The sequence below is a fragment of the Protopterus annectens genome, chromosome 6.part1 (assembly GCF_019279795.1).
Source record: "Protopterus annectens isolate FY-2018-M chromosome 6.part1, PAN1.0, whole genome shotgun sequence".
Classification (NCBI taxonomy): domain Eukaryota; kingdom Metazoa; phylum Chordata; order Ceratodontiformes; family Protopteridae; genus Protopterus; species Protopterus annectens.
Window position 1 is genome coordinate 185,309,431 of NC_056738.1, and position 144,179 is coordinate 185,453,609.

The window sequence follows — 144,179 nt, forward strand, 5'->3', positions numbered from 1 at the left end:
CTTAATACATCTTCTCTACATGCTTCAGTTATCCAGTATGCAGACAACTCCACCTTAATCTGTGCTGCATCATCCCTATAAGAGCTCCATACTATTACACAAGATTCCTTTCTATCAGTAGAAACATGTCTCACAAACTCCAAGGTTGTTGTATCTTTTGGCTTTTCCCAATTAGGGGTCGCCACAGCAGAACTCCGGTCCGCTAATGATTGGCAGCAGATTTTTACGTACCGAGTTGCCAGCCCTGACGTACAACCTTCAACGAAATTCAAGCTAATTCTAAACCCTGACAAGACTAAACTTCTGTTCCATCCAACAAGATCCCCCTTTCAACATCAAGTCCATGAACAAAAGCACCATCTCCCTTATTACTCACACTAAACCTCTTGGTATAGAAATTGACTGCAACAAGAAATTTGACATCCACATCTCCCAAACCACAAAAAAGGTACATAAAAAACTACGAGTACTATACAGAAATAAACAATTCTTCACTAATCAAGCCAAGTCTACTAATGCACAAACACACCTCATATCTACCCTTCTGTATGCCTCCCCAATTCTCACAAACATCAGAAAGTATGAAATGGCTAAACTAGGTCTCATCATTGTTCAGCCTTGAAATAACTGAATTGGCTTGAACTTCCCAACCTCCTTCTCTACAACCAACTTAGTTTTGCACACAAAATCCTGCACCAATCAGAAAAAAGCCCTCCACTATAGTATCCCATCCTTCACTAATCCAATTTAAACAAACACTAAGATCCTATCTGACTAGCACTTGGCTATGCTCCTTCAATTCCCCAGGATAACTCACCCATAACCATTGAACCGATTCAACTCACTCTCCTCAAATACACACCCAAATTACTAACCTCAGTTACACACGTGGTTTCTCTCCATACTGTTTGCATATTAACAAAACTAATTCTGCAGAGCCTACTTGTTTCATTATCTTAGACTAGTATTTTTCACTATGTTAGGCATTTAAATCATATGTATTTTTAATGTGTACCTACATAGTCTTGTTACATAACATCTGTTGCTCAATGTATGCTGTACAATTGATTTACTGTCAAAACTTATATTGTGGGTCTATATCACTTTAGCGAAGTGACAGCTCATCGAATGGCATTTCATCGGAAATGCTGTTCATCGAAATCTGCTCTTGTAGGGTTCTGTATCCCCCACCCTCACTAATTATATATACCAACTCCGAGATTGCACTACAGTGGGGAAAGGGCAAATTTCCCGATCCTCACTCTACTGCAGTCTCAGTATGAACAGTTTGACGAATGGCATGAGCGATGTAAGTGAACCAAAAATGCTGTTTGCTGAACTGAATTTTCACTGAAGTAATACAGATCAGATATTTTTAATTGTATTATTTTTATTTATTTATTTATTTTTTATTTAACATTTGTTGACCGGGAAAGTCCGACTAGGTTCCACAGATCCTGTTTTCAGCGGAGGCCCGGGGAGAAATGCTCCAGAAGCATGTCTTTAGAATGTGGGAGGAAACCGTAGTACCCGGAGGAAACCCACGCGAACACAGGGAGAACATGCAAACTCCACACAGAAGGCACCCTAGCCGAGAATCGAACCGGAGAACTACTTGCTGTGAGGCGACAGCATTAACCGCTTGTTTTTGTACTAGTAATTGTATTATGCATTTGTACTAGTATTTTGCATTTCTGTTTGGTGAATGGGAGCTTTTCTCCCCAAGCCTCCACTGAAAAAGAACCTGTGTCCAGTTGGACTTTCCCAGTTAACAGATGTAAAATAAATAAATAATAATAAATATACAACTAGTAAAAACATTCATTTCTAACTAGGAAGACTATGGGCTTAAAGACCCTGAACTACCAAGACAAATTGGAAACTTTGTCCCTTTATTCAGTTGTTTATAGACTTTTGGGAGAAATCTATGACTTGCTTTCTGTGGTATGAAAGATCCAGTTGTCGTGGGTCTATTGTATCCCTATAAGTCTGATGGTTTCACAAACCGCAGAACCAGGGCCCTAAATCTTCACCAGCAGAAAAATAAAACATGATGGAAAAACATCATGCATCCTCTCTCCTGCCTCTGGAACAAATTGTCCCTGCCGAGTTAACAGTGTGATACACTATCATCCTTCATAAAAGACCTAGATTATTGGATGGGTGCTTACAAATTCACCCTGGGCTTGACTGGCCTAGCCCTATTAGAGGAAGGGGGTAGAGCCTAAGAGTAAATACTAGCAAGGGTTAAATGGTCATGAGAATCTATTGCCTTGAAATTCTTATGAATCCTGTGAATTGTTAGTCCATATTCATGAATCTAAAGGTTAATACCACCCTAGAGTAGTTCTAATTTCATGTAACAGGAATAGCTGAAAACTGCAAAAAATGAGATAAAGGAAGACTGTGTTTTGATACAAAGCACAGAGCAGCTGTTCTTCCTGTTATTGTTTGCTAGTAACTCATACAGAGATAACTAAATGCAAGTAACGCAGCACTAACTGTGCTTCAGTGAAAGAATCAGATATCTGTCTTTTAAATGCTTTTTGCTATTTTAATGGAATACAAATTCAGATTCCTTTAAAATGGTAATTAAATAAAATAAAGCAGAAATACAGAAATCTATACATCACAATGTCAGATCTATAATTTGAATAAATTATATTAAAGCTGATACAGGGATATTTGTTAGACTTTAAAACCAAGTTTCAAGGAGACAAAATATTGTAATGACATTTGATTTTATGATAAAACTGTCATAGAATGACAAGATATTATGCAGATATGCCACACTGAAATGAACTATACAAAAATTGATTGTAGTTTGTAGAAAACATATGGCACACAGATAGATACTGAAAAAAAACTATCTTAATGAATCAGTTCAGATTAATTTTGCAGTCTGAAAGTACAAATATGATAAACATTATAGTTCACACCTTACTCTTTCTTCACTGGATACTCTTTCAACTCCAGATACCTTTCCTCACTGGGGACAAATCCATCCACCAGTCGTTCATTAAATTGTAACTTCAGCCCTCCAGCAATGTATTATGCTTTATTAGTTTCTGCTACTCAGGTAGACAGACAGTCACTTAATGCCTCCTTTAAACTGAATTGAACCATGAAGACAAGACTGCAATGAATCAAAAGGCATTCAACCACAGAAATCACAGTATTTTTTGCATGAATATGGAAACCAACCATCTGTTCATGTTTAGGCAGAGAAGAATAACACACAAAGCAGAAAAGTATGCGCATGTACAATGCATGTGCAGGAAAGGTATTTATAAAATGACTAAGAAAACTGACCACTTAGATAGCTCAATGACATGTGCATCAGATTTGTTTAGTACCCAGCTAATAATAAGTCCCTCAAAGTCTAATCTTAACAGAAATACATTTGTGAGGCAGTTAGGGCAGAGGAGTAAAGCTTTCATTTGTTTATAAGCTGCTCCCTGTTCCAAGGGTAAAGTGTTTGAATCTTTCCATCATCATTTGCCTACTATGTGACCTTGAGTATGTCTCTTAACTAAACAGTGCTGCGAGGGCAATTGGGAATTTGGGTTAGGCTCCTTAATTTTTATTTTATTTTTTTATTTTACATTTGTTGACCGGGCTAGTCTAGCTGGATATATGTCCATTTTCAGTAGAGGCCCGGGGAGAAAAGCTTCACACATAACATAAGCAAGACAGATTGACAAATTGTTAATAAAGACTTACACATACAAATATACATTTAAATCAACTATGTAGTCAAAATCAGCATACATTTAAGGAACTCAAAAATTTAAATTCATACACAATGTATTGTAGATTTCAAGGCAAGTTTACCTAAAACAAATGGTTATGCAGTAAGGCAACAGCCAAGAAGATTACAGTAAAAGCTAGAAGGGAAGGGAAGTGGAAGGAGTATGAAGGAAAGAGAAGATAAGGCACAAGGCCAGAATCATAAGTAAGAGAGGAGAAGAAAAAAGACAGTCAAGACAAGGTGGGAGAGATAGTAGATGTAGGTCAGAGCATAAGAGGACAGGGGGAAGGGAAGCAGGGTAGATGTTTGGTTTCAGGCAGAAGGAAGGGTAAAAGGTAAGGAGAGAGTAAGGAGAGGGAAGTTAGCCTGGAGTACTACAAGAACAGAGCCAGTGGTTTTGGTAATGTAGTTTGATTTGTTGTTTGAAGAGAGGTAGGGATGAGATTAGTGTTAACTCTGTAGGCAGCAAATTCCATACTCTGCCTACAGTATTGGTGAAAAGAGAGTCACCAGCTAAGTTGTGGGCCTTTATGGGTTTGGTCATAAGTTTACAGGAGGAACGAAGAGAGGTGAGATTGTTATAATGGAGTAGTAGTTGTGAAAGTATAGGGGTGTTACTAGGTTGGTACAGTAGTTTGTGGGCAATTGTAAGTTGTGAAATATTAAGATAGTTTTGTAGTTCCAGCCAGCTTAACTGTTTCAAATTGAGGCAGTGATGTGTTCTAAAAGGGTTACTAGTGGCGAAGCGGGCAATGTTATTATAGCAAGTTGCTAGTTTGTTTAGGTTAGTTTTTTTAAGGTTGGTGAAGATAGGAGAGGCATAGAAGAGAGTTGATATAAGATGGGTGTGAGCTCTAGTTGTTTGGGTAAGAAAAGGTTTTATACGGTATAATGATCCAATTTTTCTGTTAACAGTTTTGATAGTGTTGTTGATGTGTTGGTCAAAAGAGAGATTGTTATCAATGGTAATACCAAGTAGTTTTGTTGTAGAGTCAGGAGAGATGATAGTTTTGTTGTTTGAGTAGATAGAGAAGTTAAGTGGAGAGGTACGAGTGGTGGGGGTGAAAAGGAGAAGTTTGGTTTTTTTGGCATTGAGAAGTAGATACCGTCTAGTAAACCATGTTTCTACAGTGTTGAATGTATTTTGAGTTAGAGTGGTTAGATCAGAGGAGGTGGATGCTGAACAAATGATAGTAGAGTCGTCTGCATATTGAATGCAGGTAGCTTGAGGAATTACAGAGTGGAGATCATTAATATAGAGGGAGAACAGGAGAGGACCAAGGATAGAGCCTTGAGGGACACCAATTGCAATGGGAAGTAAGGAGGCGATATGGTTTTCCCAAAGAACGGCTTGTTGTCTGTTACTGAGGTATGATGTAAACCAGTTAATGGCAAGGCTGTCAAATGAGAGGGAGTTGAGAATGCTAATTAGAGAAGAGTGGTTGACCATGTCAAAAGCTTTAGAGAGGTCAATGAATAGGGCAGAAGAGAGTAGGTTCTTGTTGCGATTGCTGTTAATGGTATCTGCAAAGGAAAGGAGGGCAGTGGTAGTACTATGGTGGGGTCTAAAGCCATGCTGACAGTGAGCTAAAATATTGTGAATAGATAGGTACTGTACCAGTTGCTGATGTATACATTTCTCCATAATTTTTGCTAATGGAGAGAGAAGAGCAATAGGTCTAAAGTTGGAATAATCAATAGAGTTACCACCTTTATGTAGTGGGATAATATGAGAAATTTTCCAGATATGAGGGGTGGTTCCTTCTTGGATGGTTCTATTTATGAGTAAAGAAATCATCTCTTAGACTGCATGACTAGTAACTACCTATGACCCTAGTGTGCATACCCGGTCTGATAGCAGCCATTTCATTTTCTGATAAAATACCTCTTTCAGTCCTCCTCACAAAAATCAGATTAAAATAAAAAATAAATAAATAATACTGCACATAAAAATATCCCCTTTTAAAAGGTGTAACATGCCTCTTTTCTCAAAAGCATTACCAGCTGCTCTTTCCAGCCATACATAGCCCTTTCCTAGTATTGGGATTTTGTTTTCTCCAGTAATGAAACAGTTGCTACAATAATACATATTTAATTTCTTACTGTTTCTTATTGCACTGCAGTAAGAGAAACCTCTCTTATAATCAGAACAAAGCAGGCTGCACCCATACATTGTATAGCACTTAAGGGATCTATTATTTTTTAGCTAAGACTGAGACCTCAATTCCCAGGTTACATTCTTCTTTCACTAATTAAATACAAATACACATTCCAGTGTAATTCCCCAGAAAAAAAAATCCTTCAAATATTTCAGCCTGTACATTCTTCCACAGACTAGAATTAACCTATGCAGTTATTACAAATAGTTTACCCTGTGTACATCTCCCAATTTAAATTAAAACGCACCTACTGAGTAATATTTACCTTCCTTCTACATTTTTCTATTTAATACTTGAAGTACTGGACATTATCGAAGGTCAGCCAACTTGTTTCCCTTCCATTGCTGGCCTCTTAGCCCTTAGCGTCCTCAGGGAGTGTAGGAATTACCTTATGCTCACTGATAATGATCTCTCACTTAACACAAATAACTGTCTGTGAGAGGTGCAAACACTTAACAAATTTAGAAGCATCTCTTTCAGTTAAAACCATGCAGTCAGCATCAGGAACTCATACCTTCATCTTCATCTCCACCACATTCTCAACAAAAATCACTTTAAAATGTTGTACACTGAGACCATTAAAAATCTCTACCAAAATCTTCTAGAGCTAGTAAGAATATGTCTCAGCTGAAATTCACTAGCTCATCTTCTCTGTTCACATCTACAGCATTAAGTCACCAGGAATCTAATTGCTCTCAATGGTGTACTCCTAAACACTCTACTAACAAAAACATTTTACTGATTGGTGACTCAGCTGTTAGGCTTAAATTCTCCACTCACAAAGCAGGACAAGGACAGAGTTACAGTTGGTTGCCTTTCATTTGTCACAGGGATGGCTATCCTTTCCCTAGACAAATATGACTACAACACGGTCATGGTCCATGAGAGAATGAATGACCTCAGATACAAAACCCTGTGGGACATGCAGAGAGACAACTTAGCACATTGCTTGCATGTGACAAATGTAGGTAAGACTCTACTCTAGTCCTGAGTGGAGTCCTTCCTTCACCAAGAATGGCACCTGGCTACAAAGAAAAGATGATTGGCTTCAATCACCAGCTAAATAGTTGATGCTATTCTAGGGAGATCCAATATGTGTCAACATGGGATGAGATGACTGTTAGTCCAACTTGCTTTGTAAGGGGTGGCCTGCACCTCTCGAACAAAGACTAATGCATACTGATTAAAGACTTTACTGCACCCATAGTAATTTTGTTAGTCAAAGTCCAGTTAATAGGACATTTCAATGTAGCAAATTTTCCTGACCTCAATTTGAACCACATGAAGGTGACACTTCTTAACACCAGATGTTTCAACAATAAATTGCCTGACCTTGAGGCTCTCCAGCATCTGGAAGATATCTATGTTTGTGTAATAACTGAAACATGGTTTAAATATAGAATCATAGGCTACTGACCTTGAGGCCCTTACAAGCCTAGCCAAGAATTTAGTCCATGTTCCGACAAGTCAGCACCCAATGTCCTTGTCCAACAGGGATGCAGGTGGAATCTCAGGGGTGTATTTTCTGTTCCCCATCCAGTTATCCAGATTGCACTTAAAAAGGGTTAATGAGGTACTCTGTTTGATGTGGAGAGAGTCTATTCCACAGAAGAGACAGTCTCTGGGACACAAATCTGTCCCGCCAACAAGTTCTATTGATGTCACAGACCAGGTTGAGGTCAGGTGTGCAGGTAACTCGAGTGAAGCTTGACTTGCAGATATGCAGCCGTCCCATCAATGCGGAGTCTGAGATTGCTTTGTGTGCCAGACAGAGGTCACCTCTGAAGAATCTGTATGAGACTGAGTAGAGGGACAGAGCTTTTAGCCTATATGTGTATGGTATATGTTTGAGGCCTTGAATTCTCTTGGTGAGGAACCTCTGTGGTCTCTCCAGCTGCTGCATGTTCTTTGTGAGATACATAGTGAAAAGGTCATTGTACTGAATAATGGGTCTTATAAGGGAAGAATGCAGGGATGATATGACCTTATTGGCCCTGGATGAGATACCCTTCCTAATGATATGGGCCATGTAGAAAGCTTTCTGTACAATGAAGGCAATATGGTGGTCAAATGTCAGTTTGCTATCATCCTGGATGCCCAAGTCCCTCACAACTGATAGCATGCTTAGGACCTTGTTATTAATGTGATAATTTGTGGGGATGTCACTTTTCCCAAATGGGATGATGATGCATTTTTTGGCATTCAGTTTGAGACGATGTTTCTGGCACCAGTCATTTGTTTGGGTGAGACCCTCTTGCAGGATGTCCATATCACTACAGGAATTGATGACAGTGCCCAGCTTGCAGTCATCCGCAAACTTGGTCAGACATAGCCCACTGGTTTTGGCCTGCACCTCAGACACACTGTTTAAATTCAGCCACTCCACAGGCTATGTGCCCACAGAGTGGCGCACAGCAACAGTTATTCCACTCCACTCCACAAAGCTGGAGCCACAACAGACCCCGGGAACTATTGCCCTATTAAGCCTGACTAGTTTGGTCTGCAAAGCTATGGAGTGCATCATCATGGATCTCATTAACAGAGACATTGGGAACCTCGAAACAATGGACCCTACCCAGTTCGGCTTTGTTAAGGGCAGATCATGCCTCCTAAACCTGGTGGACCTCTTTGAGACAGTTACCAAAGCTATAGACAAGGGAAAGGTGGTCCACACAGCCTACCTGGACCTCACAAAAGCCTTCAACACCATTCCCCACTCAGGTATTATAGATAAGCTCACCAGCCTGAATATAACCCCCTACGTCACGAGATGGGTTGCCAACTGGCTCACGGACAGATCCCACATGGTAAGAGTTGCGGGAGCTAGGTCTGACTCTAAACTGGTTACAAGTGGCGTTCCCCAGGGCTCAGTCCTAGGACCCCACCTGTTCGGCATATACTTCTTAGAGGTACAGGCAAGCACAGGAGAACTATGGCTGACCAAGTTCACAGACGACTGCAAACTAGGGGCTACAATTGACTCTCTGGTTGACACAGACATCCTCCAAAAGGGTCTCACTGAGACAGATACCTGATATCAAAACCATGGCCTCAAGCTAAATGCCAAAAAGTGCATAGTCATCCCCTTTGGAAAAAACAAAGTACCCACAAACTATCACATAGATGGTAGCCCCTTAAATACAGAAGACGTAATAAGGGATCTGGCGACCCAAGTAGATAGTAACCTCTCCTTTGATAATCACATTGCCAGAGTGGTTAGAAAATCCTCCTATGTGGCCCACTTAATCACAAAAGGGTTTGCATCCAGATCGAAAGACGTCATTGGGCCCCTCTACACATCACTCATCAGACCCATCATAGAGTACAATGCCCCATTTGGGATGTACCTTACAAGACACCTGCAACAACTGGAAAGACCACAGAAGTACCTCACCAAGAGGATCACTGGCCTCTAGCAGATGCCCTATGCAGCTTGACTGAAGAAACTCCAGCTGTACTCAGTTGCATACCGCCTACTCAGAGGTGATCTCTGCCTGACATACAAGGCCATGTCCAACCCAGAATTGATGGACATACTCCGCCTAAAGAAAACCATATCCCCTCGAGTCACACGCTCCGGGTATCTAAACCTCACCACAACAATAAATAGGCATGCTGGAGGGATAGATTCCTGTCCCAGAGACTTCCCATGCCCTGGAACAAGATTCCAATCTACATTAGGCAGAGCTCCTCACCGACTCTCTTCAAGAGAAACCTTGACGAGTGGATGGGAAACAGAAAGTTTACCCCAGGGATCACTTCAATGGCTCTGCTGGACAGAGGCACAGGGAACTAATCTAAGGGGGTGGCAAAAAGCCAACACATTCCGGCTAGGCTTATAAATGCCTTCGGGCAGATAGCCTAGTACCTACCTATGAACCTATGAACTTATGAACCTAAAAGTATATCCCAAACAACAGAGGCCCCAAGACCGATCCCTGGGGTGCATCGCTCTTTATGGCTCTACTGCTTATGGTGGCTTCCCCTATTTTGACTAGGTGGGTTGTATCAGTGAGCCATCTGGTAACATACGGATTGATGCCTAGCTGAGAGAGTTTATCTTTTATACCCAACTGGGGAATAGTATTGAAGTCTTTGGCCAGGTCAAGGTAGGTGGTGTGCACTGTCTTTCCCTCATCCATGGCTTTGGTGACTGTCTCAAAGAAGTTGACCAAATTTAACTCATTCACTCCAATGGAGCTCAGGAAGTTTGCACTGTAACCTCCAATGGGCAGAGCCTAATCCATCTGACAAAATCAAATTATATTCTCACATTTCAAAATATGTTCTTATCTCTGGAACCATAGGGGTTATGAAAAAAGTATAAATAGCAAACCCTTCAGCACAAACTATTTTTATAGTGGTAGTATTCTTTAGGTTCCAGATCTTAAACTGAATTCTACAAATTGCAGTAAACACATTAACTATTACGTTTGTAATATTTTTTAAATAAATTACAATATCTCAGCGACCACTCGAGTTACAGATATACTGTCAGCAGCATTTTATTCATCTAGCTGAGAGCTTTCATATGAGACTAAGGAGATCTATTTAGTTGATTGTTGAGATATTTAGAAAAATGTGAAAATTACATCTGTATAAATTAATATTATAAAAACAACGGTTAATATTTCTTTACCTGTATTAGACAGAGTTTGCCATTCTGTAAGTTTTACAATGAAATCTTTTAAAACCTTGTATGTAGCATAGTTTTGGATGAAATATAAACAAGCAATATTTGTGGCCTAGCGGCATCAGTAGGAGTTACCTGCAGATGCACCTGGAGGCGTCAGTCAGATGTAATGAGTTAACAGGCATAATCTCCCCTTTACCAAACCAAACTGTGTGAGATTGAGTGTATGGAAGTTGCCAATGTCCTTGTTAATGAGGTCCATGATAATCTGTTCTTTGGCCTTGCAGATCAGGCTAGTTAGTTTGATGGGTCTATAATTTCCTGGACTGGTGGACACTCCATCTTTGTACAAAGGGATGACAGTGGCTGTGTTCTACTTGGCTGGGATGAAGCCGGTAATCAGACTTTGGTTGAATAGGGTGCCTAATAGTGCTGCAAATTCCTGCCTGAGTTCATGTAGGATGCAGCCTGGGATGTTATCTGGTCCCATGAAGGCTGTATTTTTGCCTTTGAGAGGGCAGTGATGACTTGCTCCCTACAGATAAGGATGGGGGGGGGGGGGCAGGTGATGGAGATGTCCTGATTTACTGATGGGGAAAAAAATACAAAAATAAGCAAGCTGACTGCCAAAGGTGACTCACAACCAAAACAAGTGTAGAATAATAAAAATGCGAGTCAACCAACATGGTGCACAAACAAGAACATGAAGGCACAATATAGTAAGAATTTATTACAACATGGTCTGATGAAGCAGCAATCCCGCGAAAGTGCTAACCTGTTGTAATGAATTCATACTATATTGTTCCTTTGTGTTCTTATTTGTGCACCATGTTGGTTGACTCACATTTTTATTATTTTACTGATGGGGACAGAGGGGTGAAGTTTTCTCTGAACCTGTCTACCAGCAGGTTGGCTATATCTATGGCATTTCTGCATGTGGTGTGCCTGACCACCAGTTCTGATTAGATCTAAGTGCTTCCTCTGAGACTGTGAACATATGTGAAGAAAGCCCTATGACTGCCTTTAGTAGATGTGGCCAGTTTGGACTTGAAGTTTGCTTTGGAGGATTTCACTAGTGTTTTTATTTGCTTGTTCAGGCTAAGGAGAGATTGCTTCCAATTAGGCACCTGCTCCAACTTGGTCCTGCACAGCAATTTTTTTTCTTTTACTATAGAGTTTATTTATTGCAGATGTCCACCAGGCTGGTTTACTCTTCCTTGAGGAGGAGGATTTTGTCCTCTCGGGTATTCCTGATTCTATGCAGCTATACATTTGTGCCAGTTCCTGCAGAGGGGGCGGGGGTTGTGAAGCTGTTTATACCTTCCTTCAGGAGGTTGTAATCAGCTTTGGAGAAGTTTTTATGTTTGACCCTAGCAAGGAAGGGTTGGGGGAGATGGTGACTCCGAAAGTGACTGTTTGTGGTCTGATCTTACCAGGGAGGATGACACTGTAGGGATGCTGCAGTGGTTACTCATGTTGGTTAATACTAAGTCCAAGATATTATCACCTCTTCTGGGGGTGTTGACCAGCTGGTCCAAGGCATTTGCATTGACAAAATCAATGAATCTCTAAGCATTTGTGTTTTGGCATGAGTAGTCCTTCCAATCTATGGTTGGATAGTTAAAGTCCCCCAGGATCAAGGTAAAGGATTGAATCTTGATAGATTCCAAAAGGTTCAGATAGGTGGAGTGGGCATCTTGAGTCAATGCTGGAGGCCTGTAGCTAGCTATGATTTGAATAGGGATCTTGACAATGGTTAACTGCACCTGGAGTGTCTCCAGTGCGTCATACTGTTTGACCAGCCTGGAGGTATGTATGTCTTTAATATATACTGAAATTCCACCTCCTTTTTGCTTTGCTGCCCATGGTTTGGGGTCTGAATGTATGATAGGATGAGTAACCTGGTATGGCTGGGGTGCTCTCCGCAGCTTTGAACCAGGTTTCTCTGACTGCACACATCAGCAAGAATGCTTGCAATGAGTGTAGTTTTATGTTGAGACTCCTAGATTAGCAGCATGAACTTTAATTTGCATTTTGATGAAATTTTCATGTTGGTAGTTTTGACCTCATGGCACTGCCTCAAAAAGGCATTATGAGGAAGGCAAGAGTCTTTGCCAGAAGCCTGAAGCCCAAGGGAGACAGATGCAGTCCATCTCTGGCAAAGCATCATAGTCTGTCAGTTATGTCTTCCCAGGCTGTCAGGTACTGGATCCCCTTGGAATGACACCAAAAACTAAGCCAATTATTAAAGTCAATCATTTTCTGTTTGTACTGAGGCATCATTCTAGGTGATGGTAGAATGCTGCTTAAGGCTAGGGACATACCTGCCTCGGACACATATTCAGTGAGCTCAATAATGTCCCTCTTCATATAATCCAGGGAGGTATGTCTCAAGTCAATCATGCCAACATGAACTATGACAGAGTCATAACAGTACCTGTTGTTGATAGACTTGAGTGCATGTGTGATATGGTGGATTCTGGCACCTGACAAACAACTAACCGTGACTTTCTCCTTATCCATCCTGGTGAGGGCACATCTGTGTGTCTCACACTGGAGTCTCCTATGACTAATATGTTGAGTTTATAGTTAAGTCTTAGTGGCTGTGAGACACAGGTCCGTAGACTACGTGTGGTGTGGTGGGCTGTGGAGTTCGTGTGTGTTGTTGCCTTGGAGGTCTCTTTTGTTTGGGCATGTTTTTGATGAGGATGTCCACATATGTAGGTGTGTGTTGTGCAGGTGTGGGTGGTGTTTGAGGTGTGATGTTTGTATTGACAAACTTCTCTGTGCCAGATATACTGTTTTGTGATAGAGAGAGCATAGACTCTAGGTTCTTAATGTAATTGCAACTCTGACAAATTGTGTTCCTAGGTGGTAGTAGTAGTGGGTTGTCCATGTACATGAGACAGTTGCTACACTGTCTTAGGATTGCCATATCAACCAGACTGGCAGGAGAAACTGTAGGAAATTGTCCATCCATATATGTCAGAATCTGAGGGAGAGAGGCCAGAGAGAGCTAAGGGGGTAAAGGGTGGAAGGTCTAAGATGAGTACCACTAGGTGATCACACAAGTGCTATTAAGGGAAAATTCGTAGCTGGAATACCTTGCAATGGGTTAAAAACAGTGCAGCTGTGGTGTGCAACATGCAAACAAGCCCAAACCAGCTCAAACGTGGAGTTTAAATACCACAAAAAAATAGAAGATGCTAGTAACACAGAAATCTAGCCAATCCTGCTAGCCCCTGCTCTCTTTACCAATCAGCTTGTGCCCGGAAAGGTCCAGGCAGCCCTGCTACTCTCACTAGCAGAGAAGATAGGCCCCTACCAGCAAAAGATGGCTGCCTGAAACACAGAGGGCAAACACAAGATGTCTGCCAGAAACACAGAAGACAAAAACAAACAGCTCTGGATGCAGCAAAGCTGTATCCAGACTATGCAATTAAATTTAAGGGTTAGGAACACAGTAAAACTCACAGAAAAGCACATATTATTATTACAGACAAAAACAGAACTCACAGTATGAAAAAATACAGTTAAAACAGTAATGAAATGCAGTTAAACAGTAATGAATTGCAGTAAATAGCAATGAAATATAGAAAGGAAGCACTCTTTCCATAACTAGATTTTGTACCCACCATACATTTAAGCCTGATGATACTTATGGTGGCATCTCCAATATTTCTCAAGGATCACAGGTTCATATGTGTGTACTAGGCTAATGGCCCTGGAGTCTTTACAAGCCTGACCCATAGAAGTGTCCTGGCACTGTGCTGCCCGTCGTTAGTTCCCAGTGCCTCTATCAAGTAGAGCCACTGGAGTGATTCCCGGGGTGAACTTTCTATTTCCCATCCACTCGTCAAGATTTTGCTTGAAGGGGGGCTAGTGAGTTGCTCTGCTTGACATGTATGGGAAGTCTATTCCAGAGCACAGGTAGTCTCTGGGTTATGAACCTGTCCTTCCAGCATGTTCTGTTGATTGTGGTAATGAGGTTGAGGTCTCTGGAGTGTGTGGTGTGGAGGGATTGGGATTTCTTTATATGTAGCATTTCTAACAGAGCTGGGTCAGACATGGCATTGTAAGTCAAGCAGAGGTCGCCTCTTAGTAGACGATATGAAACAGAGAATAGCTGGAGTTGTTTGAGTCTGTCCATGTAGGACACATGCTTAAGGCCTAGGATCCTCTTCGTGAGGTACTTTTGTGGCCTCTCCAGCTGTTGCAGGTGTCTAGTGAAGTACATGCCAAATGGGGCATTATACTCTATGTTTGGTCTAATGAGGGAAGAGTAGAAAGAAATGATGACCTCTTTCTTCCTGGATGCAAAACCCTTGGTAATGAGATGTGCCACATAGAAGGACTTTCTGACCACAGTGGCAATGTGGTGGGCGAAGGAGAGGTTGCTGTAAACCTGTGTCCCCAGATCTCTTATAATGCCTTCAGTGTTCAGTGGGCTCCCATCGATGTGGTAATTAGTGGGAACTGAGTTTTTCTCAAAGGGGATGATGACGCATTTTTTGGCATTAAGCTTAAGGCCATGGTTTCAACACCTGTCATTGGTCTCAGTGAGGCCTTTCTGTAGGATGTCTGGATCACTTGGGGAGTTAATAATGGCTCCCAGCTTGCAGTCATCTGCGAAGTTGGTCAGCCAGAGTCCCTCCGTGTTGTCCTGGACTTCTGAGAAGTAGATGAATACAGGAGAGGACCCAGGACTGATCCCTTTGGGACTCCACTCATGACTGGTCAGCAGTCTGACTTGGAGTCCTTTACTTTCACACTGTGGGTTCTATCTGTGAGCCAGTTTGAAACCCAGCTAACAAGATAGGGGTTGATGTCTAGTTTGCTGAGTTTATCAATAATTCCTGAGTGAGGAATGGTATCAAAGGCCTTGGCCAGATCAAGGTAGGCTGTATGAACTGCCTTACTTTCATCCACAGCTCTGGTGACTGACTCAAAGAAGTCAACCAGGTTGAGCAGGCATGATCTACCTTTCACAAAACCAAATTGTGTGGGATCTAGACTTTGATGATGTGCTCCATAGCCTTACATATCAGACTCATCAGGCTAATGGGGAGATAATTTCCAGGGTCTGTAGTCTCTCCTCCTTTATGGAGGGGGATGACTGTAGCAGTCTGCCATTCAGTAGGGACAAAGCCTGAGGTGAGGCTGTGAGTAAACAGAGCACACAGATGTGGTGCCAGTTCACTTTGTAATTCATGTAGAACACAGCCAGGGATATTGTTGGGTCCCATGGAAGCTGTATTCTTGTCCTTAGACAATGAAACTTTAACCTGTGCTGCAGTAATGTTGGGTGCCTGGCATTCTTCCATTATTGTGATTGGTTCTTTGGGGGGGGGGTAAAGTTGGCACTGAATCTGTCGGCCAGTATGTTGGCAATATCTGTTGGCTCAGTATAGGAGGTAACATTGTGCAGTAACTCAGAGCAAATCTGGGTATTGCCATGGACACTCTTGATATAACTATAGAAGGCTTTGTGGTTGTTTTTAGTGTTTGCTGCAATTCTGTCTTCATAGCTGGCTTTGGAGGTTTTGATGAGGGATCTCAACTTTTTGTTGAGGCTAATAAGGGAATTTTTCCAGTCCTGGGACTTCACCTTTTTCTGCAACAGTTTCTTCCTTCTGTTGTACTGTTTAATGGTGGGGGACCACCAGACTGACTTCCTTTTTTTGGAGGACAGCATCTTGGTTCTGTTGGGTATGGCTAGTTCCATGCATTTATGTATGTGTTTGTACAGTGCATTGGTGTATGATTCAGCAGTCATGCATCTATTTTCTATTGGCATGGGTGCCGTGAAGTTAGCCACCTCTGTTTTTAGGAGTCCAAAGTCAGCTTTGGAGAAGTTTTTCATGGTGGATACCTTTGCGGGGGGTGTGGGTGAGATGTGGATTTCCATGGTGATTAGTTTGTGGTCCGATCTAACCATGGAGGAATTGACTATTGGTGTAGAGCAATGGTTGCCCATGTTAGTAATAACCAGGTCAAGGATGTTGCTTCCTCTAGTGGGGGAAAGAATGAGCTGGTCCAGGGCATTGAAATTGATGAATTCCAGGAAGCTTTGGGCCAGTGCATTGGAGCATAAGTAGTTTTCCCAGCTGATGGAGGGGTAGTTGACGTCACCTAGTATGAGAGTGTTGGGTTAGATCTTAACAGTTTCCAGAGTGCTTATGAATGTGGAGTGAGAGTTTTGGGACATGGTTGGGGACCTGCAGCAGGCTACGACCTGAATAGCCACCTTACCCAATGTTAGTTGTACCTGTAGTATCTCAGATACGTTATGCTGGGCTACTAGTCTGGAGGTGTGCATATCCTTTATGAATATGGAGACACCACCGCCTTTGGAGCTTTGGTCCATGTTCTGGGGCCGAAAGGTGTGGAATGAGTTATAGCTTGGTAGCGCAGGGGTGCTTTCTGCTGCTTTAAACCAGGTTTCCGTTACAGCACAAATGTCGATGTTCTCCATTTTGAGGAGTGCTTCGAGCGAGTGCATCTTGAGATTTAGACTTCTAGCACTGAGCATTTATTTATAGCTGTTATGGTGGTAATTTGGTCCTTGGAACACCACCTAAAAAAGGCACTATAGGAGTGGCAAGAGCCTTAGCCAGTACCAGGAAACCCAGTGGTGACAGATGCAGGCCATCTCTGGCAAAGCATTGAGGTTTGTCAGTCATGTCATCCCAAGCAAACAGATACTGGATCCCCTTAGAATGACACCAGAAACTTAGCCAATTGTTGAAGTCAATCATTTTCTGTTTGTACTGTGGTATCATTCTGGGTGATGGTAGGATGTTGCTTACGGCTAGGGTCATACCTGCCTGGGCCACATAATCCGAGAGCTCCACCATGTCTCTTTTCATGTAGCCCAGGGAGGTGCATCTCAGGTCATTCACACCCACATGGACAATGACAAAGTCATAGTTGTACTTGTGGAGTGACCTGAGTGTGTGTGTTATGTGTCGGATTCTGGTACCTGATAGACATCTGACTGTTACCTTCTCCTTATTCAGCCTAGTGAGTGGGACATCAGTGTGCCTCACAATTGAGTCACCTATGATTATTGTATTGGTCAAGCTGTTTTGCCTTAGGGGCTTAGGTTGTGGGGTACATTGTGAAGGTGAGCTATGTGTCTTGTGGTTTGTTCTGTGTTGTGGTGGTTGAGTGCATCTCTGTCTTGGAGGTCTCTGCTGTTTGGGTAGATTTTTATTGAGAGCCTTCATGAAGGTGTGTGTGTGGTTTGTGTTTTTATGTGAGGGTAGTGATGGTGGGTGTTCTGGAGGGCTATGTGTTCCATGTGGTGTGGTGTAGGTGTTGACCTTCTCCTCTTGACCAGTTATTCCAGTCTTGGCTGGAGAGTGCATGGCTTCCAATTTGGAGATATAGGCACATCTCTCACAAGTCTGACTGTATCATATCACATCTATAGAAATTCCCAGAGACCCAGAAACAATGCTCATAGAACTCCATATCATCATAAATAAGACAAGCTATCATTTTACAGCCTGCTGCAGGATAATGTCCATGTCCCCAGGTGATCATGCTAGATTCCTGAAAGTATTTAAAGAATTCCCTTTTAACAAGAACTCCATTGTTATGAACGACATTAAATATCCCACAGTTAGCTGAAGCATTTATACCACCAATGTAGGGTATGCCCAAAAGTTCTTGGACTTTATTAACAAAATTTCCCTGGAACAGATATTTAATAAATTTACTGGAGAACACAGTATTGTAGATCTAATCCTCACAAATATATCCTTTACAAGTACTATTTCCTTTGTCTCTCCTTTCCCAATTAAGCTAGACCACAAGCATGTGACATTTGCTTTCAAAGTCTCCAAAGATCCTAAAACCAGCATATCTGAATTTAGGAACTTCAAAATGGCAAACTTTGTAGAATTATATGACAAAAATTTCAAAATTCTCATATGACAGCACTGGCTTGGATGTCTATTCAGCAGTTTGTTTCACAAAGGAGTTCTATTCTCACTAAGACAAATGCAGAGAATTAGAAGTTCCAGCCAGAGCAAAATATAGTGGTAAGCTCAAAAACAAACCACCTTGGTGGTACACCTACATAAATAAACATTACAGGAGCAGAAAAAATACTGTTTAAATTATACAGCAGATCCAAACTCCTCATAATAAAGAAAGTACAAAAAAAAAAGGTTTACTATCACATGTCCGATCGTCATTTAGATGAAAATGACAATTGCCGACACAAATAGTTGGAAATCAGAACACCGACCAACCAAAATAGCGAATGGAGCATTTTAGCAATGTCGAATGTCGACTTTGCTGAAATGCTCACATCTGCCCAAATCTACCAACACTGTTTGCAGGGGGGCAAGCCCCCCTGCACCCCCACCCCCCTACTTATATATACAAACTCCAAGATTGCACTACAGTGAGGGTAAGGGTACATTTCCCCATCCCCACTATAGTGCAATCTGCACCGCAATGTTGGAGCTGACAACAACAGCCGTTCGCTCTTGTCAGCTTCGACATTGTGGTGATCACCCTACCGGTTCTGCTAAATGGGTTTTGCACATATTCCGTTCATCTAACAGACAATTGAACATGCTATAGTAAACCAAAAAAACATTACCAAGGAAATGAAAAAATTACTGTTAGGACTAGTAAAGTATCCCATGAACTTAGGTCAGCTCCTGAAGCTAAAGATAACTACAAGTTCTTTAGTAGTTCTGTTAAAAAACTAATGAGCAATACCCAGCAATATTTATAACTTATTCTAAACAGGACTACCTACTCTGGTTCAACAGACCTTGCCAATATACTAGCATATGAATTTAGTGCAAACTTCATCCCTAAAACATCTCTCTAAATTCTGCATATCCCAGAATCTTTGTACCCTCTATTATCACCAAGGAAAATATTCTGAAAGTGGTATCAAAGACGAAAACTACTTCCTCCTTGAGACCTGTCAACTTACCTGAATGTTTAATAAATAACACCATACATGCTCTCAACAAACCTCTCCTCAAACTGTTTAACCTAAGCTTTGCTAAATGATTTATTCCTGAATTATGGTACTCAGCAGTGGCCCTGCTATGGAACCCAGTAATTACAGACCCATTAGCCTTATTAATCTGTTCTACAAAGCTACAGAGTATGTCATAACTGATTATTAATTATGATATCAAATATTTCATTAGGCTAGACCTTCAACAGTTAGCTTGGTCAAAAAATTTCTGCCTGTTAAATCTAGTCAACTTTGATAGGATTGTGAAAGCTATTAACATTGGTAATGCTGTTGACATAACATATCCTTTTTTTAAACACCTTGAATTACCATTTGTGACATAGGCAAACTTACATTTATTTAAAAGTAATCAAATCATAGTAGCAAGTTCACACTTACAAACATTATACACCGCGGGCCGGATTACAAAAGCTATTTACAGACAGCTCAATATGCTGAAGGAAGACTTCAGCACACTTTCAGAAGATACGCTGCAAGTAGTCAGAGTACTTAAATATTCAGCCTATGATAATTATGGATTCCACGCACATCTGTTGGATTCCAAAACACATTGTGTACACCAAATGCAACTTGAATGTGACAAACTGCAGTGCTGACTCTGTTTCTGAAATCCTTGGCATATGTCATACTGCAATGTAAGAATGGAAGGTATTACCATGGAATATGATGTAATCTGTAATAATACCACCCCAAAAAAATGCTACCTGCAGTGAATGACCAGCAGCAGGCTGTAGTACTGCAAGCCATAGAGGAGGATGTGGCTGTGTATCCTAGAAAGCAGTCAACTAGAATGAGAGCAAAGCTGCAACTAAGCCATCTGTCAGATCAAGAAATCATTGACAGGTACTGCCTAGACAGACAGCTAATACAGGATGTCTGCAACATGTGTCTCATGCATGTCTGTGCAGACACTGTGAGGAAAGCCCTTTCCTCTTGAAACAAAAGTGGAGATCCAAGATGGTGGGCATTTAATCGGTACCCTCTCCTTGATGCTCCAGGACCTAACTTCAGTCTTACAGCTTAATCTGGGAAATCTAGACCTCTCTACGCTTCACTTGCTACCTTAAACCTTAACCAGCTACAGGGAACCTATTTGGAGACTTTGCAGCGATCCTGCGGGTTCCTGAAAAATTAAATCAACTGTTGAGGTGCGCTTCTTGTTAACCACGCGGCTACTAGAGGCCTGACCGGTATAACCGCATACTGAGCAAATCCGAAGAAACACACCCAATGTCTGAAAGATCTAAAATACCGAGAGAATCTGAGAGCATGGACACACAAGCCACCAAAGCCAAAATATCTGCTATCATCACTTCACCGGAGAAAGACCCGAAAAGGCTAAGATCCTCCAAAACCTTATCGGAGCTCTCCAAAGACCCGACTAGGGGTAAACCGGATAACATACAACCCATTGATGATCTAAAAAACGCTCTCCTACCTCTTCAAAATGCCATACAAGAACTATCGGCAAAGTTTACTGTATTTGATACATCTCTGCAAAAAATTGCTGGCAGACTAGATTCTGTGGAGGAAAAATCTAAAGTGAATGAGCTTGAGATTCTTGCTACTAAAGAAGCTCTCCAAGCCAGAGACAAAACCATCAGTACCATGCAAGCCAAGATCATCGACCTAGAGGCACGAAGTAGAAGAAATAATTTGGTGATACGTGGTTTGAGCGAGAAGTACGAATCTAATCAACTAGTTGAAGTCTGCACACAAATTTTCATAAGTTTATGTAAAAATACAGACCCTGCGCATAAGTACCACATCGAAAGAGCGCACAGAGCTCTCCGGAGCCAACAGGTATCTGCGCAGCCAAGACCAATTTATATTAAAATGTTAAATTTCCAAGACGTCCAAGCTATTTTATTAGCTTATAAAAAAAATAAAAAGTTTGCCTGGAATGGCCATTCATTAATAATCTCCCAAGACCTACCTCTAGAGATTCGGGAGATGCGCCGTAAACTAGCTCCTTACTGTGCGGAACTTATACAAAGGAAAATCCAGTTCCAGATGAGGTTTCCCTCAACATTGATTTTCACCTATCTGGGATCCAAACTACAAATGTCTTCTCCGGCTGAAGCTAAAAACATCTTTGCTAAATGCTTCGGTATGACTCCCTCCACCTGATTGTATAAACCAACATCAGAGCTAGCAACAATCTGATATGAAACTATGCAACTAACTGAATATAAATCAGCGCGATCAAGATTTTCCAAAGCTCTGAACTATGCCAGCAAAATAAATTCACGACGATATACAAACCAGATATAGCCCAGATACAACCTCAGTGCCAGATAGAAAACGCTGTACACATATCAAACGTTTTCCACCTGATTATGCTCCTTTGAATATTACTCCGCTCCTGGTACCCGTCCGAGTCGTGCGCTAACACCTTAAAACTGTCTAGCTGGAATGCTACTGTCTGTACAAACATAAACATATTATACTATGCAAGAAATAAGCTTTGTACCTAATCGTGTCCTAGGAACTTTGGTTTGGCTAGATAAATCATAGTACGACTCCTATAAGGGTGACGCATAGTCTGCTTCTAATGGCGTACGCATACAGGAAATTCCCTAGACATGAGGAACTGAGTTGTGTCCGAAGACTTTACTGCATGTCTGACGAACCTAAAAAGCAGAGCGAGCGCAGAATATACTAACTAATGCCTTATGATTCGCATTGTACTACATATCGCTACTGTTGGTCTTTCTTTTCTTTTCTTTCCTGTTCAGCACAGGAATTGACCACATTAAAGACGTTGCAACATCGGTCCTGTTAACTGGAACTGTTGATAGTGAGTTGACTACACTGAATATATTAACCACTCACTCTCACCCTAAACTATCCCATGAATCCATGCAGGTTATAGATATAGTTAACTGTGAATTTATTAAGTAATTGACTTTTTCTTTTCTACGGGCACCTTATATATATTTAACAGCATAGCCTTGCACTGCATGTGGGCGCCCGGTGCCAGTCTGATTAGGCTCATGATTTGCTTATATCTTCCTGGAAGCCTTAAGGATTTTAAGAAGGGATATGATGTCCAAACTTGGGCCTGCTAGGAACTTGTATAGATTTTGTAAATATTGTATATATTGTTTACTGTTTAATCTAACTACAATGTTACACGTATCTATTCTCTCAATTGCTATAGGGAGGTGGGGATGCACGGTAGTAGGATTGAGGGATTTTAGTGCCATGCATTTGATAATTGCTGCCTTAACTTTATGGTGCTTCAGCGCCCATATTACTCTCCCATTATTTGATAAAAATATCTGTGAACTTATACTTAATATGCTTAAAAGAACTATTAAAGGACATTATGGCTAATAATCCTAATATAATGACAGTATCATCCTGGAATGTTCGGGGACTAAACAACTATCACAAGAAAAAACTGGTAATGCATATTTTACTCAAATCTAACTGTAATGTTTGCTTTTTGCAAGAGACGCATCTACTAACTACAGACTGGGCAAATGATATGAGGAGAGCATGGGTTAATGATATTGTTTCCTCTGGCTCGGTTAACAACTCAAAGGGGGTGGCTATTATTGTCAAAAAACCCTCTCAGATACAAATAATATCAAAAGGGAATGACCAAGAGGGGAGATGGTGCTATTTCACTGGCTATGTTCAACCAATAACTGAACCGTTATTATTCCTTAATATCTATGGGCCATGCTCTGGACAATCAGAATTTATTACTGGGATCTATAATCTTCTGCTTAAATTCCCAAAACACATCCTAATAATTGGGGGGGACTGGAATACGGTCATTAACCCGCAGGTGGACCGTAAAGGGAGAGATATCCATAGCAATACCATAACCTGTAAAGTTCTATCTGACATGATTGATGATTTTGGTCTATGGGACCCAACTGCATCCAGCTCCACCGCTTTAGAAGATAGCCATAACCACTTTACTTACTTTTCTAAATGCCACCACTCCTGGTCCCGAATTGACTATTTTTTGATCTCAGAAGGCTTGAAAAATAGGAAAGTCAAGTATACGGTCGAGCCCCGCTTCCTGTCAGACCACTCGAAGATAACTCTAGAAGTTAGTTTAACTCAATTAAATGCCTCTACAACTTATAACTGGTCTCTAAATTGCAATCTTTTAAATGATAGATCTCTGGGTAATGAAGTTAAAATGACTCTTAAAGATCTGTATTGTAATAAACAAGATGAACCTATCTCCTTGGATATCAGATGGGCTGCAACTAAAGCCGTGCTTTGAGGTATCTTCATCAAAAAAGCGAGCTTTCTTAAGAAACAACGTACTAAAAAATTAGGGGATCTACAGGCTGAAATTGATAGTTTAGACAAAAAACTGTTAGATGGATATTCTGAGACCGTGGAAAAAGAACTATTGAATAAACAAAAAGAATTATTTGAATATCATCAATCTAATCTGTCCTTTTGGGAATTTAGATATATAGCGAGATTCTCAGAGCATACTCAAACCCCCTCCAAGGCGTTGGCGAGAATCATTTCGAACGCACCTAGGTCCCCGAGAATCTCTTGTATTCAATATGAAAATCAAATCTATAGATCTGATGAACATATCCTGCACCTTTTCCACCAAATATATTCGGAGATCTATTCTACCTCCAGCCACACGGCCTCCAAAGAAGAGATGGAAAATTTTCTGGATATGATTGACTTTCCAAAGATTACTGAACTACAGAAAGATCAACTCATAGCCCAGTTTAACATTACTGAAATCATAGAGTCTATTGACAAACTGAAATCAGGAAAGGCCCCGGGCCCCGATGGCTTCCCATCTGAATTTTATAAATCACATAAAGCCACTCTGGCTCCTATCCTACTAGACCTGTTTAAATCCATTGCTGTCAATGGCATTAAAGATCCATACATCAATCTATCAAAAACTATCCTAATCCCCAAATCTACAATGGATGATACGAATCCTAATAATTATAGACCAATATCACTTATCAACGTGGATATTAAAATTCTATCCTCGATCTTGGCAACTAGATTGAAAGGTGTGCTGAATGATCTGATCTCACCAGAGCAAACTGGATTTATGAGCAACAGACACACATGGGACAACACCCTAACACTAGAATCAATGATACAATTATCTAAGCAGAGCCGAGACCCTATCTACGCTTTGATACTTGACGCAAATAAAGCCTTTGATAGAGTCAACTGGGACTTCCTGTTTCTAACTCTTTCAAAATTTGGTCTCCCCTCTGAATTCATTGCTCTAATCAAGACTCTATACAATAGCTCATACACACACATTTATATAAATAGAAAATTCTCAAGACCGATTAAGTTAGCCAATGGTACAAGACAAGGGTGCCCTCTGTCTCCCCTATTGTTCAACCTATATATAGAGGTACTACTTCTGTTTATTACACAGAAAGCCTATTATGCCACCCCGAAACTATGTAATCTTAATATTAAATTTGCTGCCTTTGCTGATGACCTTAATTTATATTTCATGTATCCCTCTAACAATGCAGTAAAGTTAATAGACTCCATAGATACCTTTGCAGCGTTTTCTGACTATAAAATTAATGCCAATAAGTCTCATATTTTCCAAATTAACCCTGCAGCTCACAAGCCACATCTCTTTCCAATCTTGCCTTTTCATACCTCCCACTCAATCAACTATCTAGGAGTTACCTATGAAGACTCATATTCCTCTATTATGCAAGCTAACCTAGTAAAGATCTGGAACTCTATCACACAAGATATGAAACGCTGGCAGTTATTGAAACTCTCTACACTTTCCAAAATCGCCATTGTCAAAATGAATATACTCCCAAAAATTCTTTATCAATATAATTCCTCCTTATCCCCAGCCACAATTACTTTTATCAAGAAAATCCAGAAAGAGATTGGAAAGTTCATCTGGTACCCAAAATCAGTCAGAATGTCGTACTGCAAACTCACAGCTCCCAAGCAGAAAGGAGGTATGGCCTTACCAAATCTCATTCTATACTATAGAATTATCCGAGCTAGTAGAATTCTTAACATAGCCAACTATGCCACTGAACCCATGTTATGGTCCCCTATCTGGACCAAGTTATGGCATAAATATGCTATTAATAAAAATATCAATCCCAAATCTTTGCCTTTCCTTACGAGAGCTTCAATTAAGGTAATGAAAATCCATAAAATTCTTAAGGACCTAATTGAGGACTTTCAGGAACTTTTCAACCTGGTAGGCCTATCTAATGCCCTATCACTATTACAGCCTATTCATTTAAATCCTAACATTACAATGGGAGGCCAAATGCTGAACCTAAACAGATTCCCTATGATCAAAAACTACACGATATGGGATATACACAAATTTCAACATCTCCCTCTAAATGAGCTTAGAGGAACTTTATCGCTGTCTAAAGCTTATATTATCATTTTGAGGCAGTTAAGAGATCTCTTTTCATCCCTTCCTACAAATCAACACAAAGCAGAAACTGAAATCAATATAATCACCCCACTGCTCTTAAACTTAAATATCAAGAAACACATGCTCTCCATATCGTACAAAGCATTCTCCTCATACCTTTATGGAGATGAAGTTACCTTTGCTGAATATTGGAATAGACAAGGGTCCAATTTATCTCTACAACAGAAGAAAGAATCGATAACTCTTACGCTTAAATACTCCCCCTTCAAGAAATTTACCTACACCCAATTTATGATTATAAATAATCTATATCTTACCCCTACCCACCTAAATAAATTCAATGCCTCTATCTCCACATCATGCCCCTGTTGCCCACATCCACATGCAGATATTATACATATACTTTGGTATTGCAAATATGCGCAAAATTTATGGTGCTCCCTCAAGGTTAGATTGGATAAAATGGGCTATCACAAGTCAACACTATCCTGGGAAATGGCGCTACTCCATATTACCAGCATTAATATGCCACCCCTTAAGTCTAAAAGCCTGATTATTATATGTCTTTTGATTAAATTCTATATTACCAAACATTGGATAGATCGCTCCAAATTATCTTGGGAGGGTTTCAGAAAAATGGCAGTTACATACATAACTTCTCAAAAATTGATAATTGTCAATCCTCGTAAAAAATTGGAATTTAAACACCTATGGAACCTTATTTTTTCAATACTAGATATTAGCTGATTGTGCCATATTAAAATAATTAAGAAGTCTTTTGGAACAAGTTTTTATTCTTCCTTTCCCTTTTTAACTCATGGGCAAGCAGCTGTAGGATACATACCTCAGCATTTGGATCTATATGGCACTATGTATATAGTTATTTTTAGAGTTGTTACCCTTTTGTGGATGTAGTATTGTGTTAGCATATTGCTTATATATACATATATTTTATCAACTTCTAGATGTTTTGATTTTGCCTGTTGTTTTATATTAAAATGCAATAAAGATTGTTTGGAAAAAAAAAAGTGTTCCTCAGCCTGGTTGTACTGGTATATAGGACATTCCAAAGACACATGGGGGATGCTGTAGGAGTGTCACAGACAGCTGTCAGTTGTATCCTGTCAAAATTCCTGGCAGCAATACGCAACAAGATGGAAATCTACATACACTTTCCATCTACCCCCATGGAGTGGAGAACTGTTATGCACCAGTTCTATAACCTTGCAAACTTCCCAAGTGTACTTGGTACAACAGACTGCACTTACATCCCTATCATGACTCCAGTTCTCCAGAAGCAGACAGATAGATTAACAGAAAGGGGTAGCCATCCTTAAACTGACAGTTTGTGTATGCAGATAATGACAACATAACAAGCATCATGACAACACACCACGGAAGTGTCCATGTTGCTGTCATATGGAGGGAAAGTGGTCTGAAGGCTGCATTCCAGCAAGGTGAAATGCCTGATGGAATACTACTTGGTAAGTACAGGAACAAAGCTAGGATGTAAGCTAAGGACATGCCTGTCAACATTATCCATGACGGCAACATATGTGTTCACTCCGCACAACAGATGACTGTGGCTATTCACTTGAGTCATGGCTAATGACCACATACATAGAACCATCAAACCCTGTGGAGGAAGCCTACAATAGAGCACATGCAACAACACCAAATACCATTAAACATGTGTTTGGTGTACTGAAAGCTAGGTTCAGATGTCTGGACACATCCGGGGGTGCACTGCAATACAAAGCTAAGAAGGCAGCACCAATGATAACTGTGTGAGTCATGCTACACAATATGCTAACAAAAGCATATGGTGGCCTTCTAGCTGCAGGTGTGGGTGAACTACTCTAAGAACCCCAGATGTCTGAAGATGACATCCCACAGCTATCAGAGGAGGATCAGGAGGACACAGGGGGCAGATGACACAGGTGACACAGGGTGACGGTGCAACCACAAGTCCAGGTCCAGGCAACATGGCAGCATCTGACACACAACTTAGACGTATGACAAGCCACATGTACAGAAGTACAGACATTAAACATGTTGATGTTCAGGTGTTGCCCAACACAGAAGCACAGATTGCTTCTAATGTCAATCCCCCAGTAGATTTACACAATCTGACATAACAACAAAATCAAAACATATAATAGTATAAACATATACAAATCTCTCCCAACAGGGATCATCAACTCAAGGCACAAATGATATAGGTATGCATATAGACTCATATTGGTGTAGCTGTGTATGGCAGACAATAAAGGACACATATTTGTGAAACACATTGCTATCTGTCCACTATAAAAAGATGCAAACAGGAAAACAACTCAGGACTTTCTAATCAACTTTACACAGGTAAAATACACACTCTCCAAAGCTAATAATACAGCATCCAGTGGACCAGATGACATCCCAGGCTGTGTACTACATAAACCATAAAAAGCACTGGCACCTCACCTAAGTGTCATGTTTAATCATAGCCTCACCTCAGGCTTCGTGCCCACTGAGTGGCACACTGCTACAGTTATCCCACTCCACAAGGGGGGATCCACCTTGGATCCCGGGAACTACCGCCCCATCAGTCTGACGAGCCTGATCTGCAAGGCCATGGAACGTATTATCATGGAATTTATAAACAAAGACATTGGCAACCTTCAAACACTGGACCCCATGGAGTTTGGGTTTGTGATGTGCCGATCATGTCTCCTGAACCTGATTGACTTCTTTGAATCAGTCTCCAGAGCTGTGGACAAGGGTAAGGTGGTCCACAAAGCCTATCTGGACCTCGCTAAGGCCTTCAATACCATCCCTCACTCTGGAATCATAGATAAACTTGCTAAGCTGGGCATTAATCCCTAAATCACTCGATGGGTTGCCAATTGGCATACTGACAGAACCCACACTGTAAAAGTAGCAGACTCCAAATCCAGCTTCAGACAAGTGACAAGTGGAGTACCTCAGGGTTCAGTCCTGGGACCGCTCTTGTTTGACATCTACTTCTCTGAAGTACAGGCCAACACTAAGGGACTCTGGATAACAAAGTTCGCAGATGACTGCAAACTGGGAGCCATTATTGAATCCCCAAATGATGTGGATATTCTACAAAAGGGCCTTAAAGAAATAGATGCTTGGTGCCAGAGCCATGGGCTCAAGCTCAATGCCAACAAATGTATAGTTATCCCCTTTGGGAAAAAACATGTACCCGTGAATTACCACATAGGTGGCAGTACACTAAACACCGAAAGTGTGATAAGAGACTTAGGGACACAGGTGGACAGTGGTCTCACCTTCGATAACCACTCGCCACAACAGTCAGGAAATCCTTCTGTGTGGCACACCTAATCACTAAGGGTTTTTCATTCAGGAAAAAAGGAGGTTATTGTCCCACTGTACTCATCCCTCATTAGACCCATTAAAGAATACAACACCCCGTTTGGTATGTATGTACCTCTCAGGACATCTGCAAGAACTGGAAACGCCGCAGAAATACCTCACTAAAAGAATCACAGTCCTAAAGCAGATGCCCTATGCTGTCTAAAAAAACTCCACCTATACTCTATGGCATATTGTCTACTCAGAGGCGATCTCTGCTTAACATACAAGGCCATGTCAAACCCAGAGCTTTTGGACATGCTACACTTAAAGAAATCCCAATCCCTCAGAGACACACGCTCCAGGGATCTAAACCTTGTCATCACAATGAACAAAACATGCTGGAGGGATAGGTTCCTGACCCAGAGACTCCCCAGACTCTGAACAGACTGCCCATACATGTCAAGCAGAGGGCCTCTTTGGCCCTCTTCAAAAGGAACCTTGATGATTGGATGGGAGATAGGAAATTCACCCCGGGGATCATGTCAGTCGCCCTGCTAGACAAGGGGCCAGGGAAGTAAATACTGTGGGAAGAAATAGTCAGGGAATTGTTATGGCTAGGCTTGTATAGGCCCTAGGGCTGATAGCCTAGTACCAACCTATGAACCTATGAACCTATAAGGACCTAATGCAGAACTGATGTCAATATCACAAGCAAAATATATTGGTGTAAAGTATGGATAAACTAATGTAATAAATGGAGTCACCTATGGTTAGTAAAACTGTCATACTCACGTGGCATCAGACTGATCAAAGAACACAGACAGATGACACTGGTAGTGTTCTGCACAGAAATCATCATCAACATGGGAAGAGAGTGACACTATTAGACAGAGTAAAATACTTTCATCATGTGCAGCCAATGGCATCATGACCTCACTGTGTCTGCACTCATGTCTTTCATACAGCACACCTAGCTGGTGTGCAACATGATCTATGGCATGGGCAAGTGCACAGATATCAGATCCATGATGTCAGTGGTAATGTGCACATGCCCATGCACACCAGCTGCATGCCTATGTCTACTGCAATAGGCAGTATCAATGTGTTGTTGAGAACTGTCAACATCAACAGCATTCTCAACATGAGTCTGTTGTCCACAGGCCTCATCCTGTCCACCATCTGATGTCCCCTCATTGTCAGAATAGCTGGACAAGTTTTCCTTCATATCTGAGAATACAGCTGCATTCACATGACTGTCACCATCTGGGCTGGACTGTATCACCATGTCAGTGTCCTGTGTGCCAGGGGCCATGCTACCATACTGACACACATCAGATCCCACAATGGGATCAGTGGGTGGGCTAATGCAGGTTAAATGCAGTTGATGTTCTAAAACAAGAGACAGACATCACAGATCAGGACAATATGCTTACATCACACGCTGTATATCATTAATGACACATGCCACATACATCTCACTGCAGTTACAGATAATAATGACTTACCATGAGCTTTTGTCTGTATATGGGCCACAGAATCTATATAAGAGGGAGATGGCAATTAGGTTACATATCCAAAATACCTGACATATGTGAGGAATAAAACCATAAAACACACCTGGCAAGTCCTTGTGGGAAGACAGCACTAGAGGAGAGGGAAGAACTGCAACTGTTGTCAGGAAACAAAGTCATAAACATAGAATTTTAATCACATTATAGCCAACATGGACCATTCCAACAACATTAAAACATACAGTAGGTATTATATGCACATATTAGTTGTTTGTGCTCTAGATGCTGATGTTGTCTGTCTTATGAATGGGTAAGAAGGACACAGTATTAATGGAGGACAACAACAGGAATAACAGCAATTACTTGTACGAAAGATAAGTAATACCATACCTTTGACACCCTCCCAGTGTTGTGAGTTTGTGTGTTGTAATGCGGATCCTGCAGTGGCAAAATAAAGAGAAAGACAGAATAGTCATATGATGACATATATGACATGGTAAAAGGTGCAGTTGATACTCACGTGATGTACAGTGCACCTGTTGGCCAGATATCCCTGTGTAGAAAAACAGTGATATCAATGTCATGCAACATAGGTCTACTACAAATTGCTGCAACCTATGAACAAGTTGTGGTAACATACCTGGTCTGTCTGCAGTTGCACCTCCATGGCTTTTGCCCTCAGAGGATGTACCTGTAGTTTACAATGTTAGGGGAATACCAATATGACAATAAACAATAGTGGAATGACAGGAAGCTGAGACAATAACAGGGAGTGGTCACAGTAACACTGTATGGAGACACTCACCTGCTATTCCTTGCTGTTGTGCAGAAGTTAATGCAGACAACATTACATATGTTGGTTGCACTTTTATGTCTGTACTGCAGTTGTATGGCTACATGTCATTACACTTACATCGATCATCTTCACCCTGTGTGGACCCATGTGCATGATGTAATTCTGCTGCTGAAAAACAAAAAGTGACAATTTATGCATGCGTATCAGGCCGCGGTGGTGCAGCGGTTAGCGTTGTTGCCTCACAGCAAGAGGTTCTCCCGTTCAATTCTCGGCTGAAGCACCTTCTTTGTGGAGTCTGCATGTCCTCCCCATGGTTGAGTGATGTTAAAGACATGCAGGTAGGTGCATGCATGAATGGGCATGCCTTCTTTGAAGGCTGGGTGTCTGGCTGGCAACTCGGCACCGTAAAAATCCACTGCCAATCATTAGGGGATGGGGGTTCCGTGTGGCGACCCCAAACCAGGAAAAGCCAAAAGACTTAATAACATGCATATGCATGCAATAGCAGTACGTGATGATTTACTCTATAGGTATCAATGTTATACAAAATAATACATAAATCTGAAGCCTGGAGCACCTGCTTCTATCCCACCCCTGTTGTGCTGCGTTCTCCACTCACCTTATGCAAGAAACTATGTAATCTCATCAGGGGGTGTCAATGGTGGGCCAACACCTGTGGCATCCCTCAGTTTCTCATACCATCATACCCTGTTGGCTACACAGAAAATCATGTCAGAGCATCGTCGTCAACAGGCCTCATTGGATCAAAAGTAACCTCCGACTGTATTAATCATGCTGGCAAGGTTGACCCAGACTTCATTCCTCTATACTGTAGTTTCTGCCTGTCCAAGGAGTCTCTGTCCATCTTGTTGCAGGGCATCTATTATAATTTCTTTCTACTGTGGGGAGAATTTGTTGCCCCCTAGGTCTTTTTGCCATCTGAAAGACATTGTTACTCATATATTCAGATTTATAGGTTCATACGCTCATAGGATGATACTAGGCTATTGGCCCAGAGACCCTTAAAAGCCTAGCCAAGAATTTCTCCCATGTTCCCACAAAGTCAGCACCTGTTTCCCCATTCAGCAGAGATATTGGTGGGATCCCAAGGGTGTATTTTCTGTTTCCCATCCAGTCGTCCAGGTTCCTCTTAATGACACCTAGAGAGGTACTCTGCTTGACATGGAGAGGGAGTCTATTGCACAGAAGGGGGAGTCTTTGGGACACAAATCTATCCAGCCAACAAGTTCTATTAATGTCACAGACCAGGTTGAGGCATTGCATGCAAGTTGCTCGAGTGAAGTTTGACTTACAGATATGTAGCAACTCCATCAAGGCTGGGTCTGAGATGCCTTGTATATCAGACACAGGTCACCTCTGAGCAGTCTGTACGTGACTGAGTTGAGGGACAGGGCTTTTAGCCTATCTGTATAGGATAGGTGTTTGTGACCCTGGATTTTCCTGGTCAGGAACCTCTGTGGGGGCCCACTTATGGAGATGGTTATTTGGACAGCTTATGCCACTGTAAACACTGTGGTGTGCAATGCAAAATTCTATGAAATACTCACTGTGATATATAATAATATGAAATATAAAATCATGCAACAATGCTTGCATACATAACACTTGGAAAAGCAACATAACTTGTGATATCTCTAGAGGCTACACAGTGTTGCAAGGCAGCACAGTTCCCTGGTTCGATTCTCAGCTGTGGTGTCTTCTGTGTGGAGACTGTATTCCCTCCCTGTGCTAAGTGGGTTTCCTCTGGGTGCTCTGGTTTCCTCCCACATTCCAAACACATGCAATAGGTGAACTAGACACTCTAAACTGGCCATAGATGTGAGTGTGTGTGCAAGTGTGTGGTGTGAAAGAACTACAGTGACAGGGCTAGCCACCTGGTCATGTAAACCTTGGTTATAGATGATTCTTACTGTTGAAGTGACATCCCAACCTCATGTGCAAAAATGGGAAAAAGGAGTTGTGGATGGATGGATTTGTCTGTGGGAGTCAAACACCTTACAGTGGATACCTGGGGAATGGAGGTCCAAACAACAACATTGTGCCACAGGAGTCACACAATCTGCATGCATTTCACATTAACATACTACACAAACATGTGTACAACATAAACGTGTGATGGCTGTATCTGTAATGCAACTGGAGCCTAAACAGACAACTAGTCTAAAACAATCTGTCATATGACATGTTATACATGATAACCTTATATCATAGGTTCATAGGTTGGTACTAGGCTATCGGCCCTAGGGCCTATACAAGCCTAGCCATAACAATTCCCTGGATATTTCTTCCCACAAAATTTACTTCTCTGGACCCCTGTCTAGTAGGGCGACTGACATGATCCCTGGGGTGAATTTCCTATCTCCAATACAATCATCAAGGTTCCTTTTGAAGACGGCCAAGGAGGCATTCTGCTTGACATGTATGGGCAGTCTATTCCAGAGTATGGGGAGTCCCTGGGTCAGGAACCTATCCCTCCAGCATGTTTTGTTCATTGTGATGACAAGGTTTAGATCCCTGGAGCGTGTGGCTCTGAGGGATTGGGATTTCTTTAAGTGGAGCATGTCCAACAGCTCAGGGTTTGACATGGCCTTGTATGTTAAGCAAAGATCGCCTCTGAGTAGATGATATGCCAAAGAGTATAGCTGGAGTTTTTTAGATGGTCAGCATATGGCATCTGCTTTAGACAACACAATCATTAATGAGCAGTGAATGCCATCCACACCAGTAGAAAGTATATGTAAATTATCAGTTGAAGAACTTGCAGAAAGCTTTGGAAAACTGCAGGATCCATAAGCAGGCAACAGATAGTATGGATCATTTTTGTACTGACCCAGTAGTTCTAATACTTGTTTAAGAATCATCAATGAATAAATATTCATCACATCAATACAAATACATATGACATAGCCATACAGATAATGTTAGAGTCTGTAGTTTTCTGTAGATACACAACAGAGTCCATGGAATCACCTGCAAGCTATATGGAAAATTGTATGTAATGTTCAGTTTTGCTATTTACATCTGTCTGTATAACTATATATGAGAAATTACTGCATGTTATTGTTGCAGATGTTAACACCTGCATGCACACAGGTAAATCACACACCACTCCAGTAAGTTTCTAACGTTTTTCACAATGCACACATTTTCCATAAATATATTAGTCTAAAGAGATACATTTGATAATGAGTAATGTTAACAAAGGTCTACAATGAGCTATTACTCCCCAAAACAGCAATGTTAGCAGAAGCCAAATTACTTTTGCAGCTATCTATGACTCTGGTATAACTGAAAGTAAGAGCAGTTATGTGCAGACATCTTTGACAATGATGAGAACGCTGGACCTGCACATGCCATCATCCCTGCAGCACCCCAGAGGAGACAACGCCAGGAACAATAGCGAGACTATTATCAGGAGCAGAGTGTTGAGGTGGTGACTGATGTATTTCATGCACAGATGAGGGACATAATGGGGATTTTTTTCAGGATATGGCTTGGCTGTGTGGGACTCAGTCAGGGAGATAGCCTGAAGAATCATTCGTGATGTTCATCCCTATCTGGGTGGTCTCTCAGGTCCATAAGTATTGTCTGTGTCATCCAATTGTGTAATGCTGCCAACATGCTGTTTGCCTTATCAGTGATTGGACTACATATACACTCTTGTGAATGCATAACATTTAGGTGCCATGCTTATGTGTTACAGGTCCAAACATACAATGCAGATAGTATGTGACATTTAATTATTTTTCAGCATGTGTATGGCACACATTAACACATGAGACTTTCCTTCCACATTCAGCTGTTCATGCATTGTGGCAGTTAAATTTAAGTTATGTACTTATCAAAGCTAAACATTTATATTGTTCATTTTCATTCTTCCTCAATGAATGGGTTCGGAACTGATCCTCGGATCCAACTTGGCCACTTTCTTTTGAAGTCTAGGCTCTCACTCTCGAGCTCCTCCTTTTACCCATAATGACTCTGATGACTGATTTACCTCAGGTCGAGTTTGCTGCCTCTAGGCAGTGTTTGAAAAATGTAACATAGCCACAACACCGATAGAAAATGATGTAATAGAACAGAACAGGGGCTCAAACAAGAACAATAGTTCCTGACAAACTCCATCAGGTCATTCCCAAAGACAAGGAAGGGCAGAAGGCGGGAGGGAAGTTGAGGAAGAATGAAGATGAGCAACACAGATGCATAGTTATGGTAAGTACATGACTCAAATATCTGATGTTGTCATTTGCATTCCTTCCTCAATGAATAGGACAGAGACTCCAGCTACAGTAAACTTGGGTGGCCCTCATGGAACGATATTCCACAGACCTGCAGAGCCAAATGCAGCTCTGTTTCTGTAGATGATGTCTAATTTATAATGAGCCACAAAGGTATGAGCTTTAGACCAAGTGGCAGCTGCACAAATATCATCAATGAAAGCTCTGGACCAAAAAGCAGATGATGTAGCCATTGACCTAGTTGAATGAGCTTTTTGTTGTCTTGGCAAGGTCAAACCTTTTAAGGAGTACACATGAGAAGTGCAATAAGTTATCCATTTGGCTATTGTAGTCTTTGAGACAGGCCTACCCAAGTTGTTTTTGGCAAAGGAAATGAATAATTCATCAGTCTTCATTCTATGAAAATAGAAACAAAGTTGTATATGTACATCTAAATAATGAAGCATGTATTCTCCTTTATTCTCAAATTTAGGGAAGAAAACTGGCAAATTGATGACCTGATTGATATTTGCTTCTGATGCAACTTTGGGTAAGATAGATGAATTTGTATGTAAGGGAACTCTGTCCTTATGGAAGATCAAGTAAGGCGGTTTTGAAGAGAATGCCTGACAAAGTTATGGCTACCAGAAAAACTGTTTTCCATGAAAGAAACTTGAAGTCTACTTTTGCGGAGGGTTCAAAGGATGACTGTATTAGACTCTGTAAAACTAAAGTAAGATCCTGAGGTGGAAGGCAGTCCTTATCGGGTGTCCTAATTAAAAAAGTACCCTTAAGAAAAGCCTTACATAGCTTAAATGATGTGAAAGGGAAGGCATTATCTCTGACGTGAAAATTCGAAATGGCAGCCAGTTGAACTTTAAGACCCCACCTTGAAAAAGAATTGTTAGAAATTCTACAACAGCAGAGCATGGAGCAGAGAAAGGATCCAAATCTCTCTGCTGAACCTACAAGGAAAATCTCTTCCATTTACTTTTATAAATCTTTCTTGTAGAGGGTTTCTGAGATGAAAACAAAATTCTTCAAATAGGAGAGGAACGCCTAGAATGTCTAGCTATCACTGGAGTTGGAGAAACCATGCTGTCAGTTTGAGGCCCAGAATGTCTGGATGAGTCAGGCCTGATGGGTGTGAGAGGAGAACTGAACTGGGGTCCAGTGTCAATGGAGGACATATTAGATGAGACCAAAGGAAGGGGAAACCAAATCTGCCGAGGCCAAAAAGGGCAATGAAGATTACTTTGCTCTTCAACCTGAAAGCTTTCTGAAGAAACTTGGGAATTAGGGGTAGGGGAGGAAAAGCATAAAGAGGACTAGAAGGCCGAATGTGGACTACAGCATCTCTTGGTGACTGTCCCTGAGGGAGGGATTAGGACAAAGAACCTGCTGCACTTGTTGTTGAGTGGAGAGGCGAATAGGTCACAGCATGGTTGACCCCACTGGTGGAAGATCATGTTTGCTATTGACTGAGACCACTCATGAGGCATCAGAATAGTGCTGCTGAGCCTGTCTGCTAGTACATTTGATTTCCCTGGAATGTGCATCACTTTAAGAAAGCAGTTGGGTGAGATCACCCATTGCCAAACTCTCATTGCTTCTTGGCAAAGAGGGTAAGATTTGGTTTCCCCTTGTTTGTTGATGTCCCAAACTACTGGCATATTGCCCATTTGAATAGCAATTGTCCCCAGAGGGAAAGATCTGTAAGGCCTGCAATGCTAATAGGACCGCTGTCATCTCCAGGACATCTATATGCAATTCAGTCTCTATGGGGGTCCGCATGCCTTGAACAATCTGTCCCAAGTAATTCCCCCCTACCCAAACCGGGAGGCATCCACGATCAATGTGGCAATGGCTGGAGGAAAGATAAAGCGGTGACCTTGGCAAATCTTGTTGGATTGGATGCTAACAAGTCCTTGCATACCCTGGACAGTTTTACTGGAAATTGTAAAGGTTGGTGTAGAATGGACCATTGCACTTGTAAAGTCCATTGAAGGATTCTCATATGAAAACAAGCTATTGATATTAATGTGATTGCAGCAGCCATTGATCCAAGGGCTCTTAAAATTAGTTTGGCTGGAGGAAAATTATGAGACAGAACCTGACTAACATGTAACCTTAGAGAAAGAATTCTGCTCTTTGGTAAGAATGCTTGAAGAGTCACTGTGTCTAGGCAAGCCCCTATAAACTCCAATACTTGTACTGGCTGAAGTTTGGATTTTTGAAAGATTTATGGTGATACCTAAAGAGTGAGTCAACTGAAGAAGATAGTTAGTCTCTGGCAGTTATCAATAGATGCCTGGTTGTTGCAGTGAGAAGCCAGTCATCTAAATAATGAAACACCCTGAATCCATGCAGTCTTAGATGAGCTGCCGCCACTGCCATGCATTTGGTGAACACCCTGGCAGCTGTGGTGAAACCAAGGCCAGTGCACTGAACTGATAATGACTGGCTCCCAGCCAGAAGTGAAGGAATCTTCGGGATCATCTGTTCATTTGCATATGATAGTATGCATCATTCAGATCTATAGAGCACATCCAGTCACCTTTCTGAAGCAATGGTAGAATGGATTGAACCATGACTCTCTGGAATTTGGAGTTCTTTATGAATTTGTTTACATAACCAAGATCCAGGATGGGACTCAGATCTCCTGTTTTCTTTGGCTCTAAAAAGAAAGAACCTTGAGTAAAAAACGGATACTCTTTGGTCTTGTGGGACCTCTTGGAGGACTCTCCCGTCTAGCAGCTTTTGGATTGCCAGAGCTGCTTACTCCCACTGATTGGGTGAACACTGTCGGAGACTTTTTCTTATCCTTGGTGGATTTTGTAAAAAGGGAATAAAATAAAATATCCTCTGGATGCAATTCTTTGCACCCATGTGTCTTTTGTAATGTCCCACAATTGTCTCCAGAGAAGAACAGTCAGGTAACCTTTCAGGAACACTGGAATGGTCTGTCCGAGAAAGAATCTCGAGACTCTTGATTTTGCAGACTCCCTCTGCAACGTGGGCTGTGTCTTCCATTATTATAATTATTTCCCCCTCTGCCTCTGGGTGAGAAATCTCTGCGTGAATCTTGAAAAGGCCCTTGAGATTTCTGAAATGAAACCATATTTTCTTACCACTGCACTGATTTCTTGAGAAAGATCTCTGCAGGATACAAAAACGGATTCGTAAGGTAGATAGGATCTTTCCATCTTGCTCACTATGGGAAAGTGTCTCTTTAATGGTGGTCCCAAAAAGGGAGGATCCATCAAAAGCAGCATTGATGAATGATGCTTTAAAGGGTTCCACAAAGCCACACATGTGCATCCAGGCATGCCTGCTTATGGATATGCTTGTACCTGCAATTCATGAGGAACCTTCAGCTGTGTGAGAGATTAACCTCATGGATGCATTTGTTATAGAATGTAGGGTGACCAGTTGCGAAGAATAAGCTTTTACTTCCTTCACTGAAATGGACCCAGGGGTAGAGTTAAATAGTTCTTTTAAGTCTCCCTGTAACCTAGTAAAATGTACCACGTAATTCAGCAATTATATAGCAAAGGTCACAGATGCATATACTTGCTTTCCATACCTGTCCAAAGCCCTAGATTCTACATTAGGGGGATGGACAGAGGAGCTCTGTTCAGCTAGCTCTGCAACAACCATGGCATCCCCTTGGATCAATGTTGTCTGTCTGGTGATGAATTGAGGATTTTGTCCAGGCATTTCAGTTATTCCAACATACCTCTTGTGTGTCCTTCTTCTTCACCCATACCCCATGTCTGCTCTTCTATCTCCCATTTTCCTTGGGTGTGTGCATTACCTGTGTTCTCCACTCATGTATCACACCCATTGTTAGCTAATGTTAGCTGTGGCGATGTGGTCATAATTGCCCTTCACCTTTATTAATTTCTTTATTAAAAAATGTATGGATTCCATTAGAATCAATAAGTGATAGCTAGCATATTTTCATAATGACAAAGTTACACAGATATTCCACAGTTGTCTGTAAGCTTACTGGAAGCACTCTGTTATAGATATGTATTTATGAATGTCAGTGCTGCGGTGGTGGTGCTGCGGTAGCATTGTCGCCTCTCAGTAAGACGCTGTCCTGTTCGATTCTCAGCTAAAGCGTCTTCTGTGTGGAGACATACGTAAATGGGCGTACCTTCGTTGAAGGTTGTGCGTCAGGGCTGGCAACTCGGTACGTAAAAAACTACTGCCAATCATTAACGGACTGGAGTTCCGCTGTGGCGACCCCTAACCGGGAAAAGCCGAAAGATACAACAAAAGGCTGCTTAGGCTACAAAATTCTTTCTGTAACTTTGCTAATGTACATCTTGCTTTGACAGTGGTTTTTCATTACTTACGGAGTACCTGTGACTGATATACAGTGCACCGTTACTACTGGGATAATCTGTTGTGTGCTGACATATTCTGAGTACAATGTGGCATTTTTACATATTACAGTTATCTGCAACTTTTCCACTGATATTGGCATAATGCGCCAGATTTTGTAAACTTTACAGAATCTGGCCCACATATATTGTTTTATACAATTTACATTGCATATCTTGACCTAGCCAAAGTTTTTGGTGTACCCCATGCGGGCATTGTAAGTAAGCTAAATACTTTAAATACAGATTCTTATGTTGTAAGATAGATAGCAAACTTGCTGAAAGACAGAACCCACATGGTTCATGTGTCAGATGCCTCATCTGAAAGTATGGAGGCAACCAGAGGAATCTCCCACTATTTTGTACTGGGACACCTCTTTTTGACATTTACTTATCTGATTCTCAAAACTGAGAACCAGAACCCCTGGTTAATGGAGTTTGCAGATGACTGCAAATGTGGTGTCATTGTCAAGACCCTCTCTGACACTTGAGCCATTCAGAAGGACCTTTCCTTAATCAGTATCTGCTGTACTGAAAGTGGGCTCACATTAAATGTGAAAATATGTAGCATCATCTTATTTGGGAAAGAACCCCTACTATCAATATATAGTATAGATATTACTCCATTACTAAAGGAAAATGTAGTGAGAGACATTGGTACCCAGGTTGACAGTTCTCTCTCCTTTTCTCATCATGTGGCAGATTTAGTCCAAAGATACTTTTACTTAGTACAACTATTAGACAAGTCTATATATCATTTACATCTAAAGGTGTCATTGTTCCCTTATATTCAACACTGATCAGACCAATTAGAGAGTACAATGCCCTCTTTTGGAATGTGTCTCAGTCGACATATCAAACTACTACAGTAGGTGCAGGAGTTCCTAAATAAGGCAATTTCAGGATTAAAGTTCCTGTGCTATCAAGAGAGGCTAGAGGCTCTTCCTGTTTACTCAGCATTTCATAGACTCTTGAAGGGCAGTTTGTGCCTCACATAATGCACAGAGGCCATTTTGGACTTGACCTTCAATATCTCCACAAGTCAAATAGTTTAGCAAAAACTAAAACCAAGGACCTAAACCTTTACCAGCAGATAAAGAGAAAGTGATGGAGAGACTGATTTACTACACAACACTCACCCAATTTCTGGAATAAACTGACCTTGCAGATTAGGCGGTGTAATACATTATAATTTTTCAAGCAGAACCTGGGTGACTGGAGAGGTACCCTCAAATTTATCCTGGGACTAACTAGCCAAGCCCTCTTTGAGAAAGGGGGTATGTCCTGAGGGTGGGCATTGGCAAGTCTTTGATGGCCATGAAATTGAATTACCTTGAAACTACTATGCATCCTACGAATTCCTGGTTAATGCAGTTCTTTGAAGAAAAACACAGACACGCACACACACACACACACACATATATATATATATATATATATATATACATATATATATATTTATATATATATATATATATATATATATATATATATATAGGAGATCAGTTGGTATAATAGCTAAGGTCTTTGCCTCCCATGCGCAAGGTACAAAGTTCAACCCTGACCTCTGGACAATGCCTGTTTGGAGTTTGCATGTTCTCTTTGGGTCTCTGTGTGTTCCTCCCACCTAACATGCTGAGTGTTTCCATCTCAAACTTGCCAATGAATGGAATTGTTGGCAGCAGCACTGACTCTACACGATGCCCTAGATGAGGAAGTGTTGTACAGACTAACCGCTTTGGGTATCTACTGTGGTGCGTAATATCCTCAGGATAGGAGAACGTGGATCACAGACTGCATGCTGTGGCAGGGCTAGCCATTTGACAGTGTAAAATATGGTTCTAGGTCATTCGGTCATATTGACTAATGTTGCCAAATGGGTATGGGTAGTTACCGGTGATAAGTGGTTTGAGGACCTGGCCTACTCCAACCTAGGCCAGGGACCCATGCTAATGGTGGGAGGGATGCATGTGCCCCTATTGGCCAGTGTGTATGACCACCCTAACCCTAAAGCCTAGGCCAATAATCTACTGGCTGGCCAGTTTCTACTTTCCCAGCCTAGGTTACCTGGGATAGCTCTGTTGAGTGAAAGATGGATGTAAAACCAATCAACCTGCAAAACAGGAACTAAGAATTGCTACACTCGATATAGGTTCACTGACAGGATGGCGCTTTGAAGTGGATGACATGATGGTACAGAGGAGGCCGGACATCCTATGTATCCAAGAGACAAGATGGAAGGGCAGTGCAGCAAAGCCACTTGGCTTGGGATCCACAGTCTTCTACTCAGGAGGAAGACAGGTGTCAGAACTGTGGTGAGAGACAGATTTCAGAAGGCAGTAATGGATGTCATCAGAATTAATGACAGACTCATGGCAATCAAACTCCAATGTAATGATAAGGCGGCATTCATAATCTCTGCCTATGCCCCACAGCAGGGTTGTAATAGTGAAGAAAAGAGTGCATTCAGACAGCAGTTGCAGGACCTGGCAGAAAAGCAGGACAACAGGAACTGGTGTTGATAATGGGTGACTTGAATGCACATATCGAGACACACAGAACAGGATATGAGAACTGGCTGGGTCCACGTGGGTGGGGCAACAGGAATAAAGAAGGAAAGGCCATTCTAGACTTCTGTCTGGCAAATGGCTTGATAGTAGCCAACACATGGTTCAGTAAAAGAAGCAATCACAAGATCATACAACAGTGGCCAACATGCAACTCTGGTAGACTTCCTTCTATTATGGAAAGGGCACTGGGGTAGAATCAGTGGTTGCAAAGTTATTCCCAGTGAAACAATAGGCCAGCAACATAAACCACTGGTTGCCGCAATCAGGTGCAAGGAGTAGTCAGAGAAGGCTCTAAAGTCAACAGAGACCAGGCTGAAGACCTGGAAGTTGACTGGAGAGAAAGTACAACAGTTCAAGGAGTTACTCAGCACTCTAGAACCTCAAAAAGAAGAGGAAATAGGTAGAGTTGAAAAGAATTTCAGCACCTCAAAACAGTATGTACGAGGACTACAGAACAGAGATGTGGCCGAACCAAGTATAGAAATAAGGTAAATATGGAAAGCTAGTGGTGGAATGCAGAAGTTCAGGAAGTCATCAAAAGAAAGAAAGAGTGCAGGAAAAAGTGGTAGAAAAGATGGACCATGCTAGGAAGAAATACTGGTTGGCTAACAAAGAAGCTAAAAAAGGAGTCACAATAGCAAAGAATAGGGCATCACAGGCACTCTGCCAGGTTCTGGAAAGTGACTTAGTAGGTGGCACAAAGAACCTAAATCAGGTTGCAAGGCAAAGACAGAAAGATAAAGAAGATAGCCAGACATCCTTCATAAGGGATGCCAGCAACAACCTGTTCACCAGCCCAGAGGACATCACAGGTAATTGGAAGGAATACTTCCAGCAGCTTCTAAATAAAGAAAACCCCATGGAAGCTGTACTGCTCCAGACAGCCTACAATGAGAAGAAGAGGAGCCAGCCCTAGAAGAAGTAAGAACAGCACTAAGGAAAATGAAGTTGGGGAAAGCAGCAGGCTCAGATGAGATCACAGCAGATATGATACAGATGCTGGGTAAGAACAAAGGGGACATCCACAACTGTGGGCAGTACAAAGGCATCAAACTCCTGTCACATTGCATGAAGATTCTGGAGAGGGTGATTGATAAATGGATATGCAGAGCAGTAGAATTTAAGATGGGAGATGAGCAATTCGGATTCAGATCAGGATGCAGTGCAACTGACCTGAAATTTGCAGTAAGACAGATACTTGAGAAGAAGCTAGAGATGAGGAAAGATTGCAATTGCGCATTCCTAGACATGGAGAAAGCATATGCCAAGGTCCCTAGAAAGATGATTTGGGCAGTATTGTGGTAGTTAGAAGTCCCAGAAACTTTGGTAGAATTAGTGCAGGCTATGTACAAGGACCCATGACTCAGCAGATACATATTATGTTGTCAAATTGTAAGAAGTTCGAACGCTATAGTGTCGAGCCTATATGTTCGAACTTGGAAAACTTCAAACATTTCAATGGGGATTTCCATTCAGTGCAGAAAAGGAAGATTTCCCTTTAGTGGATTGTAGTGTGATCTCGGAGTTGGTATATTTAAAGAGCTGGGGGTGTTGGGGGTGCAAGGGGACTTACCCCCCTCCTTACAACTGTCAGGTGATGTTTTTTCTGTGTTTTATTTATTTTTTTGATGTTTTCGAACTTTTAAAAGTTCAAATATATGGGTTTGACCATATGGCGTTCGGACTTTTAAAAGTTTGACTACGTAATATGAACCCGAATCAACTACGAACAGTGTTTGGTCTCACAGAGGGAGTTCCCAGTGGGAGCAGGCATACATCAGGGTTCAACTATGAGCCCACTGTTGTTTATACTGGTGATGGACTACATTAGCAAAAACTGGTCGAAAGGGACAGATCAATAAAGTTGCTGTATGCAGACAATGTGGCATTACAGGCAGACTCTGAGCAAGAACTTCAGCAAAGGATAGAGGAATGGAATACAAAATTGAAGGCACATGGGATAAAACTAAGTACAGATAAGACAGTGGTAATGGCAGCAAACTGAGGAAATCAGAATAAGCTAAGAACTCAGATAGAAGGGAAGACAGTGGAACAGGTTAACAGCTTCAAGTATCTGGGAGGGTTGGTTAAGGAGAAGGGAAGTCCGAATGAAGAGGTCAAAGCTAGAATCAGAGGGCTGCAGCCAACTGGTATAAAGTTTCCTGTGTAGTGTATGAGTGAAGAATACCAAAGCAACTGAAAAGTAAGGCGCACAAAATAGTGGTGCAACCAGTACTACTCTATGGTACAGACGAGTGGGCAGTAAAGGCAGAGCAGATGAGGAAGCTAGAGGCACTGGAAATGAAGTGCTTGAGATGGGTGGTAGGATAACACTGTGGGACAAATGAAGAAATGAGGACATAAGAGAAGAAACCAGAATAGCTCCAATTGCAGAAAAGATTAAAGAGGACAGATTACAGTGGTTTGGGCACATGTACAGAAAAGCAGAAGATAATCTGGTGAAGAAGATTTGGGACAGATAGGAAGAAGGTAAAAGAAACGAGGGCATCCAGCAAAGAGGTGGATGGATTGTGTGAGAGAAGATCTACAACAGTCAGGCATGAGTGTCAAAGAAGGCAGGAATGTGGCTCTGAATTGAGAGAGATGGTGACAGTTAACACGACACCCTGACCCCATGTAGAAAAATGGGAAAAAAAGAGGGGTGATGATGATGATTGATGACAATTTTATATATATATATATATATATATATATATATATATATATATATATATATATATATATATATATATATATATATATATATGATAGCCGGATAGCTAGGGTATAACTATTCCCAGCTCCACAAAGTCTCCTCTTCAATTTTTCCCTTGGAACTAGACAAACTTTCAACTTAAGCACTCAAGCCATTCATTTCTCAGCCTGACACTTGCTCAAAACTCATAGCAAGCACTTATAAACCCTAGCACTAGACCCACCTATACTGTACAGAAGGACAAGGCTCTCTATTCGACCTTACCAGCCATTCAGTAAAACAGTTCACTGTACCTATCCAGGCATGTCCAAAGGGCAGTTTCAGGTGTACTCTCCAGTCCAACTCATGTACACAGACAACACTCTCCTCCTACCACCAAACACTAATACGAGAGATGCAATTGTACAGCCAAACTGGAGGCTAAGCTCTCTCAACCCAAGACTGGATCAGACAGTCAAGAGGAGAAGGGAAATACTGGCATCACACCACCAGTCTCACATAGACCCATTAAACCAGCACTGGCAAAAAAACACACATAAATACACAAAAACATATTCGGAGGCTCTAAATAAAAATCTGCAAAAGCAATAGAGACCTTCAAAGCAGACATCCAAGCAACCTCCACCCCCCCCCAACACAAACCATGAAACACATACTTCCAAAACCAGTGTGCCACGCAATCACAGTCCTTAAGGCAAAATAACATACTCAACATACTAGTAATAGGTGGATCTATAGCCAGGCACGCTGACATCCCACTCACTAGGCTGAATAAGGAGAAGGTTAGTGTTAGCTGCCTGTCGGGTGCCAGGATCCGCCACATAACACAAGCACTCAGGTCACTCCAGAACAAGTACAAATACGACTCTGTCATTGTCCATGTTGGTGTGAATGACCTCAGCCGTACCTCCCTGGACTACACGAAAAGAGACATGGAGGAGCTCTCTGATCATATAGCCCAGGCCGGTATGACCCTGAGTAGCCTCCTGCCATCACCAAGAATGATACCAAGGTATAAAGAAAAAATTATCAAGTTCAACAACTAGCTAAGTTTCTGATGTTATTCAAAGGGGATCCAGTGTCTGTCTGCCTGGGATGACATGCTCGACAAGCCACGTTGCTTTGCTAGAGACGGCTTGCACCTGTCACCCTTAGGCTTTCAAATACTGGCCAAGGCTCTTGTCACCCCATAGTGCCTTTTTTAGGCAAGGCTCAAAAGACAAACCCACCGCCGTAAATAGCACAAGTAACAAAAATCTGAGGGTAATGCTACTCAATGCCAGAAGTGTAAACCTAAAAATGCACACACTCGAGGCACTCCTCAGAATGGAGAAAAACGATATATGTGCAGTAACAGAAACCTGGTTTAAGGTTCCAGAGAGCACCCCAGCACTACCAGGCTACAACTCATACCATACATTTTGGCCACAGAACCCAGACCGAAATACAAAAGGCGGGGGAGTATCCATATTCATCAAGGATACGCACACCTCCAGGTTAGTGGCACAGCACAATGCTTCAGAGATCATCCACGTGCAACTAACAACGGGAAAAACTGCAATTCAAATTGTAGCTTGCTACAGATCACCCACCATGTCCCAGGACCCCCATTCCACATTTCTGGAAACACTGGGAAACATAAAGGTCCTACCAAACACCCTAATATTGGGTGATTTCAATTACCCAAACATTAACTGGGAGAACTACTCAAGTAGTAACTCCCTTGTCCAACATTTCCTAGAATTTATAAACTCAAACACCCTGGATCAACTGGTCAACACTCCCACCAGAGGTGACAAAATATTGGACCTGGTCATTACCAACATGGGTGACCTGTGTTCCACATTGGAGGTCAACCCCTCGCTGGTTAGATCTGACCATAAACAAATCACTTTGGATATCCACATTCCGCCCCCACCCCCGGACAAGGAAACCACCGTGAAAAACTTTTCAGAAGCAAACTTCACATTACTTAAGACCGAGGTGGAAAGTTTCAAAGCCCCCATGCTAAAGGATAACACTGTCCAAGCTGCAAAATCTTTTACTAATGCATTCTATGGGCACCTACAAGAATGCATGGATCATGCTATCCCAAGCAAAACCAAGACTCACTCCTCCAAGAAAAGGAAACCAGTCTGGTGGACCCCTGCCATAAATAAGTTATACAATAGAAGGAGGATTACAACCCAGAGACAAGGGACAATGTTATACACTTGGATGAATTCATTAATCGTGAAGGTAACCCTTTATTGACTCTGAGTTTTACTGAATCAGCCAGTATCAGGACTGTGAACAATGACAATACTAACCTAATTGAGTTTAACAATTTGCTACGTGAATTTGAAAATGAACTTTACAAACTACAGCGCTTCTCTTGGCAGCGCAAGCACCTAGAAGCCTGTCTTCATTTCAAAATTGTGCCACGTGGGATGCGTGTTTTATGCATGCCCACATATGGCGAACAGCATCCTGTCTTACTTAAAAAGTGGCAGGACTTGAACATCAATTTGGGCTTTCAGTACTTAAATTTGTTAATAGAATATTTCACACCATTAGAGACTGAAACACGGAAACGTGTGGAACAACTACATAAAGACATCAGCAATAAATATAAGACTGATTCCTGCAGTAGAAGGCTGAATAATGTACTGACCCAAGTTCGCATATACAGTGAAAAATTACAATTAGTAAAACAACGTAAGTTGTTACGCGACCACAATGATTTCTCTACAGGTAATATTTTTGTTTGGCCCAGACCTGTAAGAAATTCTGGCAGTAGAAATGAAGAACTTCATTCCGGTAATGTGTCTATGCAAACTACACAATGTATTCAGGCACCTCCCACGTCGATTCCTACAACGGACACTCCTGGTGCGTCTACACTCATTCATGGTGTTACTCCACCCCTGGCTAGTGAAGTCATCAGTACGACTCCTCTCGACACACCACCTCCGAACCAACTAGCTCTGCACATTCAGAATGATGAACGGAGACTTGGTGCCATAAGCAAAAAACCTGCCAGCACCTCCAACGATGAGCAGCAGTGTTTTCCTTTCCCCATCAAACAGTCCAGGTTCGCAAGAGGACGTTCGCACAGCAGGGGGCCCAGGAAAAGAAAGTATTCGCAAGATCAACATGCACAGAAACGGATGGCCTGGGACTGAATAATCTGGTATTTAATCTTTCCAGTTTTACTTTGTCTGAGTCTGATATTGCTTTGTTTAATAAGAGTTTGAGTTTCATACCTTCACAATCTAGCAAATTAAGTGAAACTCTTATTGACTTACGGTTGTTTGGACGCAAGATTGCCCTCAAGTTATTTTTTAAAGGTAATGACAAAAGTTACAACGGAGCGTTGCCGCCCATTATGTTTAGGAAGAAAAGTTCTTTCACGCCTGCAATGCCCCCTGTTGTAGACTGTTTTATAAGATTGTGCGAAAAAGACTTTTATATTCATTATTCTGCCAATGTTAAAAAGAAAAAAATTTACAATTTGACTAATGCTGAGTTTGTTTCACTAGCAACTTTAAGGGCAAATAATAACATAGTAGTGAAAGCTGCTGACAAGGGGGGGGTAGTTTTATTTGATACCAGTGACTACATTAAAGCTATGGATTTATTGCTGGAAGATAGAAACACTTACAAACCAATAAGTATAGATGATGTGAATAGCATTGTTACTAACATACATGATAGACTATATGACTTATTGATGTGTATGCAAATCAGCTATGAGATGTATGAGTTTTTGTTTATTGAAAATCCCCTTGTTCCTTGTTTAAAGGGACTACCTAAACTTCACAAGAATATACATCCTGTCCCCATGCGTCCCATCGTATCTGGCAAGGGATGGTCCACGTCTACTATTTCAATTTTTATTGAAAAGATTTTGAGACCAGTAGTTGATAGCATAACTTTTATTCTTAAGGACACCTACCAATTACTCAATGATATAGAATTGTTACAACAGGATTGGGTAGGCACAGATGATACCCTATTAATCTCATTAGATGTCAAAAACCTCTTCACCTGTATACCCAATGAGTATGGTATACAGGCTGTTAGAGAAATAATGGCTCATGAAACTACCTTTACAACTAATAGGCAAACCCTTATATGCCAACTACTAGATCTAGTTTTGTACAACAATGTCTTTTTATTTAACAAAAAATATTTTCTTCAAACATGGGGTGTCGCCATGGGCACCCCATGTGCCAATACGTATGCAAATTTGGTGATGCATTTTTGGGAACAACAATACATGTTTAATAATGCTTGGGCACATAGAATCAAGTTCTATAGAAGGTTTGTTGATGACGTGGTAATAATATGGGAAGGGACCTTTACTTTATTCCAGGAATTGCTAATTTATCTTGAGTCTACTACAGACTTCCTGAGATTTACAGCAGAACATTCCAATGTTGCTATAAACTTTTTGGATGTTACTCTTACGTTTGATGTTAACAAAAGATTGGTCTCATCACTTTACAGAAAGCAGTGCTGGAAGAACAATATATTAAGCTATAATAGCATGCATCCTAGGTTTGTTTTTTCAGGAATTGTCAAGAGTCAGTTTGTTCGTCTATCTAGGTTATGCAAAAATAATGATGTGTTAATTAAAGAAGCTGATCATCTAGAGGCTTTATTTCTAGATAGAGGTTATGATGCCAACCTAGTTCGATCCATTAAGAATAAAACTTTAGGTATAGAAACAAGTTTGGATATTGTTGGCACATCTAGCAGTTTTATACATAACATGTGGGCATTACCCAAAGACAATAAACTAAGTTATGTAACAAAATACACAAATGATATTACAGATTTAAAGAAAATAATCACCAAACATTGGAATGTACTAATTAGTGATGACTACGTTAAAAATTTGGTGGGCACTAAACCTCATTTCTTGTTTAAGAACTGTGACAATCTTAAACTAATTTTTAATTTCAATGACAATAAGACTAACCACACTTTAAATTTATTTTCAGATAATAAAGGGACATACCCATGTATGAAATGCAACATGTGTAAATATATTACACATACACAAGTTTTTAATTTTCCATCTGGTTTTCTTAGGTTTGTTCCTAAGATTTTTGCTGATTGTAATACGATGAACTTAATATACTTGGCTACTTGTGACTTTTGTGATGCATTCTACGTTGGTTTAACCAAAAGGAAACTTAAAGAGAGAATATACAACCATGTCTATGACATTAGAAAAAAGAATGATCAAAATGCACTTGCCAGACACATTAACATTCACCCAGAACACAACTTTAGTTTCAGAGTATTACAAGTTATTACACCCAACATAAGACAAGGAGATAACATGAACTCTTTAGCGAGGTTGGAATTAAGTTGGATTTTTAGAACCAGGGCCCATATACCACCTGGCCTAAACCTCTATATCTCCTTGAAACCAGTACTAGAGGCTATTTAGCTACACAATTCATCTAATTAGGAACGTTGTTTTAAGGCTGCCATCCGTTTTACTGATTAGTATAGATTATTATATTCTACATTATCTAGATGGCTTTGTTTATATACTCCTTGTCATTTTGATGCACATCTATTGCCATGTCACACTTCCATTCCATACCCAAGCTAGGGGGTTATGATACATTCCATACTCATTGACATGGAATATATTAGTTTTATGTTTTATATTTCATGTTTTATATTTATGCTCACTCATTTTTGGAAGGTGTTTCTTCATTCCATTTATTAATTTTGTTTAGATCACTGTACATGGTTTTATATGTAGAACCTACCTACTAATTTTGTTTAGATCAATACACATGGTTTTATATGTAGAATCCTTCATTTTACATTATTTATAATAAGGTACAGCATATTTGACCATTTTAATGTTCTTACAGATTGTATTTAATTCAATACTTCCATGCATTCTACACATTTTTGTACATTTTTATATACATTAAATGTGCACTTATATCCATTCATTAAGGACATGAACAACATATATTAGTTTACACATTGTTGCATATTATACATTCTATATTTCTTTTCTGGATGGGTGTCATGTACAAACTATTATGAATTTTTATATATTTATATGCTATTCAGCCATATAATATTTATATAATTTTAAATGTGTCATGAAATGTTATCTGAATGTATTATTCAATACAGTTTGTTTTATATATGAGTTTTTAAGCAGAATGTTTCAAGCACAGTTGCACTAGCACTTTAAATGAATTTTCAAAGACTGTTTGACAGCTGATTAACCATCTAGATATATTATTATTTAATTGATTAATTATATCAGCTGATACTTACATCTTTGTATATAAGCCTTAGAACAATTCATTGTGTTAGATCTGATGAAGCGTGCAGTCCAGCACGCGAAAGCACTTATCTTTTTACCTTTAATAAACCTGTGTTTTATCGAGAATTTGGTGTGTTTCGTGGAAGACTCTACAAGTTATATTTCTACATTTTACTCTGCACCTACAAGAATGCATGGATCATGCTATCCCAAGCAAAACCAAGACTCACTCCTCCAAGAAAAGGAAACCAGTCTGGTGGACCCCTGCCATAAATAAGTCATACAATAGAAGGAGGAAACTAGTACAGAAAAGAGTAAAATCCCAAGAAGGGAAGACATCCCTGATCTGTATCAGCAAGAAACTACGATCTCTCATAAAATCATCCAAGGCGAGCTTCGAAAGAAAAATTGCCAAGGACTCCAAAGATAACCACAAGACATTCTTTAGCTATGTCAAGAATCTAAGTGGCAATGCTCAGATCTGCTCGGAGTTAGTGCAGAATAGCACAAAATACACTGAACCAACCGATATTGCCAACATCCTGGCAGACAGGTTCAGTGCAATCTTCAACTCCCTCTCATCCCCAAAAGGGCCCATAACCATACAAGAAGAATATAGAGCTGCTGAAATCACAGACACTCAGGTTAAAACAGCCCTCTCCAAAGCCAAAAACACAGCATCAATGGGACTGGACGGTGTCCCAGGCTGTATCCTACACGAGCTGAAAGACAAACTAACCCCTCACCTAAACACACTGTTCAAACTCAGCCTCTCCACAGACTACATACCCATAGAGTGGTGCACAGCAACGGTTATTCCGCTCCACAAAGGTGGAGCCACAACAGACTTCGGGAATTATCACCCTATAAGCCTGACTAGCTTGGTCTGCAAGGCTATGGAGTGCATCATCATGGAACTCATTAACAGAGACATTGGGAAACTCCAAACACTGGACCCTACCCAGTTCGGCTTTGTTAAGGGCAGATCATGCCTCCTAAACCTGGTGGACTTCTTTTAGACAGTTACTAAGGCTATAGATGAGGGAAAGGTGGTACACACAGCCTACCTAGACCTCGCAAAGGCCTTCAACACCATTCCCTAGTCTGGTATTATAGACAAGCTCACCAGCCTGAACATAAACCCCTATGTCACAAGATGGCTTGTCAATTGGCTCATGGACACAACTCATAGGTTCATAGGTTCATAGGTTCATAGGTTTATTGGCCTTAGTTGATTTTATGAGTGCTCGTATTTTTTTACTAATAATGATCATATGGTGAATGTTGCGGGAGCTAGGTCTGACTCTAAACCAGTTACAAGTGTCATTCCCCAGGGCTCAGTCCTAGGACCCCTCCTGTTCGGCATATACTTCTCAGAGGTACAGGCAAGCACAGGAGGACTATGGCTGACCAAGTTCACAGACAACTGCAAACTAGGGGCTATAATTGACTCTTCGGCTGACACAGACATCCTCCAAAAGGGTCTTACTGAGATGGATACCTGGTGTCAAAATCATGGCCTCAAGCTAAATGCCAAGAAGTGCATAGTCATCCCCTTTGGAAAAAACAAAGTACCCACAAACTACCACATAGGTGGTAGTCCCCTAAATACAGAAAACGTAATAAGGGATCTGGGGACCCAAGTAGATAGTAATCTCTCCTTTGATAATCACAATGCCAAAGTGATTAGAAAATCCTTCTATGTGGCCCACCCAATCACAAAAGGGTTTGCATCCAGATCAAAAGAAGTCATTGTGCCCCTCTACTGACTCATCAGACCCATCATAGAGTACAATGCCCCATTTGGGATGTACCTTACAAGACACCTGCAACAGCTGAAAAGATCACAGAAGTACCTCACCAAGAGGATCACTGGCCTCAAACAGATGCCCTATGCAGCTCGACTGAAGAAACTCCAGCTGTAATTGGTTGCATACCACCTACTCAGAGGTGATCTCTGCTTGACATGCAAAGCCATGTCCAACCCAGAATTGATGGACATGCTCCACCTAAAGAAAACCTTATCCCCTCGAGCCACATGCTCTAGGGATCTAAACCTCACCACAACAATAAATAGGACATGCTGGAGGGATAGATTCCTGACCCAGAGACTTCCCATGCTTTGGAACAAGATTCCAATCTACATTAGGCAGAGTTCCTCGCTATCACTCTTCAAAAGAAACCTTGACGAGTGGATGGGAAACCGAAAGTTTACCCCGGGGATCACTTCATTGGCTCTGCTGGATAGAGACACAGGGAACTAATCTAAGGGGGTGGTGAAAGCCAACACATTCTGGCTAGGCTTATAAATGCCTTCGGGCAGATAGCCTAGTACCTACCTATGAACCTAGATATATATATATATATATATATATATATATATATATATATATATATATATATATATATATATATATATATATATATAAAATGGTGAACAGATAACAACCAAACTGGTTTTGCCCCCTGGCATCATCAGTGGAGTAAAGCATCCTTGCATTATTTCCATTTAAATAGCTCAAAATTTAAAGTTATACATTCCAATTAAATACATATCAAAGTGTGACCACAAAATACCCTTCTCATTATTACCTATTTCATACATACAGACATAGCTCTATATTTCAAATACATACACTAATATATGTATATTCATAACGGACATATTCCAAGATATACATAAATAATACACTAATACATATGTATATTATATTAAAAGGCATACACAAATACCCATGGCTAAGCAAATATTATACCAACATAACATCTATTAACATTCAAAATAGTGCCTAAAGAGCTCTAATAAAACATTATATACACACAATAAATATATGTGTGTATACATAAACCACATACCAAAAATATTTTATGATTACTAACGCACATCCCCATCCAAATGCACATATTGATCAAATAACACTACAATAGATGGACTTCACAAATACTCATTTAAGCCAGGCCTATACATAGCACCTAAATTAACTATCCATAGCCTTTCTTTCCTATCCAAAATCCTATGCTTATCCACATCGGACAAATTTCTACCCAAAACCAAATCTATCCCAACAAATACAAAATGTGCTGAAGTGTGTTCCATCTTATGTTTAAAAAGAGCATTTCTTGATCTTTTACAGTTAATATCACTAAGATGCACTGCTATTCGATTTTTAATGGGTCTGGATGTCTGGCCAACGTAAAAAAACCCACACTGGCAGATGGCTATGTATATTACCCATTTGGGTATTAAGGGAATTGGTGGGAATGCAGAGAGGAGACCCAGAGGCCAAGCGTGTATGAGTGTGTCCCTTGGAGCTTCTCCCAGATGGGGAATCAGGGCAAAGTAGCTTCTGCATTTCGTGTTCATGTGGCTGGCAAAAAGGTCGCAGCAAGGCTGGTCCCACCTGTGGAAAATTCTCTCTGCTATTTGTTTTTTGAGGGACCACTCATGAGGCAATAGAATTGCTCTGCTCAGTTTGTCTGCTATCACATTGGATTTCCCGGGGATGTGTGCTGCTAACACAAAGCGCTGGGTGGATGTAGCCCACTGCCATACTCTTAGGGACTCGCAACAAAGGGGGGTAGGACCTGGTTCCTCCTTGTTTCTTCAAGTACCAGACCACTGACATGTTATCCATCTGAATCGCAATTGTTCCTAGAGGAAGAGAATCCTGGAAGTACTGCAATGTTAAAAGTACTGCTCTCATCTCCAGAACATTGATATGCAGATGTGTCTCCTGTTTGGTCCTTGTCCCTTGGGCTGTTCTTCCCCGAAAATGCCCCCCCCACCCTATCAGGGAAGTGTCCGTGGTCACTGAGGCCGCTGGTGGGGGTAGAGCAAAAGGACAACCTATCGTAACATGAAGAGAGGTCAGCCACCACTGAAGATCCTTTTTACACGTGTTTGTGATTATTATTAGATGAGACATTGGGAGCTCTTGGTAAGACCACTGAGTGAATAACAGCCATTGCAGAATCCGCATGTGCATGTGATCCAATGGTAAGGCTAATATTGCAGCTGCCATCATGCCCAACAATTTTAGTACTTCTGATGCTGGAGCTTTGTCTTTGGATATGATATTGTGGACCTGCTGATGGAGTAATAAGACTCTTTCTGCTGGAAGTTTCAAAGTAGTGGTGGTGGTGTACAATTCTGCTCCGATAAAAACGGTATGTTGCGATGGCGACAAGGCAGATTTTTCTGAGTTTATTGTAATGCCCAGTTGACTGCAGAGAGTAAGAGTGGTGTCCCTGGCTTGTATTACCTGATGCCTGGTGGTGGCGGTGATGAGCCAATCATCTAGGTACAGAAACATCTGGAATCCTAAATGTCTCAGGTGAGCTGTGACCACTGCCATACATTTGGTGAACACTCTGGGGGCTGTAGTGAGACCAAAGGGCAGGGCTCGAAACTTGTAATGATTGGCTCCCAGACAGAAGCGCAGATGATCCCTGGATGGTCTGGCCATTTTTATGTGGTAGTACGCATCCTGGAGATCTATCGAGCACATCCAATTGTCTTTCCCTAAAAAGGGAAGTATTGACTGAAGCTTGATCATCCAGAACTTCTCTTTCTTGACAGATCTGTTTAGTCTGCTGAGGTCCAAAATAAGTCTCCAGTCCCCTGTCTTTTTTGGAACTAAAAAGAATCTTGAGTAAGTTCCGGATCCTATGTGGTCTGCTGGGACTGGTTAGATTACTCTTTTTCTTAGTAATGTCTGGACCCCTATTGTTGCTTGTTCCCTGTAACTGGGTGGAACATCCAGGATGTTTGCTGTCAATGGAGGGTGTGGCGAAAGTAATGAAATATCCTCTGGAAATAATACTTTGTACTCAGTTGTTGTTTGTTATTTTGAGCCAGGTGTCTGGATACAAAGATAGGTGATCCCTGACTGCCTCCAGAGTAGGACAGTCAGGCCTCCTTTCAGGAGCACAGGTAGGGCTTCCCAAAGAACTGATCTCTGTCCCCCTGATTTTGCAGACCCCCTCTGCTGCGAGGGCGGCATCTTCCATTATTGCCCCTCATCTGCCTCTGAAGGGGGGGGGGTCCACCACGTGTGTCCTGAAAGGCTCTTTGGGCTTTTCAGAACCACATCTTTCCTTCCCTTTGACCCTTGGAGTAGGGTCTGGTAGGAGTGGAAAAACAGACTTCAATGGCAGACAGACTCTTTCCTTCCTGTTCACAACTGGTTAAGGTTTCCTTAACTTTGGGCCCGAAAAGGGACAAGCCATCAAAAGGGGTGTTGACAAAGGATGACTTAAAGGGCTCTGTGAAGGAACACAAGTGCATCCAGGAGTGTCTCCTAAAAGCAATTCCTGTACCTGCTGCCCTACTCGTTCCAACAGCTGCATATGAAATGAGGCACATGGACAAGTTGACTATGGAATTGAGGGTAGCAAACTGGGAGGCAACTTTATCTGAAGCTCCTGCAGCTACTGTACCCTGAAGAGTATCTCTAAGCTCTCTTAGGAGATCTCTTTGCAGTCTCGTAAAATGGGTGAGATAGTTCAGTGAACGCAGTGCAAAAGTCGCTGAACTGTACGTGCACTTCCTGTATCTATCCATGATCCTAGAATCTCTGTTAGGAGGACGGACAGAGGAAGAAGTTTCTGAAATCTACTTTTTGGTGGCTGCCGCCACCACCATGACATCAGCTGGCACTCCCTTGGTAAGAAAGGACTTTTCCTGGGGGGCAGAAATAACTTTATTATGCCTCCTAGTGACAGACTCCATGGTGCCCGTAGACTCCCATGCCCTTCGTGAGACCAGCTCTATGAGCTCACCAAAGGGCGGAGACACCCAAGAGGTGGAGGGTTGAGACCCGAAAGCCTTCAGGAGAACCGACTCGTCTTCAGTAAGGTTGGTGGACTGCCAGTCACCCCTCTGCCTAAGGATTTCTAGTATTTCAGCAAATGAGATATTCTCAGAGGGGGACCGTGGGGACCCTTCTGATTCATCCAATTTGGTATTGGATGTGAGAGACTCCTGTGGGAAGTCTAAGTGCTTCCTCTTACAGATTCTTTTCCTGGGAACCTCATCAGTGGGAATTTCTGGTGAGGTCTCAGAAGAGCAGGGGCCACCCAATGGGGCTTCCTGAGGCTCTGGGTCTCTACGCTTAGGAAGGATCTGTGAAGCAGAAGCTGACACAGACACTTTTGAGGAGGAGGAGGTAGTCGGACCTGAAAATGCAGATGTCTTGGGAGATATAACTCTTCTCATGGCTTTGAAGGAACCTCTGCTCCGATGAGAAGGGACCACTGGATCCAAAGAAACCATCAATTCCCCGGCACTGGGACAGTGGGCTCTGAACCAGAGGTAGAAGCCAAGGTCATCTGAGCCAAAGCCCCAAGAGGCAAAGTCGGAACCAACAAGTCAGTCCGACTATCCTCCCCGGACCCGACCTGCGAGTGTCGGCTCCTAGACTCCTCGATCAGCACTGAGGAAGTCTGAGTAAACAGAACCGATAATACTGGAACAGGCATCGGTTCCAAAGGCTCAACGATCATCAGGTATGACTCCTCCAGCTCCGAAGGACCTGTATGGCTCAGAGGAGGAAAAGAAGTCAATGGCAAAACAGATTTAGTGTCCAAAACCACCTGGGTCAGAGCCGACAAAAATTTAGCGAATGCTGGTGCCTGTAGCAACCTCTGCACCAAATGATCCACATCCAAATTAGACAGGCTAATCGAGGACTGAGATGAATGGATGGATGGAGGTACTGACTGTAGAACAGTAGATTTAAGGACTTCAGAAACTGGTTACAGGACTGGGGACTGGCTCTGAAAAGACAAGACACTCAGCTCTGAGGGCTGTGGAGCCGACGTCGACTCTTTTTTAGATTTTTTTATTTCCGAAGAAGCGGAAGCCTTGGAAGACTTTGAAGACTTGCTAGATGAACCCTGGTCGCACAAAGCTTCCTGAAACAATGGTTTAAGAAGTCCTCCATCAATAAGTTTTCTTTTTAGCTCTTGAAGGACTCTGGATGAAAAAAAATGGCAAATGGAGCAGCTTTCCTGTAAGTGCAGGGCTCCAAGGCAATACACACAATTCACATGACTATCCATGACAGACATTTTCTGTCCACATTTTGGACACTTTTTAAATCCTGACTTAGGATGCTTATCCTTGTCCTGATCAGCCATACTCAGAAATATAGTATACAAACAACTATGTACTGTACTATAATGAGACACACACACACACACACACACTCAATAACTACTTATTTAACTATCTATATAATGATTTTAAAGCACACCAAAGGGAAAGGGAATCTTAAAGGCCTATAGAAAAAAAGAGGCCAAAAAGAAGAAATATGTCACTAATGAGCTACAAAGGCTAACTGCGGTGGTGGTGCTGGGGTAGCATTGTCGCCTCACAGTAAGACGTTGTCCTGTTCAATTCTCAGCTAGAGCGTCTTCTGTGTGGAGACATGCATGAATGGGCGTACCTTCATTGAAGGTTGTGCGTCAGGGCCGGCAACTCGGCACGTAAAAATCTACTGCCAATCATTAGTGGACCGGAGTTCTGCTGTGGCGAACCCTAACCGGGAAATCCTGAAAGACACAAACAAACTACGAAAGATTATCAAAACTAGTTAAAATATCTTTAGAACAAATTTTTTTTAACAAGAATTTTCCTAAATAGTTTTAGAAAAAGAATCATACTGGCCCGAGCTGTGCAAGGAACCTCCGATCTATTGCAAACTAGATCTGAGGTAAATTTAGGTGCATCATGGGATAGAGACTTGGCCTCGAGCTGTCTGTAAACCTCGAGCTTTTTGCAGTAGGCCGACTTGGCGCCGACGATCGGCTCTGAACCCATCTGTAAGAATGAATAGCGAGATAGAACAACTTCACATATAATGTTTTATTAGAGCACTTTAGACACTATTTTGAATGTTAATAGATGTTATGCTGGTATAATATTTGCTTGGCCATGGGTATTTGTGTATGCCTTTTAATATAATATACATATGTATTAGTGTATTATTTATGTATATCTTGGAATATGTCCGTTATGAATGTACATATATTATTGTATGTATTTGAAATATAGATATATATGTCTGTATGTATGAAATAGATAATAATGAGAAGTGTATTTTATGTTCACAATTTGATTTGTGGTTAATTGCAATGTATAACTTTAAATTTTGAGCTATTTAAATGGGACTAATGTAAGGATGCTTTACTACACTGATGACGCCAGGGGGCGAAACCGGTTTGGTTGTTATCTGTTCACCATTTGTGTTGTAACCTGCCATGGTTTATGGAAGAATCCTGCATTAATAAATATAAATAAAGCTATTTAGCTTGATTTTTTTGCCTAGACACTTTACTTAAGGCCAACGGAGGATTTATATTTTTATGCTAGACTTAGCTGTGGATTTTGTATTTGGTTTGGTCCTTGCATTGAGCATGTTTGCATACACCAGTCCATACCACAAGTCATTCACTGAATTGTACCAAACCCACTAAAATATGTCATTTTACAATAATGTCTGGATTTCCCAGCTCTACCTCAGTATCAACAACCATTACTAACACTTGGCTGTAACACCCAAAAGTTGCAGCTCCTTAAATAAGGGCACATGCTTGTAGCACTTCTGTCTTGTTTGGAACCACAACAAAGAAAATTATCCATTGTCATCTCTATCTTTCCTTTCTTCTCTCCCACTGCAGATCTACTACCCCACGTCTTCCTTTACCTATATTTACTTTCTGAAGCTATAGATACATTATTGTTACATTTACATGTTTGCAGTTAGCTTCATATTGATATACTATTTTTTTACATTATTTTCTAGGGGCATTCAACAAATTGTATAACACAGTCTTTTCTTAGCATTTTGGATCAATTTTCATTATAAAAATAAATATTAGCCTCACTTCATGAACTATACCACCATCATTGCACAATTTGAGACCCATATGCTTGATTAGGTGGTAGCTCAAGCAGATGTAAATCATTCTAGTAGTTTGATAAATTGACTGAGACACCACCATAAAACCACATAACCCTGTCATTTCACTGCCCTCATAGTCAGTACTACACTATTACTGGAAGCCTTAAACTCTCACTATCAACTTTCTGTACAAATCCAATACACACCCAATCACTGAAATGTTCCTCCATTCACAACTTACCCTGTTCTACCACCTTCTTCTTCGTTTCTCTTCCCCTCCCTCACCCTCTATAGCCAATACCAAACATCTTTCTAAAACACTTACCAAACCAGTCACCACATCACCATTTATTACCCCTACTTCCATAACTTCCACACCAACAAATCCCCACCACAACCCCTCAGTTATCAGATCAAACCCACTCCCCAGCTCCTTACTGTCAGGAACAGTCTTCCATATGATTATTACGACTCAGGAACATTTTTTCTGTCCGTCTAAAACCACCAAAAACTTCTTTCAGAGTATCTTCCATAATCTTCATACTCACTCTAAAGAAATACTCTAACAGTGAACCCAACTCAGGCTCAACAACTCCCTTTCCTCAACATCAGAACTGCTCCCTTCTTAACTGACCTGTGCCCTCCTCACTGCATACAGCATCAGAAACAAGCTAGACTACATAACTGCTTTAATTTCCCTGCACAATCCAGACATTCTAGCAGGCATGGAATCCTGGGTCAAACAAGACTTCCCCAGCTTCCAACACTTTCTCATCTCCTGTATGTATGTCAGTGATGCCAGACCAAGTAAACTATTTGGTGGAGGCTGTCTAATTATGAACAAAAATAGCCTAAACCCAAAACAAGTCATTGCCCAAGGAAACTCCTCAGACTCCTGTCCTAACTGCATTCTCCTAAAATTTCTAACTCACAAAGGCGAACCATTACTGATCACAACAGCCAATCTACCACCCCTTCTTCCCTAAATACATTCAAATCACTCATGATTAACATCCTTAATCGCTGTCCCAGAAATAATAACATCCAACATGGGTACTTTCCTAGCAGACCTGTCTCCTTCAATGCATAAAAGAACCAACAAGACCTAATCACAGGTCCTCCAAACATTTCACACATGACCTGACTATTACAAGCATGCCAAACTGCATCTCCAACATAAACATTCTGTCACCATCACTGAACAACCACTGCCAAAACACTTTTATAACTGACAACCATTGTATAAAACTACCACCAATACTAAAATTATTCAGAAACCAGAGTACTACTAATATTGACAAACTCAGAACATTTTTACACTCTACACCTGAAACCATGTACTCTCCTTATGTGACCCTAATACAGCAGCTGTAAGTTTAACCAACTTTCTATTCCAGCTGCAAGGCATTCTTCCCACTTACCCACAGGCTTTATAAATCCATCAAAACTGAATGGCTATCCATCAAATTCAAATATGTCTTAACTCTAAGGGGTGAAGCACGGCAAAAATGGAAACATCCACCCCCCCAACTGACAAGTGCACCTCCTTTATAATCCTACATAACTTAACCAAAAATTTTGTCAGAAGGCACAACAGAAATCTCCAAACAAAGAAACAAATTACTCTCTTACAACCCCACAAATACTTTTGGAAAGAGGTTAACTTTCTTATAGGAATAAAATCCTCATGATACCCTGTATACAAACACCATTCGATGTGGTACAACAAAATGTTCTCTAGAAGATTTCCTTAAAGAATTTAGCAATCTCTTATCAATAAACTCCACACCTCTCACAGATCATGCATTGCCCATTCACCACCATCCATCCCAATCTTCCATTTCAGATGCATACATCCTAAAGAAGTCTCTATTCTACTTGAAAATATTTCCACTGACACCACATCTGCATTTGACAACATAAATCCCTACTTCATATATCACTGCAGAGATCATCTATGTCTTCCTCTCACCCACATATATAATCTATGTCTAGCATAAAACATCATGCCACAGATTTGGAAAACTGCTCTAATTAAATCCTTCCCCAACAGCAAACAACTCAAAATATACCTCTTACTTCCATCCAATATGCGCCATCCGAATTCTGGGCAAACGTCTAGAAAAGGTAGTTGACACCTACCTCTCTCTATATATCCAGCAGTACCACCTGCTGTCCTCCAAACAGCATGCATTCTGGCCTAGACAAAGTACTATGACAGCACTTTGTTCCCTAACTGATGAAATCCTGCAAAACTCTGATAGGGAGGGCACTATTTACAGACTTGACAAAAAGCATTTGACCTCACTGACCACCATCTTCTCCAAAACAGACTAATTAAAATCGGTATCATTCCAGACTCAGCTACTTGGTTTAAGAACTTCATCACTGAGAGACACTTCACAGTTTAACTTGAGTCCTCCAAATCAGAATCTGCACCTATTACCAAAGATGTACCACATGGATCCATTCTTGCCCCCCCCATATTCATTAATAAATGTCCTTAGGACTTCCACAATGTCTCGCTTATCATATATGCTGTTGACATGGTCATTTACTGATCAAGTCACTTTCACACCAACATTCAATGCCAATTCCATTCAGACTTACATGAGCTCCACCAATGGCTTATAAAAAATAAACTACTACTTTTTTAACTCTTTATTTAGTTTTAACAAGTCCATCAACATTCAAAACAGTGTATAACAAGATAAACAATAACTATTTACAAAAGTCCATAACAAGACTATTTATATATTCTTAACCATTAGTACTTTTCCAGTAAATCATTGAGCTTTGCCAAGATATGTACTGATGAGTTATGTTTAAAGTTCTCATTCTTATAGTTGACAACTCATTCTTACAGACAGTCTTAGCTAGGCACACAAATTCACCAAATGCTAATTCAGTTTCACATTTCTAGTTTTTTGTTATAACCTTTCTTGCAATGGCAAGTATTACCCAAAGAAGAGGTATTTGAGAAATATGTATAGCTGCTGGAATTGGGGCATTAAAAAGTATCAAGGAGTCAGTAATAATGTAATTTTCTGACCACAAAACCTGAGAAAAGTTTCTAAAATCACTGCAAAAGGATATCACCAACTTACAATCTATTATGTAACCAATCAGCATTAAGAACTTAATTACATTTCCAGCATTTAATTTTTCCTTTTTTATATATGTGGGTAATTTCATGAGGTTTAAGGCAGACATGGACAGGTTTTCCAATGTAGTGAGGATGTAGACATTCCTGCAGATTTTAAGAACAACTTTTTAATTAGTTCTGTAAATGGTTCATTGTTAATTTTTGTTGAGAAGTTCCAGATTGCCATATCTGTGGTAACAAACTCAGTTCTAATAATCTTGAATATAATTGATAAATATGACTTTCCCTTGGCTGGCCCACTATTAACATCAGGGAATAGAGCCAAGATTTTTGGAACAGGTTTAGTTTGAAGATCTAGTGATATTTTGATTTTATCTTGAATATATTCTTTACAGGTATGTATATCTAAACAGCCTCCTTGCTTTGTGTTATATCTTGCTATTAAATATCCGACAGGATGAATTTTGTTTCCATTAAGAAACTGATGCCAAAATATTAGGTTACTATTCTTGAGAGCTGTCACTGTGTTTGTATTAAAAGATACTAAGCATCCATTAGTGAATGCAAAAGGGAATAATAGGATTAGTAATTCATTAATTAAGCAATTTGAATTCATAAACCTTTTAAAGATTGAAAGGATTTGGTTAATAAAAGGCATAAAAGAAAATGTGTGCCTTTCATTCAGAACAAAATTTTGTAGAGCCCAGTAGAATATATTGATGCCCAGTTTCATATAAGAATATATGATAAGTTTGTTGCTGTCTATTAATATTTTCTCATGTAAAGATTTCCAATTCCAACAACAGATGTATGAAGAATCTAACCACAATAATATTATTTTAATAATTATAGCATTAATGTATAGGTCAATGTTTGGAAGCCCAATGTCACCTTCCTCCCAGCTTTTGACATGCCAGTATAAAGATATCTGATTTTTTTAAGGTACCATAATAATATAAGGTAGAATTTTATTTTTCTTATAATTTTTTAGAGGGAGGGATTAATGATTGACTATAGTATAAGATCTATCTTCCATTATAAAGATTAATTTATTCCAATTGTCTGTTAACTTTATGATTTCATCCATTAAGTTTTTATAGTTTATAAATATGGAATCTTTGTTCTTAGACACATTATTGATACCAAAATATTTAATTTGTGAATTTTCCCAGTTAAATTTTTTATGTGATTTTAAAAAAAGTTATTTTTTTGTTTCTAAGCATTGTTTTAGCTTTATTATGATTAAATTTGAAACCCGAAACCTATTCAAATTAATCCAAGGCTTTCTGTATATGATCTAACAAATGTTCTGTGTCACTACATGTCAACAGTATGTCATCAATAAAAAGCTGGATTTTTAATGAATAGTCTTCATTCATTTTGAAGCCTTTAATAGTTATGTTAGATCATATATCGTTAGCTAGTGGTTCTATAGTTAGAGCAATTAATAAAGGGGAAAGAGGGCATCTTTGTTTCATACCTTTTGCTTATTAAAGGGTCTAGATAGAAAGGAACCTATCCTGACAAAAATACTAAATTGCTATAAAGTGTTTACATTATTGTTGTAAAACTAGAGGAAAAGTTATATTCATTTAATATTTTAAACAAATAAGGCTAGTTCACTGAATTGAAAGCTTTATCAATATCAAGACTTATTACTGATAGTTCTTTTTTATTTTTATTTGCTACATCAATTAATGAAAAAATAACTCTTTAAACTATTGTCTTGTACTCTTCTGTTTAATATAAAGCCAGCTTGATCTTCATTTATTAATCACAGGAGTATATGGTTTAGCATTTTTAGTATAGATATAAACATTTTTTAGTCTACATTCAAAAGTGAGATAGGGTGATAACAAGTACACAATACAGGATCTTTATCTGACTTTAAAATAGGTGCAATTATAGAGTAACTCTAAGAAGGGGGAATATTAGCAGAGCTTTTGACTTCTTCAAAGATGTTCAGTAAGATTTTTAAAATATTGTCAGGTAGCAGTTTATATAATACTGGGATGATACCATCTTATCCTGGAGGCTTGTTGGTTTTGAAACTTTTAATTTGGTCTTTGAATTCTCTAAAGGAAAAAGACTTAACCATTTTGCTTTTCTGTCCATTAGTTAATTTATGATGTATATTTTCCTTTAAAAACTATAAATTAGCTTATTATTAAGTTTGTCTCCGCTTTATTTTTTCATAATATTTACTAAAACACTGTAATATTTTGTTTAGATAGATCCATTATTTTGATTGTTTTTCCCCTCTTTATATACAATCTCTTTAATGTGATTTATTTTGTTCATATTTTTTGATTTAATGGCTATTTTATGATGATTCTTTGGATTTACTAAATAAGACTGTAGTTTATTTTTTCCAGATTGTTTGAGATCTTATGTTAAAGCATTTCCTGGTATTCCTGATTCATCTTTTTTAACTCCATATTTGCAGCTTTGTCATTGGCTTTAAGTTTAACTTTATCTAGATTAGATTGCAGAGCATTCAAATCCTTGTCCCATTCTTTCCTTTTACATATATACCTGTGTTACCAAATAAATAGGCTTTTGGAGTGTCCCATAATATAGCACATGCCACCTCCCCATTGTTATTAAATTCCATGAATTGAATAATTTCTCTCAAAAAGCAATCATTAAAACTTTTTTATTTTAATTATGCATGCAGATAACCTTTGACAATAAATTAAGATACTTGAGTTAAAGGTTAGAGTGAATGTGATAGCATTATGATCAGACAAAGGGCATGAGACTATTAATGCATCTTCTGTTTTTGAATAAAGATCACTTGATACAAAAACTTTATCAATATTGGTTTGTATTCCATATTTGAAGGAATACTGTATATTAAGAGCTCTGTAGTTTCAAGTCTAAAATATTCATTATATTCATTAAACCTGTATAATGACATATGTTTTGCTGCAGAAGACAGTCTGACTCTTTTCTCATTAGTGGTGTCTTTATTTGATAAAATACAAGTAAAGCCTCTGGCTATCACCACATTTCCTTTTGAATATAATGTCATAATATCTAGATGCTTCTTGGCTGTTTTAGATCCTATCCAGGAATCCAGTAAGTACTTCTATTACCACCAATCCCAGCATACCATTCTTGTCAGAAAAAGTGTCAACTACTTTAGGTAAACCTATTGTTTTCTTAGAAAGGATAAGAATACCTCTTCTTTTTGAACTAAAATAAGAACTTACTAGAATTAAGTAGTTCTTTATTTGCAACCTTCCGAAATCTTCAGTCAAAACGTGTTTCTTGCAAAAAGACAATATCTGCTTTATATCGTGTTAAATACTTACTTTAACAGTTTCTTTTTAAAGGGTTATTCAACCCATTAACATTTAGAGAAAGACATTTATATTTTGGCATTTCTGAGAACAAATGGTTTCAAAACTAATGAACAATGATTTAGTACAATGAATACAGATCTAACATATGTACAATTTATTACTTACAAACATTCTAAAAATAGTATTAAAAATATAAGTTAAAAACATTTTATCCTCTAACATGGAATAAAAATGTCCTAGTTTGATGAAAATGTCATACAAACCACATACTAAGAACCCCATAGCTCTACCAAATCACAAATCTTTGCTACTGCTTATGTAGATATAACAAAACAACATGAATAAAATAGAATACACTCTAACTATATAAGTTGTGCTTCTAACACACATAACAGAGAACAAAACAATTATTTTAATCTTATAAAATCACATATGAGATAGGAAGCCACTTTACTTACATCAGCTGTCTTATTTTTTTGTAAGTGTGCTCATATTACTTATTAATGTGTTATTCATTATTTTCTTAAAGCACAAGTCCCCTAATCATAGGTTCATAGGTTTATACTAGGCTATCTGCCCTAAGGCATTTATAAGCCTAGCCCAAATTATTATGTTTATTGGGGCCTTATATGTGAAAAAATGAAAAAATACTGTGCCCTGTCTGTCCAGCAGCCAGCAGTGATTCAGAGATGATTCCTGGGGTCCCCCTATAATGATCTCCATCCACGGGTTCAGATTTTCCTTGCAGATGGAGTCAGGTCTGGCGCCTCTTTTGGACCGGGATTTATTTCCTACATAGTGATAAATCTATCCCTCCAGCACGTCCTATTTATATCCGTCCTATCCGTATCCGTGGCTCTGTGGAGCAGTCGCTGGTTCTAGTGGTTTTGTGGATTTGCTTTTTTTTAAGTGGAATTCGTCCATTAATTCCGGGTTGGACATGGCCACTAGTATATGAGTTGTTTCCTCTAAGCATAGAGCTGGGAGTTTCTTCAATTGGAGATTTTACAATCTGGCAGGAGTCCCTTTATCCTTAGGAGAGGAATCCTTTCTCTTGGTGTGAACTGGGATGGGGGGTGAGATACATAGAATGGGGGTGGCACATCCCTATTGGTTGGATAATGGAGTCACATTGGTCTGATAAGTGAAGAGTACAGGAAGGAATGATGACCTATCAGGGTGGGTGGGTGGGAAATGTAGATGTGAGTTGGAAGCAATGTGAGTGTCAAATGTCTGGTTAGTCATGACTGTCAACCTGTCCCCAATAACCTCTTCACCTGGTGTTTAGTAGATCCCCTGTGTTACCCTTGCTTTAGCTTGGGTATCTTTGTGCCACAAGGGTATGGTTTTTATATTTTTTACATCCTACCCGTTTTTGGCTCTGTTTCCAGCTATCCTTTTCCTCGATAGTCTATCTGAGTCCGTGAGTCATGGTCCACACTTTCCACTATGGCTGCACGTTTGTGCCTGCTGCAGTTCCACTGTGCCAAAGTTCTCCCATGTTGGCCTGTACTCAAGAGAAGTAATGGCTAAATAATAGGGACCAAGGACATGACTGCTGGGAGTCATGGGGCAGGGACTTGACTCTAACACAGTCTGACACAGCCTTAACTGGTTTCTGTCTGTCCTTTGCTGTCTGGGTTCTGTATTGTGTGGTTTGTGATTTTACATAGTTTTACTTAAGCTGGTAGTTTTTGGTAAATTTTGGAACAAGGCAAGGCTTTTTGGCAAGGTGCGGGGTCAAGGTGAAAAAGGTTGCTTTCCTCAGTCAGTCAGCCCTGTCTTGACTGCCTTCCTCCTCAGAGTGACAAAGTCAAAATCAATGATTCCAGAAGCTGCAAAAAGTCTCTATCTTTGACTGCAAGTCCAGTCCCCTCAATCTCTTCCATTATGATGACACCTCTCCATTATGATATGGGTGCAGATCACCAGGGTCCGTTATGGGGAGCTAAAGACCAGGTGAGTTCCTTTGGCGAGTTAGACCAGGCCACACCTGCCGGACGTGAGTCTTGGTAAGGAGATCCTGGCTGGGCTGTCGCCTTATTTGGCTCTTGCCTTATATAATTTTTGGCAGCCTCGTATTTAAAGCCCGAGGTTAACCATTTAATTGATGCTTTGTTTTTCCATTAGAGCAGCTTGGACCATACCATCACATACACATGCTGTGTGTTTACGAGAGAGGGGTTGGGACACTATCTCATTTCCGGGGGGAGGTGAGGGGCTTCTGTCCCGTCCTGCCTGTATGTACAATTTCTGTGGGCAATGTCTGTGGTGTAGTTTGGTTTTGTCTGTTGCATAGCTGGGAGAGTTTCCACCAGTTCCTTAGGATCCCCGAAAGGCCTTTTTTATTCTCCAGGTTTCCCCATGGGGCAAATTTTGGCCTTTTGATTGCCCTTAGTTTATTGAGCAGGAGTGCTCGATTTATAATAATGACTCTTTGATTTCCTAGTTATGGTCCTAATCCTAATTCTAGGACTTATAAATATCTTATCCATAAAATAACAAATTACTATATACATGGTATACTACACTGACTATTGTAATTTATCACTGAACTGTTATCTAGGGTATGTGAGATAACCTTTTACTTAAGCAATCCTGTATATTGTGTATAAAGGCTTGCTGTTCATGTCAGTGTTATCAAGCATATCAATATAAAGTATCTGAAAGAAGTATTATCTTTACTACTGACAGTGTTAGCTGGGTATATCAGAATTATACCTGTGCTTACATCTAATAAATTCTAAGCAGCCATATTGCATATGTATGTTGTTAATAAGTTAAAATGTTGTTTATTTTTATGCAAGTTATACTACCAAGGAATTTCAGGTCTATGTGCGCACTCTCCCTTCAGCTCTACACTATTATACAAAACTGTACATTTTTTGCCACAGAGGTACGTGACTACATACATATATGTATCTGAACCTCACTTTCTCCATATAGTTGCAATCAAATGTGAGTATGCAAGCATAAACATACATACCCACATCTAGTAATCATCATGACATAATATAGGACAGGCTTCTGAGGTGTCTGCTATAAAGCTAGAATGTTGTTTACTTTAAAAAAACAAAACCTGTTAAATTTATGTTATTTTCATTCAAATAATGTACTAACAGTTTATACTTTGTTTAATGTCCTATCAAAAAGAAGCCATGCAGCAGTTTATTTTTTACAGCTGTTTTAAAACTCAGTAAAGTTGCTGTTTAAAATGAGGGTGGGGAAGCTCTATGTATTCAATACTTTAAACTTTTTCATAGGTTCATAGGTTCAGAGGTGTGTACTAGGCTATGGGCCCTGCAGCCTTTACAAACCTAGCCCATAGGATTACCCTGGCATCGTGCCACCCTACCTTAGTTCCCAGTGACTCTGTCGAGTAAAGCCACTGGAGTGATCCCTGGGGTGCATTTTCTGTTTCCCATCCACTCATCAAGATTTTTCTTGAAGAGGGCCAGTGAGGTGCTCTGCTTGACATGTATGGGAAGTCTATTCCATAGCATGGGCAGTCTCTGGGTTATGAACCTGTCCCTCCAGCATGTTCTTTTGATTGTGGTAATGAGGGTGAGGTTTCTGGAGCATGTGGTGTGGACGGATTGGGATTTCTTTAGATGTAGCATTTCTAACAGAGCTGGGTCAGACATGGCTTTGTAAGTCAAACAGAGATTGCCTCTAAGTAGGCGATATGAGACAGAGAATAGTTGGGAGTTTTTTGAGTCTGTCCATATAGGGCAAATGTTTAAGGCCTAGGATCTCCTTTGTGAAGCACTTTTGAGGCCTCTCCATTTGTTGCAGGTGTTTACTGAGATACATGCCAAATGGGGCATTGTACTCAATGACTGGCCTAATGAAGAAAAAGTAGAGGGAGACAATGACCTCTTTCTACCTGGATGCAAAACCGTTAGTAATGGGTTGTGTCACATAGAAGGACTTTCTGACCACAGTGGCAATGTGGTGGTCAAAAGAGAGGTTGCTGTTAACCTGTGTTCCCAGATCTCTCATAACGCCTTCTGTGTTCAGTGGACTACCATCGATTTGGTAATTCATGGGAACTGGGTTTTTCCCAAGGGAATGACGACACATTTTTTGGCACTGAGCTTAAGGCCATGATTCTGAAACCAGTCGCTGGTCTCAGTGAGGCCTTTCTGTAGGATGTCAACATTAGTTAGGGACTTAGGGAGTTAATAATAGCTCCCAACTTGCAATGGTCTCCAAACTTTGTCAGCCAGAGTCCCTTCGAGTTGGCCTGGACTTCAGAGAAGTAGATACCAAACAGGAGAGGACCCAGGACCGAACCCTATGGGACTCCACTTGTGACTGGTCGGCAGTCTGACTTGAAGTCAGCTACTTTCACACTGTGGGCTCTACTTGTGAGCCAGTTTACAACATATCTAGTGATATAGGGGTTGATGTCTAGCTTAGTGAGTTTTTCTATGATTCCTGAGTGGGGAAGGGTATCAAAGGCCTTGGCCAGATCAAGGTAGGCTGTATGCACCACCTTGCCTTCATCCACAGCTCTGTTGACTGACTCAAAGAAGTTGACCAAGTTGAACAGGCATGATCTACCCTTCATAAAACCAAACTAAAATGAATAAAACTTTATGTAGCTTAAATGTATGCTGATCTTACTAATGAAGCTTTCACATAATCCCTTTAGAGCAGCATTATATGGTTTATGAAGGTTGCTTTTGAGTAACCCACCTTCAGAGATCATTTCCCTTGTGTATCATGTTTCTTCCCATCCCCAGTCTTGCAATTCCTATCAAATGTTTCCTTAGAACAGAAGCTTCTTTTGTTTCACTGAAGTAGTAATATTAAGCATAAAATTAAAAAGCATGTTTTAACTTACAAAATAATTTCTAAACTTGATGATTAATGCAAAGAAGTCTTCAAAACCTTCCAATAATGTCTGTTTTAATGTTCCATTCAAAAATTCCATTCATTTCCTGTTTCTGGAGGGGTTAGACATCATGTAGCACTTAATTTTTCATGAGCTGTTCAAAATGAAACCAGGCAGCTGTGGAGATTCAGATACGTTCATGCCATTAAGAAAAACACTTTTGAAACACTTTCAGATTTTCAGGCAGGAAAATGAGGTAAAAGAAAGATGATAAAAGTTAAAATGGCTCGTGATCATGATGGGGTAGTCACAATCTATGTAAAAAGACACTTTAACAATTTTAGTGAAGAAATAAAGAAAAGAGTTCAAATAAGCCCCATTTAAAGTAAAATTCATTAAGTATGTGTTACTTAAGTATTTCCCCTACACTTAGTAAGGCTGCTGTTGATTATTTAAATGTTTAAATTTAACAGATAACTATGACAGAACATATCTGTGCATTTTCTTTTTTTTAGTACATTAGTATCAAATGCAGACTAATTATCATTACTTATATGTCTTCTTATTGATATTTAAATAAAGTGAACTATAAAACTTTAATCGGGTGTTCAAACTCTGATTATATATTTCATATTATTAATTATTTAATATAACTATTAATTATACTTTTATCCCATTTATGGGGAATCACACGTATTTCAATAAACAGGAATAAATTGTTTAGTGAAACTTTATTTTAATATGAAAATATAAAAGCTGAAAGCCCTCCAGATGTATCATCTCTAAGACACTGATGACCTGATTGCTTTGGCCCCCCGCCAACTTGTGTGAGCAAGGAATCCTCTCACTCCAGCTAAAAGCAAAGAAAACTCTAATCAGCAATCATCCAAAAATAGACTGCAGCCCCAGGTTTAACTCCAGAAACCTTGTTGTTGCCACTTGTGTAGTAGCCACGGAGGACCTGACCGCTTTGGGCCCCCCCCCCCACTTGTGTGAGCAAGGCATCCTCTCACTCCAGCTAAAAGCAAAGAAAACTCTAACCGGCAATCATCCAAAAATAGACTGCAGCCCCAGGTTTAACTCCAGGAACCTTGTTGTTGCCACTCGTGTAATAGCTACTGAGAACCTGATCGCTTTGGGCCCCCCCCCCCACTTGTGTGAGCAAGGAATCCTCTCACTCCAGCTAAAAGCAAAGAAAACTCTAACCAGCAATCATTCAAAAATAAACTGCAGCCCCAGGTTTAACTCCAGGAACCTTGTTGTTGCCACTTGTGTAGTAGCCACTGAGGACCTGATCGCTTTGGGTCCCCCCCCTCACTTCTGTGAGCAAGGAATCCTCTCACTCCAGCTAAAAGCAAAGACAACTCTAAGCAGCAATCATCCAAAACTAGTAAGCAACATACAACTTCTACCTGTGGCGTACTCCTACACATAGTTTTTTCTTGGAGAAACCTTCCAGCCCTTGCACAAGGGTGCCTGTATGTTTACCTTATTTCCTTGGCTGTCCTTTGATAATTAGCTAGGTTAGCAGAGTGCCTTGGATTCTTCCCTGCTACTTTAAATTCCAATTGATGGTTCCCTCCCTTCCCCCACCCCCCAAGCGACTGCTCAGGTACAACACACCAAAGGTTTTAAAAACCCTGGATGCCATATTTGCTCTAATTGCAGCTGAAAGCCCTCCAGGTGTAGTATCTCTAGTAAGTGTCCCTAGACTAGCTAATAGTTTTTTTTTTAGCTAAGTTCTATCTGGAAGGTGTAGCCCCGCTCCATTCGCTCTGTTCACTTCACTCCTCCCACCCCCATTCCCACCCACCCCCATATCATTACCTTTATACCTATCCATACAACCACACCCCCCTCACTTCCTTCCAAATCCCCCACCCTCTACTTCCTGTTCTCATACTACCTCCCTTCTTTGCTCCTCCCCACACTTACCTACTATCCACTATCAAAGACTACTATACCTTACTCCCACCTCTTCCTCTCATCCTCTGTTCTACATCCCATAAAGTGACATGTCTCTTACAACTCAAACTATACTCTTACCTTCTCTACTCCTTATATTGTATCACCTCACCTTCTATCACTCACAATTACCTACTCCCTATTTCCTTCCCTCAAACACCACTCTTAACTTAAGTACTACACCACAACCCTATCTACTAATTTGTCCCTCTATCCTTCCCCCCACCACTCCCATTCCTAAAATAAAAATATCTCCCCCCCCTCCTTTAAAACAAAAAAACAGTCTACTTACTCAAATTAAAACCCCATTACAAACCTCTACTTCTATCTGGTGACATTCATCCTAACCCAGGCCCTACAGACACTACCCTGAACAATAACCCCCTGTATCTAAACCTGCCAACCTCTCAAACCAACTAAAACAAGTACAATTCTGCTCTATCAATGTCAGGAACCTTGTAAATAAAGTTCAAGAACTCCATGCTTGGATAGCTAACTATACTCCTGACATAGTTACCCTAACTGAAACATGGTTAAAACCACACCATCTGGACAGTGAAATCATCCCTCCTGGCTATAATATCCTTAGATTAGATCGACCTAAAAGAAAAGGAGGAGGAGTCTCCATACTCTACTCCAATTGTCTCTCCAAAATTAGTCCCACACTAGACTTACCCTCCTTCACACCAGCTGAACTCCTACTGAACAACTTCAAACTTAACAGTTTCAACATCATAACTGTCGCAGCAATCTATATTCCTCCTGGTGATAATATTAACATACTTGAGAACATCCTATCTCACCTCTCAAATACCATCCACAATTAAATAATTATACTGGGAGATGTAAATATTGATGGGCTTACAATACAAGATCCCAACACTACTTCCTGTATAAACCTATATGGGTTTGAGCAGCTAATCACAACCCCAACCTACATTACTAAATCTCACCTACCTAGCTCTCTTCTTGACTGGATATTGGTCTTCCACCCTCAAAACTATCATAACTCCCAAACCCTACCAACTGCCTTCAGTGACCACTGCCCTATAACAGTTACCAGACATACTCCCCACCTTACCAAACCTAACAAATTTACTACTACCCGCTCACTTTCTCATTTCTGTCCTAACTCCTTTATTCACCAACTCTCCAAAATTAACTGGTCTTACCTCACCACTCTTCCTTTAGATTAAGCTGTCCACTCCTTCAACACTACATTCCTAAACATTCTTAACTCCCTTGCTCCTCTTCGCACAGTTAGAATCAAATCTAATACTACTCTCATGCTCACTAAATCTACCAGAACCCTCATGAAAGACCGGTATAGGATTTGGAAAATGTGGACTAAAACTAGGACCCCTTATCTTCTTCAGAAATATAAAGAACTCAGAAATAAAATAAAAAAAAAAAATCATAAATTATGACAAAATAAACTTCTATGCCAATCCTCCCTCTACTCTTAAATCAGACTCAAAGAAATTCTGGAGCTCTATTAAACAGACTCTTCATCCAGGAAACCATTCCTCTCCTAATCCATGTCACAATGCAACACCTGAAGACATAGCCAACAAACTCAACAATCATTTTTATAAACTCAATAACCTCCATAATAAATTCTCTCCCCCCACTAGCACCCCCACAAACTCTATACCTCTTCCAAACCCTCCTAACTCCTTCTCTCTAAAAACAGCATCAACTAACTATGTAAAGTCATTACTCTAAACTTAAACCTTGCTCTCCATCTGTTGACAAGCTACCCTCTTACTTCCTGCAGATTGCTTCCGAACCTCTTGCCTATCCTGTGTCCATCTTAATCAACCGATCCATTTCTGAATCCTATGTCCCCACTCTATGGAAGAATTTCTTTACTCTACCCATTCACAAAGGGGGCAACTCCTCAGACACATCCAACTTCAGACCGATTGCCATATTCTCTCCACTCTCAAAAATCCTAGAGAAATTCATTCACAAGCAGTTAATGCATTACCTTCACCAGGAAAACCTTCTTACACCCACACAGCATGGGTTCCATCCCAAGCATAGTACAACTACTGCACTCATATCATTTATCAACATAGTCTCTCTAGCTCATGATAACAATAAACTTATCTCATGCCTATTCCTTGACCTTTCTAAAGCCTTTGACACTGTCTCTCACCCACTCCCTCTAGATAAACTCACTAACTTACATTTCTCTCCCCCTACTATCTCCTGGTTCTCCAGCTATCTCTCTCCCCACCAGCAATCAGTTAAATGGCTCTCTGCACTATCCTCCCCCTCACTGCACAAATGGGAGTCCCCCCAAGGGTCCATACTTGGACCAATACTTTTTAATATTTTCACCAACTTGCTCTACTCCTCTTGTCCCCAGTCATCTCTTGTGCAATATGCTGATGACTCAGCTGTTATAACCATTGCTGACAACCCAACTGATCTCCACTCAGCTACCCAGGCATCCTTCCACACCATTGGGACTTGGCTTAGTGATAACAAACTAATACTTAATCCAAAAAAAACTAAGCTCCTACTCTTCTTCTCTAAAAACATCACCACACTCAAAAGTACATCTACCATCTTATCCTGCAACAACACTATCATTTCAGCTGAATCTAGTACTAAATTGCTAGGTTTTACAATAGATGATCAACTTAAGTTTGATCTCCATATTACTAGCTTGGTAAAAAGAACTCATCAGAAACTTGGACACCTTTTCCATAGCAAGAAATACTTAACTAATACTGCCCAAATAACTCTCTCCCAGGCTTTATTACTCCCAACACTCCTGTACAGCTGCCACATATTCACAAATCTAAATTCTACACTTATTTCCAAGCTTGAAACTACCTATAATAAGATCACCAGATTTGCAGCTAACCAAACCTAGAAGTCACACCACTGCTTAGCACTACAGCAACTAGACTGATTAGAATTCCATCAGCTGCTCCAACTATACCATCTACACCACCTACAAATCATCCACTCTATCCTCTATCTACTCTCCTTCTGCCCTAGCCTCACCACTATCATATCCAAATATTCCCCTTCTAGGACGCTATGCAGCTGAAATCAAGAATTAACAGACATCTAAAAACCCAAAACCAAAATAGGCTGCCTTCTCTATAACTATAACCCAGCCACATCCTGGAACCAACTCCTCTTGGAAATAAAATCTCTCCAGCATAGCAAAAGTTTCAAATAAGCCACAAGGAAATACCTAAAAACAAAGTGGTCTTACCACTCTAGCCAACCACCCTGAAACCACCATCCTTTCACCTAATTCACCACCTCACTCTTAATGTATCTCTGACACTATTCCCCTGCCTCTTCTACTCCTCCCCTTCCTCTATCTCCAACCACCCTTAATTCTTGCAATCTCAAACAACCTACCTGTCTAGTCTGTCTCCTATACTCTACCTTCCATACATTTCCTACTAGCCATTCTTACTTTCCTTTCTTGTTTCCAAACTCCTATACAACTAGAACCTACCCACTTTAAATAAGCATCTGCCTAACTATTAACTCATTTTGCTCTAAGCAGCTTAAATAAAATTGTAACTAGTCACATTTTCTTCTGCTAATTGTTTAAAACCGTGTTTGTAACAACTCACATACTTGTCTGCCAATTGTTAATACTCTGTATAATTGAATTGCCTGAGGAGCTTTTTTTTTCTCTCAACAGGTCTCTGCTTGTAAGATCCTATAGCTGATTGTTAAGACTATGTTACTAAAATTTAATAAATGTTCTAGTCCTGAGGAGCTTTTCTCCCCGGGTCTCTGCTGAAAATGAGCCAGAAGCTCAGCCAGACTAACCCGGTTAACAAATGTAAAATAAATAAAATAAATATATAAATAATGAAAAAATTAAAAGATGAAAAGTTTTACCTTATGATGAAATCCATTTAGAAATGCTTCAAAAAACAAGTTATTATAAAACCATGCATTGTACAACATGTAGTATTTTCATTTGCCCCCGAGTTTTTTATTTTTGTGCTTTACTGTCCATTCATTTCTTGTAGCATGCCTTTTCAGAGATGAGGTTCACTCCAATTTTTCATCGGGATTATGTTGAAATTGTTTTTTTTTTCGGTACAAAAGAAACATCATCTTCCAGGATTTCAAATGTTTTTCTTCCTTCTGGCAAAAAAGTCTTAATTTTGCTGGGTAAACTAGATGTGTTTTTATTCCAGATTTTTTTAGACTTTTCAGCAAGGGAACACATAGGTTCATAGGTGTTTACTAGGTTAATGACCATAAGGGCCTTTTTAAGCCTAGCCATGCATCCCAAATGTCTGACAAGTTTTGATACCCTTGATAAGTGTACTCATGGTTCTGGGAGATGAAGCATTTACAGGTTACCTGTGCCCATTATCGACATAGGTGTCAAACCAGGGATGAATTTGGGTCTATATTAGTTTGCTGAAATGGTATTCTAGTGAACACCTATTCAGCGACCCATAATCAGTGAAAATTGCATCAGCAATTCATTGAATTTACTAAGAGCAATGAAAGATTTCCTAAAGTACAATGGACCAACTTTTACTTGACACGACCCCACACCCCCCTAACTATATATACCAACTCTAATATCGCACTACAATAGAGAAAAGAGCAAGTCCCATATTTGTCTGTTGTTCTTTGGGCAACTATTTCATTGCCCTTAGTGAATTCAGTGAATAGCTGAAGTGATTTTCACTGATTACAGGTCGCTGAAGAGTTGTTTGCCGGAATACCATTTTGGCTGCCTAATATATACCCATGAATTTCTGGTTTCCCATCTAATTGTCCAAGTTGCACTTGAATTGGGTTAGGGAAGAACTCTGCTTCACATGGATGGGAGCCTGTTCAACAGACGTGGTAGTCTCTGGGATACATACCTATCTCTCCAGCAGGACCTATTTATATCACAGGTGAAGTTTAAGTCTTTAGAATGGGTAATTCTGGTGCTGTTTGTTTTCTGGATATGTAGAAGGTCCATCAGAGTGAGGACCAACAATGTCCTGTATGCCAGGCATAGATCTCCCCTCAAAAGCCTGTAGGAGACAGAATACAAGGATAGAGCCTTTAGGCGGTCTGCATAGGACATTTTACTTATGACCGGTATTCTTTTAGTGAGGAACTTCTGTGGATGTTCCATTTGTTGGATATGCCTGTTTAGGTACATACCAAAGGGGGCATTGTACTCAATGATAGGCCTGATGAATGCCAAATACAATGGAACAATGACTTCCTTGGACTTAGAGGCAATATCTTTGTTTATAAGTTGTACAACATAGAATGATTTCCTCACTACTGTAGACACATGATGGTCAAAGTCTAGATTACTATCTATGTGTGTCCCTAAGAACCTAACTACTAGGTCAACTCTAAGGGGTGTTTTGTCAATCCCAAAGGATGCTATTATGCATTTCTTGGCATTTAGTTTTAGTCCATGGCTCTGACACCAGTTGTTTGTCTGTGTCATCCCCTCCTGGAGAAAATTTGTGTCAGTGTGAGATTCAATGACAGCTCCTAATTTGAAATCATCTGCAAATTTAGTCAGCCAGAGACCACTGACATTGGCCTTGACTTCTGTGAAGTAAATGCCAAAAAGGAGTGGTCCAAGGACTGATTCCTGAGGGACTCCACTTGTGACTGGCCTCTTTGTATAGGTTGACTCCTCAGTTCTAACTTCCTGGGTCCTGTCTGTGAGCCAGTTGGCTATCCACCAAGTGACATACAGGTTTGTAACTAACCTCTTGAGTTTGTCAACAATGCCCAAGTGGGGTATTGTGTAAAATGACTTGGCCAGGTCAAGGTAGGCAGTGTGAATGATTTTTCCCTCATCCATTGCTTTGGTGACCTTCTCAAAGAGGTCCACCAGGTTGAGTAGGCATGATATGCCCTTGAAACCAAACTGGATTGGGTCCAGTGTCTGGAGGTTTACTATATCTCTATTGATCACCTCCATGATAATTCTTTCCATGGCTTTACATATAAGACTGGTGAGACTTACAGGTCTGTAGTTTCCAGGGTCTGTAGATGGCCCACCTTTGTGTAGAAGGATTACTGTTGCCTCTCTCCATTCATGAGGCATGAAACCTGTTTGGAGGTTACAGTTAAACAGTACTTCCAGAGTCCCTGATAGGCCATGTTTCATGCTATTTAGAACTCATCCTGGTATATTGTCCGGGCCCATTGATGTAGTGTTCTTGGTCTTCGAGAGAACATTAAGAACCTGTTCCCTAGTGATAGTAGGGGGAGTTACATTTGATGATATTTCCTGAGGGAAGGTTGAGTGGGAGAGAGGGGTAAAGTTAGAGCTGAATTTATCAGCCAGGAGGTTTTCTATGTCTTCTGGCTCAGTATAGGTGGCTCCATTTACAATGAGTTCTGCACACAACTGTGTATTGCCTTTGAGGTTGTGGACATAGCTGAAGAATGCTTTGTGGTTGTCCTTGGCCTAGGAGGCCAAACTTACCTCAAATTTGGCTTTGGTAGACTTTATTTGTCCTCTGAGTCATTTATTTAGTTTGATTAGAGTGCTTTTATCCTGCTGTGTGCTGCACCTCCTAATTTTTTCCTTTTAATGATAAAAAAAGAAGAAAAGTCATTATCAAATCTGATAAGGTTATCACCTACATTGATGGGTGGTGCAGACCAGGCAGTTTTAAAAATAAGTCTTTATCCTGACTGGAAATGAATTTCACTATTATGGATCTTGGATTTGAAGTTTACTTGTTTGAATTTGTTGTTGATAGGGATCTGTGATTCCTGTCTCTACCATATGACACGGCTTCTGGGAGGTTTAAAGTTTTTGGAATCCAAGTAGTTAAAAAGTTTACCTTATTATCTTCCTCTTGCTTCTCAGGCACTCCATATATCCTGATAAAGTTCCTTCTTGCCCTGTTTTCAAGATCATCTATATTTTCCAGGAACTTGTTGTTTTGTTTTAGAATTAATTCAATGTTACTCTCTCCTTAAGTCAGTCTGACATCTAAACCAGTGAGTGAATCTTCCACTGTAGATATATGAAGTTTTTGCTGTTTAACTACTTCATTTATTAATTTTATCTGCTTTTTACAGACTTCTTTGATTGTGTCTACCTTAGAGTAAAGTTTATCCAGTTTTAAAGATAAGTCCTGAATACTCCTTCTTCACAGTGATTTCTTGAAGTGCTGCCTTAGAGTGACTCATTTTCATTTATTTTCAAGCTGAAGTTTTGACCTGGGTTCAAGACTTGCAACGGCTGGTTATTTGTGGGAGGTTGGCATAATGGTTAAGGAGCTTACCTTACAGACACAAAGCACAGGGTCTGATTCTCATATGGGGAATTGGCTAGGCTTAAAATGGCCCACAAGGGCAGTTAGCCTAGTACTAATCTATGAATCAATGAACCTAGGAAAAAAGTGGATTTTTTTTCAACAAACAGTCCCAAATAGTGTCCAATTCTTAATTTCACCTTTTTAGAAGTTTTTTTTAATGAAATTAAAAATTAAATCATGTCAAACATGTATAGGAGAAGCACAGCAAAATTATTCTGCTGTTAACTGCTTACCATCTTGGCCATGCACCCTACAATAAACTACTTCTCGACCTCACCAAGACCAAAACTACACATTTTGGAATTCCACAGAAAATTCTCCAAGCACTTGACTCTTTAACTATCTTTGACTTACATAACCATTCCATAGGGACAACCCCCACCTTCAAATACTTAAGATTATGGCTTAATCAATCACTAAACTTCTATTTTCACATAGTCAAAGTGACAGCCAAAATAAACTCTCTACTCTTCTATTAAAAAAGATCTCCCATGTTCTACTCCAACCAACCACAGCAGCCAATGGCAAAGGAGTTCTCCTTATGATAAGAAGTTATTATTCTCACCTGTTATATGTAACAGTTTTTGCAATGTCTAGTTTCAGCTTTTGTGTTACATGCACACACAAATGTTTGGCAGGTTGATCTTTTGTACAGTTGTTTCTTGTCATATCCATTTGAACCTATGTCACATCTTACAAAACCTTTTGTTTTAATTAAAACCCTCAAAAAACACCACCAGAACACCCCCACAACATATTAACTTAATACTAACACAAAACTATGTACATCTTCAAATAATGAAGTTTAACCCTCCTAATAGGAAGAAGTTTTGAAGATAGACACACTCACAGGCTAGAATTAAACTTAAATGAAGGTTATCCATGCTAAAATGCAAGGTACAGCCTGTGCTTCTACTTATGCTAAGTGTTGTCTGCTTTTGTCTTATATTTATTCCTCTCCTCAAGATTACTACACAGGAAAACCAATTGGTTAAAAATACAAAAAGAAAAACCTAGCAAAGCTAGACTTTCAGCTGTGTGATACCTTAAACCTCTTGTATCAGAGGCAACATGGGATATAAGCAAATTTAGAGGGGTTTGGCTTTAATGGCCTGAAATTGTCCATAAATAGACTTAAAAAGTAAAAGAAAAAGTCTTTGACATTCAGAATTGCCATTTAGCAGAAACACCTGATATCCTTAAAGGGTAATTTGCATACATCCCATGTTGCCTCTGATACAAGAGGTTTAAGGTATCACACAGTGGAAAGTCTGGCTTTACTATATTTTTCTTTTTGTGTCTCCTCTAGATTACTGGAAGTCATGTCTTGCACCAAAGCTAGAGCTTGAACTACTTTTTGCTGAACAGGATTCTTCCCAGCCAGTGTTTTCGCGTAACTTTTGTGACTGATTTTCTTTCAGGTTCTCTGAATTTTATTTTTTGCTGGTATCCAGGCCATGCATTTATTAGCCAGTTACTGAAATTTCCCCAAAAAGATAAATTCACTAGCTTTCTTTCATGAGTTTCTGTTTTCACACTGGCAGAGCTGAAATCTAGCTGTTAGCCAGTGTGCAGCCATTTTGGAAGTTAGCAAAGGAGTTTTTCTTTCTCAACTTGAAAATGGCCTTCCAGTTTTTTGCTTCTGCCTCCAAGAAAAACATTGCCATGCTCAAGACTATCTCTAACAGCATCTGCCAATTCATTACAAACTCACTTCACTGCAAGCATCACTGTATCATCCTAGAAAAAGCCAAATGGATACCCATAAAACAAAGATCTAACTTACCTTTAGGATCCCAGCTCTACAAACTACTCCAGCTCCACACATTTGCTCCCCTTGCAGCTAGACTTCATGAAAAAAACTTCCTCATGCAACCTGAGACACTATTCACAAGGCACACCAACTCTAATTACCCTTAGAACCAAACTCCACAGCACTGCATATGCTTTCTCTTCTCATACACCTACTCTTTGGCAAGCTCTCCCCAGTGACAAAAAGGAAATCAACAATTACTCCAAACAGAAGCATAGTTGGCAAAACCAGCACCCTCTGCAGGTATCACAAACAGCACCTATCCCGTTAGCTCTTCAACTGAAGGGGTGGAGCACATCACTGTAAGATCCATACACTTTAGTTAGATCTACAAACTTTCCCCAACTCTTCCCCTCCCTCCTGCCACAGCCATTCAGGTCCCGTTTCTGTGTCCTGCCCTGACCCTCCTTCAGAATATTTATGAAAAAGAGAAATATTTCTTCTTTTAAACTGTAGCAAACTGCTTGCTACAAAAATAGTACACAGTTCATATCCTATATGCACAGAACACTATGGTGTTCATGTTTTATTTATAAAAAAATATTTTTAACTGCAGCAAACTGCTTTCTACAGATGTAGCAAACATTTGTTACAGTTTTACTGTAAGGCAGAAGAAAAACCCCAGTTGAAGGAAATGCTTGGCTCAAAAGGATTGTAATAAAACAATGTTTTAATTCTTCACAAAGCTTTCAGGCTAATGCCCTTCTTCAGTGTGCAATAAAATACAATGGAATCAACCTCTCCCTTCTGCATTTCGGTTTTACTTGCTCACAGTGAGGGTAACTGTTGCACTGGTCCTGTTGCTTGTTTCTTACAGTTTTATCCTCTGCATGGAGCACTACATCACTTGGGTTTTAGTTTAAAAAAAAAAGGGAGAGAAACAGAAATTTTCTTTTTTTTTTCCTTTTAAACTGAAGCAATCTGTCAAGTTTGACCTCAAATGCAATACTTGCTTTTAAAAGCCGCTATTGCATTAAAGAGAGATCTGGATCAGCTGATTGTGCCCTCCTAACACCTTGCACCTGGGACAGTTGCCCCTCTCATCCACCCTTAGCTACTCTAATGATCTTAAATTCAGAATACAAATCAAAAGCACTTCTTCATCCAAGCCAAATGCTCCTGCTTCAACACAGGATACATCACCTACCCTATCTCCTTTCCAAGCCTCTTCTCCTCTCTCAAGATTTACTGAAGCTTAACCCACTTTAGCAACTAATGTGCATATTGTACCTTACACTCTTCTTGACTGTACATTGCACTGTGTTTGTTCACTAGAATGTATATGTGCATTTTTTTTTGCTATGTAATTAGTGGGAACTACTCTGAAATTGCTTACTTTTCTGTATTTTGTTTTGTTTGTGAATTGTTTTATATTTCACCCGGGCTGAGCCTGACATTGGTCAATATTGATCAGCCCATTACCTCGGTAAATGTTTGTATCTTTCGGCTTTTCCCGGTTAGGGGTCGCCACAGCGGAACTCCCGTCCGCTAATGATTGGCAGTAGATTTTTTACGTGCCAAGTTTGCCAGCCCTGACGCACAACCTTCAACGAAGGTACGCCCATTCACGCATGTCTCCACACAGAAGACGCTCTAGCTGAGAATCGAATGGCGCAGCGTCTTGCTGTGAGGCGACAATGCTACCGCAGCACCACCACTGCAGTATCTATTACCTCGGTAAATAAATATAAATAAATAAATAAATAAAATTCCTTGGGACATCTTAAAAAGAGTAAAAATTCCCCAATGGCTAAATTTTCCCTAATTGGTACGAATGATGGCTTGGCTCTCCCCAGAAAATATGCCATAGACAAACCTTATCAAGAAAACTTACATACATAAAGGAATAAATACATACATACACAAACAAACAAAAGTAATTTAAGCAACAGATTTGAAATTAACAAAGTAAGTTGCTATGTAGAAGCACATGCAGTGTTGTGAGATGACTGCTGCAAAATTTGCTAAAACAGCAGCAGTAATACCAGGAAGGCACTTTTTCTACTTCAAAAGTATATTAATCTTTACTAGAGGAACTATGTTATGGCAAATGCAACATAACATATACAAGTATCTTACCTAAGCTACTTAGTTTACACTTCACTGTACATAAAATACATGTGCCCATTTTGCAAGTGCAGTAATATATTTCAGGATGTGTATTGTATAATGTTTACATTTCAAAAATTGGAATTCCCTTCTAAATGAAATCAGATACATTTTAAATTGCCATGAATTTAAAGTAAACACTAAGAAACATTGTAAACAGGTCTTGTAAATGCAGTTGCATAATTACTTGATTAACATCTTCTCTTTCAACTTCATTTGATTAGCTTCTGTTACAATTCAAATTCTTCCTCTTTTTTTTTTTCTCTTTCATCTTTTTAATGTACGCCTTGCTCAGCTGAGCTCGCTTCTCCTGTGATTCATTGATGCATACTCTTTTGATGAACTCTCTGTCGATTTCACTTTAAGTTGGCAGCAGTTGTTGAGGACCCATGAATTACATAGAAATAATAAAGTGGGCATTCTGAAGCAGCAATTCCCAGTAATGTCAGCATAATATATACACCTCAGCTTGTAAATTAATGACTTAACACCTTTAACACTGACTATAAGACCATTTCATATCAGATTTACAATAAACTCTAGAGATGTAGCTAGGCCAAGCTCCTTTCCTGGCACTGACTATTTTGCAGACATTAACAGTAGCAGATGACTGTAGCTCTTCCCAGACACAGGCACTCAGGAGTTTGGCAATGGATGCTATGTGTGCTGGTCAGTATAACCCATACCAATATGTGTTGCACAGGCAAGAAAATCTAATGGAATAAGCTATAGCTGTTGAATAAAAATGACAGATACTGAGGATGGTAGCTCACATACAAAACAAAACATGACAAGAAGAGAAGGAGAAGCAAGAAAGCTAATAACAAATTACTTCATCAACAATCTGTTACTGCCAGAAGGTAAATATAAATAGAAGTAGTAGTAGTTATAAAGAAGAGAACACCAATACACACAGAATGAGCACACACATATCACCTTGGGCCTCCCTTGAAAATAGACCACAAGCCTTGGAGGGACTAACCTCATAAATAAATAAATAAATAAATAAGCAATCCCAGTAAAAATACACTACCCTCACTCATACTTTTTAGTACTTACATACCAAGCAGTAGGAGGATATTTAAAACAATCCCTACAGCCAATTCACCAAAGCGAAGCAGACAAGTTGTACTAGTCAGTAAATCATTAATGAAGGCAGATTAGCATGCATAATGCATTCTAAGTGTAATCCAGATGTTTGTGAATTACTGTTTGCTGGTGTCCACTTAAAAAACAAAAGTAACTTTGATCCCCTGATGTAGATGGGTAGTCTTAAGTATTGAGAGACAGAAGTCTGATTTCCAAGCAGTGACAGGGGGGTGGAGGAACCAGAGAGCAGTACACCTGAAAGGACTCCAGTCAAAGCAGTCACTACCACCGTATTTCATGCTGGTGTGAGTGTGAACAGTTTCTAGTAGGTCAAACTGAAAAAATGTATAGACTAGTTAGGAGGTAATAGACAAAACTAAAGAATACAGCATATTTTGTAATCTGATATGATAATGATTTTCATCTGCACATAGGGGTGGCCGCATAGGTGCAGCGGTTAGCGTTGGTTCTATTCTCAGCTGAGGTGCCTTTTGTGTTGATTCTGCATGTGCTCCCTGGGTCACGTGGGTTTCCTCCCACATTCCAAAGACATGCAGTAGGTGGACTGGACACTCCAAACTGTCCATAGGTGAAAGTGGGTGTGCGTGTGAATGATATAAATGAACTACCGCAGCAGGGCTAGCCACCTGGCGGTGTAAACCTTGGCTCAAGATGATTGTCACTGCTGAAGTGACACCCTGACCCCATGTGCAAAAGGGATTGAGGATGGATGGATGGATTTTTATCCACCTTTCTTACCAGAGTCAGAACTAGAAAGACAATAAGGGTGCCACAGCAGTCTATCTGCAAATGAAATGAAATGAATTTCTGAACACTTTTCTTATTTTAGTTAGGTCATTTAGTAACAGTCTTCAGTTGTAAATCAGGTTCTAAAAGCACCTACTGTCAGAAGTATTAATAGTTTTGAGAATGATAGTTGTTCTCTTAAAAATGCAAAATGTTTTTTTTTTGTAGTATGAAGATACTGCAGTAAGTATTGTCAGTATTTTGCTGACTGCATTTTTAATTACAGTCTGCAGTTTTTCAGATATTTTCAATGGTTTGATCAAATCAAAGCATAGAAATCAGCCTTAGTTTCCCTGAAAACAGATTATTTATTAATTAATGTAATCATACCTTTCAACTTCTTAGTGCAAAAAATCTGGACAAAGCTAAAATAATGGGGGGACAAAGGTAAAAAATAGGAAAATTTTTAAATATTGCTCCTATAAACTTAGAAAGTTGATAGGATAACAGCTTTTGCATTAGCATGCATTATCTGACATGTTTGAAGTCTGAAACGCAAACTTCTGTCATTATTTAGTGACTTTAATCCTTACTAATTTTCCAGAAAAAACTCAAATTTTATGAGGAATGGACCAAAAATATAAGGCAAAAATCTAGACATTCTGCAAAAATCTGGACAGTTGAGAAGTATGAATGTAATCCCTAATTAAAGCCTTCAAGTTGATAGCACTCCAAAATATATATAAACAAATACCCCTCTTTCCTTCATCATATTTATGGCAAATGTCATTAAGGAATGAAACAAGTTATGTAGCCATACCAATGTGTAGAAGCAGTGATGAAAGCATTATCATGCAAATATTCAAAAGCATCTTGATTTTGTTGTTTTAACTTGGTGTGAGACACACCGAAGCATGTTTCTCAAATCTACAATTTTTTTCTATCTACTTTCTCCTCTGTACCTGCCAGTCGTCAAGCCTCATCCTATTGAACCTGTTATCATTCATTCTGTAGTGATGAGGAATCCCTAGATATGATAGAGGGACAGCCATCCAGAGGGACTGTCATTCAGGTAGACATTGGAGAGTTTATGGTCTGACAGTATTTTTGTCCAAGTCCCTAACCTTATCTCTGGGCAGAGAGATATGCCACCTGTATCACCATGAACACTCACAATGCTCCCCTCTCTACACTTGTAACTGCACTGTCCAATGTTCCGATGTACTTGCTAATGAAGGCTTGGAAAGGTGTAGGCCCACCCCATGACACTCACTACAACATCACTTCTCTTCTGAGAGATTGGGGATGTGCATGTCCTGTCCTGTCTTCCTTAACAGAGAGGTGTTGTGCCCCCCCCCCCGCCAGCACTATCAAGTACACAGGCTGCTTATCAGATCACCTGGGCCACAGCTGAGGCTGTATCCTGCTATGCCACTGGTGCTGGCTAAATGTGCACTGGAAATTTAGCTAGCTTCAATGGTGTACAGGAAAAAAGGCATGACTACAGTCCATGTGATCTGAGTTTGATTAGCTGTTTGGGCAGCTGTTGGAGCTGGCATTAGGAGCACTGATGTGCCTTTCGAGATTAGGACAGACTGTGGTTCCTGTGGTGATACAAGTCATTAATTCCATGCCCAGGGGGAAGGGTTAAGGCCAATCCTACATGCTGTCATTGTTGAGATGTTGGAAAGAACAGAAAGCACCCACTGAATGATGGCCTCTCTCATTCCATGCTAGGGATACTCAGTATGGGGGAACAAAAACAGATCAAATTTCATTGCAGGAAGCTTGATGTTTCATAAGCACAGTTGCAAACAAGACCTAGAAATACAGTGCATTGGAAATATGGTAACAAGTTCCATGATAATCTTTATACATCTAGTAATGAGTGCCTTGATTTAACTGAAATCTCATATGCCTTGCTAATTGTATGTTAGCCTTTTCACTTGAACCACCTACCATATCAATACAGGTACAACTTTTCATTGCACTCTAACCCATTTATGTTTCTTAACCTCTCCCATAAATAGTTCATAAATCTGTTCCCCTTGAGTAGTAGTAGTGTATTTATTTGTTTGACTCTTCCCCTAGATAAAAATCTGTTGCTTATCCAGGAATTGATGACAATATTTCATAGAAGTATTTTTTTCTCCTCCAAAGCTAAACTATATTCTGCATGCTGGTAGCTGTTACTCATCACCCTATGTGTAGTACTTATCTTTGCCATGACTTACAGACTTGGTTCAACACCATATTTTAATTTGTTCTGTTTGTTTAGCTAGTTCAAATTATTTTTGGGAGCCTATCTACTAAAAATGAAAGATGTCTAAACTAACATCCTCTCCTGCTACGGTATGCAACATATCCTTCCAACAGGAGGAATAAATATAAAAAAAATAAATAAAATAAATATTTTAATTGGATAGCCCACAGGTAACAGGAATGGTCTGGTACATACAACCCCCCCCCCCCAAAAAAAAAATCTTTAGGGAGGAGCAGTTTCTCCCAAGCCATCCCAGGTGTCTTCTTACTCTCAAAGGAATTTGAATATCCATTGGTTTAGTCTAATATAAAAAAAAATAGCCAGGGGCTGATCCAAGACAGCCTTCCCAACAAAAAGAATCTGGGACCACACAAATATCTGTGGAGTCTATACTTTTTTATCAATATCTAATATTAATATTCTCCAAAGCTCAAATATTAATTTTTGCATTAACACCTCAGAGGTTTCTGTCCATAACCCCTCCAGAGAACCCTTAAGCCAAACCCCATGACATAATTATTTGTCTATATACATTCTTATTTTCTGTTTTCACAATGGTAATACAGGTTAGCATTTGTTACCTTTTTGCAGGATTGCAAGCTTAAATTTGATATGTGCTGTAGCTGGGATTCATACCTTAGATCTTATAACTGAGAAGGTTCTGAGGTGGTTTCTAAGTGATGTTGAGGGTAATAAGATTAGACTGTGATTTAACAGATGAACACCAAGAAACAATCAGTTTTTTTTTGAATTGTGGAGTTGCAACTGGTGATGTGTATGATTTTATATATATTACTTATATAGCAAGGTGGCTAAAACTGATTTGGGCCTCTGAGTGAAATAGGATGATTTTGGCTTTAAAACCAACAATGAGGGATACACACTGTGGTTTACAACAGGGGAGAAGCACAGAAAATACCAGGCTTTGTTGAGGTAGAGTTAAAATTTTGAATTGTATTTACTGATTTAATAATGACTAATAGGAAGCAGGTTATGAGGATGCATGTGCTTTTTTACTAGAATTACTTACTCTCAGGGATTTATTACCATCATGTGTATCCCTGGACCAGTGGAAAATACGGCCCAAAATGCAGAATCCTTTACAAAAGCAATCTATGGACACCTACAGGAATACATGGAGCATTCTATCTCAAATAAAACCAAGACTCACTCCTCCAAAGGCAGGAGACCTATCTGGTGGACCCTGGCCATAAATAAGCTATACAACAGAAGGAGAAAGCTACTACATGATAGAGCAAAATACCAAAAAGGGAAGGCGTCTCTGATCAGTACTAGCAAGAAACTACGTTCCCTCATAAAATCACCTAAGGCCAGCTTCGAAAGAAAAATTGCACAAGACACTAAAGATAATCACAAGGCCTTCTTTAGTTATGTCAGGAAACCTGGGAGGCAACTCCCAGATATGCTCTGAGTTAGTGCAAAATGACAAAAAATACACTGAACCTACAGACATTGCCAACATCCTGGAAGAAAGGTTCAGTGCATACTTCTCCCCCCCTTCCCCCCAAAAGTGCAAATGTCTATCCCAACAGAGTGTAGCCTTCCTGAGATCACAGATGCACAGGTGAGAGCTGCCCTCTCCAAAGCAAAAAACACAGCATCAATGGGACCAGATGGTGTCCCGGGCTGTGTCTTACATGAGCTCCAAGAAGAACTAAACCCTCATATAAAGTCACTGTTCAATCTCAGCCTTACTACAGGATATGTACCCAACGAATGGCGTACAGCAACAGTGGTCCCACTCCACAAAGGTGGTGCCACAACAGACCTCGGAAACTATCGCCCTATAAGCCTGACTAGCCTGGTCTGCAAAGCTATGGAGCATATCATCATGGGAATCATAAACAAAGACATTGGGAACCTCCAGACACTGGATCCTACCCAATTTGGCTTTGTTAAGGGCAGATCTTGCCTCTTGAACCTGGTCGACTTCTTTGAAACAGTTACCAAAGCCATAGATGAAGGGAAGGTAGTCTGCACAGCCTACCTGGACCTCGCAAAAGCCTTCGACACAATACCCCACTCGGGCATCATAAATAAGCTCACCAGCTTAAATATCAACCCCTATGTCACAAGATGGGTTGCAAACTGGCTCAGGGATAGAACCCACATGATCAGAATAGCAGGTGCCATGTCAGACTCTAAACCAGTTACAAGTGGTGTCCTACAAGGCTCAGTCCTGGGACCTCTCTTGTTCGATATATATTTCTCCGAGGTACAGGCTAACACGGGTGGACTATGGCTGACCAAGTTCGCAGATGACTGCAAACTGGTTGCCGTAATCGACTCTCCGACTGACACAAGCATCCTCCAAAAGGGTCTCACAGAGACGGATAACTGATGCCTGAGCCATGGCCTAAAGCTAAATGCCAAAAAGTGCATAGTCATCCCCTTTGGGAAAAACAAAGTGCCAACAAATTACCACATAGATGGCAATCCATTAAGTACGGAAGAAGTAATTAGGGACTTGGGGACCCAAGTAGATAGCAATCTCTCCTTTGACAATCACGTTGCCAAAGTGGTTAGAAAGACCTTCTATACAGCCCACCTTATCACGAAAAGGTTCACATCTAGATCAAGAGAGGTCATTGTGCCCCTCTACTCATCACTTATCAGGCCCATAATTGAGTACATGCCCTGTTTGGGATGTACCTTACCCAACACCTGCAGCAACTGGAAAGACCCCAAAAGTATCTCACCAAGAGGATCTAGGGGCTCAAACAGATGCCCTATGCAGTTCGGCTAAAGAAACTCCATCTCTACTCAGTTGCGTACCGCCTACTCAGAGGTGATCTGTGTCTGACGTATAAAGCCATGTCCAACCCAGAATTAATGGACATGCTTCACCTCAGGAAATCCAAATCCCTTAGAGTTACATGCTCCAGGGACTTGAACCTCAGCACAGAAATAAATTGGACATGTTGGAGGGACAGATTCATATCCCAGAGGCTCCCCTCACTCTGGAACAAAATCCCAATCCATGTTAGGCAGAGCCCCTCACTGACCCTCTTCAAGAGAAATCTTGACAAGTGGATGGGAGATTGTAAGTTTACCCCTGGGATCTCTTCTGTGTCCCTGCTTGACAGAGGTACAGTAAACTAACCTTAAAAGGGCTACCTTCTGTGACCTACTACACAGAGGCATAGTCAACTAATCTAAAAGGGTGGCGAAAGCCAAACACACTCTGGCTAGGCTTATAAATGCCCTAGGGCAGATAGCCTAGTATCAGCCTATGAACCTAAGTCATGCTGGAACTAACACTAATGGGTGGCTGTGCCTGATGAGCAGCATTGCTAATCAAATATACCAGAAGCCAAGGCAAACTACAGAATAACCATTCTCAGCTGGAACCCACAACATAGGTTTACGGCCACATTGAGGTAAGGCAGGGCTCATGTATATGGTATAATTAAAGGAGTGTATTAACACAGCAATAAGAGCCACAGTAAAGTTAAGATGAATGCCACGAATATAGTACAATAAATAAATCACCTCGACAATGTATTGATCAGATTTAATAACAAGAAAACAGACAAAGCTTTCAGGTTCACATCAAACCCTTCTTCAGTGCAGATTAAAAAACATTTAAACAACCTTCTTCATATATTCATAGCTATTAAGCACAGCTAATAAGATCACTAAATCAGTCAACAATAAAATACCTCCTCTTAAAGAACACATATTATTGTAAATACATTTGTTTATGTCTTAAAACCGGTTTGAGAGTTGCCATCTGATTTATACCAGGAGGGCAATCAGCTTGTAATTGTAAAATCCACTGATATTCTTTAAGCTCAAGTTTATTATTTAAGTCACCTCCCCTTATATTTCTATATACAGTAGTAATTCCTCTAAAAGTAAACACATGTTGTGAGCCATTCTCAGAAATATGTTTGGCTAATGCATTTGTTAAAATACTTCTTCTTATATCAGATTTATGCTCAATTATTCTATCTTTCAAGCTTCTTGTGGATTTACTGACATAAAAAGTTGGACATATTGTACATGTTGCAAGGTAAATAATATATTACTCGTGTTGCATGTTGCAAACATGTAAATGTGTATAATTTATTGGCAACAGGATGTGTGAATTTACAATCACTATTAATAGATGTGTAGCAACTGCAATTATGACAAGGATGAGTACCACCCTTAGCAACCTGTACAGTCTTCATATTACATTTAATGTCTTTATAACAAAGCATCTGTTTCAAATTTGAACAATTACAATAAGCAAACTTTGGTTTATTACCTATAATGCCTTGCAATTCAGAGAAAGTTCTAAGGATACCCCAACTATCATAAATTATTTTCCTTACACCCTCACTACATCTAATATATGTGGTAGAATAGCGAAGTGTACTTCCAATACTCATTCTATCTCTGTTTTCTTAAGTTTCATAATTGCCAAAATATGGTCTAGCTTGAGTATTTCTTGTAGCTATGATGTCTTAATTAATCCTATCTAGTAGGTCCTGATTATAGCCCCTAGCTTTGAATTCAGTCATTGTTTCATTTGTTTGTTCATTACACTATTCCATATCAGTATTTAACCTAGAAGTATGTAAAAATTGTACCTTAACTATCCCTTTAACTTGCACCACACCTCCAGCCGCACATAGACCTACTAAATCAGCACTGGCAAAAAATACACATAAATGCACAAAATCATACTCGAAGGCTCTTAATAAAAACCTGCATATGCATCAGAGACCTTCAAAGCAGACACCCAAACAACCGGCACCTCCAGTCACAAACCAGACAACACATAAAACACAAAATCAGTGTGCTGCACAATCACAGCCCTTAAGGCGAAATAACATATTTAACACGCTAGTAATAGGTGACTCTATAGACAGGAACACTGACGTCCCACTCACTAGGCTGGACAAGCAGAAGGTTACTGTTAGCTGTCTGTCGGGAGCCATAATCCGCTACATAACACAAGTACTCAGGTCACTCCAGAACAAGTACAAATATGACTCTGGCATTGTTCATGTTGGTGTGAATGACCTGAGACATATCTCCCTGGACTACATGAAAAGAGACATGGAAGAGCTCTCTGATCATGTAGCCCAGGCTGGTATGACCCTGACTAGCATCCTGCCCTCACCGAGAATGATACCTCAGTATAAAGAAAAAATTATCAATTTCAACAATTGGCTAAGCTTCTGGTGTCAGTCAAAGGGGATCCAGTGTCTGTCAGCCTGGGATGACATGCTCGACAAGCCGTGTTGCTTTGCAAGAGATGATTTGCACCTGTCACCCCTAGGCTTTCGAATACTGGCCAAGGCTCTTGCTGCCCCCATAGTGCCTTTTTTAGGCAAGGCTCAAAAGTCAAATCCACCTCCATAAACAGCACAATTAACAAAAAACTGAGGATTATGCTACTCAATGTTTAAATCTCAAAATGCATGCGCTCGAAGCACTCCTCAGTATGGAGAACGTCGACATCTGTGCAGTAACTGAAACCTGGTTCAAGGCTCCAGACAGCATCCCAGCACTACCGGGCTACAACTCATACCACACGTTTTGGCCACAGAACACGGACCGAAACACAAAAGGAGGGGGTGTATCCATATTCATCAAGGATACCTACACCTCCAGGTTAGTGGCGCAGCATGATACCTCTGAGATCATCCATGTGCAACTAACATTGGGCAAATCTGCAATGCAAATTGTGGCCTGCTACAGATCACCCTCCATGACCCAGGACCACCACTCCACCTTTCTGGAGACACTGGAAAACATGAAGGTCCTACCAAACACCCTGATATTGGGCGATTTCAATTACCCTACCATTCACTGGGAAAACTACTTGAGTACAAACTCCCAGGCCCAGCGCTTCCTGGAATTCATCAACTCAAATGCCCTGGATCAGCTGGTAAACTCCCCTACCAGAGGTGAAAACATATTGGACCTGGTCATCACCAACATGGGCGACAGGTGTTCCACACCAGAGGTCAACCCATCACTGTTTAGATCAGACCATAAACTAATCACTCTGGATGTCCACACCCCACCACCACCCCCAACTAAGGAAACCACAGTAAAAAACATTTCTAAAGCAAACTTTACCTTACTTAAGACAGAGGCGGTAAGTTTCACAGCCCCCATGCTAAAGGATAATGCTGCCCAAGATGCAGAAACCTTTACAAATGCACTCTATTAGCACCTACAAGAATGCATGGATTGTGCCATCCCTAGCAAAACCAAGACTCACTCCTCTAAGTGAAGGAAACCAGTCTGGTGGACCACTGCCATAAACAGGCTACACAATAGAAGGAGGAAACAAGTTCAGAAAAAAAGCAAATCCCAAGAAGGAAAGACATCCCTGATCAGTATCAGTAAGAAACTAAGGTCCCTCATGAAATCATCTAAGGCTAACTTCAAAAGAAAAATAGCCAAGGATTCAAAAGATAACCACAAAGCCTTCTTTAGCTATGTTAAGAATCTAAGTGGCAACTCGCAGATATGCACTGAACTAGTGCAAAATAGCACAAAATATACTGAACCTACTGATATTGCCAACATCCTGACAGATAGATTCAGTGCAAACTTCATCCTCCTCTCACCCCCAAAAGGGCCCACAACAATACTGGAAAAGTGTAGAGTCCCAAAAATCACAGACGCACAGGTGAAAACAGCCTTTTCAAAAGCCAAAAACACAGCGTCAATGGGACCAGATGGTGTCCCAGGGTGCGTCTTGCACGAACTAACCCCCCACCTAAACATGCTGTTCAGCCTCAGCTTCTCCACAGGCTACGTGCCCATAGAATGGCGCACAGCAACGGTTATTCCTCTCCACAAAGGAGGGGCCACAACTGACCCTGGTAACTATCGCCCCATAAGCCTGACTAGCCTGGTCTGAAGGGCTATGGAGCGCATCATCATGGAAGTCATTAACAAAGACATTGGGAAAGTACAGTTTTGTACCTACCATAAATGCAAATGTTCGAGTGTTCACCCTGCTGCAGTTAACACACTTGGGTTATCCTGCCATCAGGCGGTCCCGCAGTCGGCCTGAGTTCCAAAGTCTTGGTCCGGCGTCGGTTGCTGTCGCTTCTTCCCTGACATCAGAGCACCAGGGGTATATAAGAGGCATCCATCGCCATTTTCTTCAGTTTTTCTTGCCCCAGATGTCAGGTGCCCCCAACAGGTAGGCAATATATATATATGTATATATATATATATATATATATATATATATATATATATATATATATACATCTAGATAAAAATAAAACAATACATTTAGGCACAAGCAAATACACCACAGAGGTTGAATAGGATAGAGTGGTATAGATAAGTTCAGGTAGTTCAGAGGGGATGGAGGGAGGGTAACCTGGACTACAGCAGGGTAAACACTCGAACATCTACATTTATGGTAGGTACAAAACTGTACTATGTTCATCGTGTTACCCTTCTGCAGTCATCACACTTGGGTTGAATCCCAAAGCTAAGGATTGGAGGTGGAGTTAAACGGGGTTAGAAGGAGCTAGTAGGCCCTGCAAAACTGCAGTGGCAAAACCAGCTCTAGTCTTAGAATATAGAGGTAAGTGATAGTGTTTGGTGAAGGTGTGCACTGAACTCCAAGTTGCAGCTTCCAGAATATCCTTGGTTGGCACTCCCCTGAGAAAGGCTGCTGATGTAGCTGTAGCCCTGGTGGAGTGGGACCTAATGTTAGCAGGTACTGGTTTCCCATGATGCGTGTAGCAGAAATGTATGCAATGCCCTATCCATTTAGAAATGGTCTGTTTTGAGATGGCTTTTCCTTGTGATCCTGTAGCATAGGCTACAAAGAGCTGGTCAGAATTTCTGAAAGCCTTAGTTTTATCCAAGTAGTAACATAATTGCCTGTGAATGTCCAAAGAGTGCAGGAGTTTTTCTCCTTTGTTCTGGGGATTTGGGAAAAAGGTGGGCAAATGAATGGTTTGGTTTAGGGCCACACTGGATACCACCTTTGGCATAAAGGAAGGGTAGGTTCATAGAGAGAATTTGTCTTGATGAAAAATGAGGAAAGGCTCCACTGCCATTAGTGCCTGTAGCTCTGAGACTCTTCTAGCTGAGGTTATTGCAAGTAGCAGGGCAGTTTTACATGAAAGAAATTTTAAATCAGCTGAAAAAGCTGGTTCAAAGGGTGGCAGTGTAAGCTTTTCCAGAACAAAGTTGAGATCCCAAGTAGGTATTGGTGCTCTCCTTGGTGGTCTTATGTTCTTAGCCCCTCTGAGGTACTGTCTTAGGAGTGGATGTGAGAATAAAGGAGGATCCGTGTTGTAATGAGCTGAAATTGCTGAGGCGTGGCTCAATAGATGAAAAGGAAAGACCTTTGTGCAACATCTCAGTTAAATATTGTAGAATCTGAGGAATGTTTGGATCAAAGGGATTGCAAAATCTTCTCCATTTGTCTGAATAGGATTTCCTGGTGCTGGGCCTCCTGGCCTCCAGAATGACATCCATAACTGCTTTGGATAGAGGTGTTGGCTGGTTGTTTAGGTAATTTGCCATGCAGCCAGGTTTAAAGTCTTGAGCTGGCTGTGTAGAATCTGATTGTCTCGCTGGGTGAGCAGGTGAGGAATCTGTGGTAAAATCCATGGAGGATTGTGGGCCACGTTCCTTAAAATTGGATGCCAATGCTGGCGTGGCCAGTCTGGTGCAATGAGTATCATTTGTGGCCTCTCTAATCTGACTTTCTGCAGTACCTTTGCTAGAAGAGGCAGTGGAGGAAAGGCATACACTGTTAATGTTTTCCAACTGAATGAGAGGGCGTCCACTTTCCAAGCTTGTGGATGGAATGTCCTTGTGCAAAATTTTTTAACTTGGTAGTTCTGGGGGCTTGCAAACAGATCTATGTCTGGGTGTCCCCATTTTTGAGCTATCATTGCAAATACTTGTGGATCTAGTTTCCACTCGTGTGGATCCATGATGTTTCTGCTTAGGTCGCCTGCCAATGTGTTTTTCTTTCCTGGCAGGAATTGTGCTTGTAATTGCACCTGGTAAGACAGTGCAGTGTTCCACAAGGTCATTGCTTGCCTGCATAGAGGGTAGGAATGTGTGCTCCCTTGCTTGTTTATGTACCACATTACTGTGGTATTGTCCGTCTTTATTATTAGTTGTCTGGGGTGCAAGAGGTTCTTGAAAGCTGTTAGGGCATTCTGTACTGCTAGCATTTCTTTTTGATTGATATGCAGATGCCTCTGATCTGTAGTCCATTTGCCCTGAATGCACTGTCCTGCCATGTGTGCTCCCCAGGCATAGTCCGATGCATCTGTTGTCATAGTTTGCCTGGCTGTGGGTAAGGTGAAAGGCTGACCCTTGTTGAGGTGACATGCCTGTGCCCACCATAGAAACTCCTGTTGAAGGCAGGGAATGAGTGTTATCATTGTTTCCAAGCTGTGGCTGTGCTGAGTCCATACGCTTTTCAGGTACCATATGCAGTTTTGCAAATGGTATTAGTAGTATGCAAGATGCCATGAATCCCAAGGCCTGCAGAATTTTTCTTGCAGGGAGTCGGGTCTTTGTTGCCATTATTTTGAAATATTGAGTCAGCTGTTGTGTCTTGTCTGGCATGAGATAAGCCATCTGGGCCGTTGTATTCAAGCTGGCACCCAGAAATATTATGTTTTGTGAGGGCACTAGTTTTGATTTCTTTTCGTTTACTGTGTGACCTAGGCAACTTAGAAGGTGTTTGACAAATGCCAGATGCTTTAAAAGAATGTCCTTGCTTTCTGCTTGAATAAGGCAGTCGTCCAGGTATGGGTATATTTGAATTCCTCTTTGTCTGCAGTATGCAATTACTGGTGCCAGGCATTTTGTGAAGACTCTGGGCGCAGTAGATAAGCCAAAGGGCAGTGCAGAGAATTGATAATGCATTGAACCTGCAATGAAGCGGAGGTATCTTCTGCAATTTTGTCTGATAGGGACATGCAGGTATGCCTCCTTGAGGTCCAACGTTACTAGCCAAGCATTCTTGCCCAGCATGGGAAGAAGCTGCTGTAGTGTTAGCATCCTGAATTTTGGTACTTGCAGATAGGTGTTCAGAATTGAAAGATCCAGAATGGGTCTCCATGCTTTGTCCTTTCTTGGGACTAGAAAGAGCCTTGAGTAAAATCCTTGTCCTTGCTCCTGTGTAGGTACCTATTGAATGGCTCTCATGTCCATGAGAGCTGTAATTTGTTTTTGTGCCTCTGGCCATTGATTTGGTGGCAGGTTTGGCATTCCTTTTATCCTTGGTAAGGTATGAAAGTGGAATCTGTATCCTTGAGAGAGAATGTCTAGAACCCATTTGTCTTTTGTGATGATGTGCCAGTTGTCTGCAAAAAATGCTAATTTTCCTCCCAAGGGAGCTGCCAGGACAGATTTGCTTGATAGTTTGAGGATTGAGTCATTGTGCTTGTCTTCTGCTAGCCTGGGGCCTATCTTCTCCTCCTTTCTGGGTAGCAGTACCCCATTGGCGAGGTTTGTAAGGGCCTTGTGACTGACCTCTGCCCCTTGGGCATCTGTATTTGCCTCTCTGTGATCTGTCAGAAGCTGGAAAGGACCAGTTTTTCATTGGTCAATTTCTGCTGAAATGAGGGGGTTGTACCTGCAAAAAATCCTTGACCGTCTGCATAGACTTTGCCTTATCCTCCATTTTCTTTAAAACCTCTTCTGCTTTGACACCAAATAATACATCCTGCTGTAAAGGTGAATCCAATAATTTTGCTTTAACATGATCAGGAAGGGTTTGTTCTTTTAAACAAGCATGTCTACGTATGACAGAGCCAGTAACAGCTGCTCTACAGGAAGCTTCCAATGAATCAAATCCGCATTGTAAAGTATGTTTGCCCACCTGTTCAGCTGCATGCAACAGATCCTGCATTTCCTTGAATTCAGACTGTTCAGTATGTGTGCTCATTTTTTGTTTTAATTGAGACATTAGGAATTGCTGATATTTCAGCATGTGAAACTGACAATTTAATGCTCTCATAGCCAGAGTTGCTGAGGTGTATATTTTCTTTCCCCATCTATCTAGGGCTCTGGAATCCCTTTCAGAGGGCACAGGAATTTTAGCCATAGAAGCTTTAGCTCCCTTAGGACCCTGGGAAATTGTTTCTGGGTCAGCCACAGGACTTTTATAAAGGAATTTGTGTGAGTCAGGTACTCTGTAGTATCTGTCTGGTTTGGCTGCAGCAGGAGGTAAAGAGTCTGGATTTAGACTAGACTCCAAGTAAACATCATCCACAATATCCAAAACTGGAGGGATAGCAAGAGGTCTGTGCTGGGGTAGTAAAAGGAACTCTCTGAGCCTTTTCTTAGAATCAGAGTAGTCCTGGCCTTCCCAGTGAAAATGTTCCCTCATGGTATGTAAAGTTTCCCCAAAGGAGTAGTCTTCAGGGGGAGATGCTGAGGGAATAGAGTCTTCAGCATCAGAGTCTTCATAAGGTGGAAAAGTGTAATCCTGTTCCTCAGAGGAATCTGAGGAAAATGAAACCTTGTCAGAGGAAGCATAATCCTCCTCTTGTCTTGGTCTTTTATCAGGAGGGGGATGGGAACCCCTGATTAGGGTAATCAAATCTTCAGCCATCTTAAGCATCTGTTTCTTAGGCATGGGGCCTTGAACTGTAGACTGATGTACAGTCTTCTTTGGTTTTAAAGGAGTTTTAAGCTTAGCATAAGATTTAATGGTGAGTGTAGTCGGTCTGAAGACACCTTCTGCAACAGAAGGTGTTTCCACTGCACCGAGGTCTACTTCTGCTCCGGTGTCGGAAGGGCCTAATGAAGATGGCTGCGTCGGCCTAGTAGACTCCACTTGAGAATCTGCAGCTGTCTGGGGTTCCAGTTCTGCGGTTGTCAGGGGCTGCGTAGGTGCCTCACTGAAAACCAGAGAACCGGCGACAGGCCCAGCAGAGGCCTCGGAGTCTGGCTTGTTCCTAGGCTGCCTGTCCTGATCCTTGCGTTTTTTATGCATGCCGGTCGTCGGCTGCTCCGACGGCATGATATAATTAAATTTCCTACCAAAGCAATGTCGTGCGAAGTCAAAACGGAGTTTGATAGTTCGTTTATTAAACCTAGCACAAAACCGACAACCTGTGATGTTGTGGTCTGGGCCTAGGCAAGGAATACAATAGGAATGGAAGTCCTTATGAGGTATTTGCTTCCCACAAGAAATGCAATTGTTAACTTTTTCTGACATTGGACTGAGGCAAGAAAAGGTTCCCCAACGGGGTACTTAGCTTTATTGAAGACTTTGGACTGAAATTCTAATCGAAAATCTCAGGTGTCGTCCAACCAGCACTTGCGAACTGCTTCTGCTTCGGGCACCGCGCGGCAAGAAAGACTGAAGAAAATGGCGTTGGATGCCTCTTATATATCCCTGGTGCTCTGACGTCAGGGAAGAAGCGACAGCAACTGACGCCGGACCAAGACTTTGGAACTCAGGCCAACTGTGGGACCGCCTGATGGCAGGATAACCCAAGTGTGATGACTGCAGCAGGATAACATGATGAACATCCTCCAAACACTTGACCTGACCCAGTTTGGCTTTGTTAAGGGCAGATCATGCCTACTAAACCTGGTTGACTTCTTCGAGAAAGGTGGTTCACACAGCCTACCTTGACCTCGCCAAGGCTTTCGACACCATTCCCTACTTGGGTATTACAGAAAATCTCTCCAGCCTGAACATAAACCCCTATGTCATGAGATGGGTTGCCAGTTGGCTTACAGACAGAACTCACACGGCAAGAATAGCGGGCTCCAGGTCCGACTCTAAACCAGTCACAAGTGGTGTCCCGCAAGGCTCGGTCCTGGGACCCCTACTGTTCGGCATATACTTCTCAGAAGTACAGATAAACACAAGAGGACTATGGCTAATCAACTTCACCGATGACTGCAAACTGGGAGCTATAATTGACTCTCCGGCTGACACGGACATCCTCCAAAAGGGCCTTACTGAGACAGACACCTGGTGTCAAAGTCATGGCCTCAAGCTAAATGCCAAAAAATGCATAGTCATCCCGTTTGGGAAAAACAAATTACCACATAGGTGGCAGCCCCCTTAATACAAAAGAGGTAATAAGAGATCTGGGGACCCAGGTAGATAATAATCTCTCCTTTGACAATCATATTGCCAAAGTAGTTAGGAAATCCTTCTATGTGGCCCATCTAATTATTAAAGGGTTCACATCTAGAAATAAAGAGGTTATAGTGCCCCTCTACTCATCACTCATTAGACCCATCATAGAGTACAATGCCCCATTTGGGATGTACCTCACAAGACATTTCCAACAGCTGGAAAGACCACAAAAGTACCTCACCAAGAGGACTACTGGCCTCAAACATATGTCCTATGCAGCCTGACTGAAAAAACTCTGGCTGTACTCAGTGGCATATCACTTACTCAGAGGTGATCTCTGCCTAACTTACAAAGCCATGTCCAACTCAGAATTGATGGACATGCTCCACCTAAAGAAATCCAAGTCACTGCGAGCCACGCGCTCTAGTGAGCTAAACCTCTCCACAACAAAAAATAGAACATGCTGGAGGGATAGATTCCTGTCACACAGACTCCCCATGCTTTGGAACAAAATTCCAAACTACATTAGGCAGAGCTCCTTACTAAGACTCTTCAAGAGAAACCCTGACGAGTGGATGGGTAACAGAAAATACAGCCCTGGGATCACTTCATTGGCTCTGCTTGACAGAGGATCAGTTAATTAATCAATGGGGCGGCGAAAGCCGACACACTCTGGCTAGGCTTATAAATGCCCTCAGGCAGATAGTCTAGTACCTACCTATGAACCTATGCATACTAGTGTAATATAAGTATTCATTCCTATGCACAGCTTTTTGTGAACAGATGTCTGTAAGTTGTTACCATCAAATGTTAAATTTACATCCAAAAAATTAATATTATTCTTTGAAGTAGACATGGAAAAATATTGAAAATCAGTACAAGTATTTAAGAAGTTAACAAACTCTATTAACTCATCATGACCACCCTCCTAGATAAGAAAGACATCATCTACAAAACATTTAAAAAATGTAACCTCATGCGAAAAATGTGCTGGACCATTATATATACATTTGGTTTCCCACTTATCCAGTACTAAGTTTGAGTATGTATTAGCAATTGGGGTACCCATTGCAATCCTGATATTTGATGGTAAAACTTCTCATTAAAAACAAATACATTGTTGTCTAATACCAATTCCAGGAGTTCACATAAAGTTTCTATCTGTCTGGTAAATCAGCATATTTGCATAGTAGTTCCCTGAATGAATTAATACCATAATCATTAGAAATTACTGTAAATAGTGATTTTATATAAAGTACAACAAATAAAAATGGAGGATTTGTCCTAGTTGTAAAATATTGCTACAACTGTTTCAAAAAAAAATCCTCTCTTCACATATTTAAGATATTTATTCAACATATTCTGTAGGTATAGAGAAATTGGCACATATAGTAGATGTAGGCAGGGTGTAAGGAAAATGATTAATGATAACTGGGATATCCTTAGATCTCTCCCCGAATTGCAGGGCATTATAGGTAATAAACCAAAGTTTGCTTATTGTAATTGTTCAAATTTGAAACAGATGCTTTCTTATAAAGATATTAAATGTAATATGAATACTGTACAGGTTGCTAAGGATGGTACTCATCCTTGTCATAATTGCAGTTGCTGCACATCTATTAATAGTGACTAAATTCACACATCCTGTTACCAATAAATTATACACATTTACGTGTTTGCAACATGCAACTCGAGTAGTATTATTTACCTTGCAACATGTACAATATGTCCAACTTTTTATGTGGGTAAATCCACAAGACACTTGAAAGATACAATAACTGAGCACAAATCTGATATAAGAAGAAGTATTTTAACAAATGAGAATGGCTCACAACATGTGTTTACTTTTAGAGTAATTACTACTGTATATAGAAATATAATATAATATAATACAAGCTGATTGCCCTCCTGATACAAATCAGTTGGCAACTTTCAAACCAGTTTTAAGACATAAACAAACGTGTTTAAAATAATATGTGTTCTTTAAGAGGAGGTGTTTTATATGTTGATTGATTTAGTGATCTTATTGGCTGTGCTTAATAGCTATGAATATATGAACAAGGTTGTTTAAATATTTTTTAATCTGCACTGAAGAAAGGTTTGATGTGAACCTGAAAGCTTTGTCTTTTTGTTTTCTTGTTATTAAATCTGACCAGTACGTTGTCGAGGTGGGTTATTTATTGTGATAATTAAAGGAGTGCACAAAATTCTGAGATCTAGAAGCAAGTGTGCGCATATGGCATAATGACAGATAGGTCAATTAGGAATACATACGAGAAAGGGGAAGCCTGTGTCAGACTAGCAGTGCAGGAATAATGGAAAAGCAAATACACAAATGGGTGGACACATTAAGAAAAATAAGGAACACCGGGACATACTGCTCATACAAGTACTGCAACTGTATGCAATAACAATTGTGACAGAAACATGCACATTGTGAAATGCAGAGTGTGAGACAGAGAACACTCCCAAATTATTATGCACTACAATCCACGTGGATGTGTTAAGAATTAGAACTGTCATGCTCAACAGAAAATCGTGCTGCACTAAAAATTGTTACAGATTTGTAAAATCTAACAGATGGCATGTATGTACACAGGAGATGTAGGACATGTCAGGAAACCTTTACTAAGATGGAAATCTTGTCAGACACAAGTCTTATGGTGGAAGTCCATTAAAAAGTGTGTGTGTATATGTGAGTATGACTATGATATGATTAAAAGTGTGAATTCAAGACCACTCATGACAGTTACCTCTTAGGAGAGGTAATCACAATACAACTGCACCTTATTTCATTATTGTGTAAGGACAACTGCTGCATGCACTGTTTCAAAGTACTATGTGATTGGAGTAGAAAGAATAAATACCTATGCAAACATCATATTACTTTTGTATTACCTGTTGCTGCAACACATACAAAGTTAGCGCACTGATGACAAACTACACATCTGAAGGATTTTTAATACTATGTTGGAAAATGTATACTGAACCGAGCATTAGGCAATAAATCCTAATACTCGGGTCACAACACTCAACTTTTAGTTATGTACTCACCATAACTTCAGATGTTTGGGATCCATCTCGCCTACATTCTGAATGATGGGTTAGTCTCTTACTGGCTGAGCTTACCATATCCCAGGATGCACCACTACCAGTCCCCCAGATCTAGTTTGTCCGCACATGCACACATGCATATACTGCTTATATACCATCGTCAGATGAAACAAGATAAAACAGTAGAACTCAAAACCGTTCAATCTCTTCTGATCTCCAAGGCAGGGGGAAGGAGGGTGGATGGATCCCAAACATCTGAAGTTATGGTGAGTACATAACTCATTCTGAATGATGGGACAGCGTCCCTAGCACCTGATCCTGGGTGGCTCACTGGAAAACACTCCTGAGTACCGTGGAACTTAGATGCCACATCCAATTTGTAGTGGGAAAAGTAGCCATAGCTCTGGTAGAATGAGCCTTGATAGATGTTGTAAGTTGCTTTGATGGTTTGGCCCAGTTTATTATCTGAGAAGGACACAAACAACTGGTCTGACTCTGTCTAAATAGTGTGAACATCAATTTATGAAGAGTGTATTCTGCTTCATTGGAGAACTAGAACAGACCTTTGGGACAAAGGATGGATTAGGCCTAAGTGATACTCTATCCTTGTGGAAAATCCAAGACAGATATTTTAACCAAATCAAGATTTAATGAAAGTTTTGCATAGTCTGCTGCTCATCAAAGGAGGATCCATGGATTAAGTGGAATTTAGAGATAGCCGCTAGTTGGACTTTAATAGTTGAGACAGAAGATCCCTGATTAAACAGGGATGTTAAAATTTCAAGACCTCTGGGACAGGAGCAGTGATAGGGTCTAAGCCCTTGAGTTGAGCCCAGATAGCAAACCTCTTCCACTTACTAAGGTACAATTTGTTAGTGGTGGGTTTGTAGATAAAATGTGAACAACTTCCGGGTCTAGTGTGTGCCTTCTAACTAAAGTGTCAATTTCAAAGATTGAAGGGACTGATGTGAAGTCCCGACTGATGGATTGAATCAGGTCTAAAGTCCACGGATCGTCCACTGCATGCTTCTTCGAAACCATACCTGAATCAGTATCATTGAAGACCCTAGTTGAGAGGCTTTTGAATAACTCTGGGAAGAAGCGGAATTGGAGGAAAGGCATAAAGTAGCCCTGTTGGCCAAGGTTGTGCTAGAGCATCCATGGCTGGTACTCCTGATGTGGGATCAAGGAGAAGAACCTTTGGCACTTGGTGTTTAATGGAGTTGCCCCCATCTCCTGAAAACCTGAGCTGCTACTGTGTGGTTTAGAGACCACTCGTGAGGAGAGAATTGTCCTGCTCAATTTGTCTGCCAATATATTTGACTTTGATGTGGGTCGCTACTAAGAAGCGGTTGGTAGCTACAGCCCATTCCCACACTCTCATGGCCTCTCTGCAAAGGGGTATGATCTGGTCCCTCCTTGTTTGTTCAGATACCAAACCACCGACATGTTGTCTGTGTGGATGGCGATGATGCCCTGAGGAAGAAACTTGTGTAAGGCTTGTAGGGATAGAAGTACAGCCCTCATCTCCAACACGTTGATGTGGAGAAGAGCAGCCAGGAGCCCTGAACTAGCCTGCCCAAACAATGCCCCCCCCACCCTATCTGGGAGGCATCTGTCGTCAGGGTAACCACTGGAGAGGGAACAAAGGGGTTTCCTTGATCCAAATTGGATGTCTGAAGCCACCAGCGAAGGTCCCTTTGCATATATCCGTAATCATGATGTGATGATTGAGGGGAAGATCCTGAAAGGACCATTGCGTTGACAATAGCCACTGAAGAATCCTCATGTGCAATCTTGCCAGAGGGACTAAAAGAACCGTGGCAGACATTGAGCCTAGAACTTGTAGAACCATCCTGGCTGGGGCTTTGGATCTCGAGATCAGAGCTTGAACTTGGCCCTGTAAAGTTTGGATCCTTTAGGCAGGAAAAAAGGGCGCGCAGGAAGAAAGACGATATCAATCTTGAGTCTATGTGTGCTCCTATGAACTTTATGCCTTGAGAGGGCAGCAAGACAGACTTTGACCAATTGACTGTAATCCCAGGGTAACACCCAGGAGATGGTCGCTTTGACTTTGTCGATTACTAGATGCCTGGTGGTGGCAGTCAGGATCGAGTAGTGCAGATAGGGAAACACTTGGAATCCAAGACTTCTCAGGTGAGCCGTCACTACTGCCAAACACTTGGTGAACACCCTGGGGGCTGTGGTGAGACCAAATTGGTAATGACTGACTCCCAGGCTGAGCGCAGATACCTTCTGGGCCTGATGTATCGGTATGTGATAATGTCTATGGAGCACATCCAAACATCCTTCTCCAACAATGGGAGAATCAATATTGGTCTCAGGTCCCCTGTCTTTTGGCACTAAAAGAACCTGGAGTAATTTCCTGATCCGATCTGGTCTGTGGGGACGGTTGGATGACTTTTCTAGCAGCTTTAAAGCTGACTGGGTGGTGGAGGCTCTCTGCCTCTGGAAGGGATTCTTCCTGCTGTTGGGAGAAAAACTAATAACGGCACCTACGGCAGATAAAGTTTTCCCTCTTGCTCACAGCAGGTTTTAACCTTGGGTCCAAACAAGGAGGACCCATCAAAGGGAGGCGTCGGCGAAGACTTGAAGGCCTCCGCCAAACTGGCCAACGTGAGCCAGGCTTGTCTCTGTAGAGCCACGCCTGTGCCTGGAAATGAGCCTCATGGACGAGTTAGAAATTGGCGTAAGGATAGCCAACTGAGAGCTAACCGACTGGGCTAGCTGCTCAGGTGGAATCTGACAACTCCTTGACCAGATCCCTCTGAAGCCTGGTAAAATGTGCCAAATAATTCAGAGACCTTCGTACCTGTCCATACTCCTAGACTCCTTATTAGGAGGATGGATCCTGTTGTGTAGCAGATGCCACCACCATGGCATCTACAGCGGGAGCAGACAAAAATTTATTTGGGCGAGAAGGGACTGGTTCCCGGTATCTGGATGTTCCCACGCCCCGACAAACTAAATCCAGAAGCTCGTCGCGGAGACACTGGAGGCGGAGGGCTGAGCCCCAAAGGCCTTGAGGAGCACTGACTCGTCAGTAGAGGTTTGGATATCCAGCCGCCTCGTTGTTTGAGATCTCTAAGATGTCTGCAAAGGAGACATCATCCGAGGCGACATCATCCAGATCAGTGTCTGAAGTAATAGACTGGAGTCCACGTGCTTCCTCTTGCACGATCTCTTCCTTGGGGTTCCTCGAAGACAGCTCAGAAGAACCCTCAGGAGGAGGAACCCCACTGGGGTAACCTCAGGCGCTGACTATGGACAGGGAACTGCCGAGATGGCGAAGAGGACTTGGCTGGCTCTGGCGGACCCCCAGAATCCTGGGAGTGTCGGTCCCCCAGAGCCCGTGATAGTCCCGGAAGACCCGAGCATAGGTCCCGAAACATCACCCCGCCGACCCTGAGATCTCCATCGGCTCCAACAGCACCTGCTCCGACAGAGCGAAGCAGTCGGAGGAGGAATGGCAATAAACAAATTTTGGAAGACTGGGGACTGGAACAGTCTTTGGAGCACCCTGTCTATATCAGAATCTGACATCCTTGAAGACCGAGAGGAAACAACACACCAGTTTCCATCGGTGCGAGGTGGACTGAGGAAGTGTCTGAGTGGGCAACCTTTGTCGCTCGAGCAGCGTGGGAGCCGACGAAGATGACCCTCTCATGCCTCAGCAGCTCGCTGCCTCAAGCCAGAGGATAGATTGGGCACATCGGGCGAGACCCGCGACCTCGGACCCGGTCCCTGGCCGAGATGAAGAGGCTGAGAGGCCTGCCTTTGTTTCTTAGCGGGACGGCCGACGTGACTGCCTTTCTTTTTGGCCGGAGAAGAGGGAGAGAGGATGCCAAAGCTTCTTGAAGAATTTTAATTAATCCCTTAAGAATTAATTTATTTTTCCTCTCCTGGAGGACCCTTGAGGAAAAAGCGTGACATACACTACATGATTCCTGTAAATGCCAATACACACATAGCGAGGATGCGTCCGATGGACATTTTGAAGCTACATTTTACACATTTCTTGAAGCCCAAGGCCTGGGATTCTGAGACATTATAGAAATTTTCAAAAGTAACTGAAAGAACACTGGTAATACACCTAGAGTAGGCTTACAGTTATCACTATACTCTGAGTTAGTCAACACAGCACAAACTCTGTAATATAATAATTTCTCTCGTTAGATCTTATTTAAGAAGAGAAATGTAAATGATTCAAACAGAACGAAGTCACCTACAAACAAAAGACCGGAAAGGCCTTTCCAGACAAGAGGTACTCCTAGTCACTCACAACACAAGAATTCACCAAGTGAATTTTGTCAAACACACTCAAAACACAAGAATAGCTGTTAAAACAGCTTTTTGTAGAAAAAGAAGAAAAACCTGACAGAAAAACTAGTGAAATAATCACTACTTAACTCAGCCAGCTCGAGACCACGTCTTCACTTGTTAGCGGCAAACAAGATCTGGGGGACTGGTAGTGGTGCATCCTGGGATATGGTAAGCTCAGCCAGTAAGAGACTTCGCTCTTTGGCATAACCCATCATTCAGAATGTAGGCGAGATAGGATCACATAACATCATACTTTACAGACAGTTGCAACATCACTATCATGTTGTCACTGAACTGTGGAAATACAACAGTTGTAAACTGGTCTATAACACTGTTGATGTCCTCACATTGTCACCAAGCTTTATTGTGAGAGAATCTGCAGATCCATGCTGCTGGAAGCAAATTCTCAGCAGTTTTTGCCAAAAAAAAAAAAAAAAACCCACAAACGACAATAACTATTCCCAAACACTGATGACTTATGATGCTTTGTGCTAACCAGTGTGCAATGGAAAATACAATACGTACATCATTTTACTGGGCATGCTCATAAGGAAGTACAACAATAATTGGATGAGCATCATCCACCCATCCAAAAAACATAACAAAATATCATAGCAGAGGTCCTATGACACTTTTGTTACCTCTACGTAGCATGTCACACATCAAGATCTGTTGAATAAGCCATTCTTGCCAGTTACCACTACATTGTGAACAAAAATAATAAAAGGCAGACTCTACTGGATTCAAACATAGGCAATGTACATCAAGATTCTCTTGACTTGCATACAACTGATGATGCCATACAGGAAATACCTGCAAAGTGAAGGATTTGGTGTAGAAAGTTTAACACAGATCATGTCACAGCATGATGGAACAATAAGTCCCTAAAGTACGGAGAAACAGGTGGAACGGTTGACATCTGAAGAAAAAATATGGACATGGAAAAGAAAAAGAGATTCAATGTGGTGCAATATTTATGCAAAGGAGAAAGCACGACTAACCAATGCAAAAACAGCACCTAGGATATTTGAAGAGAAATATAGACAAAGGTATTCAGATATGGAAAATTTCATGATACAAAAAACAAAAAACAAAAGGAGAAAGAAGAAAAGAGGACTAGTAATGATAAAGTTAAGAAATGGAAACTGAAGTTAAGGATTACCTGCAAAATGAAAGATTTAGTATAGAAAATCCAACTTTGGTAATGCCACAGCATGAGCAATGAGTCCCCAAATTAATGAGAAACAGGTGGAATGGGAGGCATCTGATCATCTGCCACATGAAAATACTCTGGAGCCTTCAATAAGAAACAGTACAAAAGTTCAGCTGGAGTTGCAAAGTAAGGGAAGGAGCAGAAAACTGTTGCAAGTCTGATGCATTCAATGTTGTGGAGTGATAGACCAGTGAGTTCCCATATGATAGAGCAATGGATGACGCAGGATGCAGCTGAAGAGAATATGTCACAGGAAGATGTTCTGGAACTTCCTGTAGAATGCCCACTGGAAATGGAGAACAAAGAATATGCCCTTAGTTTAGAGGAAAATGATCTAAGGAAAGGGTTTCATGATTTAACAGAGATGGATAGACATGTTAAGCTTGATGACAGAAATTGATTACAGAAAGTCAATAACACCAAAAATGTTAGAAGTCTGATAAAAAAAAAATGAACACAGTAATTAAGACTATTAACAAATTCATGTGATATAACAGAAGTAAATATTAATTTTGCTGCACAGTAATTTATCCTAACAGATAAAGTATTACCACAAAAACACAGGGCAATAAGGGAAAGGAAGGGAAGAAATCAAATGTCATCATGGAAGTATCGAATAGAGAAAACTATAAAGCAACTAAGATGACAAATGGCACTGTTAGAGTGCAGAAGAGGGAACAGATCAACAAAAATATTTAGAAAGATAGCCATGGTAAACGCAACATGCAGTATTATAGCAGAGCAGGATCTGTCGTACACTATTTTAAATAATAAGCTAATGATTTCAGCACAGAAAGATAACTTAGAAGATATGCAGATAAATATAAATAAAAAGTACAAAATAAGCAATTAATTGATGACCCAAAAAAGTTTATAGAGATTTGGGAAACAAAGCAAAAGGAATAGAAATGCTACCAAATAAAGAAGAAACAGACACATTTTGGAGAAATACCTATGAAGACAGTGGAACAAAACAAAGATGCTGAATGGATAGAAGAAGTAAAAGAAACAGTAAGAAGTTCAAATGTACAGGATATGAAATGGGAAGAAGTAATGACCAGAGAAACTGAAATAAAAGGCCCAGGCCCAGATGCAGTACCTAACTTCTGGCTAAAGGTATTAGCATATTTACACAAAACTTTAGACCTGAGTAAGAGCTACTTATATGTGCACCTCAAACAGACACCAACCTGGTTAACAGGAAAAATGTTACCCCTCCTTAAGACTGAACCCGCAAGCTACCCTAAAAACTATAGACCAATAATTTGTCTTCCGATGATGTATAAACTATGCACTGGAACTGCTGCTGATAGAGTTTATAGCCATTTAGAAGAAAACTTGATTGTGGCAATAAAACAAAAGGGTAAGAAAAGAAAGTCATATGGAACAAAGGATAATTTGTTGTTAAAGAAAGTCATAGCAGAGAATTGTAAAATGGGGAAGAATTTAAATATGTCAAGGATAAATTACAAAAAAGCATTTGACAGCATCCCACATTCATGGATAAAAGAGTGCTTACAAATGTACAAGATACATCCTACATTGAAAAATTGCATTACAGTGACCATGAAACAGTGGCAAGCTACTTTGCAGCTAAACAATGACAAAGGACAATTTATCATCCCAGGGATAAAAATTCAAAGGGGGATATTCCAGGGTAACGCTTTGTCACCCTGCTCTTTTGTCTTGTCCTTAACCCATTTCATTTAACAGATTATGTTATGATTACAATTTGGCTCCCAGGAAACAGCAAAGTGTAAAGACTTTGCATCTTCTTTTTGTGGATGATTTAAAACTGTATAGTTCATCAAATGAGGATCTGAAAACACAACTGCAAGTGGACAAAACTTTCTCAGATGATATAAGAATGTCATTTGGTCTTGATAAATGTGCAAAAGTAACATGTAAAGCAGCAAAGCTGCAGTACCAAGATAATATCAATCTGGGACAGAAATTTAATATAAAGAAATTAGAGCAGGAGGGAATGTTTAACTATTTGGGAACTGAAGAAGGATCAACAATAAAACATGAACACATGAGAACAAAACGTAGTAAGGAACATTTAAAAAAATTACAATTATTACTGAAAACAGCCCTGACATCTAGGAACAAAGTCCAAACTATAAACCAATTTGCTCTTCCTGTTCTAACTTACAGTTTTGGTGTGACTGACTTGCACAAAAAGGTATTGGCTCAACTGGACAGGAAAACAAAAAAATACTTCATGCATATCAAATGATACATAAAAATCAGTGTATACCAAGATTATATATTCCACATTATGAAGGCGGTATGGGCCACCTCAAAATTGATTACATGTATAGATCTACAATTGTAGGACTGCATACATATCTACTGACCTCACCAGATCCAAACATAGTGAGTTTTCTATCTAAAAACAAAAAAAACAAAAAATAATCCTTGTTTTCCTGCCTCTCCTCGACTAGTTTAGACCAGTTTACAGGCTTTGCTGCATTCTGGGCTGTGGTGTAGTTCCTGTGTTGTCCATTACCTTACTTGGATAAGAAGGAAGTTTCTTTGCTCACCAGTGGGAGTGGGGAGCCTTGAGCAGCCTATCTGTCCCTGAAGGAGTGACCTCAGCACAAGAGCTGTAGTAATTGGTTGTTTTGGACCATTTCTAGCTCTTTTGAAGTTCCCTGTTTAAAATCCGCCTCAGAGCGTTTTTTCTGGCTATACTACTCAGAGACAGCTCCACGTGGTCCTGCAGAGTGGTCCTAGCTACAGAGAACTGAGAAAAGTGACTACTTTCCAGATTTAAGTATTTTTTTCTGTTTTTTTACTTGGAATACCTTCTCTTGCTTATTTTAAACAAGCTTATACTGTTTTTTAACTGTTTGCTGCATTATATAGTATCTGCACTTAAAATTTTACCTGGTCGAAAATTAATCGAAAATCTGTTGTTTGTTTAATTTAACTACTGAGGCTGACCACTAAAGTGTGCTAGCCTGTGTAACTGATTTATTGCTGCCTTCTGTATTTCTGGGTGTTTTCTATCTAAAAACAAAAAAAACAAAAAACAATCCTTGTTTTCCCGCCTCTCCTCGACTAGTTTAGACCAGTTTACAGGCTTTGCTGTATTCTGGGCTGTGGTGTAGTTCCTGTGTTGTCCATTACCTTACTTGGATAAGAAGGAAGTTTCTTTGTTCACCAGTCGGAATGGGGAGCCTTGAGCAGCCTATCTGTCCCTGAAGGAGTGACCTCAGCACAAGAGCTGTAGTAATTGGTTGTTTTGGACCATTTCTAGCTCTTTTGAAGTTCCCTGTTTAAAATCCGCATTTGCATGGCTTTGCACGATTGTGCGCATAGCGCAGCGCCGGTTAAACTTTTGTTGGCTCCACCAAGTCTGCTCTTCAAATCTTCCCTTAGAAAGCTCTACTCTTAGAATAACCAGTCTACTTGTTATATTATAAGCATAGCACTTGTTCTCAAAGCTTCTCTTCTAAGCAAGCACTCTCAAACTCAAGTAGCACTACATCCACCTACCACCCCAACCACTTCCCTTAAAGGCACAGCACTCTCTTGTAATATTCTAGCATGTCGAGTGGTAGATTGCTAGCATCTTCTCCTGTTCAGCTGGTTAATCTGGGAATCTTGAGACAATGCTATAATTGTCTCATGTACACAGACAACCCTCTCCTCCTCCTCCCAACAAACACAAATACATGTGAGAGATGCAACTATATAGCCAAACTGGAGGCTGAACTCTCTCAACTCAGGATTGGCAAGACCAGACAGGAGGAAAAGGTAACCACACACACAACAAACCCAGTCACATATAGACCTACCCCAACTGCAAATCAAGCACATAATAACACAAAAACATACTTGGAGGCTCTATTAAAAAACTTACCAAAACAACAGAGGCTCCCAAAGCAGACACCCAAAAATCCACCACCTCAAAACATAACACATGCAACACATACTTCAATAAATCGGTGTGTCAATAAATCACAGCCCTTAAGGCCAAACACTATGCCTGATACACTAGTGATAGGTGACTCTATAGTCAGACACACTGACGTCCCACTTACCAGGCTGAGCAAAGGAGAGGGTAACGGTAGCCTATCGGGGGCTAGGATCCGCCATATAACACACGCACTCAGGTCACTCAAAAGCACGTACAAATATGACTCTGTCATTGTCCATGTCTGCGTGAATGACCTGAGACGTACCTCCTTGGACTACATGAAAAGAGACATAGAGGAGCTCTCTGATTATGTAGCCCAGGCTGGTATGACCCTGACCCTGAGCAGCATCCTGCCCTCACCAAGAATGAGGCCACAATACAAAGACAAGATGATCAGCTTTAATAATTGGCTCAATTACTGGTGTCATTCTAGGGGGATCCAATGTCTGTCTGCCTGGGATGACATGCTGGACAAGCCACGCTGCTTCACAAGGGACGGCTTGCACCTGTCACCACTGGGCTTCCGGATATTGGCTAAGGCTCTTGCCACCCCCATAGTGCCTTTTTTAGGCAAGGCTCAAAAGATGAACCCACCTCCTTAGAAAACAAAAATGGAAAAAAATTAAGGGTAATGCTGCTCAATGCCAGAAATCTAAATCTCAAGATGCAGGCTCTTGAAGCACTCCTCAGTATGGAGAACATCGATGTCTGTGCTGTAACCGAGACCTGGTTCAAGGCTCCTGAGAGCACCCCAGCGCTACCAGGCTTTACCTCATATCATGCTTTTCGGCCCCAAAACCTGGGCCGAACCACAAAGGGAGGGGGAGTGCCCATATTCATCAAGGATACCCACACCTCCAGGTTAGTGGCAACTCATGAAGCATCGGAGACCATCCAGGTGCAGCTAACAGTAGGCAAAACTGCTATACAACTGGTTGCATGTTACAGACCACCCTCCCAATCTCAAGAACCCCACTCAGACTTCCTGAAGACATTGGAAGATATGAATGTCTCACCAAATACCATCATATCGGGAGACTTCAATTACCCTAACATGGACTGGGTGCACTATTCTAGCCCTAAGACCTTAGCCCAAAGGTTCCTGGAATTCATAAACTCAAATGCAATGGAACAGCTCAGACCTGATCATCACAAACATGGGGACAAAATGCTCCACACTGGAAGTATTCCCCTCACTGGTGAGATCTGACCACAAACTAATCACCCTGGATATACATTTACCACCTCCACCCCCAGCACAAAAGACTACAGTGAGAAACTTTTCAAAAGCTGACTTTACACTTCTCAAGACTGAGATGGTATCATTTAAGCCCACAGGGCCAATGGAAACCACATCCCACAATGCTGAATCCTACACAAATGCTTTCTACGGACATCTCCAAGAATGCATGGATCGTGCAATGCCAAATAAAACCAAGACCCTCTCCACCAAAGGAAAGCGTCCTGTCTGGTGGACCCCAGCCATAAACAAATTGTATAACAAAAGAAGGAAGCTACTGCAAGACAGAGCAAAATCCCATAAAGGGAAGGCATCTCTGATCAGCACTAGTAGAAAGCTACATTCTCTCACAAAAACATCCAAGGCCAACTTTGAGAGAAAAATCGCCAAGGACACTAAAGATAACCACAAGGCATTCTTCAGTTATGTTAGAAACCTGGGCAGAAACCCTCAGATATGCTCAGAGTTAGTATACAACGACAAAAAATTTACCGAACCCACAGATATTGCCAACATTCTGGCAGACAGGTTCAGTGCAAATTTCTCCCCTCCCTCACCTCCAAAAGAAGAAATACTCATCCCAGCTGAATGTAACCTCCCTGTCATCTCTGATGTCCAGGTGAGAACCGCCCTCAGCAAAGCAAAAAACACAGCATCTATGGGACCCGATGGTATCCCCGGCTGCGTGATACGTGAACTCCAAGAGGAGCTAAACCCACATATAAAAATGTTATTTAACCTTAGCCTTACTACAGGATATGTACCTGACCACTGGCGTACAGCAACAGTGGTCCCACTCCACAAGGGAGGCTCCACTACAGACCCTGGGAACTACCGCCCCATAAGCTTGACCAGCCTGGTTTGCAAAGCTATGGAATGAATTATTAGGGAACTCATAAACAACGACATTGGGGACCTACAGACACTTGATCCCACCCAGTTCGGCTTTGTAAAGGGCAGATCCTGCCTTTTGAACCTGGTTGACTTTTTCGAAACAGTCACTAGAGCCATTGATGAGGGCAAAGCAGTCCATACAGCCTACCTGGACTTGGCTAAAGCCATCGACACAATACCCCACTCGGGGATCATAGATAAGCTAAACAGCTTAAATGTAAATCCATATGTCACAAGATGGGTTGCAAACTGGCTAAAGAACAGAACCCATAAAGTCAAGATTGCGGGAGCCATGTCAGACTCAAAGCCAGTCACAAGTGGTGTCCCACAGGGCTCTGTCCTGGGACCCCGCTTGTTCGGCATTTACTTCTCAGATGTGAAAGCAAACATGGGAGGGTTGTGGCTGACAAAGTTCGCAGATGACTGCAAACTAGGCGCCATAGTCGATACACCAGCTGACACATACATCCTACAGAAAGGCCTCACGAAGCGGACAACTGGTGCCGGAATCATGGCCTTAAACTGAATGTCAAGAAATGTATAGTCATCCCCTTTGGGAAAAACAAAGTACCCACAAATTATCACATAGACAGTAACCCACTGAGTACCGAAAAAGTAATCAGAGACCTGGGGACCCAAGTTGATAGTGACCTCTCATTTGACACCCACATTGCCAAAGTGGTTAGAAAGACTTTCTACCTTGCCCACCTTATCATGAAGGGGTTCACATCCAGATCAAAGGAGGTCATCATGCCCCTGTACTCCTCCCTTATCAGGCCCATGATTGAGTACAATGCCCCATTTGGTATGTACCTCACCCGGCACTTACAACAGCTGGAGAGACCCCAGAAGTACCTCACCAAGAGGATCAAGGGTCTCCAACATATGTCATATGCTGCCAGGCTGAAGAAACTCCAGCTCTATTCAGTAGCATACCGCCTGCTCAGAGGTGATCTGTGCCTGACGTACAAGGCCATATCCAACCAGGAATTGATGGACATGCTCCACCTCAAAAAATCCAAATCCATAAGAACCACGAGAGCCAAAGATTTAAACCTCAGTACAAACATGAATAGAACATGCTGGAGGGACAGATTCATAACTCAGAGGCTTCCCATACTCTGGAACAAAATCCCAGTCCATGTTAGGCAGCACCCCTCACTGACTCTCTTCAAGAGAAATCTTGACGAGTGGATGGGAGATCGTAGGTTTACGCCGGGGGTCACCCCTGTGTCGCTACTTGACAGAGGCACAGTAAACTAATTTTAATCAGTAAGGGGGTCTTCAATGTGTCACTACTAGACAAAGGCACAGTATTCTAAATGTATTCTATACACCTTAGCACCACTACATGGGGTGGCGAAAGCCACATCTCTAGGGCTAGGCGTGCAAATTCCCCAGGGCAGATAGCCTAGTACTAAACTATGAAACTATGAAACTAAGTGAACAAGTCTAAGATGACTTCCCTGCTTAATTTAGCAGAAGCATATTTGTGTCAAGCAGGAATGGAAATCAAACCAGTAGACAAAAATCAGGCAGCAACTGGATGTGCCAAAAAAACAAAAGAAAGAATATAAGGAGAATGATCACATGAGAAGGCAAGTAATGAGGAAAAGGCATAAACATAGTTTCAAGTACAGAAAACTCCTGGAAGAACCTGGTCCATTAGGAGGATCTGACACAAAAATCACTCAGGATATGGGAATTTAAACCAAAAGATGAAAGGTTAATATTGGTGGCCCAGGAAGATGGACTATACACACATTAGTTTACAAAGTCCATTGAGCATGTGGGAGAAACAGACAAATGCAGGTTCTGTAAAACAGAACCAGAAGCAGTCACACATATTGTTGCTGGGTGTGATACACTAATGGCAGAGGGTCTATATACTGAAAGGCATAAAGTACAGTTTTGTACCTACCATAAATGTAGATGTTCGAAGATCCACATTGCTGCAGTCCTTACACTTGGGTAGTCCGCTGTCCTCGGTCAGCCCGAATATCAAAGTATAAGGCTGATGTCGGTCAAGGCGCATTTGACTGACATCAGGACGTCAGGGTACAAATGCGCATGACCGACATCATATCCTCAGTCTTTTCTTGCCCCAGATGTCAGAAGACCCTAAAAATAAAGGTCAAAACCAAAAGACAGCAAACAACCAACCAACCACCCTTGCACTAATTATATGTACAATATATACAATATACACAATATTTACAACCCAACCCACACAACCACCTCTAACCACAGAGGGAAAGGAGGGAGGGTAAATTGGACTGCAGCAATGTGGATCTTCGAACATCTACATTTATGGTAGGTACAAAACTGTACTATGTTCTTCATCTCACATTGCTGCAGTCCTTACACTTGGGTAGAATCCCAAAGCAGAGGTAAGGGAGGATGGCCAAACTACAAGGAAGCAGGAGCTGCCAAAATGCCCTGCAAAACAGCAGTGGCAAAACCAGCCCTGGATTTAGAGTAAAGTGGCAGGTGATAATGCCTAGAGAAAGTATGCACTGAACTCCAAGTAGCTGCCTCCAAAATATCCTTGGTTGCCACTCCCCTCAAAAAGCTGTCAAGTGGCAGTAGCCCTAGTGGAATGAGGCCTAATCCCAGCTGGAATCTCTTTGCCATGATGGGAATAACAGAAAGCAATGCAAAACCCAATCCACTTAGAAATAGTTTGTTTTGACACAGGCTTGCCCTGAGAACTCAAAGCAAAAGAAACAAACAACTGCTGAGACTGCCTGAACCCTTTAGTTCTGTCCAAATAATAACGCAACTGCCTGTGTACATCTAAAGTGTGCAAAATCTTTTCCCCTTTATTTTGGGGATTTGCATAAAAGGTAGGCAAATGAATAGTTTGGTTTAAAGCCACACTAGAAACCACCTTAGGCATAAAGGAAGGATTAGTACGTAAAGATACCCTATCCTTATGGAAAATCAAGAAAGGCTCAACCGCCATAAGGGCCTGCAATTCAGAAACCCTTCTTGCAGAGGTAATGGCCAACAAAAAAGCAGTCTTCCATGATAAATATTTCAACTCAGAGGTAGCTGCAGGCTCAAAAGGTTGTAGAGTGAGTTTCTCCAACACAAAATTGAGATCCCAAGCAGGAGTAGGAGCTCTTTGTGGGGGTCTTATATTCTTTGCCCCTCTAAGAAATTGCTTGAACAAAGGATGAGAAAACAATGGTGGGTCACAATCATAGTGAGCCGAAATTGCTGCAGCATGAACTTTAATAGAAGAGAAAGACAAACCTTTGTCCAGTAACTCAGTAAGATATTGAAGAGCCACACTCAAATTAGGCTCAGAAACATCAAAATCTTTTGCTGCACTCCAAAATAAAAATCTCTTCCATTTATCTGCGTACACTTTCCTTGTACTAGGCCTTCTAGCTTCCAAAATAACATTCAAAACTTGCTGAGGAAGTGGAGGCCCACTATGGTTCAAAACAGAATATGCCAGGCTGTTAGGTGCAGAGAGTGAAGCTTGACATTGAGCAAATGGCTGTCCTCCTGTGACAACAGGTGTGGAATTGAAGGCAAAGGCCATGGAGGCTTCCGTACCAGACTTCTCAGTAATGGGTACCAGTGCTGTCGAGGCCAATCTGGAGCTATTAAAATCATCCTTGGCTTGTCCTGTCTGACCTTTAGAAGTACCTTTGGGAGGAGAGACAGAGGTGGAAAGGCATACACATGAAGATTGCCCCAATTGAAAGAAAGAGCATCCACTCTCCAAGCTGTGGGATGAAACCTTTTTGTGCAAAACTTTGGCAGCTGATGGTTTAGTGGAGAAGCGAACAGATCTATGTCTGGAGTTCCCCATGACACTGTCAATTTCTGAAATACATGAGGATCCAATTTCCACTCGTGGGGATCCATAATTGCCTGCTCAACACATCTGCTAAGGAGTTCTGTGCTCCTGGCAGAAACCTTGCCTGAAGATTGAGCTGTAAACTGAGAGCAGTCTCCCACAAAATCATTGCTTGCCTGCATAGAGGATAAGAATGTTCCCCTTGCTTGTTGATGTACCACATGACAGTTGTGTTGTCTGTTAGAATCAACACCTGCCCTGGAAGAAGTAAATCCTTGAAAGCTATTAATGCAAACTGGACTGCTAACATCTCCTTCAGGTTGATATGTAGATGTTGTAGTCTGGCAGGCCACTTGTCTTGTATCCACTTTCCATTTAGATGAGCTCCCCAAGCTTTGTCTGAGGCATCTGTCGTTAAAATCTGACTCGCCTCTGGCCGGGTCACAGAGAGTCCCTTGTTTAGGTGACATTCCTGAGCCCACCACAAAAATTCCTTTTGAATGCAAGGTATTATTTGAATGACAGTGTCCAGATCCTGGCAGTGCTGTGTCCATACATTTTTGAGATACCATTGCAGCTTCCTCATATGCAGTTTGGCATTGGGAAGCACCAGAATACAAGATGCCATGAACCCTAAGGCTTGAAGGACTGTCCTTGCAGTCAGCCCGGACTGATGAGATAGTTGATGGAAGTAAAGGGAAAGACTCTTTTGTTTGTCCGGGGTTAAAAGGCCATCTGGGATGCTGTATTCAGTCTCACACCCAGAAAGCACATGTCCTGAGAGGGTACTAGACTGGACTTTATTTCGCTCACAGAATACCCCAGGCATCTTAGCACTGCTATCACATATTCCAAATGATGAAGAAGCTCTTCCCTTCCTTGAGCCAGAATCAGGCAGTCGTCCAAATAAGGATAGATCTGTATTCCTTTTAGCCTGAAGAAAGCTATCACTGGAGCCAGAACTTTCGTGAACACTCTGGGCAGTAGATAAGCCAAAGGGCAATGCAGAGAACTGATAGTGAGAAGTCCCAGCTCGAAAACACAGATACTTCCTGCAACTTAGTCTGATAGGAACATGAAGGTAAGCCTCCTTGAGATCCAAAGTTACCATCCAATGATCTTTGCCCAGCAGAGGTAAAAGCTGCTGTAATGTCAACATTTTGAACTTGGGAATGTCCAGATAAGTGTTGAGGATAGATAAATCCAAAATTGGTCTCCACGTGTTCCCCTTCTTTGGTACTAGGAACAGGTGAGAATAAAATCCTAGGCCCACTTCTGGCATAGGGACCGGCTGTATGGCCCCTATTTGGAGTAACAGAGAAACTTGCTTGTGAGCCTCTATTCTTTGTTGAGGAGGAACGTCTGGCATGCCTTTGAAAGGAGGCAAGGTATGGAAATAAAACCTGTAACCGTGGTGTATGATATCCAATACCCATCTGTCTTGGGTAATTAAACTCCAATTTTCTTTGAAAAGTGCCAACCTTCCTCCCAAAGGTGCTGCCAGACGAGAAGGCTCTGGCAGCTGAAAAGGTAGGTCATTGGGTCTGTTTACGAAAGGACTGACCCCTGCCCTCACCCGAAGACTGTGCAGGAGAACTCCCTGTTCTAGGCCTGAAAGAGCCCTGAGCTCTGCCCCTACCACGTCTAGATCTACCCCTAGACTGGGAATCATAAGAAGGATACGCCCACCCCTTAGTAGGCCAATTTCTACTAAACTTTGGAGGCTGGACCTGCAAAAAAATCTTTAACAGTCTGCATAGACTTAGCCTTGTCTTCCATTTTCTTTAAAACTGCCTCAACAGGAGAACCAAACAACACGTCAGATTGTAAAGGAGCATCTAAAATCCTTGTTTTAACATGGTCAGACAAATTTTGATCCCTCAGCCAGGCGTGCCTGCGAAGAACTGACCCAGTGGCAGCCACCCTAGACGAGGCCTGTACAGCATCAAAACCACATTGCAAAGAATGCTTACCCACCTGTTCAGAAACATGTACTAAATCTTGCAACTCCTTACAATCAATACCTTCTGCCAGAGCATCAACCTTAGACTTCAATTGTGAAAGGAGATAGTTTTGGTATTTCAACATGTGAAACTGGCAATTCAAAGCCCTCATAGCAAGAGTGGAAGAAGTATAAACTTTCTTTCCCCATCTATCCAAGGCCCTGGCCTCTTTGTCTGCAGGAACCGGATTCTTTACAACAGAAGCCTTAACACCTTTAGGCCCCTGGCTAACAGTTTCTGGGTCTGCCCTAGGACTCTTAAAAAAAACTTATGAGCTTCAGGCACCCTGTAATACCTATCCGGGTTTAACAGGAGCAGGAGGCAAAGAATCAGGATTAAGAGAAGCCTCTGTAAAACACCTTCCACTACAATCAAAACAGGAGCTATAGCCAAAGCCCTATACTGGGGTAAAACAAAATTCCCTAAGCCTTTTCCTGGAATCAGAGAAGTCCTGACCTTCCCACTTAAAATGCTCCCTCATGGAATGAAGAGTTTCTGAAAAGAAAAATCCTCAGGAGGAGAAGCAGAAGGAGTAGAATCATCCACATCAGAATCAGAATAAGGAGAGTACTCCTGCAAGTCTTCAGCCGAAGACTCTGAAACATCTGAAGCCTGCTCAAAACTCCCTAGCTCAGGCTCCACCCTAGGTCTCTTATCAGGAGGGGGCATAGAACCCTAATCAAAGTAATCAAATCTTCTGCCATTTTAAGCATATGCTTCTTGGGCACAGTTCCTGAAGAACTAGGGGTAACACCAAATGAAGCTAAACCTGGCCTGCCCTGGGAGAAGCCTTGGAAACAGAAGGAGAGGGCCTAACCACCCTAGGCAGGGAGGGAGTATAGTAACCTGAGAAGCCCCATCAGCCTGGCCTGCCTCCTGAGAGGCCACATCCTGCAATAACAAAGTCTCTCCTGGGATCCCAAAGAAACCTCCGGTGGAACCACCGGCTCCACCGACACCTCTAAAGAACCGGCGTCCGGTACTGACGGTTCCTCTAGCCTAGGTTTAACAGCTTTGTCCTTGCACTTCTTCGAAGAAGCGGGCGTCGGAGCATCCGACGGCATTTTATAATTGCACCGCTTCCCGAAGACTAACCTGGCACAATCTAATCTTCTCTTAATAGTGCGCTTATTGAATCTAGCACAAGAGCGACACCCAACAACGTCGTGCTCAGGCCCTAAACAAGGAATACACAAAGTATGGTAGTCTCTATGCGGTATCTGTTTCCTAAAATATTCCCCAACGGGGTACTTAGCCAACTTTGATTCGGTCTGAAACTCCGAAATCGAACAATTTCAGAACGCCAACCGGCACTTGCAACGCTGCTTCTGCATTGGACCATGCGGCAAAAAAGACTGAGGATATGACGTCGGTCATGCGCATTTGTACCCTGACGTCCTGATGTCAGTCAAATGCGCCTTGACCGACGTCAGCCTTATACTTTGATATTCGGGCCGACCGAGGACAGCGGACTACCCAAGTGTAAGGACTGCAGCAATGTGAGATGAAGAACATCAATGTGGCAAGACTGTTGTATTGGGGATTGTGCAAACATTGTGATACTGATGTAGCTGAGAAGTATTAGAAACAAGAGCCACAGTGCATTATAGAGAATGATGAAGTTTATATCACATGAGCTCACCCATTACCAACAGTTCAAAAAACAGATGTGAGAAAAACAGATATAGTAGTCCATGAAAAGAAGACAAAAGTAGCATTGATCATTGAAATTGCTACACTCAATGATTTCAGTGTCATACATACATACAGACAGACAAAATGTTAAAAATACCAGGATTTTCAGGCAGAAATGAGCACAGTCTGGAAGAAGGATACACAGACAGTTCCAATAGTAGTAGGAGCAATGGGTCTCATAAAAAAATAATTTACAGTTGTAATTAGATATGCTAATGATACATGTAACTCCATATGAATTGTAGAGGGAATCAATTCTGGGCACATTGTGGGTGCTGTGATGAGCAGTTTTGGCTAACATCAAAGACTGAAATGATACTAGTTTTATGAACTTTGACTTAGGAATTGGGTCCATTTCATCATCGTAGAAACTCAAAACACTTGTAGAAATTAAACTGAGAAAAAAATATCACAGTTGTCAGAAAAAATACACTTGAAGGGATAATCTTTGTGTTGTATTTGAATGGATATGGCTTTCTTTAAAAGCAGTACAAAACTTGGCCTTTCTCTCCAGTTGTAAATGTTTCAACTAAGTCAAACTGTAAACATCAATTTTCTTGGAGAAGCTAATCCTGCCTGTAAGCATTCTCTTACACACTCAGTAGTTACACCTTGCCATGCTGGAACACCTGCCAATCTGAATGTATATTTTATACAACTGTGTATTAACTGCTGACAGCACAGAAGAAATCATATCAAAAGTATAAAGCACACACTTGAAGGATTACATCAGCAGTATGTTTGAATGCTTATGGATCCACTAAAATGTGGCTTGAGGGCTCAAAATCCTTTAGCCATGTCAGTGATCACAAAAGTGTGAGTTATCCATATCACTGTCTCTTAAGTAAGCCAGTCCTGTCTGTCAGCATTGTGTTACATACATACAGTACTTATACACTGCCAGATTAAAATCCCTGCCTATCTAGATCTATACTCCAGACAGCTGTGTATTAACTGCTGATGACACGGAAGAAGTTATACTTGAGGTGTCAGAAAGCACACACTTGAAGGGATGACTTTAGCAGTCTGTTTATATCCATATGGTTCTCCTAAAAGGAGGATGGAGAGATCATAATTCTCTAGCCATGTAAGTGTTACCCCTAGGTTGAATTATCCACATCACATCTGCTGATTAAGCCATTTCTACCTATCATTCTGCTGTTATACAGCTACAGTAGTTAGACATTGTTGGATTTGATCACCTGCCTATCTAAGCCCACACACTATAGAACCATGTATTAACTGCTCAAGCCACAGGAGAAGTCTTATTACAAGTGTCAGAATGCACACATTTGAAGAGACTGCTTTATCATGGTGTTGTAAGGCATATATTTTTGATGTAAAAGGGAGCACAAGAGTTGGGGGATCTCACCCCTTGTGTAAATGTTACTCCTAAGTGGAAGTGTACACATCAGATCTGTTGGGTAAGTCAGTTCTGTTTCTTAGTAGTTGCTCATAGGTTCATAGATGTATACCTCTCAACTGTACAGATTTTTGCAGAATGTCCAGATTTTTGCCTCATATTTTTGGCCTGTTTGTCATAAAATTGTTGTTTTCTGGCAAATCACTGACAGATCATTGAGGATTGAAGTCAGAAAATAATGACAGACAGCTGAGTTTCAGACTTCATATCCTTCAGAAAATACATGCTACTGCAAAACCTGTATTTCTATCTACTTTCCATGTTTGTAAGAGCAGTACTTAAAAGTGTCCCTATTTTTGAGCCTTTGTCCACCCATTATTTTTGGCTTTGTCCAGATTTCTTGCTCTAAGAGGTAGAATACTAGGCTAATGACCACTGTGGTTTTTGTAAACCTAGCCAAGCATCCCAACTGTATCCCAGATGTTTTGTGCCTTAGAGGTTATTTTAATGGGTATATGTAAGCCAGGGCATGATTTACAGGCTGCCTTTGCTAGACTCTGGGTGTATTTCCAATTTTCTATCCACTAGTCCAGGTTTTTATTGAAAAGGGCTAGGAAAGAACTCTGCTTCACAAGGATGGGAAGCCTGTTCCAGAGAAGAGGGATTCTCAGAGATACATACCTAACCTTCTTATGTGTCATACGTATGTTGCAAGCAAAATTTATAAACGTAAGTAATTCTGATGTTATTCATTTTGCTGATATGCAAAAGGTGCATCAGAGTGGGATCTAGGGATGCCCTGTATGCCAGGCATAGTTTACCTCTTAACATTCTGTAGGAAACAGAGTACAGAGATGGGGCTTTGAGGCAGTCAGCATAGTACATGCTGTCTACATCCTATATTCTTTTTGTGAGGAACTTTGTGGCTGTTCCAGTTGTTGTATGTGCCTGAAAGTGTACATTCTGAAGGGGGCATTGTACTCAATGATGGGCTTGATGAGGGCTTAATACAGTGGATCAATGACTTCCTGGGACTAGTTGTCATGCCCTTGCTTATAAGTTGAGCAACACAGAATGATGTCCTTACTGCCTTATACACATGTTGGTTGAAACTCAGGTTACTATCTACATACACACTCAAATCCCTGAGTATTAGTTCTACTCTTAGGAGTGTGTTATCAATGAGATGAATTCCTAAGGTGTCTGACTTGTCAAAGGATACTATCATACATTTCTTGGCACTGAGTTTTAAGTTGTGCCTTCAGAAACATTCATTTGCCTGTTTTAGTCCTTCCTGCAGGATGTTAGTATCTTGTGGGTATTCTATGACTGCTCCTGGTTTGCAATAATCTGCAGACTTCATTAGTCAGAGGCCCTTGACATCAGCCTTGACGTTTAGGAAGTAAGTACCAAAAAGGAGCAGACCCAGCCCTGAGGGAATCTGCTAGTGACCAGCCTCTTTGTGGAGGTGGTCTCCCCTATCCTAACTCGCTGGGACCTGACAGCCAGCTGGCTATCCAACATGTAACATGGGCATTTATGCCTAGATCCATGTGTTTGTTTACAATGCTTCAGAAAGATATTATATCAAATGCCTTAGCCAGGTCAAGGTAGGTAATGTGCATTGTTTTGTCCTCATCCATTGCCTTGGCATCTTTCTCAAAGAAGTCCACCAAGATAAGCAGGCATGATCTGCCCTTGACAAAACCAAACTGGGTTGGATCCAATGTTTGAAGGTTTTCTATGTCCTTACTAATCATTTCATCAATCAATTATTTCCATGATAATTCTCATATACTCATATAAGTAAAACATTGCCGGATTCGAACACCTGTTTATCTAAGTCCAGATTCTATAGAACAGTGTGTTAACTGCTGATGTGATAAAAGAAGTCTTATAACACTTATCATACACCATATACTTGTAGTTTACATGACATGTTTGGGGGAATGGGCAATGTGGTCTGACAGACAACATCAATGTTTTGATCTCAACTCAGATTACTGTAGCAATAAGTTATACACCACAGAATTCACATTAATTGTGTTATGGAATGATATACTGTATATGTGCATCACATTAAGGTGTACTCAGCAGTTATGTGGTGGGTGATAGTCAAAGATTTCAACCAGTGGAGTGCTAACCATGCATTCCTGACTGATCATCTCCACATCATTTTATGCAAGTCTTGTGTTTATGTATGTGCTGCTGACAACTCTTTGTGATTACCTTGCACACTCTACACACAAGTCATACATTCAGAACATGTTCACTGCACTCATTAATACCACTCAGCAATTATGATTGCAATTCTACTAGTTCACTGGAACACATTTGAACAGGTGATGTGACAAACTGCTGCACTCATTTACATTTGGAAGTAGATAGGATGAACATGTTCACTGCACTCATTAATACCACTCAGCAATTATGATTGCAATTCTACTAGTTCACTGGAACACATTTGAACAGGTAATGTGACAAACTGCTGCACTCATTTACATTTGGAAGTAGATAGGATGAATTGATTGTAATGCAGTTTAGCTGGAATACAATAAGCTTACAGGCCGCTGACAATGCTTTCAGTCTGTCACCATCACTTACTAAAGCTCAATGCTAGCAAGCTGATTTGCAAGATCAATGCAAAGTATTAGCGCATGTGTACATTTTTTTTTAGTTTTTTTAACTTGAGATGGGAACTAGCACTGGCCTTTGCTGCTCGATGCCAAGTGTCATGCAAACAATGAGTACAAACATATAGACATTTCTGATTCTAAACATTTCTGGCCGTGTGTGTGTGTGTGTGTGAATCTTATGCTTAACTTGACTAAAACTCTGTAATGCTGTTTACAGTACAGTGTTCAAATAGGGAGCAAGTAGAGGGTAGGATAATGGTTAAGTAATTAAGGAATAAGCATGATCGTGGTGGGGGACAGACATATGTAGCCACTACTTCATAAGGCAAAATTATATAAGAACGAAAACTTGTCACAAATGTTGTACATAAATGCTGGATTCAAAAACTTGGCAATCTTACTTAGCATTAGACGTGCATTATCTGAATACACCAGAGAAGAAGTAATATTTTTATTTCATATTTTATATAAGCTAACTAACTTAAATCCAGAGACTCTTAATAATCTACTCTCTTCCATTGACTGGTCCTTTCTCTTCCACCTCCCTTTAGATGAAGTTGTTCAACAATTTAACATTATCTTCCTTAACATTTTAAACTCTTTAGCACCGCCCCCCCCCAGAATAGTTAGAGTCAAATCTCAGTACTCGCCTTGGCTCACCCAGTCTACCCGTGTTATTATCCACAACAGAGACTCTGCCTGGAAACATTGGATAAAAAAAAAAAATCTCTCACCTACTACAACAAATACAGGGAACTTCGCAATCTGGCCAAGAAAACATACACATAGATAAGAAAAACTTCTACCGTGACTCTGTCCACACAATCTATAAACGATAAAAAATTTTGGAATTCTGTCAATCATATCCTCCACGCCGGAAACCCTTCTACACCCAACCCCTGCCCCAATAACACTCCCCAAGAAACTGCAAACACTTTTAGCACTTACTTCATTGACACCATCAGTAAGCTCATGCCATCCTCTAATCCAACAAATCACTCTCCTCCCACTGTCCCCCTAACACAATGCTGCCCTTTCTCATTTAATCCTATCCCCACCTCCTATATTAAAAACCTCCTACTCAAAATTTAAGTGTGCTCCCCTTCTGCTGACAACCTGCCCTCTGTCTTCCTAAAGGCTACAGCCAGTTCTACAACATATCCAGTTTCCATCCTTATCAATCGCTCTATCTCTGAATCTACTGTCCCAGCTCTTTGGAAGAAATTTCACACTATAACTATTCACAAAGAGGGGTAACTCTGTTGAACTTTCTAACTATCTCCCCATTGCTATACTCTCTCCCCTTTCCAAAATTCTTGAGCACTGTGTGCATAAACAACTTATTTCCTATATCCATCATAAAAATCCTATCACCCATACCCAGCATGGCTTCTGCCCCCGTCACAGCACTACAACAGATCTCATCTCCTTTACTAATGCAATCTCCATAGCCAGAGACAACAATAAGCTAGTGTCCTGCCTATTTATAGATCTCTCTAAAGCTTTTGATGCTGTCTCCCACCCTATCCTTCTCTCTAAACTGGCTGAACTTAATCTCTCCCCTTCTACTATCTCTTGGTTTGCTAGCTACCTCTCTAACAGACAGCAATTGGTCAGATGGCTCAATGGTCTATCACCTTTTGTCCTATTAAAATGGTTGTCCCACAAGGCTCTATTCTTGGTCCTCTTCTCTTTAACATCTTTACTAACCAGCTACATACATTCTGTCCTCAGTCTTCCCTTATACAGTATGCTGATGACTCAACTATCATCTCCATTGCACACAACCCTTCTGACCTGTACTCACTCACTCGAACCTCATTCAATTTTGCTGAATCTTGGATTTCTAGCAACCAACTGATACTGAACTCCAAAAAGACAAAACTTCTCCTGCTTCTACCTAAATCTCTTAATCATCTCAAATCCTCTTTTTATATCTCTTCCCTCAATAACACTACTATTTCACCTGACTCTCACACAGAGCTCCTAGGAGTAATTATTGATGACCAACTTAAATTTGACCTCTATGTACACCATTCTATAAAGAAAACCCATCAAAAACTTTACCTACTCTATAGACACCGAAGGTTCCTTACTCCTAACTCCAGAATTTCAATTTCCCAAGCTTTTCTCCTACCTAACTCCTTCTACTACTCTCAAATCCTTACTAACTTACAGTCAACTCTGCAGTGTAAACTGGAAACCACATACAACAAAGTCGCTAGATGTGCAGCTAACATGCCACCTAAATCTCACCACTGTCTTGCTGTTAAAACTCTTAATTGGCTAGAATTTCCCAACCACCTCTTACTTACTCAACTACTTATTATCTACTTTGTCCTAAACAAACCATCCTCCTGCCCTAGCATATCCTCTATCATCTCTCTTTATAACCCACTACGTTCCTTTAGGAGCTATGATCTAAGGCACCTACAAGTCTACAAACCCAAAAAATCACTTGGACAAAACCTCTACAGCTACCTCCCAGCTCTGGCATGAAATAAGCTTCCCATGTCCCTTAGAAATATAGCCCACACACACGTTTTCATGACTGCCCTCAAAAATCACCTAATTGCTGCTTGGAAATGTAACTGCAATCACCCCACTTAATATTTTTCCTTCAGTTCTCCCTCCCTCTCTTCTCACTCCCCCTTCACTTTCCACTCCTTCCTCACCCTATTACTTACTACCTACTTCATTTATCTGCTTGGTACTATTTTTTTCTACCTACTTCTCACCTTTACCCCTCCCAACCCTTACCCCCTATACTATGTTTGACACCTCTTCTCTCTCTCCATGTTATCTCACAGCTTAATAGCGAACACTTGATTCTAGACATATCTCCTCTTTCTCATCTCTCCTTCCTCTTGCTAACCACTTCTTTACTTGCTTCTCATCTTCTTCTCCCCTACTTACAGAGTTCTTTTTTAATTATGTTCTAAGTTCCACTCCTGATAAATTTAATTTTATATTTCTTATGAAACTTACTTTTTCTCAAAACTTCACTGTGCATTTTATCATTTGTTAAGTCTGCATTTGAGAATTTATACATCTTATTACTATTTAAAACTTGATCTTTGGAGATTTTCTCCCTGGGCCACTGCTGAAAAAGGGCTCAAATTCAGATGGACTAACCCAGTCAACAAATGTCAAATAAATAATAAATATTTTAGACAGCAGAAATCACAGAGTGGAAGAGATCATGGAAAATGTATGAAGCAAGGGACTATGTGTGTGGCTCAGACTTCACAACAGTACTAATAGTTGAAATGTCACATATTATGCATATTAAACCCTAGAGCCTGTTATACATATCACAATAACCGTGTAGTGTAGTATTATCAGTATTGCTTTCTGTCTTGCAGAAAGGTCAAGCATAGTAGCACCCCATATATGCAGATGAAGGGAAAAACTCATCGTTTTTTGCCTTAGGACATGAATCAGCAGTTATTGTTACTGAAATATGGGTGACAGTGCTGCTTAATGCCAAGCATCTCGTAAATACTGAAGACAGAACTAGAAAAACTGGCTTATGGGCCACTTCTGGTTGTGTGTGGTTTGTGAATCTATATTTTTTACTAGATTAAAAGTGAGAAATGGGGTTGATAGGACATTGGTGAAAATGGTGAGGAGGCAGTGGGCAAGACACTGAGGGAATTATTAAGGAATGTCCAGGATGGTGGTGGGAAAGCACCACACTATCCACTTCTTCACAAACTGAGACTGTATTTCTACACAAAAGTTGACAAAATTGGATCGTACAAACACTCCCAAATACTCTCACATAATGTTCCACCGCAAAAAAGATGCACAAAGATGCTAGAATAAATCCACAAAATGTCTTAGCATCAAAAACTAAAAATAAATATGCCAAGGTATTTTATTGTAAATACTTATAACAAGGAATAGGTATGACATATCCTAGTTATGGCTCAATGCTTTCTTCAGTATAATAAAACAGAACACATTGACCATTGTTATTACAGCGCAGTGACATATCATCCAACGGAATATTTAAATAACTAGTTCTTTTAATATAAAAAATTCTTAAATAATCACACATGTATACTATATAAATTATACCAAAAATGTGTTCAATCTCTCCAAAGTGATAAAGCATATCTCAACCTATAATGATGTTTAATAAAAACGTTTATTTAAACCTGGCAAAAATAAAGCCCCCAATTTAATAACCCAACATTTTTCATATTTGGAAAGATAGTCAAGCCAACCAAATTTATTCAGAATGTAGGACAACAACTTAATAATGTTGCATGCCCAACTGGACCAAATCAACTGTGTCATATACACCCCCACACACCCCTCACACAACCCCCCCCCACACACACACACACACATATTCCAAATGGTTTTGGAATTAAAACTGTAGTATAAAAAAAAATTATACCTAAATAAAGTCTTCCAGAGTGGGGGGGGGGCTGCACCCCCACACCCCCTACCTAAATATAACAACTCCAAGATCACACTATGGTGGAGGAAAGGGCAAGGTTTGTCAGTGGTGGCCAAGTGGTTAGTTTCCCGGAGGCGAGTTTTCTCGTTCCAGGAGTTTGCTGTTACGGGTTTTTGATGCTGTAGTCTCGCTGTTCTATGAGTCAACATTCTGCTCATTTGATTATTCAAAGGGGAACCGGTAATTTTTAACACCAAAAACCCTGGAATGTTCAAGTGCGGGAATTGCCCTCAATGTCAACATATTTTTGTTAAGAAGGATTGCTTTATCTCCACCCAGGAAATCACAATTAGAAGGCATTTTCACTGCAATACAAAATGGGTGGTATACTGTGCACTTTGTTCAGCATGTACATGCTTTTACATTGGTAAGACAGAGAGAAGACTCAGGGAGAGAGACTATGAACATATTTATGACATTAAAAAAACAGAAAAATACAAGTGCACTGTTTAAACATGTACAGCAAAACCCTACCCATTGTTTTAAATTCATCATACTCAAAGAAATTGCAGTGAATAAAAGAGGGGGATCTTGGACTTTAACCCTTGAAAAGCATGAATTGTACTGGCAACTTTATTTGAATGCTGATCTCCAGACAGGTTTAAATGAAAATGTATCAATAGCTTGTTTATTAAAACTAAGGGCTCAGCAGAGATAGTAGATGTATTTAAGTTGGTTTTATTGAGGAGCAACATTCAGTGGTAAGTTTGAACTTATATTTGTAAAAGCTGGGTGCCATGGTGGGGCATCTGGAGCCTGGTGGCTTGCCCCAGATGACAGTCGAACCTTGCACCTTTTGCTTGTGGGGTGACTACTTTGACTGCTAAGCTAACATCACAACAGTGTGTCATTCAAGTTTTGTAAAGTGCTATGAAATAAAAGTGTTTTATACATTGGGTGGAGCTTATTTGGGAGGCTTGAAAATCACATGATTTTATTAAGTGATTTTTATTGGTCTAAAATACTTTTTAAGCATGAGTGTAATTTGACTGTCTGATGAAGTATTTCACATAAAAAGACAAAAAGCTCTCATCATTTTATGCATAGGTTCATAGGTAGGTAGTAGGCTGTTGGTCCTAGGGCCTATACAAGCCTAGCCATAACGATTCCCTGGCTATTGCTTCCCACAAATATTTACTTTATTTATTTTAAATAAAAGGAGTGCATTTTAAATCCATGAACAGTGAATTTAAAAAAAGTTTTTTAAGAACATTTTCCTTTAAGTACAATTCTGGTGCCTGTATTTCCAGCTTTCAGCGAGCCATTTGTTCCAAGTTCATACCATATCCTTGTGAACTATAGATCTACCTCTATCACCCAGAAATCACATAGCTCATAATTAAATTTATTGGATACTCTCACTATTCAACCCAATACTATATTCATGGGTGACTTTAACTATCCCATTATAAACTGGGAAACATACATGACCTGTAACTTACAGGCCCAGAGATTCCAGCACTTGTAAAAACAGATAGTCTATACACCCAATAAGGATGCAAACATATTGGATCTAGTCCTCAAAAACATGCAAGAATGCTGAACCTTACCAGTATAATGTCCTCTCTGGTAAGGTCAAACCATAAAACTCTCCTTTGAAATAAACATAAAACTTGGGTCCCCATTTAATCCTGGTACATTTAACAACTATTCTAAGGCAAACTTCATATTATTAAGTGATGACCTGGCAAAATTATAAGCCCCTTTCAAACCCTGAGAACACAATTGCCTATGTGCAATTTTTCACATAATCTTTGTATACTCGTGTTAACAGATGCATTGGAAACAGCTGTGTATACCATTAATAAGCTCAGAACAAACTGCAAAAACAAGTCAACCTTTTGAAAACCCAGCATCAGCAGGATGTACAGCAAAAGGTTGGAAGTCATAGCAAAAATTAGGACGTGCAATGCTCAACAGGATAAAACTCTCTAATCAATCTAAACAAGTAACTAAGAGGGCAAATCAAGTCTACGAAAACTAATTTTCAGTTAAAAATGCCTCCCACACCAAGAAAAACCAAAAGGATTTCTTTAACTACTGTATGTCCACAACCTCAAAGGCAATACACATTATAATGTGTAGAACTAATTGTAAATGGAGTTACCTACACTTAGCTAGAAGATATAGCAAAACTACTGGCCAAAACATTCAGCTCCAATTTCAACTCCCTCACCTCCTGCACCACTCCTCGGGAAACACAATCGAACATAACCCCCCAACTATCACTAGAGAGGAGGTTCTAAATGTACTCTCCAAGGCTCAGAACATTACATCAAGTACATTGATGACATACCAGGATGCCTCCTAAATAGCATGAAACACATCTATATTACATAATCGAACTTTTAAAAGTTTGAATGTCATATGGTCGAAACCATATAATTGAACTTTTAAAAGTTTGAAAATGTAATAAAAAAAATAAACCAAAGAAAAAACCCACCTGAATGGTTTAAGCAGGGGGGCAAGCCCCCCTGCACACCCCACATAGGGGGCTGCACACTTCAATTAAATCAGAATAAGGAGCACAAAGACTGAATCAGATGGTGAACTTGGAGAAGAGAAAGAATATTCCTTGAACAGTACAGATTGCAACATGCCCACTACCAGACGCATTTAGTATACTAGAGGAAGCTGGTATTGTGGAAGCTGAAGCTGAGGAAACTGTATCTACACTTAAGATATCTGCTCTTGTAAAAACAACAAGCAATCCTTACCTGTCCCTGTGGTGACAGGAGAAAGACATTTTTCAGATTTTATCCCAGCACTCAGTAGGATAAAAGAAGAGAATGTAGTCTTGGATGGGACATTAGCCCATTATAAGATGCACCCATACATACTTGTTTACACTTGGCATGCACACCTATGGACAATTTGAAGGATAAACAGAGGTGTTGTGGCTAAGTTAGTTGATGACTGCAAATTAGGTGCAATCATTGAATCCCCAAATTATGTCAATATACTTCAAGAGGGACTTAACACAAACCAGTGACTGATGCCAAAGCCATAGACTCAAACTCAATGCTAAAAAATGCATGATCATCCCCTTCAGTAAAATCGATATCCCTGCAGATTATCATATAAATAATAATAGCCTAAGTAACAACTCAGTAGTGAGAGACTTGGGAATGCAAGTTGACTGTAGCCTAAACTTTGACCACCACGTGTCTACTATGGTAAGGAAGGCATTCTCTGTCGCACACCTCATTAGCAAAGGCATTGCCTCAACAGCAAAAGAGGTCATAACACCCCTTTACTCGACCCCTTCATCAGGCCAATAACTGAGTACAGTGCTCCCTTTGGTATGTACCTTACCAGGCACCTGGAGCAACTTGATAGACCTCAGAGATCTCTAACCAAGAAAATTCGGGGTCTCCAGCACATGTATACATTGACAGAGAGAAGTGACTGTCACTGTACTCAGTAGTACAGACTACTTAAAGGAGACTTGAGCCTGGCCTACAGAGCAATCTATGATCCAGACCCAATAGAAATGCTGCACATCCGCAAGTCAAATGGGACAAGGGTCACCCACTCCAGCAACCTTAACTTGGCCTGCAACATAAATAAATATGTCTCTCACAGGTTGCCACTCCTCTGGAATAAGTTACTAATTCACATCAATCAGATCCCCTCTATGACCCTGTTTAAGCATAGCTTGGATGACTGCATGGGAAACTGTAAATTCTTGCCGAGGATTTCACCTATGACCCTCCTAGATATGGGCAGTCATTGTTAACTAAGATCTAAAGTTTAAGTAAGATCCTTTGTATTGGGTTTCTCTAGTATTATATTGGGCACACATGGCTAGGCTTATAAAGATTTTTGGGTCAATAGCCCGGTAACCACCTATGAACCTATCTGTGGCACATCTTTGGAATGTTGGAAGAAAGTGGAATACCTAGCAAAAAAACATGCAGATGCAAGGACAACATGCAAACTCCAGGCAAAAGGCACCTCAGGTGAAAACAAACACTGTGCGACAGCAACACTATCTGCTGCACTATTATACCACTTCAAAAAGTTAGTTTGGCAATGTATTTTAATGAACCAAAGAATTGCCTTTGTAGAAAAAAGTATAAGTTATACAGCAAGTTTTTGGTATAAGAAAAGGCAATGTGCTATCGTGTCTTAACTGTAGAAATATTAATACATACACAATGTGAAAATTAAACATTCTGCTGTGAAGCACATTTGGTTACCTTGCACTCAAGCAGGATCTTAGACAGTCATATTCATATATATCAGAGACATCTGCAAGGTTGCATCTAAAGTTTCTCAGCTGTTAAACTATGAACAGTGGATTTACAACTGCTACTCTTTTTAATACATTTTTTTATTTCTTATTAAAATTGTTAAATTATTTTCTAGAGACTAGACTCTATTTAACAAACAACAGTGAGGAATGTACATTTTTTTTGTGTGGTAGATGCCTCCCATCCCCCCCTACAGGTAAGCAACTTTATCTCTTACAATATCCTCAGACTTACTAAAATCAACTATGACATTGCTGCATATAACGGCAACGGCAGTGTCTCAGTTGCAGTGACCCCATTCCATAAATGTACAATTCATACACTTTGCCATCATCCCTCAACAAGTGTGTGTGTGTGTGTGTGTGTGTGTATACCTCTTACTTAATTTGTTTTGAATAAAATGTTCTTTCCTCTCATTAACAACATGAAACCAGTTAGGCCCTCACCATCAGTCTACAATTTTGTTAATGGCAGAGGAAGAATGAGCACAGGTGATCACAAAAGAGACAGGAAATAGAAGGGGCAGTGAAACAGGAAAATATGCTACACACGAAGTAAAGCAGGTAGCCTGAACAACAACAACAATAACCTCTACCTCTCAAAGCACGCAGGTAGTTAATTAGTTAGGTAGGAAAGCAGGACTTGTGGGTATATATTAGAATATCGAAGTTTCAAAACTTCAAATGTTCTAATATTGACCCCTATTCAGCGAAAGCTGAAAACATCGAACATACAGAACAGTAAATTTTTTCCTAGGGAAAAAAAATTGCTGTTCCAAAACACATACACACAACACAGGCACACCAAACAAACAGCAATCCACACACATACACCTAAAATCTTACACATAACCCTACACTAAACTATACACACACCACTAACTATCCACTTACCTTAACCCAAACCCTAACCCTAAGGTCCGTCACTATCGCACGCTCACCTCACCTGCGCCCTAACCCTAACTCACCTACTCCGCCCTAACCCTCACATCCACACAATCGCACACTAACCTGACCAGAGCCCTAACCCTAACTCACCTAACCCGCACTCAATCGCACACTTACCTGAACCCGACCCATAACTTTCCACCACAGTGCTGAAAATACAGAAGCAACAGAAACGGACAACCAAATTCTTTCCCTAGGAAAAAATTCTGTTTTCTGTTGCTTCAATATTTTCAGCTTTCGCTGAATAGGGGTCGATATTACAACATTCGAAGTTCTGAAACTTCGATGTTCTAATACAGACCCCGACCTTGTAGGGCAGGGGAGTGTAGGGTACAGCTTTAAAAAGAGCTGCTAATCATAATAAGTGAATTGTGTCATGCTGCCAGTCTCCATTTGCCAGTTACTTCATAATTATCAACATCTTTTCCCTTGAGTCATTTTATTTTAGCATGCCGAACTATGTTTTATAAAAGTATCTTAAAGATAGGGCCAGTGCAGGGAAGGATTTTTAATTGTACCAGAACTGTCCTTTATATAAAAGGCTGTGCAGAAGCATGACTGAGCCCTTCTAACCCAAGAATCTGGTTTAATGAAGTTGAGACCTGCCCAGCTCTATCCCATGTAAAAGTAGAAAAAAACACATCATGCAAGAAACTGCTGTGTTGTGAGGTGGGTGGGGGGAGATATCAGTGGCCCAGTGAAGGAAATTGGAATGAATTCATTCACAAGAGGGTTTTCTATGGTTTCTCTTCTTAAGTGAGGTAACAGGTCAAGCCAGTGGAGTAGACTTTTACAGTCAAATAGATAGAAGACAAACCTGGAAGAGAGTAATGAAGTGGGGGTAGTACTGGGAAAGATGTCATTATTTGTCCAGTCTGTCCTTTAGTAGATGGTATGATTGCCCTACAGGCAATTTTGATAACTTGCTAGAGTGTTCTCCATGGTTAAGTGTAAGATGGCCATAAGATGTATAAAAATAATTATAAAAACAACAATAGCCTCAGCGGGATTTTCAGAAAGTAGCAGTGTAACAAGATGGAGGAATGGGAAAGAAAACATGGGTGCAAGTAGTGGTGGAAACTCTGCAGCACCAGTATCAGAAGCTGAAAGGAAAAAAATTACAAGAACAACAATTTTCAGCAACAGAATTGGAGCAATAAAAAGAATTTGTCACAGAACAATGGAAAGAAGCATTTTGTAAAGAAATGAGTGTATCAGCACAAGGTACTGTCTCTGGTTCTTGTTAATCTGTCCAATTTTTACTTGAACAATGAACATATAAAAGTTCTTAGCAAAGGTTTAACTTTTGTGCCCTCAAGAAGGGCAGACTTAAAATGATTAAAGCATTAAGAGACTATATAAGAAAGTTGAACTTAAAGTGTTTTTTTATGACAATCAAAGTGAAAAAAGTTGTGTTTTTCAGGAAACCTTCCCCTGGATTCAATAAACTCCGTGCAGGAATAGTGCTGTTCCTGCATGGAGTGAACCATGTCCATTTACCCTTGGCTTTAACAGAAGTGCGCCTTGCATATTCATGAAGGTGCGCTGCTGCTAAGGCTAAACGGACACAAACACTAGTGAGTGCAGGCGGAGTATATAGGTAGTGCATGCACATCTAACATGCCCCCTGCACTCAGAAAGTGCTGTATGGCACTTTTTAAAAGCATTTCAGTGTCTGCAGACACTGAAATCAAATAAAATGAGTATTTCAGTGTCCGCGTACACTGAAATGGATGGGGGAACAAGAAATCAATGCAGGAGGTATTTGACAGGATCTGTCACACACACACTGGATTGTAAAAGTGCCGTACGGCCATAGCCCTCAACTGTACAGGTTTCAGCAGAATGGCCAGATGCCTGCCTCACATACCTCTCAACATCCTAGAGCAAGAAAGCTGTACAAAGCCATAAATAATGGGGGAACAAAGGCACAAAAATAGGGACACTTTTTAAATATTGCACTTAAAAACCTGGAAAGTTGATAGAATAAAGGTTTGCATTAGCACGGATTTCCTGAAGGGTATGAAGTCTGAAACCCAAATGTATATCAGTATGTTCTGACTTAAACCCTGGGTGATTTGCCAATGATTTGCTAGAAAACCACAGTCACACTTTCTAATCTAAGTTTGTAAGAGCAATAATTAAAATCTGTCCCTATGTATCCCTTTACATTTTCCCTTACTGTGACTGACAAGGAGTACAGATACATGTAAATAAAGTGGGTTTATTAAATGCCTTTTTTTTTACCATCCTAATGTATGTTTAAGCGTAGCTGAGTGCGTGTTATGGCCCTCTGCTCAGGATTGCTTAAACATCCCATAGGAGATAAATAAAAATATACAGCCAAAATCCTCATGCTAACATAGCGTAATGGTTAGAGTCCTGGCTTTGCATGCAGGTGTTCACAGTTCAAGTACCAAGACAGGCATTATATTTTTATATGGGAAAGCAGTGTTACAATTATTTCAATTTTAAATTATGTAGTTATTGATATGTGCCAATGAGGGTAGTGTAGATGGTCAAAAATGTAAGTGTGAGTGCATATAACATGTGAAATCACCCATGTATACACAAGTGTCCCATACAGTATAGTCACACACCATGGTAATGTAATGAAAGCACATAGAGGGACATCATGTAAAGTAAATCATATACACTTACAAATATGTCAGTAATGATTAATGAAGTCATTATCCTGATATTTTTTAAAATGAAAAGTGAGCAATGGTTAGCAGTGCTCAGCTATGCTTAGCCGGTGTAAGCTATGCTTAAATGTGAATGATAAGCAGCAGTCATAGGTTCATAGGTTCATAGGTTCATACTAGGCTATCTGCCCGAGGGCATTTACCTAGCCTTAGCCTATCGCTTTTGGCTTCGCCCCCATTCCAAGGATGGGGGCCTATTATATTGTATTTTGTCTGTCGAGCAGTGAGCAGTGTGACACCCGTGGGTATGTCTAATGCGATCTCTCCCATCATCATTTCAAGGTCACTTTTTCTTTGAGCGAGGCCAGTGCTCACATCCTCGGGATTTTGTACTTTTTAGGAGCATTTCTCATTTTGGTCTTGGAATCTAGCCTCCCCTATTAATAGCCGTGTTAATGGTCAAAGTCAAGAGTCTCCGTGGCTCTGATGGATCTGGATTTTGAGGAAGCATTTTTGAGGTGAAGCATATGATTCATCAAATCTGTTATTGCCTTGTATGTTAGGCAAAGGTCACCTCTGAGCAAGCTGTGGAGTTCAATGGGTCGCTCAGTCCAGCAGTTGAGACTCAGACATTTGAGACCCTGAGACCTTTTTATCTCTCCAGCTGCTGCCTTTCGGGTCGATAATAAGATGGGGGTCAGTACCAATCCAATCATTGTCTCAATCATTGGCAAAGGAGCAGATGAGTCCTTGATGAGAGTGATGGAGAACATGATAATGATAGCAATGTGATGTGTCTTCCTAACTACTTTAGCTTAGTGGGTGTCGAATGACAGATTACTACTAACCCAAACAGACCCAGATAAATGCAACCTAGGTCCCTGGGTGGATTGCAACCTCTTTTTGGTCTAGGTTAACCTTGTTGTTAAAGCTAGGGTATTTCCGGTTTTTTGGCATTTAACCTTTTATGGTCAGGTATTTTTAGTTATTATTTCGCATGTGCTGGCACACTCGATAATCTTTGTCAGAAGATGTTTTCTGAAGGATGCATTGTCTTTTATGTTTTTCTAACTTTGTAGTCAGTCGCACCCTCCCTGTGTTGCTGTCATGCAAAAGCCTCTAATGAACAAGAGTGGGTGGTGAAGAGTGGGACCCAAAACACCACTGACACCAGGACTGAGCCTGACATGGCGCACCATGGCGCCAGCAACTCAGGGTTTGATCACTCAGCACTCACCCAAACCCATCTTGTGATGTGATGGTGAGGTTTGCATTTGAGGCCGATGAGTTTTTCAATGATACCCGAGAGTTTTATGTGAAGCCAGGTAAGGAGGTGTTGCGGGGTATGCCTTCTCATGCCTTCCTTTGGTGTGGGTGTTTCAAACTGTTTCAAAAAGTCAGGTGCACAATGGCTGGCATGATGACAAAAGCAAGCCAACTGGATTCAAAGTCTGCAACCCCTGCCCTATTTATGAGGTTTTGGGGTGTCCATCCATGGCCTTGCAGATAATGGCTTTCTTTGCCTACGGCCGGTAGCTTCCAGGTCATGGGGTGGGTCGGGTGGAGGCAGGAAGTTTGTATGGTACCACAGTTGGTTTTAGCCGTAGTGAGAAGTGGGACTCCAGAGGTAGCATCTACCCTAGCTGGGGGCTAATTCCTGGGTGGAGTCTATGATATTACATGAGGGACAATTAATCAGCGGGACACCATGGATGCTGTGAGTTTTGCTTTGGAGTGGTCACTTTTCAGCTGGAGATGTGGGGGGCTGCAATCTGCAGGTATAATGGTCTCCTTTATGGATCCTTTTGTTTGAGGGGAGAAAGCTTTTGTTGAGATTTGGCAATGCATGTAGGATCAATGGAGTATCATTTTGAATCAGTCAGAGTATATCAGCGAGTTCCCTGTAGGTTTCTAGAGGATCATATTTTTTCACACATAGCTAAAGAAGGTTTTTAGCTATTTTTCTCTTTCTTTTTGCTTTGGATGATAGACTGATATTTTGAGGTTTTTTTAGTATTGAGTCTTTAGGTTTTAAATATAGATCATTTTGGTTTCTATAGGATAGTGATTTTGCTTTTAGTTTAGTTCTTTGTTTAGTTTTGGGTTTTACCAGACTATAACTGTGCCTTTAGCTTGTGAGTCTTTGCCTTTTTTTGGATTGTGTTATCCATTGGGGTTGCCTCTTTTCAGTGTAGAAGGGGCTCTTGAGGATTCAGCTGCTTGAGTAATTGCTTCTCCGCTGGCCTTCAGGCTGGCTCTTAGACCAAGGGAGTCTAAAAGTGTTTTAAAAGCTTTGTCGGCTTTTGAGAAGTTCCTTTTTTTATTTCTTCTGTTTGAGGGGGTGGGGTGATCCCAGGTGAAATTTGTGGTATTAGGAGGGGTACAGTCTTTTGTTTTCAGGTGGGGTTCTAAGTGTGAATCCAGCGAGATTAGTTTGGTCTCTGATTGTCAAGTGGATCTGGCTTGTTGGGTTTGATTTTTGTTTATGAATTCCAGATTTGAGTTTAATAATGGTGTTTGGGCTTGAGTAGTGATCCAGTCTATATATTGGAACATTTGAGGAGTATGAGGAAGTAATTTGGGTTTTATCCTATCTCTAGGGCAGGAAGGCCATCCGAGGAGCATTAGTTTGTTGAAGTAACCTAGTATGATGGTGTTTGGTGATACATTTATCCCTCTAGTTTTTTTTTTGGAAGGATGGTAGGTTCCTGAGTTTGTGAGGTATGGCCTGTAACATGCTACCATGGATGAATGCAGTATTGATGAGGTTCTTCCTGATAGGCGGGTCTCCAATGAACGCATGATATTGGGTAAAACCTGATAGCTGGGGGTTATTATTATGGCCTTGGGTGCTCAGGAGCCTTTCGCACAGACATCGATGTGTTCTTCTCCGATCGATGTTCTTGATAGCATTTTGAGATTTAGACAGTTGCTTTTAGGGCATTACCTTAGTTTTTTTCCTTGTGCACTCTAGTGGTAGTTTTCTAGGGTTGTAAAGGGCCTTGAAGGCACTATGCCTAAAATTGTGAGCCTTGGCATTATCCGGAATCCTTAGGTGACAATCCTTAGGGCATGGCGCAGCGTATTGTCAGCGCAGTGTCACCAGGCAGGAAGCAACTGATCTCTAGGCAACACCCCTGTTGCTATTTTCTTTAAAGCTGATCATCCATTAAAGAATGGCATCATTTTGTGAATTCCGGCATGTATAATGCACTGGCCGGAGGGAAGGATCGAACTGGTTACCTTGTGGTTGGGAGGCATCACTTGTGCGCTTTGTGTTAGCTGGCACCATTTGAAGCTGTATATTTCAGTGAAGTTATAGCAAGTACAAGTCTGTACAGACAATAGTGTGGGCAA